The 144,179-nt window shown below is 40.6% G+C and overlaps 2 protein-coding genes across 2 annotated transcripts; one reads left to right on the forward strand and one right to left on the reverse strand.

Annotated features, from left to right (window-relative positions):
• Positions 1-11,645: 11,645 nt before the first annotated feature.
• Positions 11,646-36,614, forward strand: Mdm2 (MDM2 proto-oncogene). Its single transcript, XM_069988403.1, has 11 exons — positions 11,646-12,007; positions 12,666-12,750; positions 17,151-17,225; positions 19,959-20,092; positions 23,430-23,479; positions 24,751-24,818; positions 24,932-25,028; positions 28,954-29,114; positions 32,096-32,257; positions 33,051-33,128; positions 35,776-36,614. The coding sequence occupies exons 2-11, from the start codon at positions 12,670-12,672 to the stop codon at positions 36,346-36,348; spliced, it is 1,479 nt and encodes a 492-aa protein (XP_069844504.1). The 5' UTR covers positions 11,646-12,007; positions 12,666-12,669; the 3' UTR covers positions 36,349-36,614.
• A 3,993-nt stretch (positions 36,615-40,607) lies between these two features.
• Positions 40,608-104,417, reverse strand: Cpm (carboxypeptidase M). Its single transcript, XM_069988411.1, has 9 exons — positions 104,387-104,417; positions 103,971-104,133; positions 69,084-69,181; positions 56,657-56,829; positions 54,591-54,775; positions 52,913-53,083; positions 50,559-50,711; positions 48,285-48,433; positions 40,608-44,882 (listed from the first exon to the last, which is right to left on the reverse strand). Exons 2-9 carry the CDS (start codon positions 104,128-104,130, stop codon positions 44,640-44,642), a joined length of 1,332 nt encoding a protein of 443 aa, XP_069844512.1. The 5' UTR covers positions 104,131-104,133; positions 104,387-104,417; the 3' UTR covers positions 40,608-44,639.
• Between the last annotated feature and the right edge of the window lie 39,762 nt (positions 104,418-144,179).

Raw genomic sequence — 144,179 nt, forward strand, 5'->3', positions numbered from 1 at the left:
GACCAGAAGGAAGGTAGTCAGGCCAGGTAATGGAGGTATTTTTATGACCCTTAATTCATTTAGGAATTATATACCTATTAAAAATGATAACAGTTGATGATCCTAAAACTCCAAGGAAGTTTGGCCACAGAACTCAATCTCTGTGTGTGTGTGTCCCCTTTGGTACTAGATTTGAACTCAGGGCCTTGTGCTCTTGCTGGTTAATTGGAAATAATAGTCTCTCAGATTTGTCTGTCTGAGTGAACTTTGAACCAGGATCCTCAGTTCTTAAGCTTCCTGAATAGCTAGGCTTATAGACATGGGCCACCAAATACCAGCTTCACAACCCAATCTTTTTTTTTTTTTTTTTTTTTTGAGCCAGTCGTGGGGCCTGAACTCTGTGCCTGGGCGCTGTCCCTCAGCTCTTCAACTCAAGGCTAGTGCTCTACCACTTGAGCCACAGCACCACTTCAGGCCTTTTCTGCTTATGTGGTGCTGAGGAATCGAACCCAGGGCCTTATGCATGCAAGGCAAGCACTCTACCACTGAGCCACCTTCCCAGCCCCCACAACCCAATCTTTAAGGCTTCTTTTTTTTTTTTGAGAAAACTACTAATAAATTTTTTAAAAATCCACTACCTTGTTAGTGCATATAAAAGGATGTGTGTGTGCAAGACACAGAGAGATTTTATTTCTCCTTTTTTCCTGTGGATCCAGAGAAGGGGAGTTAGTCACTCTGACATGTGGCTAGCTGACCATGTAAGGAGCAGTAGCCATAATCAGTAGAAAGGAATTTCTTAAAAGTTACTCTCAGCTTGCATAATTACAGATGCATTGCGTATTTTCAATCCTTTTATTTCTCAATGACATATAAAGAACAATGTGCTGTGCAACTAATAAATACCTCCATATAGGTTGGTCATTGAGTTATTTTTCTAATTTCCATGATGGTCCAACAAAATGGTTGCAAAAGTAAAAAGCCCTACTACCAGATCTCTGTAGAGAGATCTTCCTGGGAGCAAGCCTTACCCGACACCTGAGGGAGTGAGGACATCTGCTAGGAAACAGCAGCCTTCTCCCAAACAAAGGCAATTTGTGTCACATTCTGGTGATGTATGTGTTGATCCAGAACTTCTCTAACTTATCTTTGTAGAATCTTCACTGCTCACTTCCTGTGAGCCCACTACTAACCACAAGCACCAGGTGAAGGAGAGAGAAAAAAAGTCACAATCACTCGTAGTCAGACAGTCCTTAAACTTGTAGCCATCTGTCCTCTGAATTTCAGCAGAATCCTGAGTGTATAGTTAATCTAAGAGACTAACTTCTCCGAAATGAAGTCCCTACCCCTTGGCCTAACAATCTGTAGTATTTATATACTTAAGAGCCTTACTCCAAGCTTCTGGAAATTGTAAGGTTAAGTCAAGTCATGGACTTGTGCCGTTTTTCTTCTAACAGTAAACACAGAGGATCTACTAGATTAGTACTTTCTCTCCAAATGCTGTAGTACTAACTAGATTGCAAATGCCATTGAGGGCAGGACCTGTCCCCTTTCTGTTCCACTTTGTTATTCCAGCACTGTTCTATGTCTGGAACATGGTATGTGCTTAGTGATTATTCAATGAATGGTTAACTAGATCAGAAGATGTATCCATTTGTTCCTTTTTCTTCTGTCACAACTGGGGTTTGAACTCAGGGTTTTACACTTGCTAACAGGCCCTCTACTGCTTGAGATACACCAGTAGCCTTTTTTGATCTAGTTATTTTTATGGTAGAATCTCACTGTTTGCCCTCCCTGGACCTCAATACTCCAGATCTTTCCTCCCAAGTAGGGAGTTTGCAATTGCATATTTATTTGAATACTTCCTTTTTGTGTTTCTCCTTTACCACACTGCAAGCTCAGAAGAGGCAGGGACTATGTATATAATCAGGCTACATTTCAAATGTTTGCACTGTGCTGAGAAATACTTATAAAGTATGAATTAAGGGTGACAAACAAATTCCTGCTTTAAGCATTTGAACACCTAGCCAAGAGGATTATAGCGGTAATTTAAGGCACAGACTAAGGATGTACCACTGACATGAATATTTGCTCAGGATTTACATGTCCACTAAATGACTGCTAAATGACTGCTCTCATTTTTACTGGACAAAGTTCTGTTCTAGACTCTTTTTTTTCTCTCTCTCTTTCTCTCTCTCCCTTCCTTTCTTATTTCATTGTTTTTTTTTTTATTCGGTGTTTCTTGTTGGTAGTGGGGTTTTTTTTGTTTACATGTGTGTGTGTACTGAGGTGTGAAGTAAGGCCTTGTGCTTGCCAGGCAGGCCCTCAACCAACGTGAGCCATGCTTTACTTGTTTTTCAAATAGAGTCTCCAATTTATGTCAAGCCCAGCCTGGATCTCAATCCTGTTTACACGTCAAACCTGGCTCAAATGACTGGCTTGTACCTTAGCTTTTATTAACTAGTTAATTAATTGTAACCAACTAAAGCTCACTGTGATTAAATTTTACATTGGTCTGTTCTATTAGGTCCTGGGTAGAGATGCCCAGTCCAAATACATAACTCCTACACATTTTGCTTAACAGTATTTAACATTACATTTAAGCTCAGTGAATTCCCCTCAATAGGAAAAGTCCTGAGGGGGGGGGGGGGGGGAAATGTAGAAAAATAAATAGCCCAGTTCTGTACATTTTAACATGCAGAAATGCTGCTTGTTAGAATTTGAATTGATTTTCAGACTTCTCTGAGAGATTGAAAAGGCACTAATATGTTTATTGTCAGAGTGATTAGTCAGAAAAGTAGAGAGGGAGGTAGTCACAGTGACTTGTGAAAAAAGGAAAGAATGACTAATGTCTGAAAAGTCAGAACACTAAGATCCTGGTGACTTAGCCAGTTATAGCACATGAGTTTTCCCTTTAAAACAGAAAAACATTCCGTACTGATTTCTCATTTTGATCACAGGCCTATGATTGTGCTGTCTCTTTCATTTCCTCCGCTAATGACGGACGAAGCTGCAGTTGGTAAGCATTTGAAGAAAACACAAAGCAGAACAACTCTAAAAGAAAATGGACATGCACAGGCAGAACCCTTGGTGGGAGGAGCCAGATCCTCTTGCTGCCCCCATCCTGTCCCTTCTCACTGATCTCTTCATTTTCAGTCATATTACTCATTGTCTTAACCTTTCCTCCTCCTGTCACATGGTCCCTCAAGTTCTTAAATTCAAACACTGATGAGTACTACCACGTTAGCTCAGCAGTGTTACTACAAAAGTCAACAACCAGCTAGACACCAGTGGCCCATGCCTATAATCCTAGCTGTAATCCTCCTGTAATCAAGAGGCTGAGCTCTGAGGATCAAGGTTCAAAGTCAGTCTGAACAGGAAAGTCTCCAAGACGCTTATCTTCAACTAACCAGCAAAAAGTTGGAAGTGGAGCTGTATAGCTCACTTGCCAGCCATGAGCAGAAAAAGCTAAGTGACAGTGCCCAGGCCCTGAGCTCAAACCCCAGGACCTGCACAAAGGCCACTAAAGTATAGTACTCTTTAACCCAGAAAATCTTTTTATAAGAATTTATTCTAGGGGCTGGGAAGGTGGCTCAGTGGTAGAGCGCTTGCCTTGCATGCATGAGGCCCTGGGTTCAATTCCTCAGCACTATATAATCAAAAAGAAAAAATCTGGAAGTGGCATTGTGGCTCAAGTGGTAGAGTGCTAGCCTTGAGCTGAAGAGCTGAGGGACAGTGCCCAGGCCCAGAGTTCAGGCCCCACGACCAGACCCCCCCACCCCAAAAAAAGAACTTATTCTAAGGAAGTAAAGAAATGTTCAGGATTTTTGTATAGGGAAGTTTAACATATTACTGGTAATAGCAAACAAATTGGAAAGCACCAAAATGTCCAACAGGTCTCGGTCCCCCAATCGGCAGGGTTCCTGGTATTCTGGAAAAGTTAACTTTTAACTCCTTATCTTGAATTTCAGCCTGATGAATGGAATCCTGTGGAGATCTACAAATATCTCCAGTTAACAATTGCTAGCCTCTCATTCCTAAGTACAAATGGCTTGGCTTTGTCACCTTTTTTCATCGCTACTTAGAAATTCCATCATAGAAATTTTCACTGTGACTACTCACAAGTTCCCTTGTAGTTAATTAGAGGCCCTGTGGGGCTATGGATGGGCTCAAGTGGTAGAGTGCTTGCCTAGCAAGCACAATACTCTCAGTTCAGGCCTCAGACTGAAAAAAAAACAAACAAACAAGAACTATGATCTTCTTTTCTAAAGTATGAATACTATTGTTATTTTGCCTAGAACTTAGCATCACAGTTAACAAACACTTGGAAAACATTTTTTTGAATGAATGGTGAGGTGTTTGAAATCTCTCAAGTTCTAAGGTCTCTTCTAAGGCTCATATATCACTCTGCAAAAAAGAAGTCATTTACAGATCCATACTATGGGGGGAATTGATGTTAACCTACAAAGCATGCTTGAGGTCCTAACACTGAAAAAAATGAATAAAAATTGTAGGCTACCTAAACAACAACGATGTTTGGTGGTTCATTCATTCAGTAACTGCACCGAGTACCTTCTATGTATCAGGCACTCTGCAAGCCCTGAGATAGAATCACAGAACTCAAAACTAAGAAACTGGCTGCAATGCTTGGTAAGAAATGTACGCATTATCCTGCCCATGTAATTGTAACCCCTCTGTACAGTATGTTCACAAATAAAATTAAATTAAATTAAAAAAAAATAATTAACACTAAAAAAAAAACTAAGAAACTATATGGGTTAAGTTGTTTAACCCACACAATTAAAGGACTGATATACCTACCAGAATATGAAATTCTTAATTCTGAAAGGTAGATATACCTGAATGATTAATTTTCCTCCATGGTTCTCCCCCCTCCTTTGTATTTAGGTGCCTGTGAAACTGATTAGATCGACAGGAAGATCTTATTTTATATTTTATTATATGTGGGAATTTATATTTTATTATATATGGAATTGAACCTAGGGTCCCATATATGCTAGGTAAGTATTCTACTAAGAGTTTTAAAAGAATAAGGAAGTAGAATAAGGTAGGAAGCTATGTCTTTAAAATTATAGAAAGGGGCTGGGAAGGTGACTTAGTGGTCCAGTGCTTGCTTAGCATGCATGAAGCCCTGGGTTTGATTCCTCAGTACCACATAAACAGAAAAAGCCAGAAGTGGCACAGTGGCTCAAGTGGTAGAGTGCTAGCCTTTAGCAAAAGAAGCTCAGAGACAGTGCCCAGGCCCTGAGTTCAAGCCCCAGGACTGGCAAAAAAAAAATAATACAATAAAAAATAAAATTATAGAAAGGCATGAAAATTTTTTTGTATTTCTACAGTTAATTTCTTATTTCTATGCCCTACAATCATGATCAATGAATATAAAATATAGACCTATGGAAAAATAATGTATAGGTTATTTATAGAAAAGTAAATGCACCCAGGTGCTGGTGGCTCTCACCTGTAATCCTCACTACTCAAGACTGAGATGTGAGGATCATGGTTCAAAGCTAGCCCAGGCAGATAAGTCCGTGAGACTCTTATCTCCAAAAAATTGGAAGTGGTACTGTGGCTCAAATGGTAGACTGCTAGCCTTAAGCTGAAGAGCTGAGGGATAGCACCCAGGCCTAGAGTTCAAACCCCACAACTGACAAAAAGAAAAAGAACTACAATAGGCTAATTAAATAGTGATAGAAGCTGAGCTCTACTAATTATCAAGATAAATTAATTGTAAAATTGTTATTGTTATTGTACTGGTACTGGATCTTGAATTCAGGGCCTTGGCACTATCCCTTAGTTTTTCCCCTCAAAGTTGGTACTCTATCCCTTGACTACTTCCAGCTTTTTGGTGATTAATTGGAGATAAAAGTCTCACTGATTTTCCTTTGAACCATAATTCTCAGATCTCAGCCTCCTGATTTGCTAGCAAGGATGACAAGTGTGAGCCATCAGCACCAGGTAACATTGGTGGAATTTTCAGCCAATATAGCAAAAATTAAACATACTGCCAGGCACTGGTGGCTCATGTCTGTAATCCTAGCTACTCAGGAGGCTGAGATCTGAGGATCACAGTTCAAAGCCAGCCCCGGCAGGAAAGTCCGTGAGACTCTTATCTCCAATAAACCACTAGAAAACCGGAAGTGGCGCTGTGGCTCAAGTGATAGAATGCTTGCCTTGAGCTGAAGAGTGTAGGGACAGCGCCCAAGCCCAGAGTTCAAGCCCCATGATTGACCAAAAAAAAAAAAATTAAACATACTAATTATATGTAATGATTTAGGTGTAAAAAAAGCTGCATACTGCTAGTGTTAGTATAAAATTGATAATAACTATCTGGAAAGGAAATATGGCACTATAGACTACAACAAAACTCACCGGCACTTTGACTCAGCAGTTACATATATTGACCTTTACCTCTTCAAAGGACTAACACATGCAAGAGAAAACATGTACAGGCATGTCCCATTGCAGAGTTCCTAGAAAAAAAAACAATGAAAAGATTGAGCTTATCCATGAGAGACAAAGAATGACAGAAAACACGATTTGAAAGCAAGAAAGGTATTTTGTAGTCCAGGTGGTGGTGGCTCACTCCTGTAACCCTATCTTTTCAGCAGACTGAGATCTAAGGGTCATGGTTCAAAGCCAGCCTGAAGAAAAAAGAATATGCGACTCATCTCTAATTAACTCCTAAAAAGCCAGAAGTGGATCTGAGGCTCAAGTGATGGAGTGCCAGCCTTGAGTGAAAAAGCTAAGGGGTGAAACCCAGACCTGAGTTCAAGCTCCAGTATCAAAACAACAAATAAACCAAGTGCCAGTGCCTCATGCCTATAATCCTAGATATTCAGGAGCGCTGAAGTCTGAGGATCAGGATTCAAAGCCAGCCCAGGCAGAAAAGTCCCCATAAGACTCTTACTCTCCAATTAACCACTCAAAAATCAAAAGTGGAGCTATGGCTCAGAGTGCTAGCTGTGAACAAAAAAGCTCAGGGACAGCACCCAAGCCCTGAGTTCAAGCTCCACAACTGGCAAAAACAAAACAAAACAAGAAAAAAAAATGTTGTTATTTGGGCATACTGCCCAAACCTTGAACTCCTGAGCACAAGCAGTCCTCCTACCTCAGTCTGAGTAGCTGGTAATATAGGCATGTCATCCAGCCCCATGGACAATTACTTTTAAAAAGAACTATGTAACTCTGTCATCTTTCCCTAGGGACAACTTGGTTTGGAGAAACTCCAGCATTTAAAAAGAGAATGCTGGGACTGGGAAGGTGGCTTAGTGGTAGAGCGCTTGCTTGCCTTGCATGCCTGAGGCCCTGGGTTTGATTCCTCAGCACCACATAAGCAAAAAGAAAAAAGCTGGAAGTGGCGCTGTGGCTCAAGTGGTAGAGTGCTAGCCTTGAGCTGAAGAACTGAGGGACAGCACCCAGGCCCAGAGTTCAGGCCCCACAACTGGATCCAAAAAAAAAAAAAAAAAAAAGGGCTGGGAAGGTGGCTCAGTGGTAGAGTGCTTGCCTTGCATGCCTGAGGCCCTGGGTTCGATTCCTCAGCACCACATAAGCAGAAAGAAAAAAGCCAGAAGTGGCGCTGTGGCTCAAGTGGTAGAGTGCTAGCCTTGAGCTGAAGAACTGAGGGACAGCGCCCAGGCCCAGAGTTCAGGCCCCATGACCGGACCCAAAAATAAATAAATTAAAAAAAAAAAAAAGAGAATGCTGCTCATTCTGTGTCAACTAAGTCACTATGTGACAACAGATGAGTAGGTCAGCAACTTTCAGATAAAATCCAATCAGAAACTCTTCAATAGGAGATTACCACCACTTCATTTCTTCAAAAGGCCATTTCTGTTGTTCCCATCCTTCCTTTCAACTCTCTCTGTTAACATTGGTCAAGTGAGTTCAGTCTGTGTTGCTTCAATGAGAACCAGAGCTCAGGCAAAGAACTGGGCCTTGTGGCTAGGGATAGTGGCTTAGTGGTCAAGCACATGCTTAGCCTGAGGAAAGCCCTGGGTAAGATCCCCAGCACATGATTTGGGTCTTGTTTGAACTTAGTCTTACGTAAGTAACAGTTCTCAACGGTGTTAATTCCCACTGAAACCTCTGAAATGCTCAATATTTTCTAAAGTTGGGATAAGATCTCTGTTATGCTCAGATCATCCTGTTATATTATTCCTGTTACAAGTTCATCTGTGTCCTGTAAAACAAAAACAAAACAATACTACTGTAACTAAGTAGGGTTTAGGCACTGGTATCTCAAGTTTGTAATCCTAGCTATCAGAAGGCTGAGATCTGAGGATCAAGGTACATACTTACCTACGCAGGCAAGTCAGTGACACTCATCTCCAATTAACCACCAAAAAGTGGGAAGTAGAGGTCAAGCTTTGGAACCCACACTCAAACAACAAAAAAAAGTCAAAATCAGATTCCACCAATATAATCTTACTACATCCATGGATTACAATAGGAAAGTCACATGGTCCTCTATAGATGCAGGAAAAAAAGCAACAGTAACAATAAACACCACTCACATTTTTTTTGTCAATTGTGGGACTTGAACTCAGGGTCTTGGCATTGTCCCTGAGCTTTTCTGTTCAAGGCTAGCACTCTACCATTTTGAGCCACAGCTCTACTTCTGGATTTCTGGTGGCTAATTGAAGATAAGAGTCTCACTGACTTCTCTGCCCAGGCTGGCTTCAACCCATGATTCTCAGCTCTCAGTCCACTGAGTAGTAGGATTACAGGTATAAGCCACTAGTGCCTGGTTTCATTCACATTTTTTTTAAAACTTAGAAAAAGGTATGGATGGTATTTTTATAATGCAATAAAGGGGCATATATTTAAAACTGATAGCAAACATCAAACTTTAAAAGTATTTTTATTAAAGACAAGAATATCCACAAGCTTTGTTTTTTCATGATTGTAAGAAAGCCATCAAAAGCCGGGTGTCGGTGGCTCATGCCTGTAATCCTAGCTACTCAGGAGGCCTGCCAGGCCGGGCAGGAAAGTCTGTGAGACTCTTTTTTTTTTTTTTTTGTCAGTCGTGGGGCTTGAACTCTGGGCCTGGGCGTTGTCCCTCAGCTCTTCAGCTCAAGGCGAGCACTCTACCACTTGAGCTACAGGGCCACTTCCGGTTTTCTGGTGGTTTATTGGAGATAGGAGTCTCACGGTCTTTCCTGCCCGGGGTGGCTTTGAACTGCGATCCTCAGATCTCAGCCTCCTGAGTAGCTAGGATTACAGGCGTGAGCCTCCAGCGCCCGGTGTCTGTGAGACTCTTATCTCCAATAAACCACTAGAAAACAGGAAGTGGCGCTGTGGCTCAAGTGGTAGAGCGTTAGCCTTGAGCTGCACAGGGATAGCACCCAAGCCCAGAGTTAAAGCCCCACGACCAACAACAACAACAAAAAAGCCATCAAAGTATAAATTTATAATCAATGTATAAAAAGACTCTAGATATGATCACTTTATCATTACAATTACTTCAAAAGAAAAATGGAATTAAGAACATGAGAATTCCAACTTTTGTAGCAGTTCATTTTAAAATATATTTAGCCAGGTGCCAGTGACTGAATCCTATCATCATAGCTACTCAGGAAGCTGAGATCTGAGGATCGAGGTTCAAAGCCAGCCTGGACAAGAAAGTCTGTGAGGGGGCTGGGAAGGTGGCTCAGTGGTAGAGCACTTGCCTTGCATGCTCGAGGTCCTGGGTTCGATTCCTCAGCAACACACAAGAAAAAAGCCAGAAGTGGCGCTGTGGCTCAAGTGGTAGAGTGCTAGCCTTGAGCTGAAGAGCTGAGGGACAGCGCCCAGGCCCAGAGTTCAGGCCCCATGACCGGACCCAGAAAAAAACAACACACACACACACACACACACACACACACACACACACACACACACACACACACACACACACACACACACACACACACACAAATGTGGCTAATTGTGAAAAAAATGAAGGGCAAAGTGACAAACAATAACCTAAGGATGTTGGCAAACATCAACAAGTGGTCAGCATTGTTTGATTTGGTTTTGTGTTGGTACTGGGGCTTGAACTCAGACCCTAGGTGATCTGCCTGAGCTTTTTAGATCTACACTGGTGCTTGAGCTTACCTCCATTTCCCACTTTTTGGTGGTTAATTGGAGATGAGTCTCATGGACTTTTCAAGCTGGATGGCTTTGAACCATCATCTTTCAGCTTCCTAGTCAAGACTATCACTTGTGTCACACCTCCAGCCCTTTGATTTTTTTTTTTGGGGGGGGGTCCAGTTGTGGGGCCTGAACTCTGGGCCTGGGTGCTGTCCCTCAGTTCTTCAGCTCAAGGCTAGGGCTCTACCACTTGAGCCACAGCACCACTTCTGGCTTTTTTCTTTTTTCTTATGTGGTGCTGAGGAATCGAACCCAGGGCCTCAGGCATACAAGGCAAGCGCTCCTACCACTGAACCACCTTCCCAGCCCTCCTCCAGCCCTTTGTACTCTAGTTGTTGTTGCTGTTATTATTATGATACTGGGGTTGGAACCCAAGGCCAGAAGCCGGCATTCTATCACTGGGGCCAAGCTGTCAGCCCTGCTTTTTGCTGGTTGCTTTGGAGATGGAGTCTATCGAACTTTTCTGCCTCTGCTGGCTCAAACAGTCATCCTCCAGAGTTCAGCTTCCTGGGTGGGTAGCTAAGATTTACAGGCGTAAACCACTAGCATCCAGCTGTTTATTGTCAGTACTGGGTTTGGACCTTACTGGCAGTCACTTTATTGCTGAGGTCCACTTCCAGCCTTTTTTTCCCCCATTTTTTTCTGGTCCAACTCTGGGCCTGAGATCTGTCCCTGAACTCTGTCTTTCTCTCTCTTTCTCTGGGCCTGGGATCTGTCCATGAATCTCTCTCTCTCTCTCCCTCTCCCTCTGTCTCTGTCTGTCTGTCTGTCTGTCTCTCCCTCCCTCCCTCTAGGCTAGTGTTCTACCTACCACTTGAGCCACAGAGCTACTTTTGGCTTTTTCTGGGTAGTTTATTGGAGATGAGTCTCCTTGGACCTTCCTGCCCAGGCTAACTTCCAACCAGGATCCTCAGCAGCACGAACAAGTAAGAACTGTTTTTGTTGGTTACTTTGAGATAGGGTCTTGTTTCCTTAGGCTTCTGAGTTGTGGCTGGAATGACAGGCTGTGTACCACCCAGCTATGGGTTGAGATCTTCTGTGTGTACGCCTGGACTGGCTTCTTAAACTTCATCCTTCCCAATTCTGCCAAAGTTGTAGCTAGGATTGCAGACCCAAGCCGAGGCTATTTCTACCTTTTTCAAGGTTTGAAAGTTAGACAGCTGGCGTCCTGGACTTAAATAACAACTGTTCATTTTGGTTTCTTTTTGGTAGCAATAACTACTGGGACACCAACTTGCCCACAGTTTCTCTGCGGTCAGCGGTGTAAACACATGCAATGAACAACAACAACAAACCTAACAGCTGCCCCAGTCGGCCACGCGTGGCGCGCAGGCCTCGCGGGCACCGCGCCAGGCTGACCGCTCCGCAGCTGCAGGATTCCGCCGCGGCGGCGCGTGCGCGCGCTCCCCGCGCCCGGACCGAGGCGAGCCCGTCCCCTCATTGGCTGAGACGTTGGCGCTGGGCGCGCTTGCGCAAAAGTGCGGATGGGCCGCAGCTTCCGGCGCGCTCCCCGCGGGAGGAGGGAGGCGGCGCGCGTCGCGGACTGCGGAAGCGTTGTGAGGGTCTGGACGACCCCGTGTTCGTGCCCGGAAGATGGAGCCGTAAAATGAGCCTGAGGGGTAAACCCTGACCCCTCTGGCTGTCGTCCTGTCGCTTTCGCCGTCAGGCGCTACCTTTCTCTTCAGACTTAGTACGTTCGAGCGCCCGAGCGGCCCGAATCTCCGAGCGAAATGGTCGCTGAGCCCCAGGACGTCGGGCTTCCGTGCGCGTTCCAGTGAAGGGAGCCCAGGCGCCTGGAAGGAAGCTCCACGGTCCCCGCCTCCGGCACCTCGAAGGACCCCCTGCACTCAAAGCCGAGACACCCCGAGGGGAAGAGCAGGTAGGCGCCCGGAAGCGAGGGGCCAGGCCCGGGTGGTGCAGGAGGTGTGGCGGCGCCCCCCCGGGCGCGCGGGCGCCTTCGTTGCCGTGCGTGGAGGGTCGGGGGGTGTAGCGGCGGCCCGGTGGCGGCGCGGAGGCTTTGCTAGTGGGTGGTCTGGGCGTCACGGCCGGGAGGGGGCGGGGCTTCGGGCCCTGAGGGGCGGGGCTCCGGGCTAGCTCTGCGGCGGCGCGGGGGCCGGAGGGTCCCCTGGGAAGCTTGGCGTAAAGGCCACGTGAGCAGGGGCTTGCGGCGGGGCCTCGGGCTGAGCGTGCGCGCGCCGAGGGTCGCGACGCTGACAGGTGTCTGTCTGGTTGCGGGAGCCCTGGGCCGCGCGCCGCGTCTGGGCGAGATCGAGCAGGTTCGTGGGCAGGATTGAGTCAGCTTTTCCTGCTGGGCTGGTCAAGTTCGGACACGTTCCGAGAGTGCTGTCACCGGAGCTAAGTCCTGACTTGTCTCCAGCTGGGGATATTTAAAAACCTTGCCTGTTCCTCAGCTGCTGTCCACTGGCGATCGGAGATGCGGCATCTGTGTCGCCGATAGCGTTGCTTCACAAGCTGCTGTCTCTTTTCTTCGTGGACGTGTTTATTTCAAGTTTTTAGCCTGTGTTTTCTACTTTTAGGCCAATGTGCAATACCAGCATGTCTGTGTCCGCTGATGGTGGTGTAAGCACCTCGCAGATTCCGGCTTCGGAACAAGAGACCCAGGTAGGCATTTTTTTGTGTCAAGTATAACTGTTAAAAGAACTTTACGGGGTTGATCAAGTAATTTTGTAAGCCTGGATTGTAAAGAGTCTGTGTTTACTTGAAATGTGTATTTAATTAACTTAGTGTATGCTTAATTATCTTTTGCTTTCACAGATATAATTGCATCGTGAAAGTGCTAAGTGTAAGACTATACAAATACCTATTTTCTTTGCCTGTTACCACAAGAGTTTTTTTGTTTTTAATGAGTACCACTAGATTTTTCAGCAATGAATACCTACTATGTGACACTTACATAATCTAGTTTGGCTTGTCAGTATTTGTTAAGTGGTTTTGAAAAATCACAAAGATAGTTCAAACTTCTAAAGGTATTTATTCATTAAGGAAATCAGTAAAGACTGAAAATTCCAATGTTGTATTCCATGCCGATTTCTAAATTCTTTCTCTGTATATACCCATATATGTTAACATTTTAAGTTTATGTTGTGTTTGTGCTACTTACATTAGTAAGTTATAGTCAGGTAACTAGATATATGTATATGATTTGTAATGACTAAATTAAGGTAATTAACATTTCCATTTGCTTAAATCATTTCTTTGATGTGGATGAGATTAGATCAGGATGAGATTAGCGGTGTTCTACAACTCATCAGAATTAAACTACAGAAGTAAGCTATGTAGGGTTTGGGGTTTTTTGTTTGTTTTTGGTTTTTTAGTGCTGTATAGTATTTGGTAATATAAATATTATTCTTTATTAGTTATATTTTAACTGATAGTGTTTTAAAAATTGAAAGAATTTTTTTTTCAGTGCTAGGGATTAAATCCAGGAACTGTACCATGAAACTAGTCTGTTACTAAGCTATACTATATCCTTAGCTTTAGACTGATAGGTTTTTTTTTTTTTGCTGGTCATGTGGTGTAAATTCAGGACCTGGGTGCCATCTCAGCCTTTTCAGCTCAAGGCTAGTGCTCTACCACTTAAGCCACAGTTCAAAGTGATTAATTGAAGATAAAAGTCTAATGTATTTGGGCTGGCTTTAAACTGTGATCTCAGATCTCAGTCTTCTGAGTGGCTAGGATTATGGGCATGAGCCATGAGCACCTGGCTAGGCTGATAGACTCTTAAGACTTGATTTTGAGTATTGTAAAAAGTACTGTTTTGTACATGCATAAGACAAGTACTATCTTTAAGAAAGATATAGAACTCAGGACTGGAAGTGTGACTCAGTGGTAGAGTGCTTGCCTAGCATACACGAAGCCCTGGGTTTCTATTCCTCAGTACCACATAAACAGAAAAGGCCCGAAGTGGTGCTGTGGCTCAAGTGGTAGAGTGCTAGTCTTTAGCAAGAGAGGCTCAGGGACAGTGCCCAGGCCCTGAGTTTAAGCCCCAAGACTGGCAAAAGAAAAGAAGAAAAAAGGGGAAGAGAAGGGAAGGGAAGGAAAGGGAAGGGAATGGAATCTTGAAATATGCACGTTTGATTGGTAATTGTAACTTGCTCACCAAAAGGTTGTGAGTTGTCACTCCTAAGGACACTGAAGCTTTTTTTTGGTGTGTGTGTGTGTGCCAGTCCTGGGGCTTGAACTCAAGACCTCTGCACTGTTCCTGAGCTTTGTGCTCAAGGCTAGTGCTCCACTACTTGAGCCACAGCTGTACTTGCAGCTTTTTGCTAGTTAACTGATGATGAAAGTCTTAGGGATTTTCCTTCCTAGCTAACTTCAAACCGTGGGACTCAGATCTCAAGTCTTCTGAGTAGCTAAAATTACAAGTATTAACACTGAAGCTATTTTAATGGTCATATAATTGTACATATTTATTTGTAAGTTACAGTCATCATTTCTTCGGTGAGACCAAAGGTGTAATTGTTGTGAACTAGTCTTTATTATTATTATCTCTTTTTTGGACTTACAAGATACTGTGCTAGGGGCTGGGAAGGTGGTTCAGTGGTAGAGTGCTTGCCTTGCATGCATGAGGCCCTGGGTTCGATTCCTCAGCACCACATACACAGAAAAAGCTGGAAGTGGGTGCTGTGGCTCAAGTGGTAGAGCGCTCACCTTGAGCTGAAGAGCGCAGGGACAGCACCCAGGCCCAGAGTTCAAGCCCCATGACCGACCAAAAAAAGAAAAATTAAAAAAAAAAAAAAGATACTGTGCTATTATTTAAATTTGAATATCCCAAGTCCCTTGATGAGATTGAGCATCTTTTCTTTTGCTAAATCACTTGTTTATTCTGGAATTTGGTCTTATCTGTCTATTTTTCTTTGATGTTTTTTTTTTATATTGCTTGAGTATACTCAAGCTTTTAATAGCTTGAGTAGATACCTATATTTCAAGCATTTAATTTTTGTTTACAAATTCTGCATTTACTTGTTATTGTATTTTCCCCATTGAGGACAATTTTTGAAGTCAGATTTGTTTGCTTTTGAATTTTCCTATAACATTTGAGAAGAATTCTCCCAACCCAAAATTATACAAAATATGTATTTTCTTCTAGTATTTTTAACTCTCATACTTAGATCTTCATCTGGAATGTGTGTTTTTAATACAGTTTTACAAATTATATTCTCTATAGTTGTTTTTCTTATTGATCTGTGTCATGTAAATCTTAATAAGAAACTTGAGCCAGCCTCCAGGGGCTCATGCCTATAATCCTGACTGCTTAGGATGCTGAGATCTAAGGATCTCGGTTAGAAGCAAGCCTGGGCAGAAAAGTCCCCTTATATCTAGTTAACCACTTAAAAACCGAAGTAGTGTTGTGGCTCAAATGGTAGAGCACTAGCCTTAAGCATAAAGAGGCTCAGAGCTGGTTTTCCATTGCACATTTTTTATCTTGAATTATTTTATATAATTTGAAGTTAACATAGTATATAGAAATATTTAAAGAGTGCTTGCTTTGGCAGCACATATACTGAAATTGAAACAATAGATTAGCATGACTGCTGCATAAGAGCAACATGCAAATACATGAAGGGAAAAACTTTAGGAGGAAACAAGCAGTTTTCAATTCCTTTTTGAGAATTCTTTAACCTGAAAATCAGCTTCTAAATATATGCACTTTTTAAAAAGTATGTGAACAAAGTAACAATTTAATTCTACATTTCTTATTTTAGGTTTTTAGTTAAGTTGGAAGTAGGCAATGTTTTAAATCTGTTTTTGAGATTTAGGTCCGAAATAGAGGTGCTTTCAGGTTTCAAAGTTTCAGGTTTCAAAGACACAGGATGGGAGGATGGGTGATGTTGAAGAGAGGTAGGTATAATAACAGATATGTGTGACTGTGGCAGATTGTAAAAGTGTTAGAGATGTTGCTACAACAACTTAGAGGAGGAATAGAGTATTTTAAGCTCCTACCAGCTATTCTAATGTTACAAGTCAGGCAGGCAGTAGGCTTTGGGCTACAGCCTGCTGCCTGTTGTGTTGTTGTTGTGGTTGTTGTGGGGCTTGAACTTGGGGCCTGAGTGCTGTCCCTGAGCTCTTTTTGCTCAAGGCTAGCTTTGACCACTTGAGCCACAGTGCCACTTCTGGAAATAATCACAGACTTTCCTGCTGGGACTGGTTTTGAGTTGTGATACTCCTGTGTAGTTAGGGTTACCAGTACCCTGCTTGCCACCTGTTTTTGAAAATAAAATTTTATTGGAATGCAGCCATTCCCATTTCTGTATATAATATCTATGCTTCTAAGTCAGATAGTCCATCTGACATGAAAATATTCAAATATTTGCTGTCAGACTCTTCATAGAAAAAAAGTATACCCCAGTCTAGTTAGCTAAAATACGTTGTATGTCTTATTTTTAAATTACTATTATCACAGTTCTTTGCCATATCTAGTACTATTGGGTACATAGTAGAAGCCTAATAAAAGAATTTTGAATTATAGTCCAACTGAAAGAAGTACAAGTTGTAGTTGGTGGAAATGAATACTCTGATTTGTTCTTAATTACCCTTGTCAGCTTGAATTATTTAAGTTCTCTAGAAATAAGGAACCAAGGAACCTAGTTAATAAGAGATTATTCTTTTCTCTTAGATTCTGTAAATTTGTACAGAATAGTAGTTTTATTGGGTCTTAACCATTTATGATTATTTATATGGCAGTAAGCAGATGATAGACATAGTTGGAGGAGAAAGAATAGTGTCTACTGATTTGAAATGGGTATTGTTTTTGGTCACAACTAATTCTTGATGATTTTATGATATTTGATCTTCCCCAGTATTTTTTTCAAGCCACATGATTATTGGTGGTATTTAGTTTGCCTAGTCTGTTGTACTTAGTGTAAATCGTTACAACTTTTGGAGGATTAAATTTGTCAAACTGTTGAGAATAGTTTACTACTTTTATTGAACTTTTTTCAGGACATTTGTAGTTTTATAACAATATTGCAATTACCTGATAGCAGATTTTTTTTTTATAGGTTAGACCAAAGCCATTGCTTTTGAAGTTGTTAAAGTCTGTTGGTGCACAAAAAGACACCTACACTATGAAAGAGGTAAGCAGAGTTTAAGATAACTAATGTCTTATTAATACATATATAAACAAACCATAATTAATGATATTCAAGATCATGTGAGAAATTGTCTATATAGAGATTTCAGTAAGTACCAATATTAAGTTTTTGGTCATTTGGGATATATTTTGAAGCTGAAAATTTTAGTTCTTTTTATTTTTTATTATTTTTATTGTGAAAATACCGTACAGAGGGGTTACAATGACATGGGCAAGGTAATGAGTACATTTCTTATCAAGCATTGTTGCCTCCTCCTTTGTTTCCCCTTCCCAACCCTTCCTATCCCCCCCGCCCCACCCCATTGCCAAAGAATTTTTTTTTTTTTTTTGCCAGTCATGGGGCCAGAACTGTGGGTCTAGGCTCTCTGTCCCTGAGCTCTTCAACTCCAGGCTAGTGCTGTATCACTTGAGCCACAGCTCCACTTCTGGATTTTTCTGCTTATATGGTGCTGAGGAATCAAACCCAGGGCTTCATGCATGCGAGGCAAGCACTCTACCACTGAGCCACATTCCCAGCCCAGAAATTTTGATTCTTGTATGAGTTTCTCAACTAGGAACTTGGAGAGTAGAGGAATCTTTTTTTTTTAAATTGTGAAAATACCATACAGAGAGGTTACAATTACATGGGCAAGATAATTAGTACATTTCTTATCAAGCATTGTTGCCTTCTCCTTTGTTTCCCCTTCCCATCCCTTCCCATCCTCCCCCACCCCTCGCACCTCCCATCCCCAAGTAGAGGAATCTTTACAGGGGTCTTGCTCTACAGGACTAATAAGGTCTACTTGGCCTTGATGTACTGTGAATTCATCCCAGATTGGTAACTCCTCAGAATCATGTTTGTACATGCATAAAGTGAATATATATGATTACAAAGGTAACAACACTCAAATATAGTTATCAGTATAGTAAGAAGTTTGGGTAATGTGCTTTTTAACACTTTACTGAAATTTAGCAGTAGATCTAAAGAGTGTGATTTTGATGTTAGAGATACAAATCAAAATTTTGACGTTTTCCACAAGCATAGTGTGATATGAAAACATTTTGATTTTCATTGGTAACAATCACAAGTACTGTTTATAGTGTTGTGATTTGTTACTTATATCTATAATTAAAGGAAAAACCTAAATTTCAGTTCAAATATAAAAAATATACAGTTTTTTTCCCCACCCAAATTAATGGACCCCCTGAATTTTATCTAAGGACTTCTTTGGCCTTCCTGGATCCCAGGTTAAGAACTTCTGCACTAGAAATACATGAGTACAATATACTGTACTGAAATTCTGGGATGGAGGTGAGCTGAATATGAACATATCTTATGTTTAATGGATACAGTGCATTGTTCTATAAATTGAAATTTGTTCATTTGAAAAGCATGATTTTCAGTGAGTGATCAGGCATTTTAGCAAAATTTCAATGTGGGGGCTGGGAAGATAGCTCAGTGGTAGAGTGCTTGCCTTGCATGCCTGAGGCCCTGGGTTCGATTCCTCAGCACCACATAAGCAAAAAAGAAAAAAAGCCGGAGGTGGCGCTGTGGCTCAAGTGGTAGAGCGCCAGCCTTGAGCTGAAGAGCTGAGGGACAGCGCCCAGGCCCAGAGTTCAGGCCCCACTACCGGACCCCAAAAAAAAAAAAAATTTTTTTTTTTCAATGTGAATGAAATGTGCTTGCTCCTCATCTCTACCACTTTTAGACTTTGGGGCTTGTTTTCTGAATACACTAAAGATCCTTATGACAAAATAGTGGGGCAGGAAGAGATTTCAGAACCTTTTCCATTTTTAGCTACACTTTTGTAACCTTCCTCAAGGAATGTTTGGTAGGAAAAAATGTACATTCTCTTCTTCCTTTTTAACTGTCAACAATCTCTTCAACCCATAATTTAATAGGAATATTCCTTTAAGTTGGCTCCTTCAATCTGGAGCCATGATAGAGTCATGGCTTGGTGGCAGAGCACCTGCCTAGCAATCATGAGGCCCTGAGTTTAAACCCTATACTTCCTCCCCTCCACCCCCCCTCAAACAAAAAAAAGAAATTGGCTTCTGCTTTGGGGGAAGTACCAAGTTATTAAATGATGTTTTTAGTACTTAAAATGGATCTTATTTATATAATCAGCTAAGGAAACAAAAAATACAATTTAAGCAGTAGATAGAAACAAGAAAATAGATCAGGGGCATCATAACAACTTAGAATGCTTATGCTAACTATGTAGCAGAAACAATTTACAGTCCTCGTGCTGTCTAGGGTATTGGTTGGTGCCAGGACCCTTGTTTCCAAAGTTGAAACCTCTTAAGCTATGCACCATTGAATTATTACACTTGTAATCCTAGATATTCAGGAAACTGAGATCTGAGGATTGCCATTAGAAGCCAGCATATGCAGAAAAGTCAATCTGATCAGCAAAAACAAAAAACAAAACAATTTGAATGGAGGCTAGTAGTGCACCCATCTCAATGAATGTGTGAGCCATAAGAGCAAGCCCCCCTCAAAAAAATTTTAGGTTTAGTTTTTACATATAACCTTTGCTCCCATATGCTTAAATCACATTGGGTTACTTGTAATGCCTAATCTTTCTACTTCCATTGATGGAAAAAAAAAAAGGTTGCTGTCTGACATGGTTGTGGCTGTGGTTGCTGTTTAATGTTTTTCATATAAATAGAGTACTGAATGTATTTGTAAAAAACATTTGGTTTATTTAATGTTCAATTCTTATTTCTATTGTAGATCATTTTTTATCTTGGCCAATATATTATGACTAAAAGATTGTATGATGAGAAACAACAACACATTGTATATTGCTCAAATGATCTACTGGGAGATTTATTTGGAGTGCCAAGCTTCTCTGTGAAAGAGCACAGGTAAATTCTTCTACTTAGTGCATTGTAATAAGCCTGGTGATCAAGTATAGCTGCTCACCTCTGCCCTCCTTTTTATCAGATATAAATATATATATATATATACACACACACACACACAAATATATACAAAAAGCTAAAGTTTAGTTCCTTTTTTGGTAGCCCTGAGTATCTAACTAGAACTTACTGCGTTCTAAACAGTCACTCTACTACTATGCTACATCCCTAGCTCTGAAATTGGGTTTCTTTGCTTTATACTTACTATTTGGGGATCTAATCTCTGAATTTTTTTGGGGGGGGGTCCAGTCGTGGGGCCTGAACTCTGGGCCTGGGCACTATCCCTCAGCTCTTCAGCTCAAGGCTAGCGCTCTACCACCTGAGCCACAGCACCACTTCTGGCTTTTTTTTTCTTTTTGCTTATGTGGTGCTGAGGAATCGAACCCAGGACCTCAGGCATGCAAGGCAAGCGCTCTACCACCTTCCCAGCCGTGAATTTTTTTTTTTTTTTGGTCAGTTGTGGGGCTTGAACTCTGGGCTTAGGTGTTGTCCTTGTGCTCTTCAGCTCAAGGCGAGTGCTCTACTGCTTGAGCCACAGCACCACTTCCAGTTTTTCTAGTGGTTTATTGGAGATAGGAGTCTCACTGAGTTTCTTGCCAGGGCTGGCTTTTGAACCACAATCCTCAAATCTCAGCCTCCTAAGTAGCTAGGATTATAGGTGTGAGCCACCAGCCCCGGCTCTGTTTTTCTTTTGAGCCAGAGTTTTGAAGTCACTCTGTAGCCTGTGCTGCCCTCAAACTCTAGATAATCCTGCCTCCCAAGTGATAGGATTATAGGCTTGTACCAGCACAACTGGCCTTGATCCTTTGTTTTTGTTTTCTTTTGTTTTTATGGTGCAGAGATCAAACCCAGGGCCTTGCACATGCTGGGAAAGCACTAAACTATTGAGCTACAATTCCAGCCCATTTAGAACCTTACAAATTTGTTTTTGACATCTAGCCCAGACATTTACTAGTTCTGTGTATAGGTACATTGACCAGTTACCCTCTTTGTAAAATAGCATAATATAAATATTTTGTGTAGAAGTTACAAGTATCTCACAAAGAAACATTGTGTAAAAAACATGTTTGGCACATGGAAACTTTACATATGTTAGCACCAGTCATTATATATTATAAATTGTTGACTTCCAAAGTTAGGCTTTTACAATCATGTAGTAAAGGCTTAAATTTGAGCCTCAATTACTTTGGAAATCATTTTTTCTCCTATTATGGTAGCTAGTCATCTGAATTTAACCCAGATAACTTAAATTTTAGGATTATTTTGATAACTGAAGACTTTAGTTTTCATTTAACCTTATATTTAGAATTCCTCATTCTGCTTAGTGTAGCACACTCAATTCTGTGTTGATCCTTAACGTTTATACCTTAATATATGAGATGTATACTTTCTTTTTAAACAGTCAGATTCCATTGATATTTTTTGCCTAATAATACTAGGACTGGAAGCATAGCTCAGTTGTAGAACACTAGCCTAGCATACACAAGGCTCTGGGTTTGGTTTCTAGCATCACACAGGAAAAAAGTATGTACCCATACACACTATATGGTAAGTGAGATGTTTACACTTTCAACTTATAAGCCGAATACATTATTGAGCACTAGAAAAAGACAAAGCTCAACACAAGCAGAAAAAATGTAGTGTAGCTTATAAAAGGTGTTTTTATTTATATTAAATTTTACTTATATTTTGATGCTGGGGATTGAATTCGAGGCCTCATGAATGCTAAACATATGTTTGTTTTACCACTGAGCTATATCCCAGCCTTCATACTGCTTTTAATGGTACATTTAGAAGCGTCATTCCATTACTAAATTCTGTGTTTAATATTCATTCATGTTATTTTATACTTGGCTTTAGGATATGAAATTTAACTATATTAAGAAATAGCTAGGGCTGGGAATGTGGCTTAGTGGTAGAGTGCTTGCCTTGAACTGAGTATTTGATTTTATAATAATATATGGAGGTACAGTTTCTAATAGGAAAAGAATAATCTTAAGGTTATCCTTGATTGAGAGTCTTCATGGGGTGTAAAAATATTTCTTCCCATTTCTGTCAGCTTTCTCCAATTACATTCTTTCTCTCTCCTTCCCCCCTCTCCCCTTTCCTCTCGCCCTCCTCTTCCTTCACTCTCCCTCTCCCCCCCACCACATAGGATTATCATTGATTTGAATCTTAAATTGAGAGATTAGAGACTGGGGAAATTACTAACTTGAAAAAGAATATGAATAGGAATATGATTTGTGGTTTTAAATTGTTGTATTGGAGGCTGAGTGTGGCTTAGCAGTAGAGCTTGTATCTAATGTGTGAGGTCCTGGATTCCATCTCCAGCACTGTAAAGAAAAAAAAAAGAATCCTCAAGTAGAAATAGATGGAGTGGTACTTTCCCTTTAACCCTGAGAATTAGAGAAATGTTACCCTTTTTTTTTTTTTTTTTTGCCAGTCCTGGGGCTTGAACTCTGGGCCTGGACACTGTCCCTGAGCTTGTTTAGCACTCTACTACTTGGGCCACAATGCCACTTCTGGCTTACTCTGTTTATGTGGTACTGGGGAATTGAACTGAGGGCATCATGCATGCTAGGCAAGCATTCTATTCCCAGCCCAGAAATGTTATCTTTTGACAGGTAAACATTGAATGTTAGTTGAAAAACAAAAGCAAAAAGTCCCACATGAGTGAATATACTGGAATAGGTGATTGTCTTCTTATTTGGATATAAGCTCCATGAAGGCAGAGATTTCTCAATCTTTCCCCAGTATCTAGAACAGTGACTGGTATATGGTTACTTCTCAATCTGCATGTATTAAATAAATGCATCCTGCTTTGCCTTTAAAAATAATAAGATCAAGAAAGTAAATCCATTAAAGAAGTTTGTATAATAGGTGCATTTGTACACCTGTGCGTGTGTGCGCACGCTAACCTATTATTTTTAAAGGCAGTTTGCTTCTGAGCATATTGCTAAGAAATTGAGAATAGCTATGAAATCTGCCTTCTCTTTCTTAGAGGTCTTTTGATAAAGTTCAAACAAAGCACAAGTCAAGAAATGGACACTTGAATCTTTGAATTAGGAAAAGGTTTTGAGCCCTGATTAAAGAACTGTACATGAGCATTATGTCTCTAATTATGGTGCTTTTTAGGACCTAGGAGCTTATTAATGGTATAATGTAGTGATTGAAACTGTATGTGCAATCGTTCATACTGAATATACTTTGAAGTCTTGTTGAATCTAGTTTAATCATTTTTATTTAAAAATGTACATTTCTTGATTTTTTTTCTTTTTACAAGGAAAATATATACAATGATCTACAGAAACTTGATAGTAGTCAATCAGCAGGGTAAGTTAAATTTTGAACACTATTATAGTATTGTGCTGATGAATGAACTCACTTTTCCTTGTTAAAGTTCTGATTTGTAGGGCTGTTCATTTTTAGGTATACTTTTATTTACAAATATTGAGTTGGGAAGAGTTGTAATGTGTATTTGAATATTTATGAGACAGCTCAGACACATTATAGCTCTCCTAAAACCCATTCTTAAACTATAAGAAACTTCTCTTGCCGAGTGGGTCATGCCTGTAATCCTAGCTACTCAGGAGGCTAAGATCTGTGGACCTCGGATCAGAGCCAGTCTGTGAGACTCATCTTCATTTAACAACCAAAAAGCCAGAAGTGGAGCTGTGCCTCAAGAGCACCAGCCATAAGTGGAAAAGCCAAGTGAGAGTGTAAGACCCTTAGTTCAAGTCCCAGTACTGGAACCCCCCAAAAAAACAAAACAAAAAAACCCAAAAAAACTCTGAGAAATCTGTTTAGTTTTCAGAATAATTTGGCTAGTTTTGGATCCCACTATTCTATATTCAAGTTCTTTCACTCTCCCTCTTCTGCCTCCTAATCTATGTGTTTAATTTAAGAAGAATCAGTATAATACTTAGCTTTTATATAAGAAATGTTGAACTGTGGTAATGTATCATTTCAAAATGTTAGTGCTCAGGCGTGACTTAATGTTTCCAACGTAGTAGTGAAGAGTATCTGACTGTGACTTTGTATATAAATACCCCAAGTCTGGAATTTTGATGTTAAACATCCAGCTGCATACTGTTCCTCTCTAAATAATGACTTTAAGTTCATTCTCATCAAAATTATTTTGTCTCTAGTGTATGGTATCTGAACTTACCCAGGTGGAATGTTGTATATCAGACCCTAGGTCTTACTGTTTTTCTTTCATTCATTTATGCCATGTATATTTATTGTTGTAACATTTAGTTTTGAACATCATTTGTTTTGAACATCTGGAATGTCTTTCCTAATCCTACTTCCATATACTTTATTATGAAATCTTTCCTGAGTCTTTGATCCTTAAAACTTCCTCTCTCTTATCATTAACAAATAATTAATGCTATATTTTCCTAGCTAAAATATCATGTAAGGGTTTATTTACTTTTATGTTTTCTTTTTAAAATTAAATTCTTTTATTTTTGTCTCCAGTATTTAACATGTGAGTAGCTTTTGGAAAAAGTTTAATGTTTGTTGAAAGGTTAAATTGTATATGGGTGTGTGTTGTACTAGTATCTGTTGAACTACTTTATTAATAAATTTATATTTTCTCTTAGAACCATCAGAATCTGGCACATCTATGAATGAGAATGGATGCCATTTAGGGAGTGAGAATGATCAGAAGGTAATCTGAATATGTTTTAATGTTTCTTGAAAATTGAAAGGATTATATAAAGCACCGTACCTTCCTGGTGTTAGAAGTTTCATTTGTTGTATTTTATTTTTTTGAATACTTAGGGTCCTGGGCAAGAGCTGCAGGAAGAGAAGCCTTCATCTTCACATTTGATTTCTAGACCATCTACCTCAACTAGAAGGAGAGCAAATAGTGAGACAGGTAGATAAGAATTTTTGGCAAATTAAACAGCTGTTTAATATTCTTTCTCTAGTGAAATCAGTACTTTTAAGCATAATGGGATTGTGGTTTAGTCAAATGAATTCTATATTTTTTCCTTCAATGCTGCAGACCAAATCCAGGATCTCATGCATACTAGTCAAGTGCACTATCTAAACTATCCTAAGATTGGGTTGAATGAATTTCATGAATTTCTGATATTTTATATGGTTTTATTTGGTTTACAAATAATAATAACAGGTGGAGTTCATTTTGTTCAGCTGTAAGTAATAGTTACCTATGTGTTTATAACCAAAATAATAGGAACATAAACTCTTAGCTACATTATCTTAGTCATTATAGTAGTTTACCCTCTATCCCACAAGGCTAGCACTCTGCCACTTGTGCCACACCTCCATTTCTGGCTTTTCAAGAATTGGAGTTAAGAGTCTGTCAGATTTGTCTGCCTGGGCTAGCTTTGAATTGAAATCTGTAGACTAGCCTTCTGAGTAGGTAGGGATTGCAGGTGTGAGCCACTGGTACTTGGCCTTAAATTTCTATTTTATTTTTGGGATAAGATCTTGCTGTGTAGTCCAGACTGATACAGAACTCAGTTTTTCTGCCCTCAGCTTCCCAAGTGACTGGGATTACAAGTATGTACTACTATATCAGGCTTGAAATTTTTATCATTTTTACTAAGTCATAAAACATATTTACTAAGTCATAAAACATACTAGTGCGTTTTAAACAGAAGGTAAATAGCATCTTAGAAGTTAAAAAGAGGAACCAAATGTAATTGGCTCATACCTCCTAGCTACTTAGGAGCTTGAGACCTGGAAGATCAAAGCTCAAAGCCAGCCAGGCAGAAAAGTCTATGAGACTATCTCTGGCTTACCAGCAAAGTGTTGGAGGCATGGTTCAAGTTATATAACACCAGCCATAAGCAAGAAAGCTAAGCAAATTCAAGGCTCTTGAGTTCAAGCCTTCCGTTCATACTCAGAGAAAACAGGTGAAACTATTTTTTTTTCCAGCTAAAAGATACTGAATGAGGCCATTGTTTCCTATTTAGTTATAATAATTAAAATTATGAATTCAGTGCAAAAAAAAGAGTAGAGATAGTGAAATAGAATATAAAGACTAGAATTTTAAGTGTTAACATCTTTATGGCATTAGAATTACTCTAAAATCAGTAGGAGAAATATTAAAAGTTCAAATTGAAATAGGGCAGAAAAGTAGGAACAAATTTTTTTCACAGGGATTATAAATGACAAATATGTGAAGATAGTTTTGGAAATTTTAGCTTTACTGATAATAAAAATCTAAAAGGATATCCTAGTCTCTCAAATTAACAAAAACCTTATCCTTGCTCATTTGAGTATTGGCACTAATATACTATTAGTATATCCATTGATATGAATTGGTTATATCTTTATGAATTATGAAAAGACTTAGATTTCTTTTTTTTTTTTTTTTTGGGGTCCGGTCGTGGGGCCTGAACTCTGGGCCTGGGCGCTGTCCTTCAGCTCTTCAGCTCAAGGCTAGCACTCTACCACTTGAGCCACAGCACCACTTCCGGCTTTTTTTCTTATGTGGTGCTGAGGAATCGAACCCAGGGCCTCGAGCATGCAAGGCAAGTGCTCTACCACTGAGCCACCTTCCTAGCCCCAAGACTTAGATTTCTTACCATTACCCTGGTGTCCAGTTTTAGGAGACTATCCTAAGGACATAGTCAGATAAAAGCAAGATTTATATATAGAAATATTAGTTGGGTACTAATGGCTGTACTCCTAGCTACTTAGGAGGCTGAGATCAGAGCATGCCAGTTTAAAGCCAGCAGAGGAGGAAAGTTCTTGAGATTCTTATCTCCAGTGAACAAAAAACCGGAAGCTGTGGCTGAAGTGGTAGAATAGTACAGTCTTGAGCAAAAACGCTCAGGGACAGCACTCAGGCTTTGAGTTCAAGCTCCAGGACTGGCACCAAAAAACAAAACAACATAGAATATTTAAGAGAGAACATAGAGCATGATTCAAATGTGGTTTTTTTCTTTTTCTTTATTGTCAGTCGCGGGGCCTGAACTCGGCCTGGGAGCTCTTCCTCAGCTCTTCAGCTCAAGGCTAGCACTCTACCGCTTGAGTCACAGTGCCACTTCTGGCTTTTTTTTCTGCTTATGTGGAGCTGAGGAATCGAACCCAGGGCCTCATGCATGCAAGGCAAGTGCTCTACCACTGAGCCACCTTCCCAGCCCGTTTTTTTTTTTTTTTATAAGGCTTAAAAGATTAAATCATGGCCTTGATTTTGTATACTAGACAAGCACTGTATGCTGGGCTAGCTCCTTAGTCATTAATTTTTTTAAGGAAGTAGATTAATGAGAACTAAATTAATAAAAACTAATGTTTCAGTGGTAGCATTATAAATGAGTTATATTTTTGTCTTTTTCCTCTTTTCTTTTTCCTCCTTCCTCCTGTTCTTTTTTTCTTTACTGCTGGCATTGAACCTAGGGCCTTGGGAATGCTAGATAAGTGGTCTACCATCTACACTCTCAGCTCCTTCTATAGATTTTTGTAGTGAGTCATATATTACCCTAATATCAGGGAAAAAAAAGTCCTAACTGATGTTACTGTTATTTGTGTGTGTGTGCACACGCATGTGTGCAAGTGTACATGTGCTAGTACAAACTCAATGGCCTTGCAGTCTCCCTCAATCTTCAGCTCACAATTACTGCTCTACCACTTGAGCCACACCTGTAGTCTGGCATTTTTGCTGATTAATTGGATGGAGTCTCTTGGACTTCTCTGTCATGTCTGGCTTCAAGGTGAAATCCTCTGATCTCAGTCTCCTGAGTAGCTAGGATTGTAAGCATGAGTCTGTTGTGGGTGTGAGGCTTTTGTTCAGTCTCTTATATCAGTGTAACCCAGAAAAACAAATCCAAATTATCTTCTATGTAATTTGAACACTTAAGATAAAAAGTATGAAGTCTTATTTCCCTAATTTTGCTTTTGACAAATTCTAGATTGGTAAATAAAAGCTCTAGATGAATTGATATGACTTGTAGATATTGGGAAGCTGTTTATTTATTGTTGGTACTGGGGTTTGAACTCAGGGCTCAAAGCTACCATTTGAACTAAACTTCAGCTATTTTGGTGGTTAATTGGAGATAAGAGTTTCATGGATTTTCCTGTCTGGGCTGCCTTTGAACTGCAATTCACAGAGCTCAGCCTCCTGAGTAGCTACTATTACAGGTGTGAGCCACTGGTGCCTGGCTGCATAGCTTTTATTTTATTTTATTTTGTCAGTTATGGGGCTTGAACTCTAGGCCTGGGGTGGTGTCCCTGAGCTCTTCAGCTCAAGGCGATTACTCTACCACTTGACCCACAGCACCACTTCTGGTGTTCTGGTGGTTAATTGGAGATGAGTCTCATGGAGGGCTGGGAAGGTGGCTCAGTGGTAGAGTGCTTGCCTTGCATGCATGAGGCCCTGGGTTGGATTCCTCAGCACCACATAGCAGAAAAAGCCAGACGTGGCGCTGTGGCTCAAGTGGTAGAGCCCTAGCCTTGAGCTGAAGAGCTGAGGGACAGTGTCTAGGCCCAGAGTTCAGGCCCCATGGCTGAGCCAAAAAGTCTAATGGACTTTTCCTGCCCAGGCTGGCTTTGAACGATTCGCAGATCTCAGCCTCCTGAATAGCTAGGATTACAGGCATGAGCCACTGGCACCCAGCCTGGATAGATTTTAAAAATATAGTGTTCTGCTATAACTCTTAGTTGGACAAACTGATTAAAAAGTGTTGGCTTTTGAAACATTAATAGTAATTTACTATTTTTCTGTTTGTTTTCATTGAAATTCAATTTTATTATAAATATGTACTCAACATATCTCAGCTTCTGAATCATAGAACAGAATTTAATTACCCATTTTTCTCTTAAATATCCAGAGGAAAACTCAGATGAATTTTCTACTGAACAACAAAGAAAGCGCCACAAATCTGATAGCATTTCCCTTTCCTTTGATGAAAACATGGCTATGTGTCCACTAAGGGAGATGTGTCGTGAAAGAAGCAGTAGCAGTGAATCGACAGAGACTCCCTCAAATCTGGTAAATCTTTCATTTTAAATAAATTAAGGTTTTAAAAACTGTAAGTCTAGGTGCTGGGAAGGTGGCTCAGTGGTAGGGTGCTTGCCTTGCATACATGAGGCCCTGGATTTGATTCCTCAACTCCATATAAGTTGGAAGTGGTGTTATGGCTCAAGTGTTGGAGTGCTAACCTTGAGCTGAAGAGCTGAGGGACAGTGCCCAGGCTCAGAGTTCAAGCCCCTTGACCGACCAGAAAAAAAAAAGCCCCCAAACTGTAAGTCTGGCAATACTAATAAGCCTATAAATAGAATGAGTTCATGTGTATGATGTGAGATTGCTTGAACACAGTGATAAATTTTATTCTGAAATATTACTGCTATATAAATCTTTCCACTTGCAACCCCAGGTTAATAATGTTACCCTATATATTAATGAATCTTTGTAGACCATGTACCAGTGCTAAGTTCAGATACACTATAGTATAAAGTCTGAGAATTTGGAGGTCAGTTTTTTTTGTGTGTGTGTGTGTTTTAAGTTAAGAGAATAAAATTGGAAATTTGCCTTAACTATGTATCTAAGGATTTGAAGGCAAATTTGCCTTGAATTTTTAGAGTAACAGTATCTTAAGTGCTGGGAAATATAGTTCAGTAGTAAGCACTTGCTTGCCTAACATGTGCAAGATCCTGGGTTCAGTCCTAGCACCACCCAAAAAATCCATAGAAAACAACAAAAGAACTTTTTTAAACCCAGCCACCAAAAAGTAAATCAGCATAGTTTGAGCCTAACATTTGCAATACCTAAGTCTAGACATGAAGAAAAGTATATTTACTAGTAGCTCTTTGAAATTTGGGTATAATATTGCATGGATATGAAAGAGTAAGTATCTGCTGATAGTTTATCTGCCAGTAAACCTCCAAAAGATTCCATATGACTATTTTTGTTAGCAAAATGCTTGACAAGTGTGGTATTTTCTCCATCATTAAGCATTTATCTTAAATTTTTATTTATTTATTTATTATTATTATTATTATTTTTTGTCGTTGTGGGGCATGAACTCTGGGCCTGGGCGCTGTCCCTCAGCTCTTCAGCTCAAGGCTAACGCTCTACCACTTGAGCCATAGCACCACTTCTGGCTTTTTTCTGCTTATGTGGTGCTGAGGAATCGAACCCAGGGCCTCATGCATGCAAGGCAAGCACTCTACCACTGAGCCACCTTCCCAGCCCTTAAATTTTTATTTTATTTTATTTTTTTTATTTTTATTTTTTGGTCCAGTCATGGGGCCTGAACTCTGGGCCTGGGCGCTGTCCCTCAGCTCTTCAGCTCAAGGCCAGCACTCTACCACTTGAGCCACAGCGCCACTTCTGGCTTTTCTGCTTATGTGGTGCTGAGGAATCGAACCCAGGGCCTCATGCATGCAAGGCAAGCGCTCTACCACTGAGCCACCTTCCCAGCCCTAAATTTTTATTTTTTATCCAGTTCATAGGGATCAAAGTCAGGGCCTTGTTTGTGCTTGGCTTATACCTGAACTTAATACCTAGTCCTTTAAAGTGTTGTAAAAATTGGAACTTTGGTGATATAATGATACTTGTGGTTATTATTCTGAATATTAGTGAAGATTTTTTATATTTAGAACACTGAACCAATGTGATAGAAACCCCATTCTTTTTACATATACTTCTATTTCTGTACATTCTGTACATTTGTTTTCTTTCAAAACAATGTCGAGTACAGATAGGTTTTCCAGAGTGTATAGCAGAGCAAGTTACTCATGTGAGCCACCAGATGGTGTGATGAGCTCCTGCTCAGTCTGAGAACATGTTCTATATTCAGTAGATGTGTCATACTTTTGCCAGGTTTCATATTTGGCATTGCCTGATACAGTGGTACGTAGATACGGTTCCTGACTTCATGGGAGATGGTTATGAACAATTTTTAAAAGTATTTAATAAGTCCTATGAACAACAAGATAGGTTCTTGAAAGTGATTATTCGTGATCTGAAGATTGGATTTAGTTAAAACTTAGTGAGTACACAAACTTCAAGTGTGGTTTTTCTCTAGAGATGGCTTTTTAAAAACATTGTCATTCTCAAAGTTCATTAAAAAAAGACCAAATTGTGTATGTGTATGTGTGTTTTAATTGGTGCTGGTAGTGGGACATGAATTCAGGGCTGTAGGTGGGAGTTCTGCACCTTGAGGCATCCTTCATTTCTAGACTTTACTATTGGAGATAAGAGTCTTATGGACTTTCCTTCCCAGGATTATAGGCATGAGCCACAGGCACCTGGGTTGTGTGTGTCTAAACTAGCATTCTGTCTTTATGAATATATAAGCATGATTAAGACTGGCATTAGTTCAAGTACCTATAGTTCCACGAGAACCATGAAATCCAGTTATGCTTTGCATAATTTGTGTATGAATATATCATCAATAACCAACAAATAGTAAAGAAAATTCAGTGTTGAAAGGCGTGTGTGTGTGTGTGTGTGTGTGTGTGTGTGTGTGTGTGTGTGTGTGTGTGTGTGTGTGTGTGTGTGTGTGTGTGTGTGTGTGTGTGTGTGTGTGTGTGTGTGTGTGTGTGTGTGTGTGTGTGTGTGTGTGTTGATAGAGGCTTAGCCAAAGAAAGATGAGTAAGATCTAGAAACTATCAAATTAATTCAAGTTAGTGGTGTAAAGTTTGGAAATTGAAGTGTCAGGGTTGGTTTAGGGAACTGTAGGTCTGACTGGATTTTCCATGTACTAACTGCGGGGCAGGGGCGGGGGTGGGGGGGGGAAGGGGTCTAGTTAGAGATAGGTGAAAATGTTAATGGGGTCACACTGTATATTCCTTCAGTGCAGGGGACTTTTCTTTTGTGTAATGGGGTTTTGAGTAGGGAAAAAATAGTAATGTAGAATAACTGAACCATAATCTAGTGCCAGTGTATAGGTGTGAGGAAGAAACAGGTACGAGATCTTTCACAGGCCGAGAAATAACGTATACTGTTTGCTTTTTTCTTTTTCTTAGGATCTTGGTGATGGTGTCAGTGAACATTCAGGTGATTGGTTGGATCAGGATTCAGTTTCTGATTCGGATCAGTTCAGTGTAGAATTTGAAGTTGAATCTCTTGATTCAGAAGATTATAGCCTTAGTGAAGAAGGACAAGAACTCTCAGATGAAGATGATGAGGTATTTTTTCTTCTAATTAGATATTATTAAATTTTTCTGTGTTTGTTGGCTTTGATGAGATTGAAGATATATTCAGATTCATTTGAAATCCTTCTCTTGGTTTGTTCACAATAGAATATTTGTTTGTGGACTTCTTGAGACCTTCATAGTTACTTATTGTTCAACTAACTATATCCTTCTATTACTAGTACCAAGGAGTTAGTAGACTTTAATGAGCACTTACAATGGTTAATTCTTTTTTAGAAATGTTTAACTTAATTATCTTTTAATAATATTAACTTGAAACCGGGTGCTAATGGCTCACGCCTGTAATCCTAGCTACTCAGGAGGCTAAGATCTGAGGATCAGGGTTCAAAAGGGCAAGAAAGTCCTTGAGACTGCTATCTCCAATAAACCACCAGAAAACTAGAAGTGGTGCTGTGGCTCAAGCAGTAGAGCCCTTGCCTTGAGCTGAAGAGTGCAGGGACAGCGCCCAAGTCCAGAGTTCAAGCCCCACAATGGACAAAGAGATTTTAAAAAAAAGTAATATTAATTTGCTTATAAAATAATACATGCGAACAGTTGAAATCAAATAGTATCCCTAAAACCATTTAATAATCCTGTTAACTTTTGCCAAAGTGAGTAAGGATTTCACTGTCTTCCATTTTCCTCCTTTATACTCACTCCATTTTGACCTTTGTTTCAGATTTTTTCATACATAGTGGTACATGCTGTTTATCTATGACATTGCTAAGAAGCCTTTCTGATTGAAGAAAAAAGAGATTAATTGATACTTTTTTTTTTTTTTTGGTAGGTATATCGAGTTACTGTGTATCAGGCAGGGGAAAGTGATACAGATTCATTTGAAGAAGATCCTGAAATTTCTGTAGCTGTAAGTATATTTGTTCTTTTTTTAAGGGATAAAAAATACTGAGGTCAAAATTGGAAAAAAAAAGTGTTTAATCTACTTCTTGAAAAGAAGTGATTTTTATAAAATTAGACTTTTAGTCTTGTACCAACAGCTCAGGAGACAGATCTGAGGATTTCGGTTTGAAGCTTAACTGAGCAAAAAAATGAAAGACTAGAGGTGTGGCTCAAATGTTAGTGTTAGCCAGTAAAAGCTGAATGTGAGGGCTGGAAAGGTGGCTCAGTGGTAGAGCGCTTGCCTTGCATGCATGAGGCCCTGGGTTCAATTCCTCAGCACCACATAAGCAAAAAGAAAAAAGCCGGAAGTGGTGTTGTGGCTCAAGTGGTAGAGCACTAGCCTTGCAGCTGAAGAGCTGAGGGATAGCGCCCAGGCCCAGAGTTCAGGCCCACGACCAGGCCCCGCCCCCCCCCCCCAAAAAAAAAAAAAAGAATGTAAAAATAAAGTCTCTCTCTCTCTTTTTTTTTTTTTTTTTTTTAAAGCTGAATGTGAAATGCAAGTTCCTGAGTCTTTAAACTTCTTTTTGTCAAGCCATAGGCTTGAACTCAGGGCCTGGGCTATGTCTCTGAGCTTTTTTGTCATGGCTAGTGCTTTTATCACTTTGAGCTACAGTTCTACTTCCAGTTTTCTGGTGGTTAATTGGAGATAAGAATCTCACAGACTTTCCTGGTGGCTTCAAACTGGGATCCTCAGATCTTAGCCTCCTGGGTAACTAAGATTGTAGGGATGAGCCCAGCAGGACCTGACTTAAACTTTTTTTTTTGGTACAGGGAATTGAGCCCAGAGTGTTTTACCTACTAGGCAATCACTACTGAACTACATCCTAGCCCCCTGAGTTTTTAAAATACTTTTCACTTTAAATATTTTATTTATTGGGGCTGGGAAGGTGACTCAGTGGTAGAGCACTTGCCTTGCATGCATGAGGCCCTGGGTTCGATTCCTCAGCACCACATAAGCAAAAAGAAAAAAGCCGGAAGTGGCGCTGTGGCTCAAGTGGTAGAGCGCTAGCCTTGAGCTGAAGAGCTGAGGGACAGTGCGCAGGCCCAGAGTTCAGGCCCCATGACCGGGCCCCCCCCCAAAAAATATATATATGTATTTTATTTATTGTGGTGGAATATGTTGCTACTTGTTTTCTGTTGGGAATTCGAACTCTAGTGTTTTGAATTATTTGAGAGCTCCATTGCAAGATTTTATCTTTGGATTTTGGAGTTAGTAGAAACCACCTTTGACAACTTAAAAGAAGCAGTATGGGAGAATGGTTTTCACCCTTAATGCTACTATGTTATGTCATTGGTAGTCTAAAGATGATTATTAATAGTGTAATGGGAAGTACCTCATAGCAAGTTTTATATATATAGTGTCCTCTGGCAAGGAGATAGGGATATGTTCTGTAAATAGGTGGGGATGTAGGGGAGTTTGTCATCCTTAATTGCATTCTAGAAAGAAATTAACATAATGGTTAGAATCACTGGAAAGAGAATACTGGAAGGAATAGACAAGTACTGGGCATATAGAGGTGTGGCTCTGTGACCAGGCTTGTAGTAGCAGTGACTGCTGAAAATAATTGTTTTGGTATTTCCCTTGATTTAAGGATATCTAGTCACTGCTGGGTTAGGGAGTATTTCCTAGGAGACAGATTTCATCTAGATTGATTGGGAAAAATCTGTGCTCAGTGCCTAGGAATGAGCCTTTAAAGGAAGAGGGTACAGGCTTTAAAGTACAGGGGAAAAGATCCTACAGGACTTGCTTCACCTAAATGAATCAGCTAACATCTCTGCTATCACACAAAACTTATAAATACATGGTTAATATTACAATAAAACCATTTTAGTTTCTTTTTTTGGTTGTTTGTTGTGAGGCTTGAACTCTGGGCCTAGAGAATGTCCCTCAGCTCTTCAACACTACCACTTGAGCCACAGTGCCATTTCCACAGTAAAACCCATTTTAGTTGTAGGGTTTTCCAGCATGGAAAGTACTTTGAAATTACTTGCAATCATACACTTGAGGAGATATTGGTGACTTCTCCCAAACTCCTACTTCCAGTGTTATCTTTTGTGTGTTCCCCCACCCCTCCTTTGGCAATTCACCACAGTACGTATAGTCAGTGTGATACCCATTATTTCACATTTTTTCTGAATGTATGTGTGTTTAGGAAGTAAAAGTACCTAAAGTCTACTCTTTAAAAGTAGCCAGTACATAGTATTAACTGTAGTTCTCAAGTTGTTTTTGTTGACTATTTCATGTAAAAAATGTAATACTACCAGCTCCTGGTGGCTCAAGCCTGTATTCCTAGCTACTCATGCGGCTGAAATTGTGGTTTGAAGCCAGTCCAGGCAAAAAAGTTTGAGACTCTTCAATTAACCACCAAAAAAGCTGGAAGTGGAGAAGAGGCTCAAGTGATAAGAGTGCTAGCATTGAGAGAAAAAGCTCAGTTCCAAGGCCCTGAGTTCATGCCCCAGGACATGCATCAAAAAACAAAACAAGAAAATTAAACATGAAATGCTGAACATTAAACCATGTGATAGTCTTTACTTTTGACATACTGAAGTTGCTAACCTTGTTATATAAGTAGCTGAAGAGTTAGAGAAATTAAATCTATCTTATTTCATTGAAGGACTATTGGAAGTGTACTTCGTGCAATGAAATGAATCCTCCCCTTCCATCACATTGCAACAGATGTTGGGCCCTTCGTGAGAATTGGCTTCCAGAAGATAAAGGGAAAGATAAAAAGGAACTCTCTGATAAAGCCAAACTAGAAAATTCAGCTCAGGTAGAAGAGGGCTTAGATGTGCCTGATGGTAAAAAAATAATGGTGAGTGATTCTAAAGAGTCATGCGTTGAGGAAAATGATGATGAACTCATGCAAGCTTGCCAATCACAAGAAAGTGAGGACTATTCTCAACCATCAACTTCGAACACCATTATCAATAGTAGCCAAGAAGATGTCAAAGACTCTGAGAAGGAAGAAACACAAGATGAAGAAAGTATGAAATCTAGCTTTTCTCTCAATGCCATTGAACCATGTGTAATTTGCCAAGGTCGACCTAAAAACGGATGTATTGTTCATGGTAAAACAGGACATCTTATGTCATGCTTCACATGTGCAAAGAAGTTAAAGAAAAGGAATAAGCCCTGCCCAGTATGTAGACAACCAATTCAAATGATTGTACTAACTTATTTCAGCTAGTTGATCCATTCCTCAAAGTGGAATTATATATTGCTAACTACGTAACCCTAAAAATGTATAAACATAGATTTTTTTATTTTAATCTACATATTCAAAACAAAGTATATTGGTTCATATAAATTTCTTTGTAGTGTAATTTGCCTATTTTGGGAGGAGGAAGAGTGAATATTCCTTTCAAAAAGGACAAATTTCCTTTTATGTTGTATCTTTGAATTTCATTATTATATACAGTGGCTATGTAACTCAAAGTTGTTTTTTTTTTTGGGGGGGGGGGAGTCCAGTCGTGGGGCCTGAACTCTGGGCCTGGGCGCTGTCCCTCAGCTCTTCAGCTCAAGGCTAGCGCTCTACCATGTGAGCCACAGCGCCGCTTCTGGCTTTTTTCTTTTTGCTTATGTGGTGCTGAGGAATCGAACCCAGGACCTCAGGCATGCAAGGCAAGTGCTCTACCACTGAGCAACCTTCCCAGTCCCTGTAACTCATGTTTTACATTTTTCTCTTATAAGACAATTTTCTGTTACATGTATCTGAATTTTTAAAACTCTAGGTTTCTTTCTCCCCTCCCCCCTTTTGGTGCTGAGGATTGAACCCAGGACCTGTGCACTTGTGCATACGAGGCAAGCACTTTACTACTTCCACTATAAGACAGGGTCTCATTGCTTCCTTTGCCTGGCACCATCCTCCTACCTCTACCTCTTAGTAGTTGGAATTACAGATGTATACCACCATGCCTGGCCAGGACACATGAACATACTTTTCATGTAAAAAAGAAAAAGTATGTATAATAATGTAATATTAAAATTTTAGGTACTCTTATTAAAGTCTCCAGTCCTTAAGCTCTCTATTTAGAAGTTGTTATATTTGGTGCTATACAAGTAAAACATCTTATTTTTCAGGCTTTTTACTATAGTATGAGATGCAGTAATGTTGTCAGTTGAGGATAGCCATTAGCCCTAAATTTTTTTTTTTTTAAATAGTGCTAGCCCTGAGGCTTGAACTCAGCCTGGGTAGTGTCCCTGAACTGTTTTTGCTCAAGGCTAGCACTCTACCACTTGAGCCACAGACCCAATTCTAGCTTTTTGGTGGTTAATTGAAGATAAGAATCTCTTGGACTTTTCCTGTCTGGCTGACTTTGGACTGCTGTCTGCATATCTCAGCCTCCTGAGTAGCATTACAGGTAATAAGCCACCAATACCTGGCTAAAACTACCCCCAGTAATGGGGCTTGAACTCAGGGCCTGGCATTGTCCCTGAGCTGCTTTTGCTAGTGCTCTACCACTTGAGCAACAGCACCACTTCTGGCTTTTTATGTTTATGTTGTACTGAGGAATCAAACCCTGGGGCTTTATGCATGGTTGGCAAGCACTCTGCCACTGAACCACATTCCCAGCCCCTGGCTAAAACTTTAAGGCTCCCTTTTTGAAGTGTGGAATTTTCCTGGGATATTCTTGGGCTCAGTTGTTTTGGATGGTTGTCTAGATTTTAGATCTGTACTTTTATCCAGTTTCGGAAACCAGTCAATTGAGAAGGATTATTTCAGAAATTTGATAAACAGAACTATTCATTTTAAAACTAGCTGGAAAGATGGTTAGTTTGTCCACCACTTTTAAGAAAGAATTAGAGCATGATATTGTAAAATGGTCTTTCAGACCATATATATTGACTTTTTGATTTACCATAAGTATCTTCAGCAGAATAATGAAAAATAATCACCTTCACCTTAAGGTTCCAGTACTCTTCTCCTGTGTCTGACAGTTTTATATATATTCCTCAATTAGACCTATAAGTTTAGAAGAGATCTAAGGAATAACTTTGCATATCCTGTTTCTAGTAGTCAGTTGTTGGATTGAATAAAAAAAGCATCTCTCTTCCCCAACTCATCCATCTATAGCATATCTTTTTTTTTTTTTTTTTGTGTCTGGTCGTGGGGCCTGAACTCTGGGCCTGGGCACTGTCCCTCAGCTTTTCAGCTCAAGGCTAGTGCTCTACCACTTGAGCCACAGCGCCACTTCCGGCTTTTTTGCTTATGTGGTGCTGGGAATCGAACCCAGGGCCTCAGGCATGCAAGGCAAGCGTCTATAGCATATCTTAAATAGGAAACAAACAGCCAATGGGATCAGTACTTTAGTAGTCCTGAAGTAAAGGAGAGAGAACTTTAATAATTTGAGACTTAGTACTTTATACTTTAGGAAGAAAAGAGGATTAATAAGTTTACCCTTCTAGGAAAGTTCGTAGACCATAACTGATGCAAATTAAAGTGCCTGCCATGAATGCTGTTGACTCAGCTTTCAACTGAACACATGGTGTTTCATTTTACATGCTTATAGTTGGCTAATCTTGTTTGTCTAAATTTTAGGTTTAGTATATGACTTATTTATTTATTTGCAAATAAATGATGAAGAACTATTGCAAGAATGTGACTATTGGCTCTTATGAAGTTGTGGGTTTTTTCAATAATACTCTTTGTGTAATTAAAGACAAGTTTGAATGTTTTTCTTGGAGTGAATGTGCCTTTCTACTTTAGAAAATACATGCTTGATGGGCTGGGAAGGTGGCTCAGTGGTAGAGTGCTTGCCTCGTATGCATGAGGCCGTGGGGTCAATTCTTCAACTCCACATAAGCAGAAAAGGCCAGATATGGTACTGTGGCTCAAGTGGTAGAGTACTAGCCTTGAGCTGAAGAGCTGAGGGACAGGGCCCAGGCCTAGAGTTCAGGCCCCATGACCAACCAAAAAAAAAAGAAAGAAAGAAAATACATGTTTGATATAGTTTTGGAGTTTTTTTTTTTTGTTTGTTTTTTTTTTTTTTGGTTGGTCGTGGGGCTTGAACTCTGGGTCTGGGAGTTATCCCTGAGCTCTTCAGTTCAAGATGAGTGCTCTACCATTTGAGCCGAAGTGTCACTTCTGTTTTTCTGGTGGTTAATTGGAGATAAGAGTCTCCTGGACTTTTCTACCTGGACCAACTTTGAACCATGATCTTCGGATCTCAGCCTCCTGAGTAGCTATGATTACAGACATGATCCACCAGCACCTGGCTGTTTTGGAGCTTTAGAGACATTGATTCAGAGCAGGTTGATGTTGTAGAGAGTAGGGGCTGGGCATGCTATTGGCTCTATGTGTTACTTGGACATCAAGTGGCAGGCTGACTGAAGTAGCTTTTTCATAAGAGATAGTGTGTATAGTCTGGCCCTATTATTGTAATTGCCTGTTTCCTTCTCTATTCATCTTCTAAATTAAATTCTGTGAAGCCTGGATGTAGGTGCTCAGTAAGAATATTAAGTCAAAGCTGGGGAGCTAAGTTTGAAATTGGCTTTAAAAGAACATAGGGATCTCAGGTCCAAAGGCCAGAGGATTAATTCCTAGCATCGTTTAGCTTAGATTTTCTCTTTCTTTTTTTTTTTTTTTTGGCCTGTCCTGGGGCTTGAACTTAGGGCCTGGGCATTGTTCTCTGAGCTTCTCTTGCTCAGGACTAGCACTCTACCACTTGAGCCATAGTACTACTTCTGGCCTTTTCTGTTTATGTGGTACTGAGGAATCAAACCCAGGGCTCCATGCATGCCAGGCAAGGACTGTATCACTAAGCCATATTCCTAGCCCTTAGCTTAGATTTTCTTAAGTTAAAATAAGCATTTCAAAGATAGTTTAGTGTGTAGGTATACAGACTCATAATAGTAAACATAAATTGCCATGGCATTGTACTATAAAAAAGATAATAGTTTTACTTTCTGGTTGGATTCTGACTTGTATTTTTATATTTACAAAAAATTTTTTTTTCCAATCCTGGGGCTTTGAACTCTGGGCCTGGGTACTCTCCCTCAGCAGCTTTTGCTCAAGGCATTTGAGCTATAGCAACACTTCCAGCTTTTTCTGAGTAGTTTATTGGAGATAAGAGTCTCACAAACTTTACTGCTGGGCTGGTTTTGAACTGCAGTCTCAGAGATCTCAGCCTCCTGAGTAACAAGGATTACAGGTGTAAGCCACTGGTGCCTGGAAAAATTGCTTTTTTTTAAATATCAGAGTTAAATTTTAGTGTTTCGTTTTTGTTTACAACTTCCTATGTTTACCAACTATTATTAATTGTACAGGATTATACAGTTCATTGCCTTTTTTTTCCCGTTTGTGCTGGGGATTGAACCTAGGGCCTCATGTTAAGCATCCATTTTACTACTGAAATAGGCTACCAGGCTTGCTTCAGTGCATTTTATTCCCATTCTTTAAACTTATCTTGGCAAGGGAAAGAAACAGTATTCACTATGTGAATAGTCTTTATTGAGAATAAAATACTCTAAATTTATTAAACCCAGAGGTAGTCATGTCCCCTTCCAAATAAACTTTACCGTGTTTTTATATTTAATCGGTTCTTAATTATAGTATAAAAGGAAGTCACCGTGAAAGCTTATAAAATCAGTTATGAAATCTATAAAGGCTATGGAGTTATTAGGAGGCTAAATATAAAAATCGTTTGCAGTAATGCTTCTTTTTTAGTAAGTAGGAACTCAGCACACTTTCTAATCTGGCCATTATTTCCTTCCCATCCACCTAGTCATGAAGAAAATATACATGATTGCTCATAAAATAAATATCAATTATATTGCTACATAGACTAAGAAATGCCTCAATAGAGAACTTACATTGTTGGAATTAAGACAATATGCTATGCTTATTTTTCTAGACTTTTCTAGGAAAATATAGTTGCAGTCCAGCACCAGTTTATACTTTCTAAACATAGGCTAGCTTAACACCATTTTTAGATAGATTACAAATGTAAATTTCACTCGGGGGGAAGAAAACATTCTTTCAGAAGTGTTGAAAGGAGGCTTTGAACATTTATGACATTCAGCAGCTCTTGTGATTAAGCACCAAAATCAACACTGACACTTTTGTCCTCAGGACTTAACATTCCTGTAAAATACATTTCTCTATGATAGATGTCGTTTACATTTAGGTTCAGGTTTATGACCATTGTTTCCCCATTATTTAGTCATGATCAAATTTGATCAGGCACCCAAGAAAGCTAATGTCTCTTCATGAAAGCTTTGAATATCACATGATTATTTTCACTGACAAATGTTGAGGTTTGCAAGTCAACTTCATTTTTATGTAAGGCCAAGATTCGGTTTATAATGTCTGTCCCACTGCCCTCAAAGTATCCACTTGAATATGAGTTTTCCTTCCATCTAGATAAGCACTAAAAGCACCAACATGTAATTCCTACTAGCTTCTAGTAATCAATCACAGACAGCCACAGCCTTCATTTTACAGCTAAGGAAACTGCATGTGTGGTGGACTTGAATCAAGGGCTCCTACATTCTAGTTTTCATTTTACTCCTACATTTTTCTCCTTGAAAGCTTTTTGATCTTGTTGGTTTCTCTAGAAAAGAATTCACCTGAACTTGGAGCCTGAGAAATATAACCACCAGTCAAAGAAGGCCAAGAATAGTGAAAGGTGTTAGGGAGGTTGGTGGCCTGTTCTGACCACAGAATTCCATAGTTGTGTTTTGTCTATTTGGGAAACGGGTGAGAGTCTTAGCTCATAAATTGGTAAGCATAAACCACCACTAAGCTCCGCTCCTAATCCTGATGCCTTCAAATGATTGGTTTTAAACTTGATTTTGATACAAACTTTGAGTTATAAACCAGTTTAGTTCATGTCACTTTAAAACTGCTCTTTCAGAAAAGTTAGAATCCTTAGATGAAAAATTGTGCAGGGCTTGGTGGAAAATTAAGTATAGACTAAACACTTTAATATGTAAAAATTGAATTTTGCTTTTACTTTCAATTATATGTTACTGCTTAAAAGTGACCAAGATATTTAGGTCATTACTAGATTTTACAAGTTTGGTTAGAAACTATACCATTTATAATAACATGTATGGATTTTGTGCAGCTAGAATAAGCTTGGCACCTAAATGTGTGCACCTAAGTGTGTATCTCAGTCCTTCACAGGGTTCCAAGCCCAGTGTAGTTTCATCTTCCATTGCTGTACACTATAAGAACAAAGGCAACTCATAGTACTTCGAAACATATAGTACTTACTCGGTCCCCTCCCCCCCCCCGCCTTTTTTTTGGTCAGTCGTGGAGCTTGAACTCTGCCTGGGCACTGTCCCTCAGCTCTTCAGCTCAAGGTGAGAACTCTACCACTTGAGCCACAGTGCCACTTCTGGTTTTCTGGTGGTTACTTGGAGATAAAGAGTCTTATGGACTTTCCGGCCCAGGTTGGCTTTGAACTATGATCCTCAGATGTCAGCCTCCTCAGTTGCTAGAATTACAGACATGAGCCACTGGTGCCCATCTTTCCCCTTTAATTCTTACATAAAATGCATTAACACATGTAAAATCCTAGTAGAAAATGGCTGCTTGAAAGTGAGCATTTTCGAGTAAAAATGTTGCTTTCTGATTTTTTTTTTAAAGCAAGTAACAATATTTCCTTTCTGCAAACTTTTTGTGAAGTGCAAGTGAAAGCACTATATTTAGCGTTTTTTCTTTCTACATATATGCAAACACTGATCCAAAGCCCTACTGTTGCCTGAAGTGACTAGGAGCAGCAGGTTTCTGGAACACTTTTCCATTCAGTATGTACTTTTAGGCTGTGAGGATATAAAAATGAATTTTTCACACAAGTAGACCATACCTCAAAGAGCTTGTCTACTAAGAAAGCCCATGTGAAGTAGATCATACTATAGTGTTGTAAATTCAGTAGTCAAGATCAAGTTTGATTTGAGGGAGCAAAGAGATATGGACTCAAACTCCAGATTTCCTAGAAAAGAATGGAATGGAATTGCTTGTGATGATGATCAGCAAAGTCTTCTCCCCGCCTTCCCTCTCTCCCCCCCAACTCCTGAGTTTGAACTAATGGTTTTATGCTTGCTAGGCAGGCACTTTACCACTTCAGCCATGCCTCTGCCTCCAACTTGAATGAAGGTATTTGTTGTTGTTGTTCATGAGGCCTGAACTCTGGGTGTGGGTGCTGTCCCTCAGCTCTTTAGCTCAAGGCTAGCGCTTTACCACTTGAGCCACAGTGCCATTTCTGGCTTTTTCTGCTTATGTGGTGCTGAGGAATCAAGCCCAGGGCCTCATGCATTGAGGCAAGCACTCTTATCACTGGGAAGGTGCTCCCAGTCCCTGAATGCAGTTTTAAAGGAGGATCAGAAAACAAAATGTGAATCAGAATGTCTTTCCAGACCCAAACAGAAATAACATGCTAAGTGTTTAGGAAACAAAGCAGCTGATTTGGGTTTTCTTCTGCCAGTACTAGGACTTGACTCAGGGCCTTTTGCTCTTAACTTGGCTTTTTCTTGCTCAAAGATGGTGCTTTATGGCTTTTTCCTGGTTAATTGGAGATGAATCTCTTGGATTTGTCTGCTCCAGCTGGCTTTGAACCTCCATCCTCACATCTCAGCTTCCTAAGCCGATAGGATAACTGGTGAGGGCCATCAGCACTTAGCTAGACTTAGCCAATATTTATACCATTTCTTAATGAACCTATCAACATATGGCATGAAGAATAAAGAGGAAGACTCAGGATCACTCAGATTTCTAGAGTGGTTGTACCAATAATTGAGATAAAAAATACAGTAGGGGAAAACTATTCAATGGTCAATGTAGAGTGATATACCTATGGGTCATATCCAGGTGTTTATGTACAGTGGGCAACTGGACATAAATCTGAGGCTTAAAAGAAGGTGGAGTTGCACATTAGGATGTCCTCAGAAACTGGCATCCAGCTGCAGAAAGGCAGGGACACTGGCTCTGGAGGGAGAAAGACTCAACCGATGTGCTGCTTTGAGGCGCTGTAGATACCTTTACCATCCTATAATTTCTTGGGCCACTGAGACACGTTTTCTCCTTAGGACATTAACAAAGCTAGATATTCTCAGTCTTGTGATAATTTCTTCTTTGTGGACAACTAGTTATAGCATTGTTCACAAATAGCAATTGGCAAAGTCATATGCAGTAAGTGGTCAATAAATGTTCATCTCTTGCTTGTATTCATCTTGATTTTCATATATAAAATTGGCTCCATTTTTTTCTTGCAGGAACTTCTGTTTTGCTCCTCAAATTCAACAATTTCTAAGACTACTTCAACATTAAATATAAATGGTAAATACTTGATAGTTGTTTTCCATTCTAAAGTGAATCATTCAGTAGTACCCCACACACATTGGGAACGTCCATTTCTCTTTTTAGGAAAGACGAGTTTCTCCAGTTGAGGTACCACTAAAGGGAGTTTAGCATTGCTGTGACCTGGTGTGACTAATCCCTGATTCCAGGTGATGATGGAGGTTGAGCTTCACATTTTACTTGAAAAATATGTGCAAAAGAGTCAGTGAAAATAAGAACAAACTAGGCTTTGTTGCAGCTGAGTGGCTTGGCATTGTTTTGTATAGAGGAATCATCGGGCATGAAGGATTTGATACTAGGATAGAATCCAATTTCCTTTGGGATGGAAACAGAAAGTCTTTTTTGAGAGCACTAAAGTCCTGGGATTTTTCTGGAATAACCACCTTTGTGAGATGTGAGTCATGTCCAGGGACTGTAACCTGAGAGGGTGGGGGGTGAGGGAATAAACAAGAAACAATTGTATGAGTGACTTCAGATGTTTTGTAGTGCCAATACTGAAAACATTGATACCCACCACTAAAATACAGCCTTTGTGCAATGCATGAAACAATCTGCCAGACCTCATGACCTGGTAACTGAGGAGCTATCCAAGGCCTGTTGATGTACTCAGTTGTTAATGCTGTTGCCAAGAATTACAGGATGAAATAAAGACATATGGGTAACTTATCTAGTGATGCAAGTCAGGAGAAAGAAGGAAGCAGTAAGCTGATTCTGCTGTCATTTTCGTGGAGGGCAAAAGTGAAGAGTTATTGTCCCAAGTCTATACTTAAGATCTTCGTTGGAAATCACAATTATAACTTTTCCTAATTCCCATTTTCCTTGCTGATCTAAGTATATAAATCTCTCTTTTTTGAGAAGTGCTGGTTTAGTTCGTTAGTCCCCCATCCCTCTTTTGTTTATTTTGCCAGTCCTAGGGCTTGAACTCAGGGCTTGGCATTGTCCCTCAGCTTCTTTGTGCTCAAGGCTTGTGCTCTACCGCTTGAGACACAGCACCACTTCTGGCCTTTTTGAATAGTTTATTGGAGTTAAAAGTCTCATGGGGACTTTTCTGCCCTGGATGCCTTCAAATCTTGATCTTTAGGTCTCAGTCTCATTGGTAGGTAGGATTATAGGAGTGAGCCACCAGTGCCTGGCTCTTTATAACGTATTTTTGATTGGACTGTTTTTGTTAATTTTTAGTGCTAAGCTTTTTAGAGTTCCTTATATAATTATGGAAATAAATTCCTTGTCAAATCAATATTTTTCAGATATTTTTCCCATACTATAGATTTTCTCTTAATTCTGTTTCCTTTGCTACACGGAAGTTTCTCAGTTTGATATAATCCCATTTTTCTATTTGTATTTTGTCTAATACTTGTCTTTTTTTACAGTTTGAATGCTTTTTATTTCTTTTGCTAATTGCTCCTGTTAAAACTTCCAGTACTACATTAAGTAAGAGTGATAGAAATCACCATGTTTGCCTTGTCTATGATATTAGAAGAAATACTATCATCTTTTTGTTATTCGTGATGATTTTTCAGTATAACTACTATTTTCCTTCTATTCCTAGTTTGTTTTTTCTTTTCTTTTTCCTTTTTTTCCCAAGTCCTAGGGCTTGAACTCAGCTTTTTTTGTTCAAGGCTAGCATTCTACCACTTGAGCCACCACACCATTTCTGGCCTTTGCTGTTTATGTGGTACTGAGGAATCATGCTATACAAGCACTCTACCACCATTAAACTACATTCTCAGCCCTATTTTTTTTTAATCATGAAGAGACAATGAATCCTATCAAATTCTTTTTATGCAGCTGTTGAAACAATCCCAGTTTTTGTCCTTCATTCTGTTGATATGTTGTGTCATATGTATTGATTTGTGTGTCAAACCATCCTTGCATTCCTGAGAGGAATCTCACTTGATCCTGGTGCATTATCTTTTGCTATACTATTCAATTCAATTTGCTACAATTTCATCAAGAACTTTTGTATTTCCCTCTGTGTCATCGGGGATATGGTTCTGTAGTTTTCTTTGCTTGGTATCAGGGTAATGCTGGCCTCTTATAATAGGTTAGCTGAGTCTTCCATTTCAAAATTTTGGACTAGTGTAAGTAAACAACAAAATCAGTTCTTTAAATGTTTAATAGAATTTCACAGTGAGGTAGTAAAATTGGAGTTGTTTTTCTTGTGTGTGTGCTGCTCCTAGGTCTTGAACAGGGTCTACTGGCAGTCTATCATCTACACCTCCACTTCAAGTTTTTTTGGTGGTTAACTGAAGATTACAGGCATGAACTACTGGTGCCCAGCAGATATGTTTTAATTATTGCTTCAACCTCTTATCACTGGTCTTTTAAGGTGCTGGGATCCATGGCACTATAACTGTGAACTCAATGTTTTGGAAGCCAGAGGGGATCTTCTTTAGGTATCATGAGGAAACTGCAGTTGGTACTAGCATATAGTACCCTTAGCCACTATTGGGTAGCTGTGGGACTCAGATCATACCTTTTCCTGGATCTGTGAAATAAGCAAAAATGATCCCAGTGATGTGGTCCAAGGTCTGTGGGCTACAAAGATGTTCCTAAGTCTTCTGGCATATGAGCAGATAGTGTTTGGGCTGTGGCACTGGTACCCCCATGCTTGGAGGTATGTGTAGGCAATGGAGGAAGACATTTTCTTGGACCCATGGGTTGAGAACAGGAGGTAGTAGAACTTATGGCTTTGTATCTTTAGTCCTAGAGCTGCAGGGTGTAGGTGGGTATGTCTCTAAATCATGTAGTGTAAACTGGTGGGGACATGCTTTGTGACATTAATAATTTCAGTCCTGGAGCTAAAAAAATGTGGAGGGGCATTTCCCATGGTCCCCAAGTACAAGTTAAAGTGAAAGCCAATGGTTTTTGTACACACAGCTGTGGTCCCACAGTCATGGGAAGGAGACCAGGTGAGTGCAGATGATGGGGGGAGTGGAGCCAGTGGCTGCATTCCTGGAGCTAGACTTGGACACTTCCAAGCTGGGACAGGTGTGGGTGAATCTGGGACATTGCAACATTGTGTACAAGTCTAAGGTTAGGAACTTGTGAGTATATAGCTGTTTGGTCTTGAAGCTACAGGATTCAGAGAGCTGCCTGCTGCCCTGTGAAGTGACATGAGCCCAAATTTCCTGACAGGGTCAAGGTTAGGCTCCCAGCTCCTTAAGTCAAGATGGTGACTAGCAATAGCTGTTGTAGTAGTATGAGTTCTGAGAGTTGAGGGTAGTCCAAAGTGAGAGGAGTCACTTTTAGACTAGCCAGCTTTCCAGACTGGGTTTAAAGCTGGTAAGTACCAGGGAATTCTCCTGAATGTTTAGAAGTGTCAGTCTACTGCTATACTTTGGGGTCTCTTCCCACTGACCTTATAGAGCAGTTTCATTCCAAGATTGAAGGGCCAAATGTTTTGTTCTTTTTTCTAGACTGCCTTTCTAACTATCCATGCTGCTAGGGCTCCTGTCACTTTGCTGGCTTTCAGAGTTCTCCCTTATCACTGTCCTTGAAATACAATTTCTCCTTTTCTGCCCTGACTTCTCTCTGGCAGTCACACACAACCACATGGACTCCCTTCTAACTTATTATTAATGGGGCTTCTTCTTTATCATAAAAGACACCATACAAAATAGGACTTGGCTTCAATGAAAAAATTGTCAGGAACATTTTCTTTCTAGTTTGTTCCTATCATTCCTACCTCTGCTGCCCCTCTACCCCTTCCAGTTGCAGGCCTGAGGCTGTTTTTGAATTTTCCAGGATTACTTTAGATTTCTCCTGGGTGAGTATTGTAAGATCTGTAATGTTATTAACAACTAGGATTGCATACTTACATTTATTGTATAGGAACCAGGCAAAAGAAGTAGATAATATTCTCCAAATTTGTTGGTTCTAAACGGACAGATATGTTTTCTGTCTTGGACTTCCACAATTACATTGGGTAATGGATTTCTATTCTGATCAAAAACTTGTCCTTTTATGCCTATAATACAAAAGAAAAACTGAATATAAACATCACATTTTGTAGCATAGGAAAGTATTTTTCCTGTAACAATTTAAGGAAAGTATGCTTAATATTTATTAGCTATTTTGAGTTAATAATGTATATAGAAAGGAAGGTATTTTTGATCTCTACATTATAGTCAAGCTACTAGTTTGACTTATAGCTTTATATAGGTTTGTTGGTTTTTCTGCGCATTGTACATTTTATCAAAATAAACACACACAGATGACCATCTAAGTTCATTCCTATCATCTCCAAGTTGTTTGTTCAAGCATTAATGCATACTGTAACATGCCATTGGTAGACTTCATAAACCCTAAACAAAAAAATGCCAGTGCATTACTTTTTAAGATATTTACTGTACACGGAACCTGATGGTTTTGTCTTACAGTCAGGTGAACTATGGGGAAGCTACAATCAAAGGTTGCTTGAAGCATGGAATTGACTGATGGGAGACTTAATAGTTCTAAGACAATAGTTAGGAGCATTTAGTGGGCTCCAGGCTCTATGCTGAGTGCTTAAGTTGTATTTTCTCTCAGAATCTTCACATCAGCACTAAGTCAGACAATGTTGTCTTAGTGTTGGCCTGGAGTATATAGCTCAATTGTTGAGTGCTTGCCTACTATGCCCAAGGTCCTGGGTGTGATCTCCAGTACCACAACAAATATCCCTCAGCTGACTAGGCTGAGGTCCAGACAGTTGTGGCTCCAGCTTTTAAACACATCAGGTGACCAAACAGCATGGGAACGCCCTAGCCACTGGTCCTCTAGGCCAGACCTTCCATGAAAACAGAGGCAGACAAGACCAGTCACAGACTTCCAGATGTGTCAAAGTCTCAGACTCAGAAGCCTTTTAGTGAGTGATGAAGGCAACACAGCTTGACCAGTTTCAGTAATTTTCTTAACCTGCAGGAATCTCAACAAGGGGGTGCTTGTTCCCATTATCTCTAAGTAAAAATACTCTGGTATCAAGGGAGAAAGAAGATTTCTGTAAGTAATAACTGCATGCACCACCAGTATTTTGAAACATCATTTCATTATTAAACTAAAAAAATTGTCTCTGTCTTCAACCACAAGGGGGCAGGGTGGATGTGTGTTTGTAAATACTGGGTTGTTCCCATCAGATTATAGGGACAGGAAGGTAGATAAATATTCTTCAAGTTGGGTGCCCCATGGTTCATGCATGGAATCCTAACTTTTCAGGAGACTGAAATCTGAGGAACATGGTTTGATGCCAGCCCGGGCAGGAAAGTACTCATCTATGATTAAACACCAGAAAACCGGAAGTAGCACTGTGGCTCAAAGTGGTAGAGTGCTAACCTTGAGCAGAAAAAGCTCAGGACAGTGCCTAGACCTTAAGTTCAAGCTCTATGACAAACAAAATAAATTATATATATATATATTCTTCATATTCCTCATACAATGGAATGTTAAATGGACTTTTTTTTTATGTGTGTGCCAGTACTGAGGCATGAACTCATGTCCTGTCCCCTAGCATTTGTGCTCAAGGTTAGCATTCTACCACTTGGTGGGAGCCACAGCTCTACTTTTGGCATTTTGGCGGTTAATTGGAGGTAAGAATCTCACTGACTTTACTGCCCAAGCTGGATTTGAACCACTACATTCAGTCTCCTGAGTAGTTAAGATTATAGGCATGAGCCCACTGGTACCTGGCTAAGTGAAATTTTAAGCCCTCAAAATTAATAATAGCAGCTCTTATGCTGTAAGCTCTGTGTTATTTACGATTTTACCAAGCTCTTTCAGTGGCGACATTCTGCCAGCACTATACTTTGAAGGCCACCCTCCCTCTGCAGAGCTTTGTGATTCCTGCTCAGTTACATTCTCCTGCTGAGACTGATAAAGGGATTTCAGAAAAGAATTCACCGGGTAACACACTGAAGAATGAATGTGGGAAGAAGTCTAAGAGAAAGGTTAAATTAATACATGGCTCATGAAGAAAAAGCCAGAGGAACCAGAAACAACAGAGGACCCAGAACAAAGTTTGATATCACAATGAAGAGAGAAACATGTATGTGCTGCAGCCAATGGGCCTGCCCCATGCTATATTTTGTGTTTGGCAAGGAATCAGTAAAAATCTTACAGACCTAGGTGCACTTGTTTTATATATTCAATTAACGAGGCTTTGTTATCATTCCAAAAGTACGGAAGCTTCTCCTCACGAGGATATTTACAGCATGACAGCTCCAAGGTAATTTCAAAACACTGGGCCCAGATGTAGTTGTAATCTTGCATTCCACCTAAAAACAAGCAAAATTTGTTTTTATTCAGGTCTAAAATTGGAGTGGTGCCAAGTATCACATACTTTGGGGACAAGTGAATGAGACAGTTACAAGAAAAACTACATGAGAGCATGAATTTGACAGATTAACATGGTCTTCACATCTCATTACCCAAGGCATACCAGTCACTCCTACATATTTCCATATGAATGTCAGAGATGACTGAAGTTCATTTGTGGTTCACAATTAAATGAGGAGACTGGTTGCCATGGTTTATGCCTATAATCCCAAGGATTTAGGAAACATATCAGGAGGATGACTGCTCAAGACCAGCCTAGATAATGTTAGCAAGACCCTTCCCCCAATCTCTGTTATGTGGGAAAGATAAAATAGGAGGCTCACAGTCCATGCCTACTCAAGCAAAAATGTGAGATCCCATGTGAGAAAAGGAAGAAGGGAGGGAGGGAGAGGGAGAGGGCACGGGAGAGAGAGAGAGAGAGAAAGAGGGAGAGAGAGACAGAGAAAAGGCTCTGGTAGCCTGAGCATGTCAAAGATTCCAAGTATGTTAAGGATCCCTAGCTAAGTATTTGGGCTTGGAAATGTCAAGCATGGGGAATGGAGAATGAATGTAAAGCTCTGGATAAAGCCGGTCAGGTTTGGCCAGCAGAATCTATAAGTGGGTCAGGAGACTGGCTCTGAACTTCTTAAGCATCTGGCTTTGCTGCTGTTTTTTTGTTTTTGTTTTGTTTTCTCCTGAGGATACAGAACTCTCAAAAACATAGTGGGGAACAATTTCCAACAGAAACTGTGAGTTTTAGTAAATTTCCTACACATGTGGATCTGTCTTGAAAGTTAACAGTCTACATGAAGGACAGCTCTGCCCCTGGCTGAAGGGGTGTTTTGTTAGCCATGAAGAGGCAAGGGCAGGGTTTTGCCTTGCTGGAGGCCTTAGCAGGCAGAGGCAGATTATGGACAGCAGAGAGGTTCGAGATGTCATGGTGTCCTGGTGGACCTGAGGCCTGCACTGATTGGTTGTGGTCTACATTTATTTACAGTACCTGGAAAGGCGGCAGTGTGCCTGACACAAAAGTGCAAGATTAGTAGACAGCTTTTGCATCCAGAGTGCCAACTGAGAAGGTACCTTTGGAAGTGGCCTTTGTGCAGAAATGCAAATTCAGGTAGGAAGAGAATGCTTTGCATTCTACTGTCTCTCCTCTTGCCCTTCCTAAGTCCCTCCTAATAATTTTTCAGTTCCTAGACTAATACAAGTCTCACATCCCTTGGATTCTGTTTCTATAATTCCTTCTAGTAAAAAGTATCCTTCCTGGGCTGGGAAGGTGGCTCAGTGGTAGAGCGCTTGCCTTGCATGCTTGAGGCCCTGGGTTCGATTCCTCAGCACCACATAAGCAAAAAGAAAAAAGCCAGAAGTGGCGCTGTGGCTCAAGTGGTAGAGTGCTAGCCTTGAGCTGAAGAGCTGAGGGACAGAGCTCAGGCCCAGAGTTCAGGCCCACGACTGGACCAAAAAAAAATTAAAAAAAAAAAGTATCCTTCCTTCCCATATACCCTTCATGGCAATTACCCTCTCCCTTACCTGACCATCCTATTCCAAGGGTAGGAAACTGGAGGTCCCTCTTGCTGTTTCTATCTGAGGAGTTCTTTTGTTTAGCCTGTTGAAAAGTAGTTTTTGAAACCATGGTACTTCATGTGATCCCACTTCCTCTGTGAACTGGAAGGTCTGGTGATACTAGCTTTTCACTTTTGCATAACAATAATTACCTGGATCTGAGTATCAGCTGCCTGTCTAGAAGGGACCCAAGTGTTAGATTTCTCCAAGATCTTCTCTACTTCCTACTGGTTTTTGGCTTTATACCTGGATGATATCCTCTATCATTTCTAAACCACTATTCTTACTCTAATCACACTGACACCACTATTATTTATGTGCTTTGTACTTGAAAGTAAGATCTGTGTCTTATTTGTCTTTCTTAGCAGGCAGATCCTGACTAAATGTCTGGGGGGCATTGGCAGGGAGGAATGTATCTGAGCATCTCTCAAACCATGTCACCATCACTATTCCTGGGATATCAGCAGATGAAGACACAAGTGAGGGCCTGTGCTGTGACTGAAGATCTTTGGACAACTTTTGGGTCAAAAATGAATGAGCTAGAACCTGTAAGTAAAAGCAATATGGAGAATGGAGGAAATGAAGAGAGACTCACCTTGGAGTGGATACCAAGCATATCCATTTGTAATTCCATTAGGAAAGTTCATTTTATTCTTACATTGATCTCCTTTCACCATGTTGGGGTTTCTTGAAGCGTAGGTGTATGCAAGGTGTTGGAAAACATCATCATCAGGAGTTAGGCTTCGGGACAGCAATGCTCCAGTGGCTATATTTAAAAGTCAGAGAAGGACTTTTTGGTTCACTTTAGAGCAGAATACATACCACCATACTAACAAGTACACATGCTGTCATTTCCTTAGAAGACAGTTTACCCACTTCCACAAATGCTCCTTTTACTTTTTCTGTGCTGGTACCTGGGGCTTAAACTCAGGGTCTTGTGCTATCACTTGGCTTTTTTGCTCAAGGCTTGTGCTCTACCATCTGAGGCACAGCTTCACTTTTGGCTTTTTAGTGGCTATGTGGAGATAAGAATCTTATGGTCTTTTCTACCTATGCTGGCTTTGAACTGCAATCTTCAGATCTTAGCTTTTGAGTAGTTAGGATTAGAGTCATGAGCCACTGGTCCCAACTATTCTCTCTCTTTTTTAAATTTAAAAAATTTTTTTATTGTGAAAATATTGTACAGAGGAGTTACAGTTACTTGAGCAAGGTAATAAGTACATTTCTTACCAAGCATTGTTGCCTCCTTTGTTTTTCCCCTACCATCCCTGCCCTCCCATCTCTACGACTACACTCCCCCCCTCTTTTTCTCTCTCTCTTTCTTTCTTTTTTTTTTTTTTTGGTGCTGCTTTTGGGACTTGACCTCAGAGCACAGCACTATCCTTTAGCTTTTTACTCAGTGTTAGCATTCTACCACTTGAGCCACAACTCCAGTTCCAGCTACTTAGTGGAGATAAGAGTCTAATACCCAGGCTGGCTTTGAACCATGATCCTCAGATCTCAGCCTCCTGAGTAGTTAGGATTACACGCATGAGCCACTGGTGCCTGGCCTACTCTTTTTTTTTTTTTTTTTTTTTTGCTGGTCATGGGCATTAACTCTGGGCCTGGGCACTGTCCCTCAGCTCTTTAGCTCAAGGCTAGCGCTCTACCACTGGAGCCACAGCGCCACTTCCGGCTTTTTCTGTTTATGTGGTGCCGAGGAATCGAACCCAGGGCCTCATGCTTGCAAGGCATGCACTCTACCGCTGAGCTACCTTCCCAGCCCGCCTGGCCTACTCTTCTATTTTATAAGGTAATATCATATAAACCAAGGCAGACTCATCTTGAAACATTAAAATTAAATCTGCTTATCTATGGAGGTCTGTAAAGTTTCCTTAAGATACCACACTGGCTAAAGGAAGCTACTGTTGTCCTACAGTGGATGTGGGGCAATGTATCCTGATTCAGAGGTAGAAGGAGGGTGACCAATCCCAGGCCATGTGATCAGCAAAGAAAGGTAAGTTCTTCTGGTTTTCTTTGCTTTTAGCCATGCTGCCTCTTATGAAATCATCTAAATTTGATCATACCATTCCACTAACAAATACAAAGTTTGTTGCAGCTCATCCTCACTGTCCTGCTACTGTTTAAGAGTTACAAGGCAGAATGGTTCAGGACTGGAGAAACGAGGCTCCTCCTAGCCTGGCCAGAAAACGTTTAGTCATCGTCCTTCAGTGTCATAGCATTTGCAGCTCCTGTCTGCACTTGGGAGAACCAAGCAGGCCTAGATGTCTTACCTTGAACACCATTATCAAATGGATAACTGGCCACCAGGGCACCGCCATGGAGGTTCGCAGAAAGGACAAATGTCTCTGTTTTCAGCCACTTCATGATTGCCAGAGTTTCAGGCTGCCTTGATACGTTATTGTATTCAAAAGCATCTGGGAAATTTCTATTCAGGTCATAGTCATTAGAATTGCCCCTTTAAAAGAAAGAATGTTTTAGGACTTATTAGTGGTGTGGGAGGGAGATGGTCTTGCAGTGCACAGATCTCTAGCTTGGGCTTTGGATGTTTTCCCAAATATATGTAAGTGTGGATTGTGGCCTTGGTAGCCTTCCAGAACCACACCTGGCATTCTTGTCCTATGTAGTCCCCTCTGTTGTGATTTGCTGTCACCAATGAGATATTGGCTATCATGATACAAGCAGAGGCTTGCATTTAGGACTTTTTCTTGCTTCCTTTGAGAACCTCAGACCTCAATGATGACCACCTGGAAAGGCCCCATGGGGAAGTGAAGAACTAGGTAAAGGCCAGAATAAGACCCTAGACAACCTAGATGGTTGTCTCAGACAGACTGGGTTGCGGTACAGAGATTAGCTGTTGTTGTTCTGTCCTGCTCAGGACTCTGACTTACAGAACCAAGATTAAATAACAAGATTGTTGTTTTGAGTCACCAAATGTGGGGACAGCTCTTTACATAGAATCTGATCATTGATCATTGATCTGATCATGGAGAACACACTTTATACCATGAAAAGTGGTTGTGATAGATATGCTCTAAATAGAGTTAAAGAAATCCAGTGATGAGATTTTATTTTTCTCAATGAAAAAAATTGTTTCATGTTTCTGAGACAGGATCTCACTATGTGACCTAGGCTGGGTGTGAATTCATGATTCGTTTGCTTCAGCCTCCCAAGTGTTGGGATTATAGACATATTCCACCATGCCTGGCAAGAAAATTATACAACTATGTATGTATATTAGATATTTGGGGAATATTAGATATTTGAGAAATTCTGAACCTCCCAAGGTAGCTTGAAATAAATAAATTGTTCATACCAGAACTTATCTATGAGCTATTCTTCTCTGGTTAGTTCTGAGACAACTGGCTTAGCAAATCAATGGTGATTAATTATTGAGGACCTGGGTTCTGTGTTAGGAATGAGGGAGCTAACAATGATGAATGGACAGGATTCCTGCCTTCCAGTAGTTGCCAGTTCTGTGGGCATTGGGGCGGGGGGGAAGAGGGGAGAGGAGAGGATATTAAACAAGAAATCACACACTGAAAATTGTACTCTGAAATTGGGTGCTGGTGGCTCACACCTGTAATCTTAGCTACTCAGGAGGTTGAGATGAGAGGCTTGTGGTTAAAAGCCAGCGGACAGGGAATTCTGTGACTCAATCTCCAGTTAACCATCAAAAAGCTGGAAGTAGACCTTTGGCTCAAGTGGGAGAGCCTTGAGTGAAAAAGCTAAGGGACAGTGCCCAGGCCCTAAGTTCAAGCTCTAGTATTAGTGCAAAAAAAGAAGGAAGGAAGGAAGGAAGGAAGGAAGGAAGGAAGGAAGGAAGGAAGGAAGGAAGGAAGGAAGGAAAGAAAGAAAGAGAGAAAGAAGAAAAAAGTGCTGAGAGGGTAAAGTACCCAGGATTAGAGTTTACCAGGAGACCTGATAGAGGATGTGAGGTCAGAGGTGTCTTGGAGGGACTGCTGCTGAAGCAGAGGGAGAGGTAAAGAGGGGGAGAGGGGTGTTTGTGCAATGCCTAAGTAGCAAAGCCACCTGGTAGTACCAGGAGATAGACGGAGGATGGTGAGAGAGACTGGTACTGGGGAACTATGGGGGTGTACCCAAGGGGTGGAAGGTGGAGCAGACAGTCAGGCACAGGAGTCCTCAGGACTCCATGTTTCATCCTACCAGCCACAGGCAAGAGTTAAGAGCATCAGCACACCTGACATGATACAGGCTGTCAGGTGCAATACCATTTGGGGTCTCGTCTTCTCTGGGCTGACAGGTACCTGCCTAATGAGGAGAGCCTTTTCATTGTTTTGTCTTGTTTTCAATTAAGTTAGACCTACTCATCTTTTACCTTCCACTATTATAGAAGCAGTCGGGCTTTTTGACAGATTCAAAGCCGTCTGGGTTCATTGAGGGCATGATGTGTATCCGAGTATTGTTGATGAGCTTTGTAATCTCGATGTCCTTCCCATGGTTGGTTACGAGATAGTCGATCAGGTGGAGCAGCATTTCCCGCCCCACAGTCTGTGTGGAAGAGAAAAGGGGTGCTACCAGATCAGATGCAATAAGGACACAATCATGTGCCTAAATGGATTTGCTAGTAAAAGTTTTAGCACTTATTTGTACATAATTTCATGTGTGTGTGTGTGTGTTGTGTGTGTGTGTGTGTGTGTGTGTGATGAAGATTGAACCCACAATAACTTTTTCAAGAATGAGTTAGTGTACATGTGTTCTGATCATAGTAATTTTTACTTGCTTGTCATCCACAATACTTATGGAATGGTCAAGAAAGAAGCAGAATCACAAAGAACATTCACTACTGCTACATGCAACATTGTAGAGCTTGAGGTCAAATTTATTAATCAAGTTAATAATTTTAACAGGTTTCAGATGTCCACTGTCTCCCATTATAAACCCTCTTGCACATTTCTGTAGTGTTTTGTTTTTTTTTTCTGATTCTGTGCATTTCTGATCTCCATTTGATGTTTCTGAACCATAGAAACATGAAACCATGAAACCCTAGGCCATTGGCCTATTATCCACCATTATTATTATTATTATTATCCACCATTGCCGGTCACCAGTGGCTCATGCCCGTAATCCTAGCTAGTCAGGAGGCTGAGATCTGAGGATCATGGTTCAAAGCCAGCCCAGGCAGGAAAGTCCGTGAGACTCTTATCTCCAATAAACTACTAGAAAACTGAAGTGGCGCTGTGGCTCAAGTGGTAGAGCGTTGACCTTGAGCTGAAGAGCTGAGGGACAGCGCCCAAGCCCAGAGTTCAAGCCCCATGACCCACCAAAAAAACAAAACAAAAAACCCCCAAAAAACAAAAACTAAGCTAGACACCTTGATTCATGCATATAACCCTGGCTCCTTGGGAGGCTGAGAGAGGGTGATCACAGTTTGAGGCTAGTCCAGTGGGAAAAATGCTCTCACGACCTCTTCTCTATAAGTAGCTGAGTATGTGGCATACACCTTTAATACTAGCTTTGTAGCATGATAAATGGATCGAGGTTCCTCTAGGTGCATGCTCAAGAATGAAGTGAGACTGTCTGAGAAATAACCAGTATAAAAAAGGGTTAGAAATTTGGTCAGTAGGTATAGTACCCACCTAGCAAGCAGGCAGTACTGAGTTCAAACCCAAGTACCCCCCATACACCTCTGTATCATTATCACTTTGCTAGATATATATATTATATATATATAGATATATATGTTTCTAACAATGAGTAAAAGAGTGTATTAAAAAGCTTTCACATCCAACTAAATTACCTTCTATGCCACCAAGGACCTGGGAACTGAAGGACTGAAGAGGTTCTCGTTTTATATACCCAAGGGAGGTTTACAATTTTTCTTACTTTAAAAAAAAATGTTATATAGTCTAGTCACATCTTATTAGGAAGACGTGACTAGACTATATAACATCGTATCTATGATTCTGGGCTAGAGGAATCTGCTCTTGAAGACCAGATGTTAGAAGACAGATGCTAGGAACCAGGACAAAGTGGGGCAGAGGTTAGATGAGGACTTGACTGTTGCTGCTGCTCCTGAAAGCACTTAATGGAGTCTCAAAAGTACTTGGGTTGCTACTGCACTGTAGGAATGCAACACTTTGACCCAGCATGAGTGACCCCTGGGTCACTCCTTTATCAGCCCCATTGGCACATAAAGAAAAAACAACCAACTCTCCTTTATATACTTTGTTATCCTACACAGGATAGTGGCAGCAGGGCCTCAAACACTGTGATATGTGAATTTTATCTTCACATGTAATAGCAATGCAATTCAGAGCAATAATAAAAGTCAGAGTGGAAATCACTCAAACCTGACCTCAGTTTTTTCCTGCTTATTTTTCTCTTCCTCTTCCACATACATGACTTTTTCAATCATTTTGGTTTTATTCTCTGGTTAATACATGTAAATATGATTAAATTATATACAGCTTATTAAAAGGTAATAGATAAAATATGTCCTACAACCTGCTTTAAATTCTTTTTATTAGTGTACATTAATTGTACAAAAGCACCTCATTGTGCTATTTCCATATATTCACGTAATATTTGATCAATTCACTCTATTACTCTTTTCTACCTCTATTCCCCCTTTTATATATTTTTTAAAATTTTATTCTATTTTTTGTCAATTGTGGGGTTTGAACTCTGGGCTTGGGTGCTGTCCCTCAGCTCTTCAGCTCAAGGTGAGTGCTCTACCACTTGAGCCACAGTGCCACTTCCAGTTTTCTAGTGTTTTTTTTTTTTTTTTGTGAAACTACTGTACAGAGGGGTTACAATTACATGAGCAAGGTAATGAGTACATTTCTTATTAAGCATTGTTGCCTCCTCCTTTGTTTCCCCTTCCTATCCCTTCTCATCCTTCCCCCCCCACCCCCCAGTAGTTTTTATTGAAGAGTCTCATGGACTTTCCTGCCTGGGCTGGCTTTGAACTGAGATCCTCAGCTCTCAGCCTCCTGAGTAGCTAGGATTACAGGCATGAGCCAACTATGCTTATTTTTTTTGTTTTGTCAGTTGTGGGGCTTGAACTCTGGGCATGGGCTCTGTCCCTGAGCTCTTCAGCTCAAGGCAATCACTCTACTATTTGAACAACAGTGCTGCCACTTCCGGTTTTCTGGTGGTTAATTGGAGATAAGAGTCTCACAGACTTTTTTGCCCCGGCTGGCTTTGAACCGTGATCCTTAGATCTCAGCCTCTGAGTAGCTAGGATTACAGGTATGAGCCACTGGTGCCTGGCTTAAAACCATGCTATTTTTTACAGAAACAGTAAAACCATGGTTCAGGAGATACGCATATAACTAAAGTATTCTGTTTCAATATTCCACAACCATCATGTATTCTTCATTGCTGAGACTGACAAAGAAACAATTAAGCATTGGATAACTTCATGAATACCAAAAAAACAGATGAAACTTCAGAGGGATTAAAACAAAACCTTTTTTTCTATTGGGCCACATTTGATACTTCTGTAACAGCAAATTTATGCCAAATATTATTCAAATGAATTCTTCCCATCCATATCTCCATTACTCACTTATGTTTTATGCATAAACTTGCTTCCCTTCCTAATTTTAAGACTTTAGAATGAAGTCTTTGAATATGAGACCTTGGAGAGTTCATATTTTAAGAAAGAGTGGATCAAATCAGCATGCCTTTACTTAGCCAGCACTTCCTTTGTCGTGCGTGCTTCCTTACTGTAAGAATGAACCCTACATCAGAGCAGTCTCACACACAGGCTTCGGGAGCCTTTTATGGGTGACTCAAGGACAGGTAGAATGGCAGTAATCCAGAAAGTAGAACACAAATTCCCTATCAGGTGTAGTTCAATTTCTGCCACTGTGCAATTTGCCAGACAGTTATAAGTGAGTCTGAGTCTAGCTCTCCCAAGAATGCTTATGAAAAGGAATTTTGTTGTTGTTGTTGTTGGTTGTGGGGCTTGAACTCTGGACCTGGGTGTGGTCCCAGAGCTCTTCCGCTCAAGGCAATCGCTCTACCACTTGAGCCACAGTGCCATTTCTGGTTTTCTGGTGATTAATTGGAGATAATAGTTTCATGGACTTTCCTTCCAGGCTGGCTTTGATCATCAGATCTTAGCTTCTTGAGTAGATAGGATTACAGGTGTGAGCCACTGGCACTCAGCCAGGAACATTTTTTGAAGAAAGAAACTATAGCACAGATAGTAATAGTAGTAATAGTAGTAGTAGTAGTAGTAGTAGTAGTAGTAGTAGTAGTAGTAGTAGTAGTAGTGTGTTTGTATAAGAGGGAGAGGAGAGAGGAAGTGAGAAACTTGGGCTTTCCTAATGGTGGACTGTTTTTAAAATGCTATACTGCAAGGCAGGTTCTAGAAGGAAATGATCAGTTCTGGGACTCCAGTGTGGTGTGTGTCAGATTTGATTCATTTAGCTGACTGCCTAACTAATTATTCTTCTTAAATATCAATCTACATGTTACGTATCTGTTAAAAGCACCCGCCCCTCCCCCCCATTGCAAATTAGTCTAACCTACTCCATTTTGTAAAGGACTCCATTTTGTCTGGCAGGAAGGCAGTTTGCTTTGCTTTACAGTCTGTTGTGAATTCAAGCAGAACCCATTCCATGTCTTGTTTTGACAATATATTCCTGGAAAGGACTGGACAAGCAGACAAATAACCTCCTTGCCAAAATAAATAAATAAACAAAGAAAGAAATTGACAACTCCAACCATTTCCTAGAATAGCTAGCTGAACTCAAACTACAAAACAAAATGTCAGTAATACAGTCTTTCTCCATAAGCATTGATGCTTATAAACCCAGCCCTAACACCATGATGGACACCATAAGCATCTCTCTCTTCTCTCTCTCTCTCTCTCTCTCTCTCTCTCTCTCTCTCTCTCTCTCTCTCTCTCTCTCACACACACACACACACACACGCATATATTATAGACTTGGTTCCCTACCTCTCCTGGGAAGTGAACAAGGATCTTTGCCACCTTGCCAGTCTGCCTCTTGGTGAATTCCTTTACACTCCCTGCACACAGGCCAAAGACCCCAGATTTAATTTTACCTGTCATACTTTTCCTGGTGTGGCCCTCACATATCACATCTGTGCTACTTAATGCTGTTCACGTACATTACAGTCACCTGACTGACACATCCTCCCCCACTCCACCATGTCTAAGCCTGGCCGTGGGAACCTAATCCATTTCCTTAGTATCCCTGGTCTACCTTGCCCAACTCCTGATATGCCACATATTTAATAAATAACTGCTAATTAACTACTGTTGACAAATCCACTATCAAGCTGAGTCTTGTGAGGAAGGACTTTTGAAAACATGTGGACTTAAGGTGCTCAGTGAGTGAGACATATAAATAATAATGTGATTCCAAGGATTTTCCACACTGAACAAACACTACAAGGTTCAGGGCTATCATTTCTGCTTATGACAAAAACTTGGGGCATCTGGTCACTAAAAGGACGAATAAAAGCATTACTTGAGGAATCGAATATATGCTTAGAATGAAGATGATATACTACTTGGAATAATCAATAAAGAGCTTAGTCTAACTTAAAAAAGAAGCAGTTTAATCATTTAAACATTGTACCACTGAGGTCATTTAGTTATTTTAGAGTAGTGGTAAAAAACAACAACAAAACAACAAAAACTGGAAAGCAACAATGAGAGAACAAACTTTGCTTTTCTGGTACTGGGTCTTCAATTCAAAGCCTTAACTTCTTGCTAGACTTTTTTACTCAAGGTTAGCTCTCTTCCACTTGAGCCACACCTCCAGTTCCAGCTGCTTGAGAGTTCATTGAGATAAGAGTCTTATCCCCCAGGGTCTTACCCCTGCCTTCACTGTATTTGATGTTGGTATAATTTGTGGAGGGGAAGGGAAAAAACAAATCGTTTAACTAGGGATACAGGTGGGCCCATTGCAACAATGAGATGTACAAGTTGTTATGTGGAAAAACGAACTTTACAACTTTGGTGGAGGGGGGGAGTATGGGAAGGGTTGGGAAGGGGAAACAAAGAGGAGGCAACAATGCTTGATAGGAAATGTACTTGTTATCTTGCCCATGTAATTGTAACTCCTCTGTAAAGTATTCTCACAATAAAAATAAAATAAAATAAAACTTCAAACAAATGAATTTAAAAAAAAGAGTCTTATAGACTTTTCTGCCTGTGTTGGCTTTCAGTTATGATCCTCAAATTTCATCCTCCTGAGTAGCATGAGCCACTAGCACTTTGCTACTTTTTGGTTTTGTTCTCATAAATCTAGAACCTCTATTACATGAGTAGGATAAGAGCAATTTTAGATATAGTGTCTGTGAAGCAATTAAAATACCCTGTAAACATAAGCATTTATGCCTACAAATTTCATCTCAAACTATTTATTATATCTAGCAGATGTGTAAAGAATCATTTGTCCTTAATTTTTAGGATAATAATCACTACACTCCAGGGAATCTTCTTCCTTACATCTAGAATATAATAAAATATAACTAAATGCCAAATGTGAAATTCTAAATTTGATGTAAAATTCTCAAGAGTCTATATACTTAAAACTATATAGAATCAGAGTAAAACTAATTCAGAAGCTTAAAAAAATTCCTCTCCCCTTCCCTCTAGTTAGTATCATAAGTCAGTTAAACTTAATAAACACATCCTGGAAGCTATCTAGTCTACAACTATAGTAATCAGGACTTGGATGCTGTGGTCAAGGAAACTTGAGCTGAGCTGGTCTAGGCTCTGCCCTGCATTTTGTCATTGCTGTGTTAGCTGAAAACTCCAGGTACTGTATTTTTTTTTTTCTTTTGGTTTGAATTTAGGACCATGCAGTTGCTGATCAGGCCGAGACACTTTAATCCTTTAAATACTTTGTCTCATTTTGATATTTTTACTGGAGAGGAATTAGAAATATCTTATTAAAAAAAAGAGATTGTCCAAGTAAAAAATTTTTTTCAAAATTCTGAAGAACATAGGATCAAAGATAGGCACAAAACAGAATGAGGGGCGCTTGAGGAATTGATGAGGGGCATAGACCTTTATGGGCTCCTCCTGCAAAACAATCAGGATGTCAGTTCTTGGGTGAGGGTGTAGCCATGGTTTTCAGACAAGCTTGATTTTAGATTATGATATGCTTTTTTCCATAGCAGACCATTAGCACTGAGGGAAGGTACACCTAACTGGGCAGTGGTGGCTCACACCTATAATCCTCACTATTCAGGAGGTGAAGTTCTGATGATCAAGATTTGAAGCCAGCCTTGGAAGGAAAGTCCATGAGACCTTTATCTCCAATTAACTGCCAAAGAACCCAAAGCAGAGCTGTGGCTCCAATGGAGCACCAGCCTTCACTTAAAAAGCTAAGATACAGCACCCAGGGCCTGAGTTCAAGCCCCAGTACTTGTTCAAAATAAAAAAATAAAAAGATCCCAACCTAAATGATCTGAGTATCTGGAGTAAGGGAGGGGAAGAACCCCATTCAGTGTGAGCTGCCTCAACCCTTCCAATTAAAATGATTAAATTTCAGGTGTGTCAATAACAGCCTACATAAATTAAACCTAGAATTGGGGCTTCTACACTTGAACATTCCAATGTGAGTGCAAATCAGGGTCTGGAAGAACCAGAAAAACATTGGGTAGGCTTATTAAAATGACAAAGGCAGAACCTCAGAAATACTCTCCTATGTTGTCCTCAGGACAAAGGCTCACGTGGTTAGTGTCTGTGAGCTCCCCAAGGTGATTCCACAGAAATCCAGGAGAGGGCGCTGGGCACAGGAAGATTTGAGAGAGCGAGAAAGGTGACAGAAATCTTCAGTGTTGCCTTTCCTAAGAGCTTGTGACCTTTGCACATGATCAGGACAAGGAATTTGCCCCTAGTACAACTATCTGTTCTTTGTAAGAATAAGAGAAAACGAAAAACAGGTACAAAGTAAGAAGTGGGCTTACAAATGGCATTACTGCTTATGCAACAACACTTGTCTATGGCCATTTTCAGCTGTTTTTGCAATCCATAATTTTCCTCCTCCTCTTCCTCCTCCTCCTCCTCCTCCACTTCCTCCTCCTCCTCCTCCTCCCCCCCTCCTCCCCCTCCCCCTTCCCCTCCCTCTTCTTTTTTGCTTTTGCATTTCTTTTTTTTTTTTTTGGGTCCGGTCGTGGTGCCTGAACTCTGGGTCTGGGCGCTGTTCCTCAGCTCTTCAGCTCAGGCTAGCGCTCTACCACTTGAGCAACAGTGCCACTTCCGGCTTTTTTCTTTTTGCTTATGTGGTGCTGAGGAATCGAACCCAGTGTTTCATGCATGCAAGGCAAGCACTCTACCACTGAGCCACCTTCCCAGCCTGCTTTTGCATTTCTGAGTGTAGTGAGGCTAATTATCTCAGACCTTCAGTATCAATCAAATTAGACCATCTGAAAAACTCCTTGAATGTATATTTACTAAAAGTGTTCCAACTGAATCAGCAAATTCTTGGCTCTCACTTTCAGTTAAAAGCAAATGGAGGGACTAGCGGCATAGAGTCAGTGACACTGTAAGGAACCAAAAATCCAAAATGTAGAGACTCTGTAGAAAGGACAACTGATCAATGTCCTTAAAAAAATGATATTACCACTATTATTAAGGTGTTATACAGAGGGGTTACTATTTCATAAGTCAGGTCATGAGTACTTTCCTCTTTTGGACAATGTCACCTCTTCCTTTGCTTTCCCTCAGTTTTCCCCTCCCCCTCCTGTCCCTGCCCACAGTTGCACAGTTCATTTGCCACATAAGTCTAGTGAATACTGTGATTGCATTTGTTCACCCTTCCTCCTTCCCTTTCTGCTCCTGATCAATCTCTTTTGAAAGCCTAATGTCATAAAATGATTCTTCAAATGATACTATAAAAGAGATTCTAGGGATATATCAACCAAATATGATTCATAATACTGGATGAGAATCTGTTTTGAGCAATTTTGAGGACACCTTGAAAACAATTAGAAAATATAGAGATAGAAAACAAAGACAAACATTTACTGATATAAAAGGATAGTGAGTACTAATTTTAAAATGTTAACCAAAAGGAAAACAGGATAAACAGGTGCTAGTGTCTCATGCTTGTAAGCCTCACTAGGCAGGAGGCTGAGAGCTGAGGATCACAGTTCAAAGCCAGTCTGGGAAGTAAAGTTTGAGAGACTAGCTCCAATTAATCAACAAAAAACTGGACTGGATGTGTGGTACAGGTAGTAGAGTGCCAGCTGTGAACCAAAAAAGAAAAAAAAAAGCCAAGTGAGAGCACAAAGCTCTGAGTTCAAGCCCCCAGCACTGGCCCAACAACAAAAAGAAAGAAACATAGCATGCTATCATTAGATAAAAGTGCATGCACAGACATGCATATCTAGAATGATAAATAAGAGTCAACAGTACTAATTTTTGGAAGGCCAACATATAATGTTTTCTTTTATGTTTCTTTGTATTACTGTTTTTTTTTTCATAGTACTGGTTTTAAAATTCAGAACCTCACACTTGTTAGACAGCTCGTCTGCCACCTGAGCCATGTTTCCAGCTCTTTGTGCTTTAAATTAAAAAAAATAATTTGGATATAGTTTTATGTTTTCACCTGGGCCAGCCTGTATGATTTCTCCTTTCTGTGTCTCCCATTGTAGTTGTGATTAAGGACAGGAGCTACTATACCTGGCATGTTTGTTGAGGCTAGGGTCTTACTAACTTTTTGCCTTTGTTGGCCTCGTTTGTATTTTTTCTAATGTGCATCAGTGTTGCTTTTGTAGTAACAGTAATTGCATTGTAATAACAGTAATTGTTGCTATTGTTGTTGCAGCATTGGAGAATTAACTAAGGCTTCAAGTTTGCCAGACAAGCACTTTACCATAGTTTGTTGTTGTTTTTTAAACAGATTAGAATTTTTTCTCCTAAGGAGTTTCAAGATTTTTTTTTTTGGGTCCGGTCATGGGGCCTGAACTCTGGGCCTGGGCACTGTCCCTCAGCTCTTCGGCTCAAGGCTAGCGCTCTACCACTTGAGCCACACAGCGCCACTTCCGACTTTTTTCTTATGTGGTGCTGAGGAATCGAACCCAGGGCCTCAAGCATGCAAGGCAAGTGCTCTACCACTGAGCCACCTTCCCAGCCCCGTGAGTTTCAAGATTTTAATGATGTAATAATCAGGTAAGAGGGAATGAGTTATAGTCCAATACTTCTCGCATAAACTCAAACTTCTTCATTGGAGTAAAACAGGCTTTTTATTGTTTACCATTCCTGAATTACAATAGTATCTTGGCGTTTTCTCCTGTATTCCTCTACTTAGTCTAGGTTGTTACAATCAGAGAAATCGTAAAGTCACTTTTTCTTATATCTGTAGTAGAAAAATTAACAGAATATTTTTAGTAGGGAAACAGACCTAATTCTAAAACAAGGTACAATGAGATACAGTGGAAATCCACGGGGGAACATGTCTGTTATGATGGAAAGAATTGGGTCCTGATGCTGTCAATGAGCCATGGGAAAAGTGTGGAAACTACACACACACAGATACACACACAGACACAGACATGGTATGTGTGTGTACATGCACATGTGCCTCCTGTAGAGATTCTCCACATGTGGTTGCTAAATCCTGGAGTCATAAGTCAGTGTGTGTGTGTGTGTATGTACATATATATACATATATATATATATATATATATATATATATATATATATATATATATATATATATATATATAGCCATTATCAATGAAGATCTCCAAAGAAGTGAAGAACTACTGCCCTAAAATGCTACTTACATTCTTTATTCGTAATATTTATTTGTTGGCCACTGGCTTGAACTCGGGGCCTGGGTGCTGTCCCTGAGGTCTTTTGCTCAAGGCTAGTGCTCCAACACCTTTAGCCATAGCACCACTTCAGGTTTTCTGGTGGTTAGCTGAAGATAAGAATCTCACAGAGTTTCCTGCCTGGGCTAACTCTGAACCATAATCCTCAGATCTCAGCCTCCTGAGTAGCTAGGGTTACAGGCATAAGCCACCAGAGCATAGCTGCTACTTTATATTCTTTAGCAGTACTAGGAGCTTTGACAGGCTTTGAAAGGTGCTCAAAACTCTTTTAATTCCAATAAAGGAGTAAACAAGGGGTGGCTAGACTTCTCCACTGAGAAGTCTGTTCCTCTGTTCCTCAGTCAGGCTGTCCTGTCTTCTAGCTCCAAGTGGTGCCGGGAGGGCAAATTATGCATAAGCCTCACATTCAGAATAAGAAATTTCTTCATAGCTCCAGATGGGTGACAATGTTGTCAGACACCTTGCATTCATAAACTGTTTTGTAGAATGGGAACTTCTTTATACAACTACTTAAAGATAATAATAATAAAAATGTTAAAAAAAATAAATTTCTTAATATCTCCAAAAAACCCAGACCCTGCCATCAGTTGGGACACAAAAGAAGTCAACAGTATATCAAGTCTCCACTTCAAAGCACATTGAAAGCTTTCTTCTTTTTCTTTTTCCCCCCTCCTGCCTAATCTCAAAGCTTGGCATTTCTTAAAGAATCACAGTGAACTAGCAGGTCTTGATTTGATGGAGAGCACTACCTAGCCAGAGAGAAAGATGCCAGAAATTTGGGGAAATGCATGGAAAGAACAAACAAATCTTGTGAGAGCTTATCTCTGGAAGTTTCTGAGGATTAATTTCTGAGCAGCAGACTGCATCCTCTGAAATGCTGGGAATTCAATAAACAAGCTACTGGAGACAAGAAGTGCCATCTGTCTCTTATTAAAAATGGATTTCATGGGACCTTGATCAATAGACTAGATAACAAAAGGAAAAGGAAGTCTGGACTGCTGTGTGTAACAGACAGTTGTTTTATTAAAAGCAACTTTGGTCTAACTTCCAGCAACACAGTCTCATGGAAAAACAGTCTATTATGCTCAAATGGATTGAGTATCACCCACTCCCAAACTAGGTTCGGAGATCTACTCCTTAGAGACAGGTAGTCACATCTTAGCTTTGGCTGCAAGAAGTCTCCCTTTGGTGGGCAGGTTGGTCAGCATGTCTGGCAGGGACAAGAGGTGTGTCATGAAGGTGGAGCCAATTCCTATGAAGTCAGGGTTAAGCCAGGTCAGGAAGCTCAGCACAGACTAGAGCATGCCACTCATACTATCCCTGGTGTTATGCTATGTTGACAGTGTGTACATACTGAAATATGCATTGACTCTGATTTGTGTGTGTGTGTGCGTGCGCGTGCTCGCACGCACGTGCACACGTGCCATTGCTGGGGCTCGAATTCTGGGCCTGCATGCTATTCCTTAGCTTTTTTGCTCAAGGCCTGGCACATACCTGAGCCATACCTGCCCTCCCAGCTTTTTGCCGAAGTAGACATGAATCTCACAGACTTAACTACTTGGGCTTGCTTTGAACCACGATCCTCAGATCTCAGCCTTCTGAGTAGCCAGGGTAATGGGCGTGAGCCACTGCTGTCTGACATATGCTGCCTAGTCTTAACCAGGAAGTGAGGCAAGGGACCCAGCTTGCAGGAGTTCAGAGCTGAGTGCTGTGGCTCATCCAGCTCCTTCTATAAAAGCAGCCCTGGTTGCTCTGAGGGCACTAAGCATTTGAGCAAATGGCTGGGATGTGTTGGACCTGGCCTCTGAGGTTTCCTCAGAAGTCCCACAGGAAGAACTCTCCAGGCCTTTCCTGTTTTGTTATGATACATGACACTTTGCCTTGCTTCCTCTCTAGTAACTACCCAGAGCTCAGCCACCTGAGGGGAAGTTTTTCTGGTTACATTTCAGAAATGCACAGCATGTACATACCTCATCTCCATGCATATTCGCCACATATTTGAATTCTGGAATCCCAACTCTGTGTTCCTTTGGATACCGCCCCACAACGAGCACCCACAGGTTTCTACCTTTACGGGGGGTGGGGAAAAAAGAAGAGAAAATTAAGTTGTCTCTTAAAATGACAAACGAACATTGGGAGAATGAGAGTAGGAGACCAACGAGGCTGTTCCTCCCATCTGATTACTTTTACAGATCATGGTGACTTTAGCTCCTTCATCTGGCTAACATCTCCAGGTTTAAAATGATCTCATGACTGCCAGAAGTTAAGGAGACCGTTTCAATCTAATACAAATATTTGTTATTCTCCAATGTGACTTCTAACATGTGACCACTTATTAGGTTACATTGCTCTTATTTTTCCAGAATGTTTATATACTTCTCTCTGAGCTCTTAGACTCTCATAGAAACCATCTTGCTATAAGGTACACAATTATACAAAGCTAAATTATAGTTGATGGTTGACTGGAAGGGTGCCATAACTTGAAGCACACACACAAAAAAAGTGACAAACAGGAGGAGGGCTGTTTTTTTTTTTTTTGTTTTTTAAAGTAAGAAATTCTGCATTCAAAAGCTGATGTGACATGGCTCCTTTGCAGTATCTTTAATGCGCATGAGTTTTGCCAAGTAGACTAGAAACCAAAACCATGCTAACAATGCCAAGGAGAAAACAGTCTCTTTTTTTTTTATTTGGGTCCAGTCGTGGGGCCTGAACTCTGGGCCTGGGCACTGTCCCTCAGCTCTTTAGCTCAAGGCTAGCGCTCTACCACTTGAGCCACAGTGCCACTTCCGGCTTTTTTCTTTTTGCTTATGTGGTGCTAAGGAATTGAATCCAGGGCCTCAAGCATGCAAGGCAAGCGCTCTACCATTGAGCTACCTTCCCAGCCCTGTGAAAAAAGTCTTAGCCATGCCAGAGACTGTCAGTATCACCATACTGTCCCTGAGCTTCTCTTGCTCCAGGCTTGCACTCTACCATTTGAGCCACAGCGCCACTTCTGGCTTTTTCTGCATATTTGGTACTGAGGAATTGAACCCAGGGCTTCATGCACGCTAGGCAAGCACTCTACCACTAAGCCACCTTCCCAGTCCTGAGATGGCTTATTAGTCAAAATTTACAAGTGAGAAACTAATCTTCACAATGCCAATAATAAGTTATGATTTGAGCCTTAGGGCTAAAAGTTGAACCTTGGTCTACAGGACTACAATTCTAGTGCTCCTCTACCCCCAAAGCTACCTGTCTTTCAAGGGGTTTTGTTTCCAAGTAGTAAAACTGAACTGGCTGGCACTTTTAATACAGTCTAAAATCAGTGACTGGAGTATGTTTGACATCTAACATGTACACACAGACTCCAAGTATCTGTGATAACTAAATTTTATGTGGAATGTAGGAGCCCAGGAAAGGAGCTGCAAGTAAGGGGTAAATATTGAACAGGTGTCCATAGAATTTCAGATTTTAGTTTTTAAATCTAGGACCCTATACTAAGTTATCATGAAAGACTTGGGAAGAAACAGCTATTAGGCTTGTCTTTTTCACCAGCTATTTGTAATTACTTAGAATAACATTTTAGAAAAATCTGCCAGGATAGGATGGTGTTTTAGTTCAGTTAATACAGGAATTCTGCAGAAATGCCCACAAAATGTAGTTTATCTGATTGGTACTTCCTGTTCAAAGTTGTCATTCAATATACATATACTTAGTGGATTTTACTCAAGGTACTGTTGTGGAATAGGGGAAAAGAAATGGTTAACTTTTTTTCCAAGGAGGTGATGCTGAAATACTTCATAGATGTAGGGGTTCAAAGGTTCACTGAAAAGTGACTCTGAGTTGTCCATGCAGAGACAACAAACTCATAAACCAGACCGCTCTATTCCCCAACAGTATTAATTCTCTTTGGTCTTCTGGAACTTCAGCTCTACAAAGTTAGCATTATTGTGTGAGACCAAAAAGGACTTCTTATGATTAAAAGTTTGCTTCTAGCTGGGTACCTGTGGCTCATGCCTATAACCCTAACTACTCAGGCTGAGATCTGAGGATTGCAGTTTGAAGCCAGCCCAGGCAGAAAAGTCCATGAAACTCTTCTCTCCAATAAACTTCTCAGAAAAAGCTGGAAGTGGCACTGTGGCTCAAGTGGTAGAGCATTAGCCTTGCATGGAAAGAGGCTCAGAAATAGTACCCAGGCCACAAGTTCAAGGCCCAGTAAAAAAAAAAAAGTTTGCTTTTGAGGAACCCTCTTCTGTAATGATTAATGCTTTAAAAGCTAGATTAACCAAGATTTGTACAAAGTATGGTCTTGGCACCTCCAGGCAAGGGGAAATTTCAATATCATCTCCACCTCATATTCAGCTATTACTGCAGGACAGAGAAAAACAACAAAACCTCCCATGATAGGGATATCTAATAATATTTAGTTCAAAGAAGGACGGAAAGCAAACCTAAGTGATGAAGTGCTTTAGTGGGTAAGTCAGTCCCAATTTTAGAACAAATGACCTCTAAATGAACTACAGATAAGGAATTTACCTGAATGATTTCAATGGGACCAAATCTGAGAACTGAAAACCAACCAATGGCCTGGGAACACATACAATTCTTTTGGAATGACCAGCTCACCCGAATCACTGCTCAGCTAATGCCGGCTGTCTATCCTCAACCAGAAGGAATGCACAAAAGGTTATCCTCTTACTTTTAACAGCCTGATTGCCAAGGTAGGAGTAATTAGAGTTTTCTTTTTCTATCAGGTTTGAAAAGACTCCCTTTATTCCCCCAAGTTTCAGCTAATTACAGGTGTGCTCAAGAGTTCTGAAGTGCTTTTGCTGCCTCTTGTCTGTTCTATAAAGCCAGTGAATGTGGCTTCTAGATCCTTCAGTAGTACTGTTTACTAACTCAGTTAGTAAATCTCGGGCTGTGACCTGGTGTCCAACTGGGTTTGCTTGCAGGATCACAAGGTTTGTGGTTTAGAAGGATTCATTAAAGTTTACCAGGCAAGAGAGCAAATAGTAAGTGCTAACCATGTACTTTTTCCTAAATTCTAGGAGTTAGGAAATAAAAAAGAAGCAGAGGCTTGGAAAAGTAAGCAAAGCTTCAACAGGTAGAAACAGGAGGGGTGCCATTCCCACAGCAGAGTCTTCTAGGATCCTTGTGAAAAATGCCAGTTCCTGAGCTCCAGTCTCTAGTAACTGAAATAAACAGCACAGGTCGACACTGAGCAAGTGCTGTGGTGATCTGAGGTCCACTGAAGTTTGAAATCCACCAAGGCCAAAAGTTGGTGGATGCCCAGACAAATTTGGGCAGCAGTGGGTTTGTAGGTAAAGCTGTTATTTCACATGGAATCATGAATATTTTTTTTATGTGAAGAGATTCACTTCCCCTACACCTGTAATGTAGCTGCTGAATGTTTTATTATATGAGTGCATTATCACTTAGTCAACTCGTTCTCTATTTCCAGGTGTGTATGCAAATTGTGTCAATTATATACAGAAATTATAACATTAAAATTATTTTAAAAAATCAGAATGCAAAATTGTGTAATACCCAACCATGCAAAACAGATAACTCATTAAAAATCTATAACATCATAGCACATAAAGACTTAAAGAGTAGATGAGTCCTTAAAAGTGTTGCAAACAGCAAGTGATTGAGTGAGAAATATGAAGTTTTTCTTTTAATTTTTCCATCTTTCCAGGTTTTTTTTTAAATTAAAAAAAGAATTTCTGGGCACTGGTGTCTCATGCCTGTGATCGTAGCTATTTAGCAGGCTGAGATCTGAGGATCTTGATTTGAAACCAGCACAGGCAGAAGAGACTTATCTCCAGCTAACTACTAAAAAGTTAGATAGAAGTAGAGGTGTGGCTCAAGTAGGAGATGCCAGCCTTGAATGAAAAAACTAAGCAAGAATGTGAGGCCCTGACTTCCAGCCGCAGTAATAACATGACACATATGTGCACACAGTATGCTCATGCACACATACACACACACACACACAGAAAAACTAGAACACCAATTGGTACCACTTAACAAGTCCAGATATTTTATGCTAGGGCCATGTTAATTAAGCACTTCATGCTATTTGATCTGTGTAGTTAGTATCCACAATTGTCACCAAGGAGGCTCCCCAAACCTGGGACTTATTTTTATTTTTATTTTATTTTTTGCTGGTTGTGGGGCCTGAACTCTGGGCCTGGGTGCTGTCCCTCAGCTCTTCAGCTCAAGGCTAGTGCTCTACCACTTGAGCCACAGCACTACTTCGAGCTTTTTCTGCTTATGTGGTGCTGAGGAATCGAACCCAGGTCCTCATGCATGCAAGGCAAACACTCTACCACTGAGCCACCTTCTGAGCCCCCCCTGGGCATTTTTTATGGTAACAGGCTGCCTCTATCTCATTAAAAGTACCAGTACTGAAACACAGCCATATCCAAATGATAGTCGTTAGTCTGCTGGAACTCGGGGCACCTGACTTGAAGAATCAGGAACTGTTAGCAAAGACTCTGGCCTGAACACAGGTAGGAGACCCAGCTGAAAGCGGCTGTCAGCACTGTGGCCTTCACTGCAGCCGTGGCAGGGTACATGCAGCCGCCAGAGGTGACCAAACCTGTTTATAAGTTCTGCATGAACTTAAGAAAACAAAAATCAGATACATGTTAATTGTGTAAACAGCAACCCTGTACAAAACTTTACCTTTAAATCATTTAGGCACTCAAAAAAATATTTGTAGAGAACCTGGCATGTGGTCAGATAAAACAAATGCAAGTCACTAACTGATTCTGTTGTCCTAAAGAAAAAAAATACACCAATTTTCAATTTCTGACATCACTTTCATAATTAAAAAAATAAATACCAACTTAAGCATAATGCTTGGTAAACATAGCCTCTGCTGGGGGGTCACCTGGCTGGGAACTGGAACACATGCTGCATGTGATTTCTTTGCTATGGTGCCCACAGAATCAGCATGGAACCCTTGCCCTTAAACAGCACCTCAGGCCTCTCACGATCTGCCACCTTTCTGCCTTGAGTCTCCCATCATAGTCCCACAGAACAGGCTTAAGCTCCTTTTATTCTGTATAATTCCCACAGGAGCCACCCACCATGTGATACCTTTAACATAGCCTCTCTCTTCTGCATGGAAAGTTCCTAGCCTGGCAGATAAAGTGGCCAACTTCCGCCTGTCTTTTCAAGTCTCACATAAAACTGCCTTCCTGCCCTCTACCTTTCTCTCTCCATTGCTGACCTCAGATTAGATGCTCCACTTTGAACTCTCCTAGTATGGCTGTCACCCATCATCTAACACTTAACTGGGAGGAACCACAGGGTTCCTGTAGACAAGGGACTGTGTATCTCTGGGTTTGCAGAATTTAAGCGTTGTCCTGGAGCATACACAGTAGATGATTGATGAATGTTTGCTGAATAAGTGAACAAGTGGCTAAAGTTAACAAGCCAGAGGAGCTGATATGACTGGTTCAGACATTAGATGGTCATCAGCTGGTTTCCATTATTGATGGAAATATGTGATGCGTCTATAAGGTGCCTTTTTGGGTGGGCCCTGGAAAGGACTCAGTTTTCATTTCCAGTGTAGATGGGTCTTCTTGGAATATTTTTGTAGAAGAAAGTGCTGAGATCCCAACCAAATACCTAGTTTCAAGTTAGACTCTTGCACCATTATGGGCAGGTAGAATTTCATTTGCTGACACATTGTCACCATGGCACTAATGTTTTCAGTTCATGCCTAAGAATTTTGTGCTGAGCAGGTGTGGCGGGGGCATTCAGGGCTTTCTTTCTTTCTTTCTTTCTTTCTTTCTTTCTTTCTTTCTTTCTTTCTTTTTCCTTCCTTCCTTCCTTCCTTCCTCCTTTCTTTCCTTTCTTCCTTTTTTCTTTCTTCTTTCTTTTTTTTTTTTGTCGGTTGTGTGGCTTGAACTCTGGGCCTGGGCACTATCCTTCAGCTCTTCAGCTCAAGACCAGTGCTCTACTGTTTGAGCCACAGCGACACTTTCGGTTTTCTAGTGGTTTATTGGAGATAAGAATATCATGGACTTTCCTGCCTGGGTTGGCTTCGAACTGTGATCTTCAGATCTCAGCCTCCTGTGTAGCCTGTAATAGTGTGAGCCACCGGTGCCCGGCTCATTTGGGGTTTTCAAATCCCAAATCTGGGACATTCTCATTTTATCTATCCTCTCTCTCTCTCTCTCTCTCTCTCTCTCTCTCTCTCTCTCTCTCTCTCTCTCTCTCTCTCTCTCTCTCTCTCTCTCTCTCTCTCTCTCTCGTTCTGGGGCTTGAATTCTTGGTCTGGGCACTGTCCCTGAGCTCTTCAGCTCAAGGTGAGTGCTCTACCACTTAAGCCACCACAGCACCACTTCCATTTTTCTGGTGGTTAATTGGAGATAAGTGTCTCATGGACTTTCTTGCCCAGGCTGGCTTTGAACTGTGATTCTCAGATCACAGCCTCCTGAGTAACTAGGATTACAGGCATGAGTCACTGGTGTCTAGATCATTGTGTTTTTAAACTAATAGGGTTTGGTTTTGTTTTGTTTTGGGTCCGGTCGTGGGGCCTGAACTCTGGGCCTGGGCACTGTCCTTAAGCTCAAGGCTAGCACACTACCACTTGAGCCATAGCACCACTTCCGGCTTTTTTTTCCTGCTGAGGAATCGAACCCAGGGCCTCATGCATGCAAGGCAAGTGCTCTTACCACTGAGCCACCTTCTCAGCCCCAATAGGGTGGTTTTTTACTCAACGAACAGGTACCTTTTTTTGAAGGGATGGTGTAGTCCTGGGGCTTGAACTCAGGGACTAGGTGCTATCCCTAAGCTTCTTTTTGCTCAAAGCCAGTTCTCTACAATTTGAACCAGAGCTCTACTTCAAGCCTTTTTTTTTTTTTTTTTTTTTGGTATTTTATTTATCTCATGGACTTTCCCGTCCAGACTGATTTTAAACCATGATCCTCAGAGCTCAGCCTTCTGAGTAGCTAGGAGAATAGGTGTAAGCCACCAGCACCCAGCTACTGACTTTTGTTTTGTTTTGCTTGTAAGTTCATGCCAGAATTTACAAACAGGTTTGGTCGCCTCTGGCAGCTGCACTTACCCTACTGAGGCCGCAGCTGCAGGCCACAGTGCTGACCGCTTTCAGCTGGGTCTCATACCTGTGGTCAGGTCAGAGTCTTTGCTGACACTTCCTGATTCCAAGTCAGGTGGGCTGGGTTCCAGCACGTTAGCTATTACTGTTTTGGCTGTGGTTTCAGTGCATGCTTATGTGGCCTCCTCTGACTGCCTTGTTGAAGATTAGTCCTTGACTAGCACATGGAATGCAGGTCTTTTTGCTGTCCTTTGTGCATGCCTCTGTGTGTGTGTGTGTGTGTGTGTGTGTGTGTGTGTGTGTGTGTGTGTGTGTTTTCTGGAGATCCAAGCTAGGGTGTATGTGTGTGTGTGTGTGTTCTGGATATCCAAGCCAGGGCCTGTGAATGCTAGGTAAACATTCTACCATCAAACTATACCCCCAGCCTGACATTTCCATTTTTTTATTGAAAAAAAAAAAATGGAAGGAGATGGGGGCAAACAAGTCGTTTAAGGATTCAGGTGGACCTGTTGCAACAATGAGAAGTACAAAATGTCATGTCAAAACCAGCTTTACAATGTCGGGGGGGGGGGGAGGGGGGTATAATTGGGTGGGGGGAGGGGGGAGGCTGGGAAGGGAGGTGAAGGGTAAACAAAGGAGGAGGCTGCAATGATTGGTAAGAAATGTAGGCATTATCCTGCCCATGTAATTGTAGCCCCTCTGTACAGTATGTTCTCAAATAAAATAAAATAATATTAAAAAAATGGAGAGGAAAATATCTGAAGGTATATCAGGTTGGAATAAATTTTCTTTTTCCTTTTTGATTTCAAGATAGTCAAGACTCCCAGAGAAAACAGAGGAGCTCGTCTTGTTATCAGCAATTGTCAAACCAAAACAGGAAGATGGAGGGCAATTCCTCCACCCTCCCTCTCTTCTCTGCTGCTCAATTTGTTCCCAGCTCAGAGACTGATGAATGCATCTATCTGTTTCCTTCCTTTTAGCATCCCAAACTAGAAACTATAAAAGTATAAGAACTTTTCTAATACAGAGTTTTAAAAACTGAACATAGTTTCCATGTGTTGACCGTACTTTTTCTATGTTACTTTCCAGTTCTTTTTTTTTTTTTTTTTTTACACATAAAGACATAAAACTTGTTTAAGTCCCCAAAGTTGAAAACCACTAGAGGCCTCAGACTATAAAAAGCTGAGAACTTCCCTTTCAGTCCCCTGGGAGAGAGGTCAACATGATCGAATCATCTGGAAGGAAGGTTTAGCAACACAAATATGAAATCAAGCATTATCAAAGTACTAACAATTATTCAATGGAATTTCCTAAATCTTATTTTAAAATTCTTTAGTGTGAGGGACCAAACCCAGGGCGTCACAGATGGTAAGCATGAACTTTCTAACTGAGCTACTTCCTGGCACTTAAGACATTATTGTAACACATAGAATCTTTCCAACTAGCACTGTGATACATTTACTGTCCACTTGGGGTTTCTTTTGGGTGATCACAGAGGCCTTTTGGTTCAGTGGTAAGGTTATGGTTCTTCCTGTCCCATTCGTGTTCTCATTTCCTAACTTTTCCTACAGCCACAAAAGTGTAGTTGTAGTTGATAAGATTCATGCTCAACCATTTCAGAAAAAGAGAGCTTATAGGTGGTCTGGTTATTCTTATTGCTACTTATTGTTACCCTAAGAACTCATCTTTTTGTAGCAAGAAACACAGGCAATTAGTTTGCTGTTTTCCCCAGAAGCTATTTTGAGAAAGAAAGACTTTACTTTCAGGCATCCTGCTTCCCAAGTTTGTACCCTGAAGTGAAGCAGGCCAGAGTCCAGAATGAAGGATGCTCAGCTCCCGAGAGGAGAAAGTGTGAAGTTGACAAAATGAAGCTTCTTTCAGGACCTCAGGACCAGTTTGACCTAAATCTTGTCTCTCTGGTGACTTAAAGAAGATGGCTTTCTCAGTATAATCACCATTTGACATTTAAACTGCACAAATGGATCAACAGTTCAGTCAGGACATCAAAACCAGTATTTCAGGGCTGGGGATGTGGTTCAGATGTAGTGTAAATCCTATCCCTAGCATGGCAAAAAGAACAACAAAATAGTTTCTCAGTGGCATAGCATCTGCCACCCTGAACAGCATTAGAGATTGCTTAAATGCACTGCAGTTTCTGTAGTAGCGCCTTATAGAACAATGTGGTACACAGGTTCTAGAATCAGATTGCAAGGGTTTAAAACCAGCTCTGTCACTTCCAAACCCTGTAGTATTGGGTAGGTTGCTTAATCTCTCTGATTGAATCAGTTTTCTCATCTATGCAAAGAGATTAAGAGTATATATACCACAGGGCAGGGGGTGCTGAGAATTATGCTATCTCATTTAATCCTCAGAATCTTTCAAAACAGAGCGTAGGATGTAGAGGTATAGCTCAGTGATAGAGGGCTTGGCTAGCATGCTTCAGGCTGTGGGCAACATGTTTAGCACCATGAGGGAAAAAGCTATCAGAAACACAGTGAGCACATGTTTGCTGGGTGCCTCAAATGTACTCCTGGGCTGCCGATAACAAGCCATAGGTCCTGGCAGAAGCTGCAGCATCACAGTAATCAAAGGAAGCTATCAAGTATAAATGGTATGCATAACACATGGATAGAAGCCTAATACCAACAGTGGGCAGAAATGTACGTTCTAGAAGATCTTCATCTCAGTTTGGATAAACCAACACTCACCTAAGTGTTAAAAGAGAGAGGACACTGGACTGTGTGAATTCAGAATGTGGAAGAGCTCTTTTGAGAGAACATGTCCTTCAAGATGTCATAGCATGAAAATGGTTACAGAAATGACCACCACTAGGCAACAGGTGAATTTATACTTCAGAGCCAGGGGCACCATGCCAGGAGAGAACGAGTGCCCAGGCTGGAAGCAGCATGCTCACACTGCCCTGAGGGCAGGGCAGGAAGCCAGGTCACTTCTGCTGTGTTGGATCATTAACGACACACACATTTTTCACAATGTTTTCTCACATGACCTGTTTCCAGAGTGACTGAGGCCATCATACAGATTTGAACTCTTTCGATGTGAATGAGGTTGGAAAGCATGTTGAGAATTTCCAGTTTGGCTTCTGTGAAGAAAAATCCAACTCACTATTTGAAGAGGGCAAGGTAAGAGCTTGTAAAGAAGGACCTTACTTGTTAGAACTCGAATCAATGGCATAAAATTGGTTCAATATGACTTGGTCAGTATCAACAAAAAGTACAGACTATCCCAGATTTTGAGGCTAAAGAGACATACATTGCAAAAAAATTGGATGAGCCTTAATTTGATTCTGGAAGAAAAATGTTGTATGCCAGAGAAGATATATTTTCTTGCAGTGCTTAGGATGAAGTACAGGGCCTTGGACATGCTAGACAAGCACTCTACCACTGAGCTATATAGCTCCACCTAGAAAAAGTTATAGAAAGCATTCTTCAAACTATTCAAAAACCTTAGAAATACAGCATGTTTTTAGATATTATCAAATTATTTTTCTGGTGTACTGTGACGAGGTCAGAAGAAGTTATATGTAGGAGATTTATGCTGAAGTATTTGGGGATGATATAACATGTTATTTACCACTTCTAATGGTTTAGTAAATACAACAGGGAGCACTCATGAGAGAGAAAGCAAATGTGGCAAAATATTAACAGCTGGTGTATCTACATGAAGAGCAAAGGGGCATTTATTTTACTTTTTTCCCTTTTCTTCTATAGCACTGAAAAATTTCAAAATAAGCTGAAAGGATCAAGAGGATAAAAAGACAAGCCACAGGGGCTGAGAATGTGGCTCAGTGGTAGAGCGCTTGCCTTGCATGCCTGAGGCCTTGGGTTCGATTCCTCAGCACCACATAAGCAAAAAGAAAAAAGCCAGAAGTGGTGCTGTGGCTCAAGTGGTAGAGCACTAGCCTTGAGCTGAAGAGCTGAGGGACAGCGCTCAGGCCCAGAGTTCAGGCCCCACGACTGGACCAAAAAAAAAAAAAAAAAGACAAGCCACAGACTAGGAGAAAATATGTACCCAAACCATACCTGATAAAGGACTAGTATCCAAAATATAGAAAGCACTTGTAAAGCTCAACAGTAAGAAAATAACCCACTCAATTAAAAAGTAGGCCAATTAAAAGTAGGTCAAAGACTTGAACAAACACACCATCAAAGAAGATAGGCAAGTGACAAGTAAGCCTGTGGAAAGGTATTTTATGTCAGCAGGAAAGTGTAAATTAGAATGATCTCATTCTAATTTACTTTTAGGATTTGAATATGACATGTCTCCCCACAGGCTCCTGTGTTGGACACTTGGTCCCCAACTGGTAGCACTATTTTGCAGGTTTTGGAAACTTTTGGAGGTGAGGCCTTGCTGGAGGAAGTTGGCCAGTGGAGGCATGTCCTAGGGGAGTGTATCCTGCATGGCCTCTTCCCCTTTCTGCTTCCTGACTACCATGATATGAGCAACTTTGCACTGTCATATGATATAGTTGCCACAATGTTCTCCCTGACCATAGATCAACAGCAATGGAGCAAGAGGACTGAAACCAACCTCTTACGTTGTTTCTCTCAGTGAAGGAGAAAAACAGGAAAATGACTAGTAAAACCCCACATCGATTAGAATAGCTACAATCTGTGACTCCAATGCCATTGAAAGTTGGTGGTCATTATATCATTGGTCTTCTGATGGTCTTACCATCATTACTAAAAATAATGCGGTCACTTGGAAAAACAATGGAAGTTTCTAATGAAACAAAACCTTTTTTTTTTTTTTTACTATAAGATCCAGCAATCATTCCTTGTTATACACCCCCCCCCAAGTGAGCTGAAAATTATGCCTACACAAAAACCTGTGCATGAATATTTGTAGCACTGTTATTTATAATCATCAAAACTTGGGAGCAACCAAGACTTCCTATAGTAAGTAGATGAGTGGATAAATAAACTGGTACTTTGGACAATGGAATATCAGCATTAAAAAGGAATGAGCTGGGCTGGGAAGGTAGCTCAGTGGTAGAGTGCTTGCCTTGCATGCATGAGGCCCTGGGTTCGATTCCTCAGCACCACATATGCAGAAAAAGCCACAAGTGGCGCTGTGGCTCAAGTGGTAGAGCACTAGCCTTGAGCTGAAGAGCTGAGGGACAGTGCCCAGGCCCAGAGTTCAGGCCCCACAACCGGCAAAAAAAAAAAAAAAAAAAAAAAAAAAAAAAAAAAAAAAAAGGAATGAGCTATTGAATCATGAAAATACAGGGGGGAAAATTAACATGTGTTACTAAGTGAAAGAAGTCAATCTAAAAAGAGTATATACTGTATGATCCCAAGTATAAGACATTCTGGAAAAGGCAAAACTATAGAAATAGTGAAAAATATCAGAGATTGCAATAGGTTAGGGAGGACAGAGGGATGAAAAGGTGGTACACAGAGGATCTTGTTTGTTTGTTTGTTTTTGTCAGTCGTGGGGCCTGAACTCTGGGCCTGGGGGCGGCCCCTGAGCTCTTCAGTTCACGGCAAGCGCTCTACCACTTGAGCCACAACAGGACTTCCCACAGAGGATCATTAGGGGAGTGAAACTAACTCTGTATGACACAGTGATGAGCTGAAGGCTGGAACAGAGCAGGAATAATAGCAGGAGAGGCATAGAAGGGTGTGGCCTGCAGGAGGAAGCAGGGGCTGCTGGAAAGGAAAGTATAAGAAACATAATAAATAGCCTTAAGGTCACCCAGCCTGTGAACTCAACTGAGGAGCTCAGCTTCAAAAGGAGTTAATGCAAAACTATGTACTTGTCATTTTCAAGAATCCTGTCCATTTCTTCTCTAACAGAATCCTAGCACATTTTCATCAAACTTAAGAATCACTTAAACTTCTTTCTAAGAAGTGGGTATATAAGAGATTAATTTGATTTTCTTACTATTTGTATTTTTATGCTAGCCAAGAAGAAACTGAGCCCAATTTGACTCTATACTATATTTATAGAGAGCTTAAACCATAAGTTAGGGCAAAGTAGCTTCAATAAAAAAACAGCAATAAATTTGCCATGCCTATTGTTTAAAAAGTCAACACAAATATATTTATTTAAACTCAAAACAAACAAGAAAATAAAACAGCCACCAGCAGGTGGCTCACACTTCAAATCCTAGCTACTTGGGAGGCTGACCAGTCTGAGAGACTCCAGGCCACAAGTTCAAACCCCAGTATAGCACAAAAAAACGTAAAACGGCAAACAGTCCTTCAAGCATTCATTCCACCATTTTAATGCTCTACCTTCAGAAAATTCTCAAAAAATGATTTTAAGTTTTGCAAGCAATTGAAACATGCTCTTTGCAGACCCATCAAAAATGACCACTCATCCAGGGGGATTATAGGCTGAGCTGCTATAGTAGGAATGCTTTGGGGTTTTATTCAGTGTTTCACTGAGATTCAAATGATTAGGATGATAAAGCACATATTTAAGTAATGTAGTAGTTATAAAAAAGATTCCAGGCTTTAAAACATGACATTTTACATAAGTTCCAAAGCAGGCAGTACCATCGCCTTCATTTTCCAGATGAAAAGACAGACGTGGGCAGCCATGGCTTTGGCTGGGTCTTTGACTATTTATTAAAACGTTAAATGTTTTCTTCCCATGTACAATATAACTTCCTCTGCCACCAACTTAGATGTAATTGATCTTTACCTTCCCTGGGAGAAAGAACTTGAAGTACTTAAATGCCCCAAACAAAGCAAGAGCTTCAGCTCTTATATCCCTCCTCTGTCTACATAGAAGCAATGATTGACAGGTCATGTTACCAATAGTGACATTGGACTCATCATTGAGAAGATGTTCTCTAGAATGCACTATATGTTTATTTTCTTCTGTGTCTGCAAGCACTTTTAGATACTGTCTCTAACAGAAAGCCAATGTTATCTGTAAAGTAGGTGTGGGCACACTAGACAAATAAGTCACAATTTATGTTGGAAACTGAGAAATTTCCAAACTGTTTCTTAGGCTGTTCATTTACACTTGATCCTAAATATTCCCTGTGCTGAGGATTGTAGTTATATGAGTGTATGTGTGCGCATGTGCACCGGAGCTTGAACTCAGGACGTGGGCACTAACTAGCCCTTAACTCAAGGCTGGTACTCTACTACTTGGGCCAAACCTCACTTTCTGGCTTTTTGCTGGTTAATTGGAGATGAGTCTGACAGACTTCTCTTCTGGCACTGGCCTCAAACCATAATCCTCAAACCTCAGTCTCTGGAGTAGCCCGGATTACATGAGCGAGCTACTGGTACCCAGAAGACTGTGGCTTATTAACAATCACATTTAAACTAAGTATGGCTTTTGCTCTAAAGGAGCAACTGTGAATGCTAAGTTTCTGGACTATCTGCCACAGATGATCAAGACTACAGGACTGCCTGGCCTGGACTGCATTTTAGGCCATATTCTTTCCCTTCCATCAAATCAACCTACTCCTATCTTCAAATGTGGGATTGAAAAGCAGCTGTTAATAATCACCTGAGTTTACCTTCCCATTACATCAGATCTTATCTTCACCTTAGTTTCTAGTCATTTTATTAACAATTCATGCTCTGCCAATTCCTCCATGGACAGGAGGCAGCTTGGTCTCGCAGCGTATTGTACATTGGCAGACTGTTCTTCAGAGTGGCCTAGCGTTGATTTCATGCACATGTGCATACAGTTCAAGACAGCCTTCTGGAGAAGGACCTACTTTTTGCATAGGGTGTGACAGAGAAACTGTAGCAGGAAGTCCAAAGGACTGTAAGAACCACTCCAGCTATGTAGATCTTTAGATATGTAACCATTCCAGATTTTAGATACTTCTCACAGTATGCACAGTCTTGTTTTATCTCACTGGGAAAATCACAACTTAGTACCCATTATTTGTAGTACCTAGTGGCCAGTCTTATCCTCTCTCTGGCATTCAGAGACAGGAATCCTGTCCAAGCTGCCTGCATCTACTTTGCCACACTCCATCAATGGATGGGCTGAACAGATGAGGCAGCTCTATGTATTTATCATCCATCTATTTTGTGTGTGTGTGTGTGTGTGTGTGTGTGTGTGTGTGTGTGTGTGTGTGTGTGTGTGTGTGTGTGTGTGTGTGTGTGTGTGTGTACTGGGGTTTGAACTCAGGGTCTGGGCACTGTTCTCTGCTTTTTCCCTCAAGGCTGGCACTCTACCACTTGAGCCACATTTCCACTTCTAGATTTTTAAGGTGATTCATTGGAGGTAAGAGTTTCATGAATTGGGTTTTCCTGCCCAGGCTGCTTTGAACCATGATCCAAAGATCTCAGCCTCTTGAATAGCTGGAATTACAGGCATAAGCCACTGGCTTCTGGCAAAATTTATGCATTTTTAAAACCTGAACATTCCAGAAGCATACACAAAGGAGGGAAAATCTATCCATATATTGTTCCATTCCTCAAAATGGATTCCAGATGAATTTAGTTGCTAACAACTAAAACTGTAAAAAGTACTGAAAAAGGGCTGGGAAGTTGGCTCAGTGGTAGAGTGCTTGCCTTGCATGCATGAGGCCCTGGTTCGATTCCTCAGCACCACATAAGCAGAAAATAGCCAGAAGTGGCGCTGTGGCTCAAGTGGTAGGGCGCTAGCCTTGAGCTGAAGAGCTGAGGGACAGCACCCAGGCCCAGAGTTCAAGCCCCACAACTGACAAAAAAAAAAAAAAGTACTGAAAAAGTACAGCATGTATTTATGACCTTGGGGTAAAGGCTGGCCTCTTAACATGAGACACAACATGCAAAAGTTGGAGAAAAAGAAGGATGAATATAACCTCATGCAAATCAAAAACTTCTGTAAGGCAAAGACATTAAAAACAAAGCCTAGTAGATAAGTCAGAGTATAGGTGAAAGTCTTAGATATGCATTGAGCAGACCAAATATAAGAAGGCCTATGAAAATAGCAATCTAGACAAAAGGCAGGAAGAAATACAAATGGACAATAAGCTTTGACTGAAAGCTCCTGGAGGCAGGGGCTGTATTTGATTGCTTTCTCCAGCATCCTGAGCACATGAGCAGCACCTCAGTTTATTTAATGTTGAATAATGGGAAAGAATGCTCATTCTCACTTTCAGTCATGAACAAGAATTTAAAGGGAAGATGGTGTTTTGCCACTTGGATAGGAAAAAACAAGTGTTGGTTAGGATATGGGGAACTGAGCCTCCAGCCAGGATCCATGAGTCTTTTTTTGTGTGTGCTGGTCCTGGGGCTTCAACTCAGAGCCTGGGAACTGTCCCTGAGCTATTTTGCTCATTGCTAATGCTCTACCACTTGAGCCACAGCTCTACCCCTAGCTTTTTTGTTGGTTAAGTGGAGACAAAAATCTTAAGAGATATTCCTGTCTGTGCTGGCTTCAAACCTAGAACTTGAAATCTCAGTCTCCTGAGTAGCTCTGATTACAGGTGTGAGCCACCAGTGCCTAGCTTCTACTAATGTTAAAAAAAGAAAAACTTTATTGAGATAGAATTAACAGAGCATACTATTCACTTGTTTGTGATGGGTATATGATTCAATGGATGTTGGTGCATTATATCACTACTTAAAAAATTATGCCAAACTATTCAACAAAATTGGTGGTGATTGTTAGCAATTTAAGTATACAACTCCCTGGCATTAACTAGATGGCCATGTCTCCAGGTTTTTTTCTTTTTTCTTTTTGTGAGTGGGTATGAGGGTTTGAACTCAGGGCCTCAGACTTGCTCTTCCACTTGAGTCATGCCTCTAGCCTATTTATTTTTTTGCTGGCTAATTAGAGATGAACTCTTGTAGACTTTTCTTCCCTAGCTAGCTTTGAACTACAAGCTTCCAAATGTTAGCCTCCTGAGTAGCTAGGATTATAGGCATTCCACCAGTGCCTGACTCCAGTTTTTACTACTGTGTAAATATTTATATAAACACTGCAACTCTATATCCTCATCGTACTTCGTGCAAATGTTTCCATGGGACAGAAAGTTCCATGTGATAGACAGTAATTAATATAAAAGGTAAACAGAGGAAAAACAGGTTGGCATTTTCCTAAGATGACTACATTACTGTTAAACATGATTTTAAACCTTAAAGAGAGATTTTTCCAAATCAAATGCAAAAACAGAAAAAGAAAATCCCCAAACACAGCCTAGTTTTTCTATGTTCATTCCCATTGTGAAGTACATAACCACAAACCCATCAAAGCAAAGGGTGATTATTACCCACTACCTTAGTGTGCAAATGGAAGGTGCCAATGGTCTATGTCATCTGGTATCTGACAGTCTTGCTGGAGCCTTTTTGCCACACATACCACAGGCAGTTGGACCCTCCATAGAGGCACAGTTCAGGCACTCGATCTAGTGTCTTGTCTTAACCAGATAAGAGTAACCTCTAAATATTTACTTAACCTCATGCCCTCAGGTTCCTCTTTATACAACAGAGGGGCTGGCCAGAGTGCTTTAACGGGTGTGGGCCTAGATCTCAGGGTGTGCTAGGGCACAGGAGGGCAGGAACACGGTCAGTCTCAACCTGCGGCTGTGGTGGAAACCTGTGTCTTGTGGCACAGGGAAGGCTACTTAAGCCCTGGCAAGGCAATCTCTGCCACTATAGGCTGACATTTACTCCATAGGGGACAGACAGGTTCCATAAAGTAAGGCAGAATTATTGCCTTGCTATGTGTATGAAACCAAAGATACTCGGTAAACTTCCAATCTGTTTCCTGAGTAGCTAGGATTACAGGCGTGAGCCACCAGTGTCTAGCATCTGTGGATGTTAAAAAACAAAACAACAACAACAAAAACTTAGGGTGTTTCCCCTGAGTTTCTTTTGCTTAACTCTAGTGCTTTACCCCTCAAGCCACAGCATCACTTCCAGATTTTTCTGACTAGTTGGGTGGAGATAAGAGTCTCATGGCTTTTCCTGCCCAGGTGGCTTGGAACTGAGATCCTCAGATCTCAGCCTCCTGAGTAGCTAAGACTGCAGGCATGAGCCTGGCACTGATGAAGATTTCAAACAACAAAGCTTGTCAGTTCTATTTACCACAGCTACCAGCCAGCATAACTTATATAACCACAATTAAGTAGCATATGCTTCTACAGCATTTCTGTGCCCACCATGTTCTGAACACTTGCCATTTATTAACTAACTTAGGTTCCCAGTAGTCTGTGAAGCAGTGGCCATCATTTCCACTTTATAAGAGGCAACAAACACTGAGAGGACAAGACACTGGCTCAAGAGGACAAGACATTGGCTCAAGGTTGCAGCTACTTAAGAGCAGAGCCAGGATTTGGACTTAAATAATTTGTGCCCTTCAGTGTGTTTATTTTTTATTTTTTAATACTGAAATTGCAACTCAGAGTCTTGTGTTGCTAAGCCATGCTCTAGCCCTTTTTGCTTTTAGTTTCATTTTTAAAAATATATGGTCCTGCATTTTGCCCAGGGCCAGGTTTAGACCTTGACCCTCCTACCTATGTCTCCTATACACCTGGGATTACAGGAATGACCACCATGCCCAGCTTTATGTCCAGATATCATCTCACTTTTTTTTTTTGGCCCAGTTTGGTTTTGAACTATAGTCTTCATGATCTCTGTCTCCAGAGATGTCACTGTACCTAGGCAATGTTTATATATTCTTAACCACTATTAAACTACCTTATTGTTTACAAACATCTGTATATTTATAGATAAAGGCATAAATTGGGTATTTTTCTCTATTCTGATAGTTCTCTAAGTTTAATGCCTGGTACTAATGTCCAAATTTTTGAAAAGCAAGATAATTCTTTGCCAAACACGTGTCCTCCAACCATTTAATTTAGACATATTTCCTTTGTTTTTTTCACTCCCCCCATCTAGAGAGTCAATATGTTGCCTGAGCTATAGAAACTCATGGGATCCTCCAGCCTCAGCCTCTTAAATAGCTGTAACTATAGACATGTATCACTATGCCCAGTTTCTAGAAAATTATTTTTTACATGATTGCCAATAGATAACTTGTGATGCAGCCTATATTCCAACAAGGAAAAGAAGAAAAGGCATTATTAAACTCTTCACTGGTCACTTCTGATCTCTAGATTACACTGATTCGTGAGCCTACTGTAGTTCTGTGTCCTTAGAGGTTGACTTCTTGTGTTGGGTTGTATTCCACTCCAGTAGTAGACTTCTCCCTGGACTGCACTGACCTTTACAGCAGTCCATAGTCTGTTCCTTCCAGGAAATAGAATTTGGATTACCAGCTGAGCAAATTCCAGTGTTTTGGCAGCTTTGAGTTCTTTGAATCTACCAAGGACAAGAAGCTATTTTGTTTTCTTCCCTAATTTAGCCTTTCTCCATCTGAGGCACACAGGGAAAAGCTCTGCTTCCACTAGATTGTTAGTGGAAGTTTCTTGTGTCACCTGACCACCTCCCTTGGAGGGCTACACAGAAGCCCTCTGCTGCTCTGAGCTCACCTCTGTACCCCGGTACTGCACCTGCCTTTTCTCTTTCACCACTGGAAGGATGTTGAAAAGGCTCCATCCTACCAAGCAATGTTAGGGTTCCTGCACTTTTCCCACCTAACGTATCTCTGGCTATTCTTGGAAAACCCAAAGTTGTTAATGGCCACATTCAGCCTCTCCTTTCCTCTCCTCTCCCTCCACCTTGCCTCTCTATGGAGGCTTATAGTCTGAATCTCAGTTGTGAGCAGAGAAGCTCCTGAGCTCAGGGAAACCAAGAGAGGTAAGTACAAGCTCCAGCGCATTGAGATATTCAGAGACACATGGCCCAGGGCAGAGTAAGCGTGTGGGAGTGGGTGAGGTCAAGAACACAGGTGATCAACAGAGACACCTTTTTATTTATATAATCTCCAGGCACTTGGCTTGATAGTGTACAATATTTTCCAACCATCTTGTGCTTTGATTGGTTTCAGAGGGCTGTAAAGCATCATACGTGCATGTCTCAACTAGAATGCCACATTCCAAACGACAGGGACTAAGACTTCTTGGCATCCTCCAGAGAGTTGGCCTCATTGACTTGTGATACAACCTCAATTTACTCTTGGACAGGTATCAGGGCAAGGCAATATGAATCATGCTACTCTCTGCTGGCCATGGACCCTTCATTCCAGTAAAATCTTTTTTTTTTTTTTGTGTCCGGTCGTGGGGCCTGAACTCTGGGCCTGGGCGCTGTCCCTCAGCTCTTCAGCTCAAGGCTAGCACTCTACCACTTGAGCCACAGGGCCACTTCTGGCTTTTTTTCTTTTTGCTTATGTGGTGCTGGGGAATAGAACCCAGGGCCTCATGCATGCAAGGCAAGCACTCTACCACTGAGCGACCTTCCCAGCCCCTCCAGTAAAATCTTATATGGAAACCCAATGCAGAAAGTTAAAGCTGAGCTCCTCTGGTTTAAGGAAGGCAACCACACCGTCACCTCCACAGAAGACTCCTTGGCCTTCTACGCACCTACTGCAAGTGGCAACTAGGACTTTGAATCCTGAAAGACCTGGATTTGAATTCCAATTTTTGTTCCATACTAACCCAGCTGTATTAGGCTGACCTGTGTTGGGTGCTAGTGGCTTAGGCCTGTAATCCTAGCTACTTAGGAGGCTGAGATCTAAGGACTGCAGTTCAAAGCCAGCTCAGGCAAGAAAGTCTGTGAGACTCCTATCTCCAATTAACTATCAAAAAAAAAAAAAAATCTCAGTTGTGAGCAGAGAGGCTCACAGTAGTAGAGCTATGGCTCTACTTCTGGCTAGGCCTTGACCAAAAAACTTCAAGGGCAATATCTAGACCCTGAGTTCTAGCCCTAGGATTGGCACGCGCACGCGCGCACGCACACACACACACACACACACACACACACACACACACACACACACACACACACTATGCAGCTTGTATTATTCATCTTCAAATACCATTTTAATCTTTCTTATTTTTAAAGACAGTGTCGTCAGGATAGAGAACAGGATGTCCTATAGAAACACAGTTCCCTTGAGGCTGCAGATCTCGCCAGTCTTAGCGAGAAGTTCTGTGAGTGGAAATACTTTCCTTATTTATCACTGTTCTCTGAACAAGTTGTTTTCAAAAACAAACCCCATGACAAAACTGTTCTTAAACTTCATATTTTCAAGTAAGCATGAACGAAGGAGATGGTTGTCCAGGCTTCCCTGGGGGGAAAAAAGTGAGATCTTATCTTAAAAATAACCAAAACAGGAAGTAGAGGTATGGCTCAAGTGGTAGAACACTAGCCTTGAGTGAAAAAGCCAACCAAGAGTGCGAGGTCCTGAGTTCAAGATCTAGTACTAACACATACAAAATCTATTCTAAAAATAACAACAACACTCTGGGCGCTAGTGGCTCACACGTGTAACCCCAGCTACTCAGGAGGCTGAGATCTGAGGATCACGGTTCAAAGCCAGCCCTGACAGGAAAGCCCATGAGACTAATTTCCGATTAACCACCAGAGAACTGGAAGTGGCTCTGTGGCTCACGTGGAAGAGCACTTGCCTTGAGCTGAAGAGCTCATGGACAGCACACAGGCACACAGTTCAAGCCCCAGGGCCAACAAAAAATAAAAAAAATTCAGGCAATGGAGGGTCAGGCCTGTAATCCTAGTTACTCAAAAGGCTAAGATATGAGGATCAAGGTTCAAAGCCAACTAAGGCAAGAAAATCTGTGAGATTCGTATATCCAATTAACCACCAGAAAACTGGAAGTGTAGCTGTAGCTCAAAGTGATAGAGCATTAGCCTTGAGCAACAGAACTCAGGGACGGCACCCAGGCCCTGAGTTCAAGCCCCATGACTGACAAAAAGACAAAAACAAAAACAAAAAGGTATGGTTCCAGTGGTAGCCTACCAGCCTAGCAGGGAAAAGTTAAAACCCTAATACTTCCATCATAATAATAACAAACAAAACAACAACCCATCAACTATGTCATTTTTCAATTAGGCATAAATTCCTAGGATGATTATGTTTCTCCCCTTGAATGAAGCAAATAGGTTCCTCCGTGTGTACATCACAGCCTCCTCTTTCTCCTCCAGCTATAATGAACTTGTGTTCCTTAAGGTAAGTATGGTTCTGTATATCCAATACTTCCTCGCCCTCCCTTTCACCTGGCCAAGTGCTCCTGATCCTTCAGCTCTTGCATGCTAATCACATCTGTACTTAGTAGATGCCATTTCCATTCTGTTCACCCCAACTCTGTTGGGGGGCAGGGCCATGCCTAGCTTCTTTATCCAGAACATGCTGCCAACTATGATAGGTATCCAGTAAGTGCCAAATAAATATGTCTGCAGAGAAATGGAATTTCCTTAACCGTTCTTTGGGACCTATCATTCAACCTTAGGACTTCAGTGTTGACTTCCAGCCACATTCAACTTTAACCATGACCTTGAGAGGAAAGAGTTAACATAACCAATCTGCTTAACTTAGTTCTGGCTTATCTCTGGGAATGCCTGAAGTCTTAACAATGACCCTGAATCACACCCCAGCACTAAACTCTTGAAATGTTCACTAATTAGTGAGGTTATTTTGTATCCTAAGGCAGTGGGTCAAGATGCACAAAGCCCAAAAAACATGTAAAAGGAAATGTGAACATTTGTGATGAGATGTGTACCAGGCACCGAGTCAGGGGCTGCACTCTGGGATTATCTCCCTTGAAGAACTCTAAACACAGAAGACTTGAGTGGGCTTCCCTGGGTGGAAGCGTTCTTGTTCTTCATGTAGTCTCTGATCACAGCTGGAGGGAACATGTGGGAATCCTTCAGGAAAAGGACAAGGAGTGAAGGAAGCCTGGACTGCCTTCTCCAGCTTTTGCCACTGTGTATTCTTGTTTGTTTTGTTGGCTGTGGGGCTTGAACTCTGGACCTGGGCTCTGTCCCTCATCTCTTCAGCTCAAGGCTAATGCTCTACCACTTGAGCCACAGTTCTGCTTCCAGTTTTCTGAGTGGTTTATGGGAGATAAGAGTCTCACGGACTTTTCCTGCTTGGGCTGGCTTTGAACCTTGATCCTCAGATCTCAGCCTCCTGAATAGCTAAGACTCCAGGCATGAGCCACCGGCGCCGGTTCTACTGTGTGTTCTTATCCTATGGGTCTGGCACTGCAATCCTTGCTGGGATCTTAGCTTTGAGTCTAACTTATGTTGAGATGTGAATACTTCCAGAAACTCACTATGGGTGGTCATGGAATGCTCCCAAACACTTAGCTTTCCTCCTGCCTCATTGTCAACTTCATTTTCCCCTCCACTGTTGACTCCAGTATATCAGATTCAAAGCTAACTCTATTCTTGTCTTCTGTTTATCTTACTCTCTTGTTTTTTTGTTTTTTTGTTTTTTTTTTTGGTCGGCCGTGGGGCTTGAACTCTGGGCCTGGGCGCTGTCCCTCAGCTCTTCAGCTCAAGGCGAGTGCTCTACCACTTGAGCCACAGCGCCACTTCTGGTTTTCTGGTGGTTTATTGGAGATAGGAGTCTCACGGTCTCTCCTGCCCGGGCTGGCTGTTCAGCCTCCTGAGTAGCTAGGATTACAGGCATGAGCCACCGGCGCCCGGCTCTCTTGTTTGTTTTTTTTTATTATTACTCCTGTGTGTTTCAATACCCTCAGAGTGTTTATGACTTCTAAGCCCAACTTTTTTCCTGAGCACTTGGTACATACTCATCTGCCTGTCAGATAATCCAAATGGGGCAGCTTTTAAAGATTTTGAAATTTTAAGAAAACTGACTAAGTTAGAGTCCTGAATTTTATTCCAAATTTGTCCCCTTCTGATTTCCTCCATCATACACTCAATTGACACACAGAATCCAAGGGGCACCTTTGACTTTTCTTTTTCCTCACAGTTGCCCCTCTCCCAATCCAATCCATTATGGATCCACTTCCAAAACAAATCCTAAATCCCTCTGCTTTCCCCATTATTCAGACAGCATTGCAGTCTCAATCACCACCATCAACATTTGCCTGGATTACCTATTTTTATTCTCACTGCCTCTATATCTGTCCCTTTCTAATGAACTCTGTTCTGCAGCCATATGCTTTTTTTAAAATGTATATCACATTGCATCACTCTCTGATTAAAACCATCTGATGTCTTCCTACTGTTCTCAGAAAAGGATTTGAACTATACAGTGAGACTTGGTTTACTAGGTACTCTGCAATCTGCCCCTTGTACACCTCTCCACCTTTATTAAATACCATCTTCTTCCACTCACCTTGCTCCAGCTATGTTGGTATCATCTCTATTCTTAGAATTTAGCAAACCCAACCCACCTAGAAATCTTAGTGTTATCCAAATTAGGCTGTGAGAATAAGCTCATTCTCATTTTTCAGATCTCAGCTCCAATCTTTTATTCCTAACACATTCTTCCCAACATAATTTCCAGGAAGGTCTAGGCACTGAGACTATACAATAGTGCTCCCTGTCTGCAGAGGATACATTCTAAGATCCCAATGGTTGCCTGAAACTGTGAGAACTATCAAACCCAATATGTACTATGCTTTCCCTCTACACATATCCCTGTGATAAAAGTTTAATTTATTAATTAGATACCGTAAGATGTTAACTATAGTTAATATAAATAAAATAGAACAATGATGACAATATACTATAATTGCCAGCTTTACTACTCTTGCTCTTTGGAACCATTATTGAATAGAATAAGGATTATTATGTAAACACAAACTATTGTGATACCATGAGGCTGATAACTGAAATGTCTACTGATTGGCTAAAGGGCAGGCAGCATATCTGGTGCATATGATAGTTAGGGATAGTTAGGGATAGTTAGGTCATAGGCCAGGCTGGACAGAGAGGAGTGGCGTGAGATTTTATGCTATTTAAAACTTACAAATTATTTCTGGAATTTTCCAATGTCTACTTTCAGGTCACAGTTAACCTTGTGTAAATTAAACAGTGGGAACTGAAACTGAAGATAAGGAGAGACTGTAATAAGTAAGACGGCTTGGCCGTCATAGAGAGTAACAGTTATTCTCTATGACCTTTCTCTGTGCCTTACAGCCATTATCAAAATTTGCTCTTGGTTTTGTCTCTCATTTTTCTCCCTCATGGGCAATGTAAGAAACAGAGCAGAGATTCTGTTTATGCACTACTGTAGCCTTAGCCTAAATCAGTGCCTGGCAGAGAGTGTTTACATCCAAGCAAGAATCAATGGTCAGAGAACATGTAGTTTGAAAAGTCTGAAAGTCTCTGCCACTGCTCAACATGCTTGTGTGTCAGGACTAGAGGCTACAGAGTCTGAAAACTTAGTGCGTCCATTTAGAAGGCATTTTCCAACTTATCTTTCTATTATTCCCAATTGAAAAGGAACCTACTAGTAACAAAGGATGTACCAACAAAGGTTATTTCTAGGATACCTATTATTACAATAAGGTTATTTATCGGAGTCCCAAAGAACACGAAAAAAAAAATACTTTCTCCAACTGAGCAGCTTATATTGGGAATTTAACAATATGTAACTTCTGTATTGTTTGAAAGGTATAAATAAATCTTTCTGATTAAAAACATAAAATAATTCCATGCACTGGTGCTTTATGCTTATATATAACCCAAGCTATGTAGGAGGCTAAGATCTGAGGCAGAAAAGTCCTTGAGACTTTTTTTTTTTGTTGGTCGTGGGGCTTGAACTCTGGGCCTGGGTGCTGTCCATCAGCTCTTCAGCTCAAGGCGAGCGCTCTACCACTTGAGCTACAGCGCCACTTCCGGTTTTCTGGTGGTTTATTGGAGATAGGAGTCTCACGGTCTCTCCTGCCCGGGCTGGCTTTGAACCACGATCCTCAGATCTCAGCCTCCTGAGTAGCTAGGATTACAGGCGTGAGCCACCAGCTCCCAGCTTCCTTGAGACTTTTATCTCCAGTTAATCACCAGAAAACTGAAAGTGGAGCTGTGGTTGAAAGTGGTAGATCTTGAGGGGAAAAAAAAGCTCAGGGACAGAGCCCAGGCCCTGGGTTCAAGCCCAGGTGAAAAACTCCTGAGGAATGTCACATATGAAACCCAATTCTTCGTTTTCCACATTTCCAGATGTCTGCATTTCTGCTAAAGTGAATTCTTCCATTAAAAGGATTTTTAAAATATCTGCTCTTCCTTCGAATACCTGTTTGAGGGGTAGAGGGTGTGTGTGTGTAGGGGTAGGATGCCAGGTTCCTCAGTGAGCATCAAATTCCATTATGTCTATAATTACTTGAAGACACTAACTTCTCTGAATCCTACCCCTGCAACCCAGTGACTCATTCTGACTGACACATCATTGTGAAGCTCAATTATATCTAAGTTATCACACTATTTACCATCAAACTCGTTTTAGCAAAAGAGCTTACAGTGAAAAAAGGAATCTTACTATCTTGAGAGACTAAAGCATTTTCATACAACACATATAAGTGTAGATAAACATCAAAATGTTAAATTATATATACATATCCTGTATATTTATATAATTTATGATAACATAAACAGTATCTATAGACTCCCATGCTTCATCTATCAAGTATGGAGAACCCTTTAAGGCTCATTCAGAGTATCACCAAACACATGTTAGGACCTAGGATACAAAGTTGCAGGAAGCCTGGTAACTAACTTGCAAGTGTAAGACACATCTACCACAAGATTCTCAGGAAGATGGGAAATAGCAAAAGACTTCCTGGAGGAATTAACATTGAAGTGAATCAAACTAAGTTTAAGTTAATGGAATAAATATTCATTTGTGCTCTAAAATGTGTTTTATTAAATTTCACTTGATTGCATTCAGACAAACAGACACAGACAGATAGACAGATAGACAGACAGACAGACAGACAGACAGACAGACACACACACACACACACACACACACACCAATCACTTCTAGCTACAGAAACTTGCAGTGTGTCCTTATCAGCTTTCTGTACCTGCAATTTTAGACCAGTAGTTCTTAATTCTTTAAGACAATGCATTATTTTGTTTCCAATATTTTGCAATTCCTATTTTGCTAAGCTGGCATATGATTCATACATAATCTGTATCCACATATGTACATACATAATTCTAGAAGATCAATGTAACATTCAAACTATGTATAAATGAGAAACAAAAAAGAAAGCAGTTTATAAGAATATGGCATCAGTACATACAAACTTGGGGAAGTGCACCAGAAGACCTAACAGAGAATCAGATTCTTATATCTCCACTCCAGAGTTCTAGATTACAAATGTAGACTGGTTCAGTTTTGTGGGTTCGGGTGGTAGGATTTTCTGCAAATGAAATACGTCACACTGAAGTTGAGAGCAAAACAAAGTCTATTTCCCCGTCATTTACATATAGTTGTGTTCCTGGGAAGTTCAGCATATATTAAAAGTGAGAAGTATTTTTTGTTGGAACATAAGCACTTTGGTTTTAGGCTTAGTTATACATTCTTCTTTTATCTGTGGAGGACATTAGAAAGAGTGAGAGGGGCAGAGTCTTTCATTGTGCATGACTATCTGTATATTGCTGACAGGAGTAAACGAAATGTACCAAGAAGGAAATTCTCCCTCTCTCCAAAGACCTATAACCCAAATCTTCCCTTCACATTACCAAATTCACCCCTAGGGGGCAGCACACTCCTTAATGAAAATCCTTGTTCTTAGATCAACATCTCAAACTAAATAAGGCTCTGTGGTGGATAGGTTCCCAGAACTGAACATCACAACCAAGTCCCCTCTTTTTGTTTTATAACCAAAGAGCACAAGGGGGGAAAAACAAAAGACAAATAAAATCATACACCAAAGGTCTAGATTCAAACTACTTGGGAAGAAACTGAGAACAATGAAAGGGAATCAAAGAATTCTATTGGGGATCACTCAACACAGACAGTAGATTTAATGTAAGCATCTTTTTGGTTGATAGAAAATGCCTGCTAACTCTCAGAATTATAGGGACCAGTGGAGAGGGGAGCAGGTACAGGAGCAAGGTTAGAACAAGCACGGGGCAAAGAAAAAGTGCTTGAAGATTCAGTCTTTGGTACAGACTTAGGTTCCAGTCAAACACCCATGACCTACTAACAATGGATCCTTTTCTTACTCTCATTTTTTAAAACATATAAATTACTATGGCAATGGTACTTCATCCGATTGTTAGAATCAGATGTCTATAAAGTTACAGGCAAAACTTAGGAGGCAGAGTAAACTTCTGTGTTACTTTTAGGATATTCTCTTAAGACATGTTAAAATATGGAGGACATCTAACTTATTTCCCTATAAGAAAAAAAGATAGTTTATTTTACAAACCCTAAATAATCATAATATAAGGCTTATTATTTCAGGTTAAAATGTTTGCATAATTTTAAATAAAAAACATGTATATTGTAGTAGGTTTTTTTTTTTTTTTTTTTTGGTTAGTCATAGGGGTTGAACTCAAGGCCCAGGTGGTCTTTTCTGCTCAAGGCTCTCTACCCCTTGGAGCCACAGCTCCACTTCTGGTTTTCTGGTGGTTAATTGGAGATGAAGAGTCTCATGGACTTTCCTGCCTGGGCTGGTTTTGAACCATAATCCTCAGATCACAACCTCCTGAGTAGCTAGGATTATAAGCATGAGATCCCAGCTTTAGTGGAAATTCTTACATTTTAGTATTTTTCTTGATAGTCCTTGATATGGCAATATTTGCATCACAATAAACACATTATATAAGATCTCAAACTAGTTTTAGGAGCATGTTTGGCAAATAGACTAAGTGTAACTGAAAATCAAGTGCTGTGCCCAAATTTTCTATATAATGTTCTTTTCTAAGGGCAGACAATCAGCTAAAACCCTACTCAATCAAGGCAGAATGTGAACGTAGTACATGCAATGTAGGGGCAAGACAGGAAGCTAACTTTCTAAACATTTGAAAGGGTATAAGAGACATTTAATAAATAGCTATTTAATGAATATGTGACCATGAGAGTTCTTGCAGAAAGACATAGTAAAAATTTCCCTATACTTTAAACATAACAATGACAAATAAATACTATAGTAATCTCTCAAAGCACTCGTGTGTACTAAGTGCTGGTGATTCAGGTCTAGAATCCTAGTTACTTTGGAGGCTGAAAGTAGAAGGATTTCAGCTGGAGGCCAGCCTGCGTAGAATCATTCTTGAGACCTTATCTTGAAAACATCAGTGAAAAACCAGGCTAGAGGTATGATTGAAGTGGTAAAGTACCAGAGTAGCAAGTATGAGATACTGAATTCAAACTAGTACCACAAAAAAAGAAAAAGCATGAGTAACAGAATTAGATTCTATTAATAGCATACTAGTTATTTTAGAGATGTAGACATTGTAATTTGTAAATTTTATACGGTTTTTTTCCCTTGATATAAATTTCTTGAAATTATAAATTAAGATAGTCTTTTATAAAAAGCCAGTTTAGTTAAGTGTATCCAATTCTTTTTTGTGGCTGTTGTTGTTGGACTTGTGAGGCTTAAACTAAGTGCCTGGGCACTGTCCTTGATGAGCTCTTTTGTGCAAGGCTAGCACCCTGCCACTTTCAGCCACAGCTCTACGTCTGTTTTTTTGAGTGGTTAATTGGAGATACAAGTCTCACAGAGACTTCTCTGCTGGGGCCAGGTTCAAACCATGATCCTTAGATCTCAGCCTCCTGAGTGACTAGGATTACAGGCCTGAGCAACCAGTGCGGTCTTTGTTTGTATCTTTTTTTTTTTGGTCACTCCTGGGCTTGAACTCTGGGCTTGGGCGCTGTCCCTGTGCTCTTTGGCTCAAGGCTAACTTGCTACTGCTTGAGCCACAGCGAAACTTCCAGTTTCCTAGTGGTTTATTGGAGATAAGAGTCTCATGGACTTTCCTGCCTGGGCTGGCTTTGGACTGTGATCCTCAGATATCAGCCTCCTGAGTAGCTAGGATTGGTGTGACCCACCAATGCCCAACTGTATCTAATTCTTAAAACTGTTAGATCCAGAAATTTCCATTTTTAGAAATCTATCAATATTAAATTAAGTAAATATTATGTAGCCATCTCCATCTGGCAAGGTGTTTCTCTACCAAGTGAGGTGCTTGGAAGGTTGGGAGGCCTATTTTGAATCCTCTTCTAATACTCATTAGCTCAGGGATCCTTAGTAGGTTAATTAATCTGCCTACATTTGCTATACTCTGTAAATGCAGCTGCTGTTTTGTTATTGTGACTTTCAGCAGCAGGGATTGAAACAATGTTCAAACAGCACGTGGAGAGTACTTGATAACAGAGCTAATTATCAACCTCAGGGCGTTTACAACAGCAATCTTCCTTACCCAGACAAAACAGATTAGATTTATCAGGGAGTGAGTCAAAACTCTTAAAAGCCAGGTGATGGAAGTCTCATTTAAAATGATTCTGTGGTGTTTCATTGGCAACACACCATCTCCTTGGCTGTCATCTATTGAAAGTCAGTCCTTAGTACAAAGTATTTTTTTAGGAAAAAAGAAAAAAAAAGAAAAAGAAAAAGAATCCTGAACTAATTTGGAAAGCTGAGGAAACCCTGAAAAAGCCCTAAAAACACATCTGCATTTGGAAGTGGGGGTTCATGATGGCAAGGAACACATTTAGTGCTCAGCCAATATGCAATCCATTAAATAGATATAGAGTACTAATTATATTCCAAGCTTCTTGCTAGACAAAGGAGCTGAGAACAAAAAAGGGAGACAATCCCTAACTGATCAGAGGAATGAATGAACAATCTGAATGAATGCTGCACCTTTTCTGATTTTTTTTTTCTCAACTCAATCCATGCTTTTCTTTTTTTAAGTTACTTCCCTTGTTTCACCTATGTTTTTCTTTACTATGTCACTAGGTAGTGGCAATTCCTTCACAAGGCTCCACTGAAATATAGTCAATCTACTAAATGAATGGAAGTAAGAAAATATATGTGTTCAGCTGGGTGCTGTTGGCTCATGACTATAATCCTAGCTACTTAGGAGGTGGAGATCTGAGGATCATAGTTCAAAGCCAGCAGGGCCGGAAATCTGTGACATTCTTAATAACTAATTAGCTACCAAAAACCTAGAAGCCAAGCTCAAGTGGTAGAGTGCTAGCCTTGAGCACAAAAAAAGCTCAGGGACAGCACCCAGGTCCTGAGTTGAGGCCCCAGGACTGGCACGCACATATGCATGTGCACGTGCACACATGTGCACATACACACACACGCATACAAGTATTTTTGGGTGGGTTAAAAATTTTCAAAATAAATGGTGAAAAAAATCCAATGATGATAGGATTTTTAATAATACACTGGCTTTGTATCATCATTGTTTATATAAAATTATTCCTAGCTGAATACTGGTGGCTCACTCTTGCAATCCTAGCTACTGAGAAGGTTGAGACCTGAGGACTGAGCTTTGAAGACAGCCTAGGCAGAAAAATCTATTCGTATCTCCAATATAGCATCCAAAAAAGCCAGAAATGGAGATGTGGCTCTGGCAGTAGAGTACTAGCCTTGAGCATAAAAGGTCAGGGACAGTGCCCAGGCAAAGCTGACACAAAAAAGAAAGAACAAAATAAATAAGTAAATAAATAACCTCTAAAGGTACGAATAAGTAACTAAGAAACTACATAAGAAAGAGGCTAAAATACTATATAGCAATGAACTCTGTCATTTCCTGGAAAGAGGTAATGAACTCATGTGAAATGGGAAAAAAAGAACCTAAGTCATAAAAATGAAAACACAGGGGCTGGGAAGGTGGCTCAGTGGTAGAGTGCTTGCCTTGCATGCATGAGGCCCTGGGTTCGATTCCTCAGCACCACATAAGCAAAAAGAAAAAAGCTGGAAATGGCGCTGTGGCTCAAGTGGTGGAATGTTAGCCTTGAGCTGAAGAGCTGAGCGACAGCGCCCAGGCCCAGAGTTCAGACCCCATGAATGGATCAAAAAAAAAAAAAAGTAAAAAGAAAAGAAAACACATGTGATACACACATACAAAATTCCAAAATGAATCTGGCTAGGTAGGAATGTTACTTTCTTTTTTTCCATGGGGAAAGTTGCCCATGTTAATAATAAAAGTAAATAAATAAGTTACACTTATAGAAAATCCTTTTTGTTTAGTAAACTTATACCAGTGGGCATAGAGGCTAGGGTAAATTGCCTATTGAGGGAAAAACAGTTTCAACAAAGGCACATCTCAGTTACTACCCTCACATGCAGATACTTTGGCAACTGACTCACATAGTTGGGGCATAGTTTAACCTACTACTTAAAACCTAAGGCATATTTGAGATTTTTCTTCATCTGAGTAATTATTCAGAGAAACAAACTCAACGCAAACATTTGGCTACTAGTGTCAGATTTTATTATTAAATGATAACTTATAAATCCTTTAACCACAAGAGTGCATATAAGGGGCCGGGAGACAGTGAAGGGAAGGAAGATGTTGTATGAAAGGAAATGTACTCCTTACCTGACTCATTTAAATGTAATCCCTCTGTACGTCACATTTTTAATAACAACAAAGTAAATTTTTTAAGAAAAGAAAGAAAGAAAAGAGAGCTAGGTACCTGTGGTTCACACCTGTAACCTTAGCTACTCAGGACTCTGAGATGTAAGGATTGTGGTTTGAAGCCAGCCTGGGGAAGGAAAGTCTCCAATGAATCACCAGAAAAGCAGAAGTGGAACTGTGGCAGGAGGAGGAGGAGGAGGGGAGGAAAAAGAGGGGGAGGAGGGAGAAAAGGAGGAGAGAGAGGAGGAGGAGGAGGAGGAGGAGGAGGAGGAGGAGGAGGAGGAGGGAGAGGAGGAGGAGAGAGGGAGGAGGAAGAGGAGGAGGAGGAGGAGGAAGAGGAGGAGGAGGAGGAGGAGGGGAGGAGGAGGAGGAGGAGGAGGAGGAGGAGCAGGAGGAGGAGGAGGAGGAGGAGGAGGAGGAGGAGGAGGAGGAGGAGGAGGAGGAGGAGGAGGAGGAGGAGGAGGAGGAGGAGGAGGAGGAGGAGGAGGAGGAGGAGAGGAGGAGGAGGAGGAGGAAAGAAAAAATGAAAAAGAAAAAGCCAGGTACTAGCCACTCAGGAAGCTGAGATCTGAGGATTGCAGTTTTAATTCAGACTGAGCTAGAAAGTCTGTGAGCACTGTCCTGGAGCTTTCAGGGCTACAGCTCCACTTCAGACTTTTTGTTTTTGTTTTTATTTGTTTTTGTCTTTGGTTAACTGGAGGTAAGAGGTCTACAGATTTTCCTGCCTCAGTTCTCAGCTTTCTGAGTAGCTAGGATTACAGGCATGAGCCACTAGTGCCTGGCTTCCATGAGACTCTTATCTCCAATTAACCACTCAAAAACTGGAAGTAGACTTGTGCCTCAAAATTGGTAGACCACTAGCCTTGAGCACAAAAGTTCAGGGACAGCACCCAGGCCCTGAATTCAAGCCCTACCACTGAACAGAAAAGAAAAAAGAATTAAGCCTGTGAGCTTTCAACATTCCTGTAGTTTGACAGGACAGATTAGAATAGTTGATTCACACTTTGAAAGAGACTCCTCTACTGTCTTTCACAAACACTTTGTGTTTGAAAAAATGAAAACTTACCAAATCATCCAGTATTTACAATTAACATCCTCATCATCTTGCAGTTTAAATGGTGACTGAACAATAACTCAAGCTAGTTGTGTTCTATATATTCTTTATTAATATAATTAGTATTCTTAAATCTTTTAAATGGTTCTACTAAGCCCTAAGGGGAAAATGATTTCAAAAGATTAAATACATATGCTGATTTAAGATACAATTTCTCAGACATCCAATTTCTATAATTTGGGTTTACAGAACAATATAGACTAATTTTGGCACTACCTCTTTGGCAGTGTTTTAAAATTAAGGTACTATTATACACAGCTCAAGATTTTTAATACAAGAACTACAACCTTAATTCTTTTGAAAAATGACTACACAGGAATATGGTCATTAAGAGACTTCCAACAAACTTAAAAATTCAGAGCAAAAGTCCAGGTAAAGTTCAAACACACTTTCTAGAGTTGAAATCCAAACTGTTTAAATTTCATGAAACTTTTAATTAAGTTTTTCTGATAATATTTTGAAAGGGGTGCTGATGTAATAAAAGATTAAGAAATAATATCATCTGATGGAATTATTTGCCTCATGCAAAGTAATCTGGGTGTCAATCCTGGTAAAAAGTTTACTATCTAGGGTTGGATATATAGCTCAGTGATAACTTGTAAAATGTTTGAGGTCCTGGGTTTGATAGTACTGGGAAAAAAATCACCATCTGGGTGAATTTGAACAAAATAACTAACTGCTTTATGATTCAAAATTTTCAGCCTCTGAAGATGAGAAGTATATACATATTTCTAAGTTAAAACAATAAAACAAACAATAAGGATGAAAATGTTGGAAGAGTAGCAGCAACTTACTAGCAACATTATTAACTAGCAATTGTCAAGTGGATACAATTTTAAAATAGGCTTTAGTTACAGAACCACTCTGTTTTGCAAAACTTTAGACCTTAGGGTTTATTACACATGACAAAGAAATCTTATCCATGAAACTGCACTAATATTCTAGTTTATGAGACACTTGAAGAAACCTACCTAGATTTAAAGAAATCAAGGAGAAGGGAACTCGGGTGGATTGATAGTCTTTCTCAGGACATGTTAATCTTGAAAAGGAACTAAAATACACATCTCGGATGAACCCTGTCGACAGGATCCCTAAAAACAGAACTCTTCACAATGGAAATGACTCAAAGAATGATCACAGCGGCTCAGTACGATTCAGTTCTTCCTCCCACACGCCTGACAGGGCAAAAGAACAAACTAGAGAATCACCTGGCAAGCGCTGGTTTACCTGTTTGGAGGTAAACAGGTCGTGGTAGCTTCATGGGGGGGGGGGGCATACACAGGCGGGGCGAGGGGACAGGGTGCCGGCAGGCTGACCCTACCTTTCACAGACTTCCCAACACTGTGCAAGTGAGTGATCGAACTGTAGTTCTGGGCCACGCTCTTCAGGAACGCTTCCATCTCTTCTTGGTGGTGGTATCTGAAATCCAGCGCAGCTACCCAGGGCAGCAGAAGCCCAAGCCAGAGGCGCGTGAAGTCCATGTTCTAGAGATGAATAAAAAGAAGAATGAAGTCGAGGAGAGACATAGGAAGCCAAGGGGACGCGGCTCGCTCCGGGGCTCGGGGACCCACTCCCGGATGCTTCCCGAGGAGCACGAAGTTGGAAGCGACACCTTCGGGACTGAGTGCCACCAACAGCGGGAGAGCTCCCTCAGCGCTCCGTGCCATTCACCCCGCCGCCCGCCCCCTTCCGGCAGCTCCAGCAGCTGCGCCCGGCGCCGCGCGCGCCCCGACTAACCGCGGCTCCGGCGTGCGTCTATACCCGCCCGCCAGTCGGCGGCCGCCCGCAGGGCCCGAAGTTATAGCCCAGTCAGAGGGCGGTCACGCCCCGACTCCGCCCCCAGGACCTCCTGTAGTCCAATCAGAAGTCTCGCAGGGCCCCCCTGGTGGGCGGGGCCTCGGACGCCTTCGCACCTAGGAGTGTGCGCCCACGCGCGCCGCGCGAGCGCTGAGAGGCCGCGCGGGCCTTGGGCGGGCCGGGCCATGGCTGTCCCGGGGCGCCGTGCTGAGGGGACGCTGGCTGTCAGGATGGAAATGGTAAGGACTCGGTGGTGGTTCTGAGGGGTGGCGTGGGGGTGGTGTGGCGGTCCTGCTCTGAGAGACACCTTGCGGTCTCGGGTCTCGCGTGGACTGGGGGAGCCCTGGAGCCCTGTCGGGTCCTAAGGACGCGTCAAGGTCCTACAAATACAGAAAGGTTGGAAAGCGTCGAGTTCGGGGAGCATGCAGATGGCCTTGGACCTACCCCACCCCCACCCCGGATTAATGCAGCAGAAACAGGGGTAAGAAGAGTGCGAGTCAGGGCCTGGCACTTGCTGGAGGGTGCCCCACTTCTTGAGCCACGTCCGTAGCCTTTTTTCCTTTAGTTTTTCCTCCTGTTTTTGCTCAGGGCCCGCCTCAGGCCCGGCGACTCCTTCTCAGGCCTTCTACAGAGCGGTGAGAACCGACACAAACCCCCTCCAGCGTTGATTGGTGGAGACGGGGTCTCCACTGGCCTGGAAGCCCCCCATCTCCATCTCTGTCTCAGACCCCCAAGTTAGGTAGTTAGGGGTACAGGTGTGAGCCGCTGCGCCAGGCACGAAAGGGTATTTTTAGAGACCTTGAGTGAATTCTGTGTGCCTTCCACAGTTGAGAATCTCTAGTTCAGGTACAGAGGTTGTTTCTAGAACTTAGGAGGTGGATGCTTAGGTCTCCAGAGATTCCAAGGCAGTAGAGCTGAGGGGCTTAAGGGCTGACACCCTGGTGGCTGTTCCATTCACCATGCCTTAGTTTCTCCTCTGTTTCTGGTAAAACAGAGACCATACTTTTAGCTACCTGAGTGAATTTGGTAGGCATGTTGTGAGAAATCAAGGGCACTCTCTCCGCCAGCTTGCTTCCTCTTAGCTAACACTGTCACTTGAGCCACCCCTCCAGTCTGGCATTTTGCAGGTTATTTGTAGATACTTTCTTCAGACTTTTCTGCTTCAGTTGGCTTGGAACGTTGATCTTTCAGGTCTACGAGTGCTTTCTGATTCATAAATCTGACAGGGTTTGGAGTGGATTTTTTAAAAACATGCACAGTAGTTTCTATGCTAAATGTGACTTCTTCAAAGAGGTACTTTCATTTTTAACTGACTTACAAGCCTGAGGGGAGGGGCTAGGGCTTAAGAACATTGAACTGAGGTGCTATAAGGAAAGGGGAAGGGAGATGACCAGGAACAAAGGGAGGGGTTGTTTGCTTAGTGGGCAGAACATAGTTCAGTAACAGAAGCAAATGGAAGCAAATGGAGGTGTTGTGACTGGCCACTAGAGAAATGTTGATTTCCTCAGTGCTGAGATGGAGAGGCCAACATTGTTATTCCTGAAAAGCAAAGGGGTGCTGTGTGGCTGAAATTGCGGCCTTCAGGGGTTCACATCAGGCCAAGGGGAAGCAAATTCAGATCCTGACTCCTAAGAATGGTGTAGGGAACACAGGATTGAAGTCTGAAGGGATAGGGCCTAGTGATTCCTCTATAGTCTTCATTCCAGTCCCACCAAAAAAGTGTGATCCAGACCAGACAGGAAAGTCCATGAGACTCTTACTGCCAATTAACGACCAAAAAGCCAGAACTGGAGCAGTGCTCAAAGGGTAGAGTATTATCCTTGAGCAAGTTAGCTTAGGGACAGCACATAGGCCATGAGATCAAGCCCCAGGACCAGAACCAAAAAAAAAAAAAAAAAGAAAAGAAAGGAAAAGAAAAAAAGTGTGATCCACACTAGTATCAAGGAAATCTGAGCTTCAAGGTACACTTTTTTCCAACTTAAGGAGAAAGAATACCTGCTCACAAAATGTTATTAGGGCTGGGAAGGTGGCTCAGTGGTAGAGTGCTTGCATTGCATGCTTGAGGCTCTGGGTTCGATTCCTCAGCACCACATAAGCAGAAAAAAAAAGCCGGAAGTGGCGCTGTGGCTCAAGTGGTAGAGCGCTAGCCTTGAGCTGAAGAGCTGAGAGACAGCACCCAGACCCAGAGTTCAGGCCCCACGACCGGACCCCCCCAAAAAATTATCTCAATATAATAAATACTTAATATATAGATATAAATAAACAGTTTAAGCCACAATTTTACCTTTTGGGAGCCTCATTTTCTTACCTATAAAACAAAAATATTATTATTACTATTATTATTATTATTATGTTTTCCATTGCTGGGCACCGAGCCTAGGGCAAGATGCATGCCTTTAAGTAAATCGTCTAACCACTGAGCTGCCTACTATATAAAGTTATACTCAGTAAAATCTCAGTAATTATCACCTATTACTATTATATTATTATTTTACCTTCTGCAGTAATCCCTCTACACTTAAACAACACCAGTTCTCTTTGCAGTGTGTATGATTGTAATGATCAATAGCAATAGCTTACATTTATTGCTCACTTTCCCTGTTAGGTATGGATAACTTCTTTAAAATGTTCCAGATCCCACATGATTTGAGATATATTATCTCATTTAATTCTCAAACCATCCTTAGTAGGTAGGTGTAGTTGTGACTGTGACCCCTGAGAGTCCCTGCCTCACCTTGTTGACTATACCAAAAACTCAAAAGACTTGAAAGCCATTTGTCAGGGTCAATTTGTCCTGCAATAAGGTAACACTTTTCTCTAAGAAAATGCATAGTCTGGCTGCTGCCTACTATAAAAGCAGTGAATTCCTAAGCTAAGTGTTTCTCAGCTTTTGCACCTTCTACCTGGGCTTCCCTGTATTGCCCCTGGAGGAGTTGGGGAGTAAGAGGAACTGACAAATACACAGCTCAGGCTGCTAACTGCAACAGATAATAAAGTCCTCTGTGTCTGACCCAGGAATCTCATGTGTCCTGCCCTAAGTGAGCCAGTAACTGACAAACTATTAGCTTGCAGTGGGAAAATCTCCAACCCTGTAAAGAAGTAGCTTGGCTATTTGCTAGTGGTACTACATAGCTCACTGGCTTTCTTCAGTCCTATGAGTTGAGCATAGTGTCTGATGTATCAAAGGCACTAAGTGCTTGTTGAATGAATAATTCATATTATTTAAGTAATTTACATAGGTATCAAATAATCCTCAGAACAAGCCTTACAAAATAAGGACTATTATTTCTTCTTTTTATAGTTGAGAAAAAAGGTTTGAAGAGTTTAACTGACTTGCCCATTTTCACTCAACTAGGAAATGGGGCAGTCAGGATTGCTTTCTGGTCATGACAAAGTCTACAAACCTACTGCACATGAATAACTCAGTGTGATAAGGAAAATAGTGTGTGTGTGTGTGTGTGTGAATGTGAGAGAGTGAATGTGAGTGTGTATTTATCTGTGTGTCTGTGTATGCTGGTACTGAGGTTTGAACTTGAAACTTCATGTTCTTGCTCAGATAGCACTCTACCACTTGAGTTATACCTTTGAAGCATGGGCTGGCTTTAAACCAGGATCCTCTGGATCTTAGTCTCCTGAGTAGCTAGGATTGTAGGCCTAAGCTCTGGTGCCTCGCTCCCATCCTCTCTTCCTCTTCTTGTGCCTCTCCTCCTTTCTTTCCCCTTTTCTCTTCTCCTTTCCTTTTCTCTCCTCCCCCCCTACTCTCCTTGCTTCTTCTTTCCTATTCCTCTCTTCTTCCTCTCCTTTTCTTCTCACTCTCTTTTCCTCCTCCACTGACCCTCTTTCCTCTTCCATGTCCTCCTCTTCTTCTTCTTCCTCGTTCTCCTTTTTCTTTTTTCTTTTCTTTTCTTCCTTCTTTTTTTTGGGGGGGGGGGTCCGGTCGTGGGGCCTGAACTCGGCCTGGGCGCTGTCCCTCAGCTCTTCAGCTCAAGGCGAGTGCTCTACCACTTGAGCCACAGTGCCACTTCCAGCTTTTTTCTTTTTGCTTATGTGGTGCTAGGAATCGAACCCAGGGCCTCATGCATGCAAGGCAAGCACTCTACCACTGAGCCACCTTCCCAGCCCCAGTTCTTTTAAGACAAGTTTTCTTGAAATTTCACATGTATAACACAAAGCCATGGACTAATGTTGCCCTATTGAAGTTGGCCTGCTATTTCTCATGTGATCTTACCTATGACCTCCCATGTAGCTGGTTCCACAGTCTTGTATTACCATGCCCAGATTATTGATTGAGAGAAAGTCTTGTTAACTTTTTGCTCAGGCTGGTTTTGCACCAATCCTTCTGACCTCTGCTTCCTAAGTAGCTGGGATTATAAATGTGAGCCACTAGCTAAGAAGAGTTTTGACGTGAAAACCTGACACAGAAAAGAAACTAAAAGATATCCAAGATCATTTTTCCAAGTTTTTCAATTTCCTTATGAATGAGGCAATATCATTCTTTCTGATGGATGAGTAGAATTCCATTGTGTTCATTTAACACATTTCCTTGATCCATTCAACCAATGGAGGGGCATCTGGGTTAATGCCATATCTTGGTTATGGTAAACAATACTGCAATAAACATGGTTGTGCTGGTGGCTTTAGTGTGGCCTGGTCTGTGGTCCATTGGATAAATGCTTGAGTGGAATTTCTGGGTCATAGGGAAGCTTTATATTTAGTCTTTTCAGGAACCTCCATACTGCTTTCCAGATTAGTTGAACAAGTTTACATTCCCACCAATAGTGTAGAAGCGTTCCCTTTTGGCCACAACTACTCCAGCATCTGTTGCTATTAGTTTTCTTGATAATGGCCATTCTAAGTGGGGTGAAGTGGAATCTCAATATTGTTTTCATTTGCATTTCTTTTATGACCAGAGATGTTGAACAACTCTCTTCATGTGTCTATTGGCCATTCATACTTCTTTCTTTGAAAAGTCTCTCTTTAAGTCTTTAGCCCATTTACTGAGTTGTTGTTTCTTTGAAGATTTGTTTTTTTGGGGGGGTTAATTTTTTTGAATTCTAAGTATATTTTAAATATGAGGCCTTGTCTGATGCATAGCTAGTAGAGATCTCCCATTTTGTGGGCTTTCTATTTATCTTGCTAACTATGTCCTTTGCCATGCACAAACTCTTCAGTTTGATGCAATTTCATTTAGCCAGTCTTTCTTTGGTTTGTTGTGATTTTAGATCTTTACTTAGTAAGCCAGACCCAAAGACACATAGGTCTCATGTTTTCCCTCATTTTTAGTGATTAAAATGTGCCTATAAATTTACAAGTAAACAGACTAGATGTTAAAAGACAAAAAAAATTACACTTGGGCATGATAAATTATATAGAACTCTAAACATTCACACAGTGAGACCAAAGGAGGATATTCTTAGGAGAGGATCACAAAGGCTCACTAGCTATTTGCATATGATCAAATAAAATATTTATCCAAATGAACTCCAAGACATGGAAACGAGGTTTTTTTTTATTTTACTTTAAATGATTTTGTTATTTTGTTTTGTTTTTGTGTTTCTTCTTTTGTTGCTGGTTTTGATTTCTGTACTTTTTAGTCTTTTATATAAGTTTATTTGTTTTGGCGAGGAGAAGGGGAAATACAGAAATACTGGGACAAAGCGTGAACTAATTCAGCACTGATACCCACTATACGCTATGTTGAAAATGAGGAAAAAACTGGGAGAAAACGAAGGAAGAGGTGACACTATTCAAAAAGAAATATTCACCATAGCTAAGATATGGAACCAACCTAGAGGCCCTCAGTAGATGAATGGATCAAGAAATTGTGATACATATATGTATATATGTAAACATATATATAAATTCTATGCCTCCAGAAAGAATGACACCATCCCATTTGTTAGGAAATGGAAAGACTTGGAAAAAAATGGTATTAAATGAAGTAAGCAAGGCCCAAAGAAACATAGGTCTCATGTTTCCCTTATTTGCAATAACTAGTATATGTTTAGGACAAGCAGAAGAGGTCCAAAGCTATGTACATATGACCATATAAGCTGATGGCTAAGTGAAATGAACCCCAAGATAGGGACACAAGAGATTTTTATCTTTCTTGCTGTTCTTTTTAGTGTACTTAAATGTACTATGTGATTTTTTTTTGTTTCTTTGTATGTTCTTCCCCCATGGTATAACCCCTGTTGATTCTGGTGTTCTGCATTTTGTATATACATTTTTCTAATTTGAGGTGGGGAAGAGAAATAACAAAATGCTGAAATAAGGATACAGGTTGACTCATTGTAGCAACGAGATGTAAACGAACTTTACAACTTTGGAGGGGGGAGTTGGGAGGTGGGAGGAAAGGGATGGTAGGGGAAAAACAAAGGAGGAGATAACAATGCTCTATAGGAAATGGACTCATTACCTTGCTCATGTAATTGTAACCCCTTTGAACACTATCTTTACAATAAAAATATATTGAAAAAGAAATGTACTCAGTACCTGATCTATGTAACCGTAATCCTTCTGAATATCACCTTTACAATAAAAATAAGTTAATAGAAAACATATCCAAGATATAAAACTAGTAAATTACTGATAATGCTCACAAGATCACTAGTTTTTAAAGTTTGAGAACCTGGCTGTAGCACTTCCTGCTGTTTTTTCTTGGGCAACTCACTCAACCTCTCTGAGTCTTTCCTCATCTGTTAAGGAACACATAAACCTTTTTCTTTGAGGATTAGTGTGAAAAATCACTTAACAATGCCCATTTTTCACTAGCATTGTTCTTTCTTGGCTGCTAGATTTTGGTGATTGGATGAAGGCAATTAAGTTTCTGTTCTGATTTTATATATATATATATATATATATATATATACTATATAACATTTATTATATATGATAGAATGTAAACATACATTTTGTAGAGGATGCAGGCAAGTTAGCAAGAGTGTAGTATTTCTATAAGGAAAGAAAGGAGGACTGGCTTTTCTGGCTAATATATTGCTATGTATTGTATCATATAGTTATATATTAGTGGGGAGTTACAGACAAGTTAGCACCAATGTGGTAAGTATTCCTTTAAAGGAAGGAAAGAATGGGAGATGAGGACTGGCTTTTCCAGCTGGTGAGTAGGGAAGACAGAAATGTTGCAGAGGGAGGGGTCCTAGAAGGATGGCATCTCAGTGGAAACTTGAGGCTAGGCTGGAGTGTTCCATCATTCTTGGAAAAGGGCATTGTGTGTGTAAGTCTGAGAAGTGAGTGAGTTTGGTGGTGCTCATCATTAGACTTTAGAGTGCATCTGCCAAGCTCTGGCCACACTGGCTACCCCCAGAAGAATTTGTGTCCGGAACTGAGAGCAGAGATGGCGACTGAGAAGTGGGCAGAACCCAGCTAGGAGCCAGGCAACCTAATCAGAAGCTGACTAGACCGTCCATGACAGCGTCCCTAGACAGGGAGTGGAAAGGGAAGGCTGTGTTCTAGCAACTACACGTAACTTTATAAGAAGAGAGGGAGGAAGGGCGGAAACAATGTGACAGAAAGCCATGAATCAGCTAACATGCCAGAGAAGGCCATGGATAACCATGAGAGAGGAACCGAGTCCCATGAGTGGGTATCTGTGCACAGGAGCTTCTTCTCTGCCCCCCATGATGTTCATGCCCCCCATTCTACAGTGTGTGAGGTTATTGGAGAGGGCAGAAGGGATGCCATAGCTGGGTAATACCAAGAGTGTATCTTTTTTGTTTTATTCTGTGGTTTTAGGCTGGCACTGAATTCAGGGCCTGAATGTCGTCCCTTAGCTTTTCTACTCAAGGTTAGCACTCTACCACTTGAGCCACAGCTCCACATCTGACTTTTTGGTGATTAATTAGAGATAGAAGTCTCACAGACTTTTCTGTCAGGGCTAGCTTTTGAACTATGGTCTCAACCTGGTGAGTAGCATGCCACCAATGCCTGGCTGAGGATGGAATTTTTTTTCTTCTTTTTTTAGTTTTATAGTTAAGATGTTGTAGGGAGAGGTTACAGTTACATGAGTAAGGCAATGGGTACATTACTTGTGGATCATTGTTACTCCTTCCCTTCCTTGTTGTTGTCCTACTATTCCTTCCCTCCCCCACCTCCCACACTCCTACCACCCCCCACCCCTTGCCGCCAGAAATTGTAAAGTTTGTTTCCAATATATTGTCCTGTGGGTATCCTCGTTGCAATGGGTCATCCTGTGTAGGATGTAATCTTGAAGCAATAATGTTTAAAGACTGTGGGGAGACATGGTATGTTATTTTGAAAATGTGTCCAACAAATCAATCAGTCAATCTATCAATCTATCAATCTATCAATCAATCAATCTATCTATCTATCTATCTATCTATCTATCTATCTATCTATCTATCTATCTATCTATCTACCTATCTATCTATCTAAAATGGAACAGAATGCAAATATTATATTATTTTTTTACGGATAAAATGTGAACTTTCGAGAGACAGTGTCAGGTGGGGAGAGTTGCCTTCCTGTTCCTCCCGTAAATCCAGGTCAGTCAGCTCCAGGTCCCTTGGTTCTGCTACTGGGCAGACATGAGGGAAGGTCAAGACCATGGGTTTGAGGTGCAGGTGAGAGACAGGCCTGAGCTCACTTTTCTCTTAAAGGTTCATCCTTCCCAGCCTCCATCTCTAGTCCCAGCTACATAATTTGTGGGACCCAGAGCAAAGAGAAATTAAGAATTTCAAGATGGTGACATCAGAGATCAAACCAAGTAATGAGGCCTTTCTGAGCAAGGGCTCTGAGTGATTATGTGGTCCTCACTCTCAGGAAGCCAGCTCTGCCCACCTCTCCCTGCTCCTCTCAACTTATCTGAGGCAGAGAACAAGCTGAAGAGAGGAGACACAAATTTCCCTATGGTTCGTTCCATTTAGGCTTTTCTTAGACCCCACAACCGGACCAAAAATAAATAAATAAAAAATAAAATAAAAGTATTTGTTGAGTGAAATGGAATATGACCCAATTTCAGTAGCACTTTGCCAACAAATGATATAAAAGTCTGACACAGTTTTAGACAAACGTTTTGCTGGTTGTGGGATTTGTAATAAAATGGATGACGTCACCACAGAAGTCTCTACTCTGGGTTTATGGTAGCTTTGTTAGCATTACAACATAGAAATGCATCAGGTATGACTTATTCCCAGCCAGGTTTTCTATTTTTGTTCAGCTTTTTACAATTGCTTTTTATTAGTTATTCCTTCATGATGTCTTAGAGAGTTACTCCATAAAGTTATTTAATGGTTATTTAGGAACTCTTTCATGGTATTTCAAGATTTATGAGCTATGTAGGTGGCAATGAAATTTTTATAGCATTTTTGTTGTGTATTTTCTGTGTACATTTTTTTTCCAGTACTGGGGCTTGAACTTAGGGCCTGGGCACTGTTTTTTAATTTTTTTTCCTCAAGGCTGGCACTCTATCACTTTAGCCAAAACTATTTCCAGGATTTTGCTGCTTAATTAGAGATGAGTCTCATGGACTTTTCTGCCTAATCCTTATATTCAGTATACTAAGCAGCTTAGATTACAGGTGTGAGCCACCACCATCTGGCTGCACCATTTTCTTCCTTCCTTCCTTCCTTCCTTCCTTCCTTCCTTCCTTCCTTCCTTCCTTCCTTCCTTCCTTCCTTCCTTCCTTTCTTCCTTCCTTCCTTCCTTCCCAACCTGGAAGAAGCTGGTATGGCAATCCTTTCAATCTCCTCATCACTGTGAAGCTGCCTCTATCACAGTTGCTCAGTACCTCCAAGGCTACATACCCAGCTGCCCCCATGACAGCCTATGACTGGGGTACCAGGCATAGGTTCTATCCCTCTCTTTAAGCATTTCCAGTTTTGGCTCTTGGGACACACAGTGGACTTTACTCTTCGGCTCTTGGGACACACAGTGGACTTTACTCTTCTTAGGCTCCTTGCTGATTGCTGTGCTGTTTGAATCAGTTTTTGGCTCCTTGTCTTCTCCCTTTACCCTCTCTCTTTAGATAATGGCTTTAACTTCTGTCTATATGCCTTGGCTGTCCAATATTAGCTTTCATTCCTGATTTCCCTGCTGTGCTACCGACTTACCTAGCTAAAAGCTCTCTTGACGCCTATGTAGATTTCTAGTAGATATGTCAAATTGCAGATATGTCACTCTTGATATTCCCCTTGAAGCCTGTTCTATCCAATCCACCCAGCCCTCAGCTTTTCTATCTTGGGTGATGACATCATCATCTGTTTAGCTACTCACCCCCCCCCCAAAAAAAAAATCTCAGGAGTTAAGTCTTTGACTCTTCTGTTTTTCCCTCCCCATTTTCCATATGTGTTGCTGTGGTCAGTCCTGTTGACTCCATCCTACATATATCCTGACTCTACTGCTGGCCTCCTCTGGGGCCATCCCACCACCATCCCTACCCCAGTTCCTTCTCTGATTCTTTCTGCCACAATTCAGATGCCAACAGTTGGTTTGGAATCATAAATAGAACATGCCCTTCCCATTCCAATAGCTTCTAGCCATGCAATCAAACCCATTGCTGCTTCTCATCTTCTCAGACCCCACTGACCATCCCATGACTGGTTCCTTCTTGTCATTCAGGTCTCAACTTCAAGATTGCTTCTGCAGAGAGGCCTCAAACTCACCTGTACTGCAGCAGTCTCCTCTTCATACATCCCCATGTCTTATTCTATTCCAGTAGTTGGTATTACTAAATCTTTTTCTACTAAGGATTAAACTCAGGGTCTCTTTCATGCCAGGCAGGTGCTCTACCACTACATTCCCAGACCACTTTTCTATTATGTGTTTATATGCTCCACCCCATCTCTGAAATGCAAGATTAAAACAAGGACCTGGTCATAAAGTAAGTCCTCAGCACATGTTTAATGATTAAATAAAAGACCAAATAGCTATCTTTTGTTAAGAATCAGTTTTGCTCATAATGAGACCTACCATTATTTCAAAATCCCAGTTACCAAGTCAGAAATTCAAACTTTTTTTTATTTATGTCATTGTCCTCTCTCTTAAAATATCATTGATATTAGGATGAAGAGAGAGTTTACCGAGTCTCTTACAGATGCTAGTATTGTATCATGTGGCTTAGGGATAAGAAAGAAGTGAAAACGGAGCTATGGACCTCAGAACCTTCTAGAAATCTCACTCCATGGTGACTTTTGGTGAAAGCAATGATATTTAACAAACAAGGCACAGACATTTCAACTCCATTATGTCCTGTCTCCTCTTCCAGTACCAGTATCCGTTTAGTTCTCTATAAGTAAAGATCTGCTAGCTTCAGGGTTTATAAAATTCACTAAAATATACAAATGTCAAAGCAAATGTTACTCTGCTGATTTGGAATGGATTCTGGCAAGAATGCTGAGGTAAAGATACAGATAGAGTCTTTGTTTATTTCTATGAATTGGCCTATTTTTTAATGGCTTTTGAGACCTAGTGTAAATGAGCAAAAGTAAGAATTCATGTTTCTGATAGGTGTTGGCCTTGCAAAACAGGAAAAAAAGACTCACATTTTCTATAACATATAAATGCACAAGTGATTCCTTCTTTGGCCTGGGATGGAAACGTTTATTTTTGGCACCGTTGGTTCTTCTTACATTAGCTTCACAGATTTTCCTCAATCAGATGTGGACATTGCATGGGCTTCATTCAGAAGGAAACATCAAGATAAATGGAGTGACTGATGTTCAGTTATTTAAAACTTGTAAATATTTATGAGAAAAATTTTATCTGTCTGGGGGGGATATTTCTCTCTGAAACTTGGAATATAATTACTGTGTGTTTCCCCCTTATTTGCTGTAGTAGAGATTGTGTAAGGGCCTTGTACATGCTTGGCAAGAGCCATGCCCTTCACCCCCTTGTTCCTCTTTGGATGGTGGGTGATAGTGTTTGAATTGTAATGCTACTTGGCAAAATCAGTATGAAAAATTTTATATAAAATGGCTACATTGCATCTTGAAAGGCATAATGCTGTACTTTATTCACAGGACGACTCTCTCCCCTGGGAGCCTAGAACATCTTATTGTAGATAACTAGCTGCAAAATGAAAATAGGAAATCTTGTAATGGGTTGAATGTAGTTTGTCTCCTGTGTAACTCACATTGAAATTTATACTCCATTTTTAGATATTACAGCGATTAGGGCTTGGCCTTCATGGGTGGTCTAATCCATTCATGGTATTAATAGAATTGTGAGTTATCTCTAGAATGGGTCTGCTCACTTCCAGTTTTGTTGGATTTCCTACACATTGCCTGTCTCTCACTATGTAATAACTTATATCACCTGAAACTCCATCAGCAAGAAGGCCATCAACACCAGACACCAGTGGCTTCGCACCTGTAATCCTACCTACTCAAGAGACAGAGATCTGAAGTTCATGGTTTGGAACTAGCCTGAGCAGAAAAGTCCATAAGACTCTTATCTCCAGTTAACCACCAAAAAAGAAAAAAAAAACCTGGAAGTAGAAGTGTGGCTAAAGTGGTAGAGCACCAACCTGGAGGAAAAAAAACAAGGTAGAATGACCAGGCCTGAGTTGAAGCCTCAGCCCCAACCATCTCTCCCCCCTCTTCCCTCCCCCCGCCATCCCCGCTTCCCCCGAGCCAAAGAAGAAGGAGGAGGTCATCACCAGATATGGCTCCTCACCTTGAACCTCTAGAACTATATCTTTATAAGTATCTTTATTTTTGTAGTGTGTGCCAATATCTGGGCTTAAGTCTGTAACTTTCTTGCTGTCATACTACCTCTGGACAAATCATTATTAAGTAAATAATCACACAATGTGTGAGAAAGCTTTCCAGAGGCCCCATTTGTAAATGCTGCCTAAATAATGATTTGTCTTTACAATGAATTTGCAGCATGGTAGCTTGGAATTAACACACAGTTTAACATAGAAGGACTTTTACCTTTCTTTTTTTTTGTGGGTCTTGAACTTGGGGTCTGAGCTTTTGTGCTCAAGTCTAGTGCTCTACAACTTTGAGCCACAGTTCCACTTCTAGTTTTCTGGTGGTTAATTGAAGATAAGAGGCTCATGGACTTTCATGCCTGGGTTGGCTTCAAACTGCAATCTTCAGATCACAGCCTTCTGAGTAGCTAGATTACAGGCATGAGCCACTAGTGCCTGGCAGAAGAACTTATTTTTTGAAGACTGTTTTTTTGTGCTACTAGTTTTCATGGAATTTGATGATGTTCATCAAATTCAGATGGAACCTTTCTGTCTGTGTGGTAGCATTAAGAAAAAGCACGAGCTTTCCATAAACATCCTGTATGTGCCGTGTTAGGGAACTCCCAGTCTCTGAGTCAGTTCCTTTGCTTCCTTTTCCTTTCACCTCATCTTTTTTGATTAGAAATTCATCTGACTTCAGTCATTGTGTGAGGCTTCTGTTTGCCTTAGTTAGGGAAATAAATAAGACCTGTATTGTATAGGACAGTTCCTGTCCTAAATTAGAGAGAAGTTGGGGCTCATTTGGAGCAAAAGGACAATGTAGAAAGATAACAGAAACCTCAAATGAGAGCTATATTATTGACTTAAGGTATGTGTGTGTGTGTATGTGTGTGCTCATGCATGTGTGTGTGTGTGTGTGTGTGCACATGTGTGCACATGCGCCAGTACTAGGGCTTGAACTCAGAGCCTGGGCTCTGTTCATTATTCACTCAAATATGGTGCTTTTCTACTTGTGCCATAGCTCCCCTTCCAGCTTTTTGCTGGTAAATTGGAGATACGCATCTTCTAGACTTTTCTGCTGGGCTAGCTTTTAACTGAACTCCTCAAATCTCAGCCTCCTGAGTAGCTAGGATTACAGGTGTAAGCCACTGGCACCAAGGTCAAGACATAGGGTTAACAGACATACAGAATGGCAGCATTTTACGTGATAAGTAGTGTCCTAATAGAAACACTGTTGATGGGAAGGAGCCTGGAGCAGAACACAGAACAAATAACCTGCTTTTTGCTTCTGTATAGAGCTGAGTTCATGACTTTGCTTTCTACAAGTCTACATAGCACTGTAAGACTTGGCAGTGAATCCACAAATTTTATTGAATAGTGCTGAGTTCTGCTGCTTGTCTAGGGGTGAAGTGGGTTCAATGTGGTGAGCTGGGCATTGTGTAGATGCCACTGAGATGGGAAAGCTGGCCACATGAAGATCTGTGGTTTTAAAGAGCTTTTCGAAAGACATTTGATCTTTTCTCTAGCTGTAGCTTAGAATACTCTCATAGCAAGTGAATTTAGTTGACCAGGGTCTTAAACTTCAACCAGGGAGAATTCTGGTCTTGCTAAATAATCTGGAGACTTTTAATTCAACTGAGGCCTCTCTGAAAGAGGATTTAGACCAGGGTTGAGAAACGATGGAGGCTGGCAAAAAAAAAAAAAATCCCCAGGCCAATTGCTCAGTATGTGAGTATCTTTTTAGTGCTATGTCTTCCTGTTATCAGGAACAATGAGATAACTTCCTGAAATTCCCAAAGATCTTCCTAATCAAAGATAATATACCTTTTTTTTGGTAGTGTTATCAAACATGTAAGTATTGTAATTATCAAAGTGCTACAAAATGTTGCACAGATGTAAGATGTCACACACATAAAACCAAAACCCTTGTCCTCCCACTGTTAATATTGGTTCAGGTTTTAGTGGATTGCTTAGCTTTGCATTTAGTGTCTCACTACATGCCATTTATTTAGTGTGCCCTAAAAAAGTACATCAAAAACCAGACAAATGTTTATGAAGGCGGCTGGTCCTCTTCTCTCTTAATGGGCTGAAGCAATGGGCTCCCCCGGGTTTCATGGGCTTTAGCTAATGTGGCAGGGATATATTAATAATTTAGAATAGAAATACACATGGAACTGGTTTCCTGTTGGGTCAGAGTCATTAATGAAAAAACGTGATTTTCTTTTTCACTCTCCTGGGAGGGCAGACAAGCTTTTGTGTTCAGGAGTTCTGGGACCTCTGACCTCTAGGTGTTTCAGACCATCCTTTGCTCAATTTTAGACCACTGGGTGCCTTAGACCTTGGAAGATTGGAGGTTTATTCTCTGCAGAGGTAACATAGGCTCGCTGCCTTGGGAGATAGCAGATACAGCTGAATAAATGGCCCCCTCCAGGGAAAGCAGAGGTGTAGGGGTCACTTGCATACTTCTGCTATTGCTGCAGAAGCGCCAGACCTTTTTCCTCAGTCAGCCCTCAGCATCTGACAGTTTGCCAGACCTTACCCTCCAGGCAAGAGATTAGAAGATTGTTCTCTGGGAAATGTGTAACCAGACCAAGAGAAACTACTTTAAAATATTAAAGTCAACAAATCATCCGTCCATATCACCCTGAACCTAGACTGGAAACCTACACAAAAAATGGTTTTTTTGGTGCCTCTACTGGGGCTTGAACTTAGGGCCTGGAAACTTTTTTGTTTGTTTGTTTTTAGCTTTTCCACTCAAGGCTAGTGCTGTACCATTTGAGCCATACTTCTACTTCTGACTTTTGGTGATTAATTGGAAATAAGACTTTGCTTCCTGGGCTGGCTTCAAACCTTGATCTTCAGGTTCTCAGCCTTCTGAGTAGCTAGGATTACAGGCATGAGCCACCAGCTCTGCCTAAAAAAGACATACTTCTAATCAATCACTTTTTAATCTATCCTTACCTTAGAATATTAGAAAGGAAATAGTTATTTTGCTCCATAAGCTTACACTCCAATGGTGTGTGTGTGTGTGTGTGTGTGTGTGTGTGTGTGTGTGTGTGTGTGTGTGTGTGTGTGTGTGTGTGAACATAACACACAAAATATATAGTGTGTTAGAGAATGATGGATGCTCTGGATAAAAATTGGTTGGTGCTGGTTAGGATCTGATATGTCATTTCAGGGGGAATATTAAGTTAGAGGTAGGAAGTACAGGAAGATAACACCCATTCCACCGGCCCTCCTCACCTGGAAACTTCCCATAAGAACTATGTCTACTTCCTGAAGCTAACCTATCCTTTGGTCCTCTAGGCCTCTGTGGTATCGGGTCTCTAGAATCTAGCATGCTAGTCTCCTAGCTCATTAACTTCTGTGGAAGAACAAGATGGAGAAATGAAATCGTTTCAGATATTTTAAAAAGAAAATTCTGTCTTTTGTACTGATAGAATTTGTTACCACAGCCACAGTGAGGGCTTACTGGTTAATGATTGCAAGGTTGATGAGCAAGTGTATGACTTCAGAGGAATAAATATGATTCTGTGCCACAACAGTCTACCATGCAGACTCAGTTCTGTCACATGGCACCCCTGGTCTCCAGCTTGCAAATTCCTCCAACCACCAGCTTGTGCTTCTTCTGTACATCATAGGAACATTCTGCCCTTCTTAGTAAACAGAGAGAAACCTAATTTTATGATTACAAGATACAGAATGTAGATTTAACTTTAATGGTGATAGGTGTGTAAACATTATCTCATCTTCTGTAATTTTTTTTCATCATAAGGTAATGACTAAGCTAGTGAAATTAAAAGAATGTCCACCCCAACCCAGTTTCTGGTTCTAAACTATTGAAATGCCTATGGACTCAAGTGCAGTTTGAAATGAGGATGTGCCTGAAATTTAAGGATGCAATTTAAATTTCACTCTCTAGATCTCAGGCCAGTCATCATTCCTCCAGGAAAACTCTGATTTCCCACAAAGGGAATTACTGTCCATACTGCCCCATTATGGATTAAAACATTGGAGTTGCCTGTTTCCCATTTGTTAAAAAAATACACCTCAGTTAAAGTGGACATTTCTTTCTTTCTTTTTTTTTTTTTTGGTCCGGTCGTGGGGCCTGAACTCTGGGCCTGGGCGCTGTCCCTCAGCTCTTCAGCTCAAGACTAGCGCTCTACCATTTGAGCCACAGCGCCACTTCTGGCTTTTTTCTTATGTGGTGCTGAGGAATCGAACCCAGGGCCTCAGGCATGCAAGGCAAGCGCTCTACCACTGAGCCACCTTCCCAGCCCTAAAGTGGACATTTCTGAGACCAGGAAATAAATGTATCTTTTTCTCAGTTCAGTCTCCAGTGGGTAGCTCTTGGTAAGTACAAAATAAATAGTTGTTGAATAAATGACTTGGATGAGCAAAACAATTAAGCTCATGATAAGGCATTAAATATCTTAAATATTTTTAAATTTCACCAGTTGGTTTATTTTGAAAAGCTCATTTAAATTTAATGTTAGGTTAATGAGTTTAAATGTCGATCTGTTCAAATGTCAGTTTCTTGGTGATGCCTTCTTGGACCCTTCTTGTATAAATGGCACCTGAGTTTCTTGCCTTCCCACCTCCCCTCTCATTTTCCTGATGCCTACAGAACCACTTGATGCTGTCTAGCATGTGTTCTCCTGTCTTCTGTTCTCCGGAAATCTAGGCAGACAGACACTCTGTTTGATTGTCTCAGTGCCCCAGTGCCTAGAGCAGCACCTAGCTCATGGTAGCAGCAAAAGAATAAATCTCTGTAAGACAAATTTAAGTTATTAAATGGTAAAGTTAATGGAGAGTAATTGGTTGGAGTGAGGGTAAAATTATTTAAGTTCTTTTTTGCTGTTATTGTTTTTAGTGAGAAGAGCAGCAGCTATTAAATCCATTGCTTTTTAAATGTGCTTATCCACTCCTTATGGTATGGATACATTTTTTTTTCTTTGTGCCATCCTGGGCTTGAACTCAGGGCCTAGTTGTTATCCCTGAGTTGTTTTTTTGTTTGTTTGGTTTTTTTTTTTTTTAGCTCAAGGATAATGCTCTTTTACACAGCTTGACTTCAAGTTTTGTTTTGTTTTGTGGTTGGTTTTGTAGTTGATTGGAGGTAAGTCTTAAAGATTTTTCTGCCCAGTCTAGCTTCAAACCACTGGTGCTCAGTACCTATGGATACATTTTACATAGTAACATGGTGTATCCATATGAAGTAACATAACTTTATTTTTATGCAATGCTTTCTTTCTTTTTTCTTTCTTTCCTTCCTTCCTTCTTTCTTTTTTGTTTTTCTCCTTCCCTTTCCATTCAATTTCATTTAAAAAGTCAGTCTGACCCATTAACTGACTTCATGATTCACTAATAAGTCATTACTCAGTTTGAAAAGCACTGATTTAAAGTTCCTTTACTTAATAAAGTATCCAGCTCATGCCTTCACCATGGCATTGCCAGTGTCCTGAAAGTTCTACTACAGTTCTGCTGATGACTGTAAAGTAGACCAACAGTGAGTTCCAGATCAGCTTATTTTATTTTATTTTTTTCAGGTCTATTTGATATAATCCAGTCCATTTTTCCTAAACAATTTTAATACGTGTTGTTCATAAAGAAATTTTATACTATATGAATAAAGTTTCTCAAGTACATAAATTCACACTATATAAATTCAAATTCATTTTATAGAACATTTAGAAAAGAAGTTTGGAAGTCTTTATAGCTGAAATTTAGCATAAAATATCTTTGGCAACAATTGAGTATAATGAAATTGTAGGGCATCATGCTTCTTAGATATTGTAAAACTCTTCTCCACTTTATAATAAGATAGCACGTTAAGTGGGAACAGGTTTTTGACCCTGAGCTTTGATCTGGGATTACATTTGTGATCATTTGTTCTCTAGGAGTGAAAAGAAATGTGTTATAGTCATCATCAGAGTAATGTTCGTTACTACCAAAAAGGAAATAGCTCTAGCAAAGCGCATGTACAACAATACATAAAAGAGGAAATACAAATGACTAATATATGAAAAAATGTTTAATCTTACTGAAGTAAAAAGAAATACAAATTTGGAAGCAACAATGAACAACATTTTAACTTAGTAAAATAGCAGATTATTTTTGAAAAGTATTTTATCTATTCATTTTTTAATGCAGCACCTAGAAGCAAGTGGCCATTTATATAATGTCAGTGGAGATGAAAACTGCTACAGCTACTTTAGAAATTTGCAATGTAGCCTTAAATATATTCTCTATGTTAAGTCTACTTCTGGGAAGCTAGTTTATGGTATCATCTGAAATTTGGGGGGGGAACCCTATACATAATATCATTAATAAAATAAAAAATTTGAAAAAGGTTACTGTAATAATTACATATTCACATCTTGGAATATTATATTGCCATTCAGATGAGGTTTTCAGGCATTCTTAATATTGTGAACCATGTACTGTTGCAATGGTAAGTGATGAAACAAGATACAACTGTTTATTGAAGGATCTCACAATTTGTTGGGCCCCCACTTCAAATTGTGATCATTCTGGATTGATCGCAGCCTCTCAAGTAGCTAAGATTACAGGCATCAGCTGCCATCTCCAACCAAAGTTGAAATATTTTGTGATGTAGTGGTCCAGAGCAAGAGACAGGATATATGAAGCTCATTCAATACTCAGGTTTTATCCTTGGAATTGGAAATTTTACGAAAGCACGAAAGTATCCTCCTGGTCAAAAACCAGTTCTTTTCTAGACTATGTTAAGTCAACTGCATTGGGAAGTACTAGGAAACAGACATAGGGGTGAAATTCAGAGCAGCGGTGACAGGAGGGAAAATGGATGACTTAGGTAACTTAAGTAGCGACTGGTAAAGGTGTACACTAGAAATTTGGAAGCATGGTCTTTCCTCCCCAGTCTTTTCCCAGGCTACATAGCTCCAGACCTTAGTCTACTTGTCTTGGTATAAAAATGTCCCCATGAGGAACTGCCTTATTCAGCAGCCCAGGCATAAATAAATCTTGAGTTGTACCAGCTGTGAAAAGAGCCAGTTCTCAGCCTGGACCACTCAGGCCCAGCAGCAGAGTCTCAAGACAAGAGGCACAGTGTCGCCTAGATGCAACTGGACTGCTCAGTTCACATTCTCACACAAAGCAGCAGTTTGATGATGTTATTTTTCCCTTTTAGGCAGGGATAGCAGCTGTATTATTCTTACAGAAATTCTGTGGCAGGAATTGGAAAAAGTTATTTCCTATTTTGCATAAAATACGATTTTTTTGGTTGTGAATTTCCTACTGCTGCAAATTTAATGTTAAGAAATTCAGATGATTTTTTGTTGTTGTTGAGGATGTCTCTTTGTTAGAGGATCATGTGATAAGCATTAGTTAGGTCTTAGAGGCCAAATCTGCCCTTTCTCCTCCCTGAAAACTAGACTGAAAATAAGAATAAATGGAAGTTACATATAATTAAGTGTAAATTGTTTTAAATTTGTATTTTAATTACTAATACATATTCATTGTATATTTGTGAAAAGATTTCATTCACCCCAAAATTCAGCACCTAGAGGCATATGAGCTATGACAATTATTACTATATTGGCACAGATATATTCTTGTTCTTTTTCTTTGCATATATAGGCATATATAGAGTTTTATTCTTTAAAAATAGAGTGATTCCAGCAAATTATATAGTCACCAACATGTTGTCAGCATATTTCCATGACAATAAATATAGCTCCACCTCATTATTTTTAATAGCTGCACACATTCTGCACTATGACTATGTTAAAATATTTTTAAGCAAATTGTCCATTTGGGGATATTTATAAATGAATCCTTTTCAAACTGTAGTTTATAACTTTCAGTAGGCTATAAAATAAATCAAGATGTATTGAAACTAGCATACTTACTGCACTTTACATATTACAGCATTATAAATATTTTAATAAACAATAACAACTTTACTCTTGTAATTTTTTTGTGCTATTCCTTGCACTTGAACTCAGGACCTGTGCACTGTCCTTGAGATATTTTACTCAAGGCAAAGTTCCAGCCTTTTGGTGATTAATTGGAGATGAGTCTTAATGGACTTTTCCTTCCTGGGCTGGCTTTCAACCTTGATCCTTAGGTCTCATCTTCCTGAGTAGCTATTACAGGTATGAACCACTAGTGCCCAACTACTCTTCTGAATTTGAAATTGATATTACTTATTCTTTCAGGCTTTGCCTTTTAGATGATTATTACAATTATTCTTAATAGGTCCAAGAAAAATGCTATAGAAAATTTGTCAGTAAGCCAGTTGCTGGTGGCTTATACCTATAATTCTAGTTACTCAGGAGGCTGAGATCTGAGGATTGTGGTTCAAAGCTAGCCTGGGCAGCAAAGTCCGTGAGACTCATATCCAGTTAACCACCAGAAAACTGGAAGTGGTGCTGTGGTTCAAGTGGTAGAGTGCTAGCCTTGAGCTGAAGAACTCAGGGACAGCACTCAGGCTCAGAGTTCAAGCCCCATGACCACCACCAACAACAAAAAAGTCATCAAATTTATAAATTGATTGAGGAATGGATGGTTTTATGATAATAATGAGTCTTTTTATCCAGACATAAAATGTCTTATGTAGTTGTTTACTTTTATAGTAGTTACAGGGAGGATTTTAAAATCTAGGCCTTTTTATTCTTTAAATTTATTTGCTGTTGTTTAGTATTTAGTTATGATATTGTGAAAATAATTCCATCTTTTTTTTCTAATGGAACAGAGCCACACACAGGAAAGCTATCAATGTTTCTATTTTTACTTTATAATGGATTCTAAAACATTTCCCACCCAATTTGTGTAGGTCATATTTGAAGATCAGCTAGGAAATATAACTGGAAAATTTAGCTTTTATCTCTCTTCCTCTGCTATCTTATATTATTTGGACAATTTTCACCACATTAAGAATAATGTATGTTCTGTAAGAATAAAAGTAAGAGGATAACCTAAGGGCATATGTAAAAGCAGATTGAATTTCTGGGTACCCCATGATTTGATGACACAAGGCCCATTTGTGGGCAATCCATTTCTCCCTTGTCATCAGCCCCACATCCTGAAACCATGCCCTCTCAAAACAAGAACACAAGAGACCCCTTGGCTAAGTAGATCCTGTTCCACAGCCTGCTCCCTGGTTACTACCTGTATAGATATCAGGATATTATTAGCATTTTCGTCTTACAGACAAGAAGAAGACTGAGGACTGGAACAGTTCAACACTTCATTCACTCATTCACTTATCCTTCATTATTCTTCAACTAGTAAGTGCTGAGTATCTATCATGCACTAAGTCCTCTTCAGAAAAAGTCTCTGTCCTCATGAAAGGTACATTTTAATAGGAAAGGCATGTATAAACGAAACATGTATGTACCTTGACCAGCTGAATGTGTAGTTGAGAACTGGACCTCATTCTAGCCATAGACCATTGCAATATCACACAGAGAAAGAAGAGAATTCAGGCTGTGAAGCTAGCTGTTTGTCATCTTCTAAAATGCTTAGGATGACATGATGTGGTGAGTCAGTCACAGGCCAAGATAGTTCTCCAGGATCACTTCTTCCACAGGTTCTGCCCAGGTAGAGTGTTACCTCTTTCCTAGAGATAGTGGCTTTTTACTGCCCTTAGGATACCATTGTGTTTGTGTTCACCTTTCCTGAGCCTGTAAGCCTACCGATGTACTATGTTTTTCTTCACATTCTCCAGCATATATGTCAATTGGACCTCATGTATTACTGATTGGTAAAAGTTTACTTATTTTAACAGAGCCTAATAATGAAGAAGTTTTTACATGCATAATAGACCAGTGGGCACAAAGAGCTAAACAGAGTAAGGAAAAACATTTCTATAGCATTCAAAACTACCCTTCAAGATAAGGAAGCTGGTTAGAGAACTGTTACTTGAAGCTACTCAAGTTGATCTTGACTTAATAATTAAATTACCATTATGTGTTATTCTGTTATTAATGGAGCCAGCATTTTTCTTGCTTTACAAATATGTTTGGCAGAGATCTTTTTTGAATATCCAGAGTTAATCTTCATTTTTCAGGTTTTTTTTTTAAAAAAGAACATACTTATCCTATCAAGTCCTTTAAAATATTTGGAGTAAAGTAGGCTTTTGTCTTAGTCCAATATTTATTTAAGAACCCTGGAAATTTTACAAAGGATTAAAGTTACTTTTACTAAACACTGTTGGTAGTTTAAATACAGGAAAAAATATTTTCTCTGTTATTAATTCTGTTTGATGTGAGATATTGTGAATGCCTTAGGAGTCAGTTTTAAACTTCCCACTGTAATTTTAAAATAAGTTTAAAACAAATCTGTGAAAGCTAGAGAGGAAAGAGGAAGCCCAGAGGAAAAATCATGCAGACACCCCATTGCCTTTCTATTAACACAGCATAGAAGTGTGGTTTTCCCTTTTCTGTAATTACAAGGTTTAGCCAAAAGTGGTGACACACTTGCTATGAAAGACTTTACGCTCCTTTTTCATTTTCTCTCTCCCTCTCCTTCTTTCTCAGTACATCATGTGAAATCCTTGCAGACACAGGATCTTTTATTTGTTGACAAATGGAACAGTGATTCTGGACAAACAGCTCTCTTGTCCTTCTCCATAATAAGAAAGGGAATTTGTCCCATATTTTGATGCTGAATATCCCCCAGTGAAAACTGCCTATTGTACATTATTTCTCCTTTATTTTGTGAATGCTTTCCATGAAATGATGAAAATCATTTGTGTAAACTTTCTGCAAATAACCTGATAAACAGAAACATGCTTAAGCTGTTCAGGGTCAAGCATGATACTACAACCCAAATCAAACAAAGCAATAACTTACCTGTCTTTGGGGATTTGTAAAAAAGTAAAGAAACTGACAGAATGATTTTTCTTTGTTTCCTATATTCCTAGATGGGCAGGTGTTTATTCATTTTACAATAGGGCTCTAGTGCCTTCTCTGTGCTGGCCTATGGGCTGGGTATTGAATAGATTAAAGATAAGGCTCCCTTTTGCAAGCAGGATAAACAAGCAAACAAACCATTACAAGACTAGGAGACTCATGCTTTAATTAGGAACTGCCAGCAGGCACAAGGGACTCCCTCACTCAGAGACCCAGAGCCAGTCCAGGAAAAGCAAATATAAAACACAATCAAATAGTGCCCTGATTTAAATTTTTCTTTTTTTATTGATTATATCCTGTGTGGCACAGATAGTAACCATTCATCTGTAGGCATGGGTGGCCAAAGGCCATAAGTAGGAATACAACTTCTGTTTGCAGGCCTTCCTGAGAAAGTATATTCCTGTCCTTTCATAAGCTGGTCTGAGTCTCAGCCCATGTTCTCTGCCTTCAAAGATTGCATAGATTCGCCATGAGTCTCCAATTAGAAAGAATTTACTGAGTGTCATCTAAGTGCTTTCAGCTTATATATCATCCCTTCTGGAGTTCCTCACTGACAGAGGTGGATTTATACGAAGCCAGTAAAGCTTGCATTTCAGAGCCCTCACTTACACAGGACTTTTTAAACCCAGAGAGGAACCCTAGTGATTTAGTCACATGCATGTGTGTTTTTATAAATGCTAAAATATTGCCACACTAAAATATTTCAGCCAGCATCATTTATAATTTAGGGCTTTTCCCTCTTTTGACTCCAATTTTCCCTCACTCCTCCTCCTCAGGTAGCCTTGGGGATGGCTAGAGGCATTATGGGGACTTGGTAGAAGAATAGGTGGCTTGGGGCTTTATTTGGTCTCACCAGAGGAGAAATATTTCAGTGGCTTGCTGAATGCTCTGGGACAGCCGTGAGTCCATGGGCCCATCAGCTGCTGTTGTCACATGAAGGCATTTCAATGTTTATATGTCCCATGAGACCTAGCACCCAAGGACAGCATGGATTGAAATGTTCAGAGTCCAAAGATAGTTTGTGTGGCTTCGTTTCAAAGCTTAGTGCATAGGTGAAAGAAACATAATAGAGCTTTTTTTTTCAAACTTAACAATAATGAAAACAAAGTCACATGATTTTTAAAAAATCAAATAACAGATTGAAACTGGAAGAAACCTCAAAAGGTATTGGTAAGGTTTTTTTGAGGTACCATTTTAGAGGAGAGATTAGAAGTGAATTACTAAGCCATTATCATATGAGAATGTTATGGAAATACATACAACAGTTTCTGGACAGCTGTGCAGGATTGAATCTAGAACCTCCTCAAATACCAAGATCTTTGGATGCTCAAATCCTTTATATAAGATTTTGTAGATAGGTTATTTGTATACATCTCCCCATACCCCTCTGTATACTTTAAATCTTCTCTATATTACTTGTACTTCTTAACACAATATAAATATAGTATAGATAAATTATCCAGGGACTTATGACAAGGCTTTTTTTTTTCTGTCAGTCATGGGGCTTGAACTCTGGGTCTGGGCTCTGTCCCTTAGCTCTTCAACTCAAGGCTCTACCACTTGAGCCATGGCGCCACTTCCTGTTTTCTGAGTGGTTTATTGGAGATAAGAGTCTCACGGACTTTCCTGCCCATCTGGCTTTGAACCATGATCAGCAGATCTCAGCCTCCTGAGTAGCTAGGATTACAGGTGTGAGCCACCGGCATCCAGTGACAAGGACTTTTTTTAAAAATGATATTTGTATGAGTTTTGTATTCATGATTTTATCTGTTTGGTGTGGGGTTTGAACTCAGGACCTAGGCACTGTATCTGGGCTCTTTTGTTCAAGGCTAATAGTCTACCACTTTGAGCCACAGCGCCACTTCCTTTTTTTTTTTTTTTTCTTTTTCATTTTTTTGAGTAGGTAATTGGAGATAAGAGTCTCATGAGGACTTTTCTGCCAGGGCTGGCTTCCAACTGCAACCCTCAGATCTCAGCCTCCTGAGTGGTTAGGATTATAGGCAAGAACCACCAGCACTCAGCTCATGATTTTATTTATTTTATTTTTTTGGTTGGTCGTGGGGCTTGAACTCTGAGCTTGGACATTATCACTGTGTTTTTTCAGCTCAAGGCGAGTAGTACTCTACTGCTTGAGCCACAGCACTATTTCCTGTTTTCTAGAGATAACAGTCTCATGGACTTTTCTGCCTGGGCTGCTTTGAACTGTGATCCTCAGATCGTGAGTAGCTAGGATTACAGGTATGAGCCACTGGCACCCAGCTATGATTTTATTTTTTAAACTAAAAAGGTCCTCCTAAATGTCAGCTTCAGTTTGAAAAATTGTGTCTGTTTCCTGGCCACCTCACCTAAAGTAATGGTTTAATCATTGCTCATTCTACCAATCTTCATCCTCTCATAGCATTTTCCACTCTGGCTTATCCCCTGATCAATGTGGGATACTGCAAAGAACACCTTATACTTGTACCTTTTGCTGACTTGCTCCTGACTAAGGAGCCATTTCACCTGGGAGGCTACAACATCCTCATCTTGGGGTGGCTAATGATCGACAGAGACAAAGGTACCCATGCTGCATGCTCTTGCCATCCAGTGCAACTCTCAAAGTATGACTTCCATTTCAGTGCTGAGACTAGATTTCCCTTGAGAGCACACATGCTTGAATTCTTCCCTTCCCATTTCGGGCTCCCGAACCCTTTACAGGCTTTTCCTGAAGAGAACACTCTTAACTGAACACTTTCAAATCTCCACCTCAGCTCTGTGTCTACCCCCTTCTTCAATGCAATGTGAACTTCAGAGAACAGCAACTTGTCTGATGGTCACTGTTATATTCCTTTTGCCTGATACTTTTAGGACATAGCCTTTACCAGCAACCTAGAATGCGATCAATAAACCCTGATGAACATATACATTCTGTTCCTATTGCAGTATTCTCCCTAATCCTACCAACCCTGAATGGTAGCTTCTTTTCCTATGACAAATGGGGAAGTGTGACACGCCCTTTGGTTAGGTAGCTTGATAAAGGTAACACACAGAAGTTGTATTTCAACAGCTCTTCAGCCATCTTGTCCTCTATGGACACCATCGTCTGACCCCAAAGGAAGTGGTCCAGCATTTCTCTGTGTCACTCTGACCCACATTTGGGTGGGGCCTCCCTGATCCAACATAGGACCAGCTGTGTGGTTGACAGAAAGTCCATGGCTCAGAGTGAGATATACCACAGTCAAGACCAACGAGAGGCCCTTTCCTTGGTCCATTCCTGGGACAAAGAAAGCCATCTTTCCCCCCTCCACCAACCAATAAAAGTGCTTCAGACAGTGCTATGACACCCAGACTGTACCAAGTGTTAACCAGATCTAAATCAAAAGAAGTATTCCCCCCCCCCCCCCCCCCCACTGAACTCCTTCTAGAGTCTGATCTCTCCCCTGGGTAGCAGACAAGCTGTCATTCCCTTCAAGTGACACTTCCTCATTCATGGGACTAATAAGACACTCAGTATCTGGCATTTCCCAAATTTGTCATTCCCTCTTACATAACTCTTTACCCCAACATCTATGAGTGCCTGCCCCCTGCTCTGTGATGCGTCCAGTTTCTTCTTCGGAATATTTCATGAAGTTTAGTAGTGTGTTCTCATTTGTGGATACCTTTAAAAAGTTATTGTTTTGGGGCTGGGAAAGTGGCTCAGTGGTAGAGTGCTTGCCTTGCATGCATAAAGGCCCTGGGTTTGATTCCTCAGTACCACATAAGCAGAAAAAGCAGGAAGTGGTGCTGTGGCTCAAGTAGTAGAGCACTAGCCTTGAGCTGAAGAACTGAGGGACAGCGCCCAAGCCCAGAGTTCAGGTCCCAAGACTGACAAAAAAAAAGTTATCGTCTTTAATTAGTTGTACAAAGAAGATGCCATTTAACAAAGCAGTTTATGATTATAATGTATCTTGGTCAGTGTCACCCACTTCAACATTCTCACCTCCCCTCCAACCTACCCCTTCCCTTACTTTTCATGATTTTGTGGTACAATGAATTCTTGACTGCATTATCTCCTTCATTCGCCTATGCCTCTCCCTTTGCTTGATCCTGGCATGTACTTACTTTGTGGTGCTGATTATTTTGTTGGGCTTTAACCTATTATTTATAAAATATTTTACTATTTGAGCTTTCCATATTATACTTCAGTTAATTTATTTGTAACTACATTATACAGAAGAATAAACTACAGTGTCTATGATGAGAACTTTGTCTAGTTATGGGAATAAGTTAAGTTCCTACAAGACAATGATTGGACAGTACTCAAATTGTAAATAGCACAGGAAAGTAGGTTTTACATATAAGGCTATAGTATTCCTATCTGAGCCTCCCAAAGGAGAGGGCAAATCCAGTTGTTAGATAGGGCCAACACAGAAGTGATGCATTTTTCATAGCAGAGACACATCAACCAAAATGCTAAGGATGAGTACCAGGTGCTCTCTGTTAGCCACTGGATGGGGTGGGACTGGAGGGTTAACTCTGCCAGCTTCCTCCTGCTGCATTTTACCCCTTCCTCAGTACTGCTTCTCTCCCTACTTCTCATCTTTCTTTTCTACTTTCTAATCTCTGATGCTTCTTTACAATTTAAGATGTGATCAGCTTGAGACATATGTTCTATTTTTAAATCACTACAATTTATACAAGACAAGGAACTCATAAGTCATGTAGACCTGGGTGTAAACTAGATTTTGTGCTTTATGGCATGTTATATAACCTCTCTCAACTCCATGTCTTCATCTGTAGAAGAGAGGATACCAATCTTTCTCACTAAATCACTTGAAAGAATAAATAAGATGATATATGTCAAGTAGGATTTATAGTCATTAGCTGGCACCAGCAATACTTGTTTATTTTTGTCAGAACTGAGGATTGAACTCAAGGCCTGTGCTTGCCTAGGTAGGTAAGTGCTCTATCATTTGAGCCAGACCTACAGTCCTTTAGCTTTTAGTTTGCTTTTCAGGTAATAATTCATGCTTTTGCCCATGCCCATCTGTGTGTGTGTGTGTGTGTGTGTGTGTGTGTGTGTGTGTGTGTATGTGTGTGTGTGTGCGTGTGCATGTGCACATGCACATTCATCAATCCTTGGTCTTGAACTCAGGGTGTGGGCACAGTCCTTGACCTTCTTTTGCTCAAGGCTAGAACTCTACCACTTGAGCCACAGCTCCACTTCTAATAGAAATAAGAGTCTCATGGACTTTCCTGTCTAGACTGACTTTGAACTGCGATCCCCAGATCTCAGTCTCCTGAGTAACTAGGATTATAAGCATGAGCCACCAGCACCTGGCTGTCTAGGGCCATCTTGGAAAACAATCTTCCTGCTTATGCTTCTCAAGTAGCTAGGATGGAAATATACAACAGCATACTGTGCTATTGTTGTTTGTTTTGAGATAGTCTAATTAATTTTTTACTGGCTCGAACCTCAATCTCATATCTCTGAGTAGCTGGGATTACAGATGTGTGCCATCACATTAACAATAATACTTTTTTTTTTGGTCAGTGATGTGACTTAACCTCAGGGCCTGGGCCCTGTCCCTAGGTTCAAAGATAATGCTTTTACACTTAATGGTGAAAAACTACAGCCATTTCATCTTAACTCAGGAATGAGACAAGGATGTCCACTCTCTCCACTTCTCTTCAATCTAGTATTAGAATGCCTAGCTACAGCAATAAGACAAGATGCAAACATAAAGGGGATTCAAATAGGGAAATGCAGATGACATGATCTTGTCTTTAAAGAATCCCACGGACTCCACTCCCAAATTACTCAAGCTGATTCAAAACTTTGGCAAAGTAGCAGGGTATAAAATTAACCCTCAAAAATCAATGGCTTTTCTGTATTCCAACAATGAGAAAAGTGGGGCTGAAATTAGGAAAGCAACTCCATTCATAATAGTCCCACAAAAAATAAAATACCTAGGAATTAACTTAACCAAAGAAGTGAAGGACCTCTGTGATGAAAACTTTAAAAACCTGAAAAAGGAAATCAAAACAGAACTTAGAAAGTGGCAAAAACTCCCATGCTCCTGGATTGGAAAGATCAACATCATGAAAATGGCAATACTTCCCAAGGCTATCTACAAATTCAATGAGATACCCATCAATATTCCAACCTCATTCTTCAAGGAAATAGAAGAGGCAATCCAAAAATTCATATGGAACAATAAAAGACTCCAAATAGCAAAAACTATCCTCAACAGAAAGAACAGTGCTGGAGGAATATCAATACCAAATTTCAAACTCTACTATAAAGCCATAGTAATCAAAACAGCTTGGTACTGGCACAAGAATAGACCTCAGGAACAATGGAATAGAATTGAAAACCTAGAAATGAAACTACAGACCTATAGCCATCTAATCTTCGATAAGGGAGCTAAAAAAAATAGAATGGAAGAAAGACAGCCTCTTCAGTAAATGGTGCTGGCAAAATTGGTTAATTACTTGTAGAAAACTAAAGCTAGATCCTTATATATCACCCTGCACCAGAATCAACTCCAAATGGATCAAAGACCTTGGAGTCAAAGCAGACACTCTGAAATCATTACAGGATGGAATAGGAGAAAAGCTAGGTCTCCTTGGCACAGGCTGAAATTTTCTTTCAAATCAAACACAACAAATCAAAGAAAGGTTGGACAAATGGGATTACATGAAATTGCAGAGCTTCTGCATGGCAAAGGACATAGCTAGCAAGATCACTAGAAAGCTCACGGATTGGGAGAAGATCTTCACTAGCCATACAATGGACAAGGCTCTCATATCTATATCTATCATATACCTGGAACTCAAAAAATTAAATCCCCAAACAACAAATCTTCAAAGAAACAACTGCCCAATAAATAAGGGGCTAAAGACTTAAAGAGAAACTTCTCTGAAGAGGAAAGAAGGATGGCCAGTAGACACATGCAGAAATGCTCAACCTCCCTAGCCATAAAAGAAATACAAATCAAAACATTGAGATACCACCTCACCCCAGTTAGAATGGCTATAATCAAGAACTCTAATAACAACAGATGCTGGAGGGGATGTTTACAGAAGGGGACCTTACTGCATTGTTGGTGGGAGTGTAAACTTGTTCAACCACTTTGGAAAGCAGTATGGAGTTTCCTCAAAAGACTCTACATAGAGCTCCCCTATGACCCAGCAATCCCACTTTTGGGCATTTACCCAAATGTTCACAAACAAGACCACACTAAAGCTACCAGTATGACTGTTTACTGTAGCATTATTTACCATAGCTAAGATATGGAACCAATCCAGATGCCCCTCAGTAGATGAATGGATCAAGAAAAAGTGGTATATATACACAATGGAATTCTATGCCTCCATCAGAAAGAATGACATTGCCCCATTTGTTAGGAAATGGAAAGACTTGAAAAAAAATTAAGTGAAGTAAGCCAGGCGCAAAGAAACATAGGTCCCATGGTTTCCCTTATTTGCAATAACTAGTATATGTCTGAGTCAAGCAGAAAAGGTCAGATAAGTTGATGTTAGGGAAATGAACCCCAAGATATGTATTCAAATATTTTTTTCTTTCATGCGATTGTTTCTAACACATTTATAAGATGATTTCTTTGTTGCTTTGTATGTCCCTCCCCCACGATATAACCCCTGCTTTCACTGTATTTGAGATTGGTATAATTTGTGGAGGGGAAGGGATACAGGTGGAGCCATTGCAACAATGAGATGTACAAGTCGTTATGTCAAAAACAAACTTTACAACTTTGGTGGGGGGAAGAGAACTGTGTGGGGGGCAAGGGGAGGATGGGAAGGTATGGGAAGGGGAAACAAAGGAGGAGGCTACAATGCTTGATAAGAAATGTACTCATGATCTTGCCCGTGTAATTGTAACCCCTCTCCTCTATACAGTATTTTCACAATAATAATAAAAAAAGATAATGCTCTGACACTTTGAGCCACAGCTCCACTTCTGGTTTTGGAGTGGTAAATTGGATCTCATGAACTTTCCTGCCCTGACTGGCTTTGAACTATGATCCTCAGAGCTCAGCCTCCTTAGTAATTTTCATTACAGGCATGAGCTACTGGCGCCTGGCAACAATAATACTTTTTATTGGGAAAAGAATTAGCAAACTGGATGCAACTCCATCTGTCAGACCATAGATGAACAACAGCCATAGTTTGATTATGGACAAAAGAGCTTGGTGAAAGTCAACAAAGATATTCTATTAGAGTCAAGTGGTTATATGGAACTTAGAATTGAGTAGTTGATTACTACTTGGAAGCTAGTATGTTCCATATATTTATTTACTTTTGTCCCTCTTCCCTCATAGTTAGTTATTAAGCATTTGTTACCACTTGGGAGACAGACCACTACCAAATGCATGGATAACCAAAAAGATAAAAAAAAAAAAAACACCTGGTTGTCAGGGTTGTGAAAGAATTTGAACAGTTGGGAGATTGGGAGAAGCTTATGAGCTATGTTGGTAAATGATGAGATCAGAAATGTTATGGAATGCAGAGCAAGTTCAAAGGCCATGAGGGAGGAAGAACTGTGTGTTGCTATTATAACTATGGTTTACAGAATCTGCATCTGAGGTTTCAAATCTGAAGATTACACTAACTCCTCACTTCCCCCATTTATGTCTAGGCAGCTGGCTTTTGATTTTCTCTATACACTCCCAGAAGCTGTAGAACTCTGTATCATTTAGATAATAATTGCTCTATATATTCCTTTCTTGTTTTTCCTCTTTGTACAGTCCAAAGCCACACCACCCATATTTTTCCATTTTCCTTTTTCTTGAGTTACCTTTCTTGCACAAATCTAAATTCCATTCATTTGATGCCTCAAGCCTACTTTCCTGTTGTCACATAGCCCTGATATCTCTGCCTCACTGCTAGGCTGTTTAACAGTATGGTTAAATACAGTGATTCTCCTTCTGTTTCTTCTTTAAAAAATGTTTAAAGTTTATGACCATGCATCAACTGATAATCTTAGCTACTCAGGAGGCTGAGATCCAGAGGACAGTGATTTGAAGCCAGCCATAGCAGACTCCATCTCCAACAGATAAGCAAAAATATGGACTGGAGCTGTGGATGAAGTAGTAGGGTGCTTTCCATGAGTAAGCAAACTGAATGAGCACAAAGCCCTGAGTTCAAGGCACCCCCCCCAAAAAAAGTTTTGTGTTCTAGTCTTGCTTTGGAAATTCATAGCTTCTAAAGTAAAAGGCAACAGTTTTGCACAGGGTTTTGTTTTCCACATCATTTGGTGTTTATTTAGCTGTTCCTGGTTACTAAAATCTGCAGGCCTACCTGGGCCCCAAGGAAATAATGATAGGAAACTTCTTTATGGTACAGCAGCACCACATTCAACTCTTACATTCCACTGCTCTAATTCATTCCTTAACCATGGTGTCAATAAGTTGAATCTTTCATGTGCAGACTTTTAACCTCCCAAACACCATTAAACAAAGCCAGTACCATGTTATGTTCAGTCTGAGAGGTATGTTCACAAGAACTGATTTATAATTTTAAATTTGATGCTTTTCCTTTCTCTCCTTTTTATACGGTTTATTTTATTTTTTTTTAAAGAGGAAACTTTCTCCTCTATGGGCTGAGAGGCTGGTTCTTTTCACTGGCTATTTTCTCTTCAAGATTCCTTTCCCTCCCCCCAAACACACACCCTGCCTATTGCCAATGCTTAGGAGCAAGCCTGAGGTATTTAACTTGGAGAAATGATCAGCATTAAGCATCAGCTCTGACATGAGACCCAGCTGCTTGAAATGTCAGCACAGCTGCTTTGTGAGATGAGAGCAACATCTCAGCACTGCTCCTTGCTCCTAGGGTGAGACAAGAAAGTGCCATTATGAACCAAGGGGCCCATAATCCATTCCATTTTCCTCCTTTTATCACCAGCTCAGATTTCAGTAGAATGAAACTTAAGTTCAGGAATCTGGAAGCAAATGCAAAACTGTGCAGGTGATTCTGCAAATGTGCTGTATGACAGATTTCAGGATCTGTTGCTTCTTTTTTGATGGTATGACTCACAGAGATTTTAGGGAACCACCCAGGAGGGCCCCATTTACCTGGATAATGAAGGTTCCTGCTGGGTAAAGAATAACAGTCCCTCCCTCCAAAATGACTGGAAATTTAATAGCTCTGCACACCCTGGCCACCCCCTTGTGCCTACCAGGAGACAGGTTTCACCTTGCTCTGGTTCTGTTGGACCCAGAGATTGGGACACAGCTGTGCTTAAATAGTAGTATGTACAAAGGAAGGAACTGAACAGGCTCCTGGTCACCTCAACAAAGCTGAGGCAGAAGGAAGGCTCTTGGCAAGATACTTTCTTTAAAATTTTATTTTGAGCTGGGCATCAGTAACTCATGCCTATAATCCTTGCTACTCAGGAGGCTAAGATCTGAGGATCACAGTTAAAAATGAGCCTGACCGAAAAGTCCGTGAGACTCATCTCCAATTAACCAGCAAGAAGCTATTGCTTATGTGGTAGAGCACCAGCCTTGCTTGAAAAAAGCTTAAGCAAGAACACGAGGCCTGAGTTCAAACTCCAGTACTTGTGCAAAAAAAATAAATTTTTATTATCGTACTTTAATTGTACAAAGGGATCTGATTGGGATATTTCCATGTGTACTGATAATATCTTTGGATCAAATTCTGCCCTTCTCTTTAGTGATTTGTAACCAGTGCTCTGACCAGCCTGTTGCTTCTTTAACATCTTGCCTGGAAGTATTTGATACAATCATGACTGCCTCTAGGCAAGAGAATATACATGTTTGCCAAATGTATAATTAAATTTAAAAGTAGCTGTGTATGCAAGGGTAACAATGATCTTTTATTTCCTTTTTCACTTTGTTCTTCATATTCTCCTTCCTTGCTTTCCAAGATTAAAAAACAAACAAACAAACAACAGAAACCTAAGTTTTGCCCTGGGAGTGTAGTTTCAACTCTCTACTATTCTGGTCTATCTAAAAGCTGTCAATCCAAGCAAAACAACATAAGTTGGTTATAATTCAAAGGGGAAATGTCTTTAAAGACATACTTTGATATATGTCGGATAATTTAGTAAGATCATGGATCCTTGTCTTATTTTGTAAGACTTCCTGAGTTAATTTTCCCCCATTTTTTCATAATTTGTTAACATTTTCTTCTAATGATCTTTTTTGTGGTTTTTCTCACTGAGTATACTCCATTTGTAGAATGACTTGTCAATAAATACATCTTTAAATTAAATACATGTTTTTGATGGTACTTGGGGGTTTGAACTCAGGGCATTGAATTTCCTGGTGAGATACTACTGAGTTATACTTCCAGCCCTGTTTTGGGCTGGTTATTTTTAGGATAGGGTCTTGCTTACTGCAAGTACCTGGGTTGTGATTCATCTGCTTTAAGCTTCCCACTGACTCTGGGATCACAGGAACACACCATCACACTCAGCTTCCCTCAACGGTACAAGGTTCTCCAGACTTTTCTTCCTGGAGTGGGCTGGCACTACAGCCCTCTCAGCCCCAGGCTCCTGTGTGGCTTGGGATGAATGGTACATGACATTGTGTCCGTTTGAATTGAGGAGTCTTATGAAAGTTTTCTGCTTGGGCCCTCCTCAAACTACAATTCTCCTATTCTTGGTCTCCTAAGTAGCTAGGAATTCAGTCATGAACTTTTGGCATCTGGCTTGGCAAATATTGTTTTTAAAGGTTTTTGTTTTTTAAAGAGAAAACAAAGAGCATAAAATGAATGGAGCACATACCAAATCCATGGTTCCAAGTTCTGTGGTATCCTTGGGTGTCACAGCAAGCTCACAGCGATGCCATGGGGTATTTAAGGATTTTATGAGAAGCCAAGAATCAATGGCTCACACCTATAATCCTAGCTACGAGGGGAGGCTGAGGATCATAGTTCAAAGCCAGCCTAGTCAGGAAAGTCTTTGAGACATTTATTTCCATCAGAAAGCCAGAAGTGGAGCTGTGGCTCAAGTGATTGAGCGCTAACCTTGAACAAAAAAAGCCCAGGGAAAGCACCTAGGCCCTGAGTTCAAGTCCCAGGCTTGGCATGTGTGTGTGCACACACACACGAATTTCAAGAGAAGCAGAGCAGTACTTGACTTCTGCCAGGTTTTATGCAAACTATTAGCTCATAGAACTTGACAATATCTACGTAAGTGGTACAATGTTTCTTTTCTTTTTGCTGGTATTGAAGTTTGAAGTTAGACCATCATCAAATTTGGCAGGTGCTCTTCCAATTAAGCCACACCTCCAGCCTGAGTTTTTGCTTGTTATTTTGGAGATGGTGCCTCATGGATTTTTCTGCCCAAGTTGGCCTCAAATTATAATCCTCCAGATAGCCTCCTGAACAGTTAGAATTACAGAAGTGAGCCACCAGAATCTATGTATGTTTCTTTTTAAAATGACATTGTACTGGGAGAGAATGAGTGTGGCGGTGGGGAACATTGTTCAAAAGGAAATGTACTCATTACCTGGATTATGAAACTGTAACCTCTCTGTACATCACCTTTACAATAATTTTTTTTTTTTTTGGTTAGTCATGGGAATTGAACTCTGGGCCTGGCCACTGTCCCTCAGCTATTCAGCTGAAAGTGAGCACTCTACCACTTAAGCCATAGCACCACTTCTGGTTTTCTGGTGATATATTGGAGATAAGAGTCTCACAGACTTATCTGCCTGGCTGGCTTTGAACCGCAATCCTCAGATCTCAGCCTCCTGATTAGCTAGGATTACAGGTGTGAGCCACTGGTGCCTAGTTAAAAATTTTTTTTAAATCACATTGTATACACAATTGTGACATTATATCCACCATAGTCTAACCTTTTTACAAGGTAAAAGCAACAGGGAATGAGGAAGCTGGGTTCAGACTAATTCTAAAATCTGAGAAGATACACAGTACCCAAGAGACATCCCATTAATAAATAGTTTTGGTTAAAAATAAAATAAATGTATTATTTTCTTTCAGTTCACATAGTTTTCAAACTAGTGTTGAGACTTAAATATGTTGTGAAGACTTAACTAATAGACTGTTTTTTCTTTTGCCTTAGGGGCACTGAAAAAGTAACCAAGACAGGACAAGTATCACAAACAAGTTTGTGATCAAGTTATCTAAGAAACAAATATGTGTAAGAGCTCGAGAAAGGACTGGAAATGTGGTACAAGTGGTAGAGAGCCTACGTAGCAGATGGAAGTCCCTGAGTTCAAACCCCAGAATCACCTGCACCCAAAAAAGTGCATAAGGAAAACTGAAGGTGAAACTTAAACTGAAGATGAAAGCAGAGGTTTTAGAAATCAAGAGGCAGGCAGTCTAAAAATGCCAGCAAATACCCGAGAGGGGACATCATTATGACTGGGTGATGATATAAAGTAAGCGCTTGGTGCCCAACACACATAGAACCTAATGGGGAAAAGAATTTTGCAAAGCCTTTCTAAGTATGGTAGTACACGCTTGTAGTCCCAGCATTCAGGAAGCAGAGGAAACAGTATTGAGTTCAGGCTAGCCTAAGGGTACAAAGCAAGATCCTGTCAAACAAAAAAGCCAGGCACCAGTGGTTTGCGCCTGTAATCCTAGCTACTCATGAGGCTGAGATTTGAGAATTGACGTTCCTGAGACTCTTATCTCCAATAACCAGGAAAAGGCCAGAAGTGGAAGTGAGGTACAAGTGGTAGAGCCCCAGCCTACCTGCAATTAGGTTTCCTTTTCAGAAACTACTGAAAGAATGGTAAAACAAAGCTGTACGTTATACACTGTGGAGAGAGAAAGACCACTCTGCTTTAGTTCATTCTCATTTCCTTCTCAGTGAAGCATTTGTTGGAGTTCAGAAAAGAATATTCCAATGTGAAGGCCTCAGAAGCAAAATTTCTCTCAGGCTTTCTCCTGCCCTCCTGCCCTTCACACTCATTCTCTTCTGGGGCAAGTCAAAGAAATTAGAATTATTCTTCCCCCAAAGCAGGTCCCAGAAACCAGAAGCTCCTTCCCTAAAGCCAAGTGATAAAACTAAAAGTATTACTCTATCATTCCATTCTGACCTACTTTGCTTGATTGTAGATAAGATGTCATACCAGAGATGAAGGAATGCTCACAGACAGGTCAAGAAGAAACTCATCAGATGGGTATGGCTGGGTTAATTCTGTGGATTATATATATATATATATATATTATACTGTCCCCAACTCAAAGAAAACACAGAATTATATAAAGAAGATGTTCTTGTTTTATTGTTGAGTCTAAAAGGATAATTCTGAACAGAGAGAGAGAGAGAGAGAGAGAGTATGTGTGTGTGTGTGTGTGTGTGTGTGTGTGTGTGTGTGTGTGTGTACACACGTGTGTGTTGGCACAGGGGCTTGAATTCAGGACCTTATGATCTTCTTTGGCTTTTTCACTACCATATGAGCCCCAACTCCACTTCCAGCTTTTTGGTGATTAATTGATGATAAGGCTGTCATGGTGTTTTCTTCTGGCTTTGAACCAAGATTTTCAAATTTTAGCCTCCTGAGTAGCTAGGATGCTAGGATTACAGGTATGAGCTACTAGTGCCTGATTGGGTTGTCCTTTTTAGTGTCTTATTTCATGGGGTTGAGGAGAGGAAGGCATGGTTGGAAGAGGATATCTTTGGGACTGTGAAGAGCTGGAGACCTTGGCTCAGAAAGGATTTCCTTTCACTCTGGATATGAGAACTGCCTCTGTTCACTGTGAAAGGGTTGAGGTCTTTTTCAGAAAGAGGAACCTGTGAGTCATCCAGTAGAATGCTACTTGTAAAAAGAAAAAAAGTGGGGGAAAATATTTCATGAGAAGAATCAGATGAGAATTAAGTGATCAAAGGCCACATGATGAGCCTTGTGACCAGATGACAAAGCATCAGCTCAGGATTGTAAGATAGAGTTATGTGTATGTGTGTGTATTGGTCCTGGGGCTTGAATTCAGGGCCTGGACACTATCCTGAGTTTTGTGGGATTTTTTTATTGTTATTTTTTTTTTTTTTTTTTGCTGAGGGCTAGTGTTTTACCACTTGAGCCACAGCTCCACTTCTGGCTTTTTGATGGTTAATTGAAGATAAAAGGCTCACAGATTTTCCTGCTTGGGGCTGGCTTTGACCTGTCATCCTCAGGCTTCAGCTTCCTGAGTAGCTAGGGTTATAGGAGTAAAACACTGACTGCTGGCTCCAGGGAGCATATTTTGAAATCTTCTCCTATTGTCTGTAAAAGGGACTAGAGAAAGTCTAGATAAGCTCAGATAGTGACTGTTTAGGGTATCTTGAATCCCACAGAATGAATTTGAGGTCAAAGGATTGAGAAATAAGGACCTCCTCTTTGGGTACCTCATATCTGGGAGCAGATATGGGAAAGACAAAGAATCCCCAGATTTTGGTGAGTGCTAACCCAGCTACGTCCCTCTGTGGGTGACAGTCTGAGCATCTTAGCCTAGTTTCTCATCCAGATGCACAAAACTAGGAAACTTGAATGTCTGTGTGATAGGTCAAAAAATGTTAAGAATGAATATGGCATGGATTTGAACCACTACCATAGCTTAAATTTTGCTGTTTTATTATTGACTTTGTAATGACTATAACTAAAGTGCTTTAAGCACAAAACATGTAGGTCCTGAAAAATATTCTTCGAGAGGAGAAAAATTGATAGATGTTTATGAATGTGTATGAATATATGAAAGTGTATACACACACATGATGTTGGAGAATGGAATGGAAAATTTCTTCCTAAATTTTATTCTATCTTGGCAAAATAAATATATCCAATCATTTTCTGAATAACAAGACGGGTGACAATCAAGAAAGATCAAGAAAGAAAGGACTGTATAGTGAGAAGACATGGAATAGAGAAATGGGCCTGGCACCCCCTGATGGTATGACAGACATTTAAATTTTTGTCAGCAGATTATGGCTCTTAATTCTCTCCCCAAGGCAATCCAAAGAAACTCAAGTTTCTCTTCCCTAAGGTGGGTTATTGAAACTCTAATCTTCCACCTTTTTGTCTAGGAGCTGGCTATAAAGAAATTCTCTCACCTACTTTGTCTGATAGTAGATCATAAAAATCCCCACTTCAGAGGGGTTCCTTATTACACTTGGGAGGAAGGAATGCTACATTGCACAGAAGGGCCAAGAAGAATCTGCACAGACAGGCCTTGCTGGGTTTGCCACTTAGTTTGCTAGCATTAGAACAGACCC

The sequence above is a fragment of the Dipodomys merriami genome, unplaced genomic scaffold (assembly GCF_024711535.1).
Source record: "Dipodomys merriami isolate MVZ:Mamm:240054 unplaced genomic scaffold, mDipMer1.0.p SCAF_10, whole genome shotgun sequence".
NCBI lineage: Eukaryota > Metazoa > Chordata > Mammalia > Rodentia > Heteromyidae > Dipodomys > Dipodomys merriami.

Bases quoted from the DNA above. Each gene is read 5' to 3' on its own strand.
- Mdm2 (XM_069988403.1), top strand. From the start codon at position 12,670: ATGTGCAATACCAGCATGTCTGTGTCCGCTGATGGTGGTGTAAGCACC. The intron at 24,819-24,931 runs GTAATCTGAATA...TTGAATACTTAG, and splicing joins GGAGTGAGAATGATCAGAAG to GGTCCTGGGCAAGAGCTGCA. The intron at 33,129-35,775 runs GTAAGTATATTT...ATTTCATTGAAG, and splicing joins ATCCTGAAATTTCTGTAGCT to GACTATTGGAAGTGTACTTC.
- Cpm (XM_069988411.1), bottom strand. From the start codon at position 104,130: ATGGACTTCACGCGCCTCTGGCTTGGGCTTCTGCTGCCCTGGGTAGCT. The intron at 54,776-56,656 runs GTAAAAGATGAG...TTTCTTTTAAAG, and splicing joins TGCTTCTATAATAGTGGAAG to GGGCAATTCTAATGACTATG. The intron at 53,084-54,590 runs GTAAGACATCTA...TTTTAAATATAG, and splicing joins ATTTGATAATGGTGTTCAAG to CCACTGGAGCATTGCTGTCC.